General features: G+C 36.4%; 1 protein-coding gene and 1 pseudogene across 1 annotated transcript; both read left to right on the forward strand.

Annotated features, from left to right (window-relative positions):
• The first annotated feature begins 35682 nt into the window (after window positions 1-35682).
• Window positions 35683-84457, forward strand: LOC112390575 (SAM domain-containing protein SAMSN-1). The gene is made up of 8 exons (XM_024731542.1): window positions 35683-35833; window positions 58927-58998; window positions 61334-61483; window positions 65847-65976; window positions 68275-68426; window positions 70562-70765; window positions 72699-72849; window positions 83605-84457. Exons 1-8 carry the CDS (start codon window positions 35777-35779, stop codon window positions 83805-83807), a joined length of 1119 nt encoding a protein of 372 aa, XP_024587310.1. The 5' UTR covers window positions 35683-35776; the 3' UTR covers window positions 83808-84457.
• Window positions 84458-87316: 2859 nt separating this feature from the next.
• Window positions 87317-91222, forward strand: LOC112390573 (glucose-6-phosphatase 3 pseudogene; annotated as a pseudogene).
• The last annotated feature ends 31757 nt before the right edge of the window (window positions 91223-122979 follow it).

Consider the following 122979-nt stretch of genomic DNA (forward strand, 5'->3'; position numbering starts at 1 on the left):
AAGGCTATAATAGAGTGTGAACAAAATAATGCGGGGCCAGTTTGTTTTACCACCTCTGGGCCATGGAACCACACATTTGAATTTAGACACTATTCAAAAGTTTCCATTCCTCCTAGGGGTAAATGGTTAATAAGAAATTCAGTTACCCTGGATCTAACATCTTTCCCCAGATCAAGTGAAAGTCTTTTTCACAAAGAAGGGGGAAAGAGAAGGTTATTTTTCTGCCAGTGTTTCAATGGAGCAATTAAGCTTTGTAAGATGAAGAGGTTGCCATAAGAAAAGAAGCACAACAACAAAAAATACTGTGCTCAATGGTTGTGCAATGCCAGCTCATTATTTCTGGCAGGGGCTAAAGATTAGAAAATCACTCTTCTTGAGTTGTACTAGACCTGTAAAGCTGAGTAACTCAGAAAGTACTGAAAAGGAATACTGGGGAAAATAATACAAAAATAAATAGCAATAGAAATCGTGGTAAGCTAAGCATGACCTTTGGAAAAAGAGGAAAATTTTGCATATCTAAGAAAATCTCATCACAGTCCTCTCTGTAAGATTAAAATGATTTCAGTATTTTTCCATTTATTTAATGCAAGCAGGTATGGCTCGCTCTGACAAAACATCCCATTTCTTATTTAGGTATTATTATGCAGACAGAACATCAAGTTTATGTTGGTTGTTCAAAGTCATTCTTAAAGACCAAGAATAAGAGCTAAATATAATAATTAGAGACGTTTGCATGCCAGAGATCCTTTTCTTCCAAATATTTCTTTGGGTTTACAGTCTCTGTCAAAGGATTGGGAAGCACTATTATAAATATGTCTCATTCAAACTTTAATGAGGAAGCAAATCATTCACCTTTTAAAAATTGCAGCATCTATTTTGATGTCATTTATCAGCTGTTCGATGAAAGAATGAGGCAGAAGCAGGCAGAGAAGTATTTCTGAATCCTGAGTTTTCTGAATGAAAAAGAAGTATTCCTCTATGCATAATTTCTTATCTTGTTAATACAACAGAATACAGCTGTCTTACCAATTAGTATAACATTTAGCACATAAAGTATTAATTTCCAAAATATTTTGAAATCTTTAAGAGAATAATATCTTAAAAATAATAGGTAAAAGCAATATAAATACAAATTTGTCAACATTAAGCTAGCGAGAAATATTTCTGTATCTTCCAAAATAGCCTTTGAGTTATTAAAGCAATGTTAATTTTTTATCGATTTTTTTTTTTTTTTGCCACAATAAACCAATGACTAAATACTAATGACTATGTACTAAAACATAACATAGAATGTTGTGGCTGTGTTTTTGCTTTTCTCAGTGTGTATCTTTTAGAAAGCAAGAGACTATTTAAAGAAAAGTATATTGTTTGAAAATATTTTATACTTGAAATAAAATGCTGTTTTACCAGAAGTTTCCAAAAGGAAAATAAAGAAAATTGTATTCTGCTTTTTTTTTTTTTTAACACTATCAGTCTATTCTAACACACGCAAGTAGCAAATTTCAATTTCTGGCTCCATCTACGTTATGTTGCAAAGGATTTTTTCCTGTCCACCATTTCACCTTGAGCAGGGGTGCCTCATTTATAGATTGCTCTGGATTCAATCCATTTTGCTGCATTTTGAAGTAAAAAGAAAAAAAATGGTTAAAAATTGCTCCGTCTTGTTATGACTGGCCAGCTGTAATATACTTTACAAATTTGAACCTGCAAAAGGTGGTGTGTTTTCAAGTTATTGCTTAAATTGTCTCAGGCTACAGGTCAAGGTCATATTATTTAATTTTCCTACGTTTATGATCTCGACACATTTTATATTTAATTTTTTGTGGAGAATGATTTGTCTTTACCCCGAGCTGTGTTTGTGCTAGGCCATAAAATCAGGTGATGACCCCGTGGAATCCGTGGGCACCTTAAAGAGACTACAGAAACTGGTTTGGACCAAGAAAGCCAGGGTGCCAAGTCTGAATGAGATGAAACCTACATCAATAAATCTCCGTAAGTAAGAACTCAAAGAGATGATAAAAACGTTTTGAGGAAGAATTGGGGTAGCATATATTAATGGACATTTTGATAAGGCCTTAAAGTAATCATTAAACGTTGAGTATTTTGGGGGCTTTTTGCCAAGTTATTTGTGAAACAAGTATCTTACACTGTTCCTGAATTTCATCCATGACATTCCCTTTCCCCTTTCCTTCAGAACCAGACTCAGAGGAAGAGTAAGAGAAAGCTATGGGTAAAGCTCAACAAGAAAATAAGGGTCAACATTGTCCACTGTTCCCATTCCTTGGCCATAGAAAACAGTATGATTCAGTTTTGATGTGAGTGCAGCTAATTGGCAGATTGTGATATGCAACTTTGATTTTCATTTATTTATAAGAATGCGCTATTAATCATAATCTTTTGTTTATACCAGCTAAGCATTTGAACTTAAATAGATTCGACCATATGGCACAATTTACTAAGGGTAATATATGTTTCTATTTTCTATAAATGTTTTATATACTAACAGAAATTTCATCGACCCTACACTATATGCAAATATAGGTCTCACTAATCAACTTTATAGGACCAAAGATGTACCTTTTTCTTTTGTTTTCTCAGTCTTGTTCTTACTTTTCCAAAATATTTCACCATGAGACATACCACATGCGTAAATCTCTGCAGATTGATACTAAAATAGAGAATTTTAGGATACCAAAAGAATTTCCAAAAATCTCTACTGAGATTTCATTCTTTTAAGTAAGGCAAAGATTTCATGTGCTTCTTTATGATACTCTCTTATACACGTGACCTCAAAAATTAAAAATATTTAAGAATAGAAACATACCATATCATGCTTATAACATGTGGAGAATTTTTCTTAATTTGTATTTTTTCTACAGTGTCTTTCAGTACACTATTTGCGTGTGGCTTCCAGTTATTCCAGTCAAACTGGCTTTAATCATTATATATGCCTTCAAAAATTTTAGGTAAATCTGTTTTTACAAAAGCAGTCACTTAATATATCAAAGATTTACCCTTTAAAGAAATGCTATTGTAAAACTATTTTGTGAAATTATATGACTTCCTGGTTTAGCCTGTGATGTTCATTCATTTCTATTATATAAAGGGAATTATAATAGTCATAATTTCTACATGTGAAAAATTATTAGACAGACTTACCCCTTATTTTTCTTTACCATTCAGAAGATGAAGATGAAACATTGATTTCTTGTATGAAATTAGCCAAATCCCAAGAAAAGAGAGTTAATAATGTTAGTACAAGGAGGAAGGAAGAAATGGAGATTAGGTTGGATTCTACTTCTGCATCACTGGTTAGACCCAGTACTTCAACTGGATGCAGCTTGGCCAAAATATTATCCCACAGTGGAGGTGAAGTTCAGATGTGGAAAAGCTGGAAGCCTTTCCCAGAAAACCGGCTGTGGACATATGTTGATTTCCAAATTGACCGGGTTGGACCCTGGGACAACTGTTTCCACTGCACTCACCACCCACATCTCAAGTCTTCTTGTACAGATATGGATCTCCCACACTCATGGGTAAGTTTGTAAACTACGGAAATGTATCATCTTATCTGGTTGTGTGTACTAGCTGGAAAGAAACAGATAACAAACGTACTATTCAGTCAAATTTATGAGTCTCTGGAAAGTTACCAGAGCTAGAGCTGTCTTTCCAAAAAGCAATGCAGCTCTTGTGACTTCTGCTATCATGTTACTATTAGACATGTTCCTTGTGTTTGAATAAACTACCGTATAATATTTTCCAGGGGTTTCTTTTTAACTAAAGGAAGACAATGGATGTTGATTCAGATCAAGAAGATGTGCGTTGAATTGTCTAAATTATTGCTGTTGTCTTGCAGTTTCAGTGACAAATAATAGCTAATTTAAATGAGCATTTTCTTTGTGCATGCTATTCTTCTAAGCACTTCACATGTATCATTTCATTTAAATTTCACAACAACCCTATAATGTAGGAAGTGTTATTCTACTATTAATTCCTTCCTATTTTACAATTGAGAAAAATGAGGTACAAAAAAGTAACAGGTACAACATCACAGATCTAATAAGAAATGGAGCCAAGATCTAGAAACTAGACTAGGGATCCTGATTTAAGCTAATACATTATAGTGTTTTCCATATACTAAGCTAGGTCCTAAGGCTATATGGTGCAAGAGAAAGACTATGGATTTGGAGTTAGACAAATCTGGGCTTGAATCCAACCTCTGCTATTTGTTTAGCTTGGGCAAATTATTGAACTTTTTAGTTTCAATTTTCTCAATAGTAAAATGGAAATAGTAATATTAAACTCATGAGGTAATTGACAAACTAAAATTAAATAACACAAATATTCTAAGATTTAAAAGTGTCTAACTTTTTTCAACTTGAACATAAGTTACTTATCTGCCTGGTATATTATTGTTTCCTTTAAAAACATTACCCTATCCCTTCAGACTCAGATCAAATACTTTGTCCTCTAGAAAGTCTTCCTGGGTCATGCCAGACAGGAAGTTCCTTCCTTTGAACTTCTAGATCACTTAAGGGCATTATTCTTTCATTGTATAGGCATCAAATATATATTGGTGTCGCTGTGTGCCAGTACAATATTAGACTGGGGACGCAGAGCTAAACAATACATGCACTGCTCCTGTCTTCATGGAGCTTACCACACTCCACACTGTAGTGGGATGAGTTGGATGTTAGTTTATTTGCTATAAGTAATTCATCTTTGTATCCACCGTAGTCTCTAGAATATTATAGGCACTCAATAAATATTTGAGTAAAATTTGCTGACTAAATGAATGGAGTTTTAGAAACCAATGGACTTTGTTACCATAGATCTAGATAAAACTTTTCTTCTCATTCTTCTAACTGTCCCTATATTAATGCAATCATACATAAACTCAGTTATTATGTGTGTGTGAGTGTTTATGAATGCGTGTATTGATTTTGGTATATATACATAGTAATGTTTTTCTTTTTTATTTAGGTAGTTTTGCCTATTTTAGTACATAGCTAAATGATTAAGTAAGGAGTTTTTATCTGCAGAAGGTCAAACATATCTGCAGAGTGCTCAGAATTTCAGATGATAGTGTTCAGCATTTGTGAACAGGAAAACCTCAGTGGATTTGGAGAGAAGGTTCAAGAACATGTTAGAGTTAAATTGGTTTGGTAAACTTAATGAGACCCCTTGCACTCAGGGATTTGAGACATAGAGTGAAAGAAGTTGGATGAGTGCAAATTATTATTTTTATATTCTACACATATATGCCATAATAATAGCAAGTAAAAAATCTAGCTTCATTTTAGCATAGCTGGTATTTTTTTTCTGTAGTAATTACAAGGCTATTATTTGGGTTATACTTTAACTGTCATTCTAGGCAAGATACAGAAGGCAGATAGTGTTGAGGGAAAAGTCTTCTCAAATGAGTGTTACTTACTATCAATGACAGGTAGTCAGCAGTGACATTTTTGCAATTTTATAGGGTAAAAGTGTGACCAGATTTGTTTCTAAATGTACCTACATATACAGATACATTGGAGCTGGGCCTACACCCCACATTTTTGGGGAAATAAAACCAATCCACGAATTAGTTTCTCGATGTCAGAAATTTCAGCAATAGTGGATTGCAGTGTTTTTGATCCCATCATTAAATCAGACTTTTGAGGTGGCCTGAAGGTGACTTGTCTTCCAGACAGTCCTTATTCACCCAGGTACACCTCCCTGCTAGCCAACTTCAGGCTCACACTCTCAAAGCTGGTTCTTATAGAGCTGGGTGTAATGCCAACGCTGACATCACTAGCAAAGTGAGATTGGGCAAACTCCTTACCCTCTTTAATGCGCAAATTCCAATTCTGTATTGGTTTCAGGCCCTACTCATCTCTTTTCCTCCAAGTGATTCTTTGCATACTGAAAATACCCATTTGTAAAACAAGGTTATCAAGGTCTGCTGTGCAAAGGCTGTTGGGAAGATTAAATGAAATCACGTCAGGACTCAGTTGATAGTGGGTAATATTTATACCTAAATCAAAGGGTCAAGAGGCTTGTACTGGGCTTGGAAATGAGCAACATTTTACTCAGTTGAGATACCATAAACAAATTGAATCCAGACAGGGAAATGTATTATTTGTGAAGGACTCTTCACAGAAGTCAACAAGGGGAGAATGAGACACACATAGATTTTTAACATGCAGTTTAGTTGTGTATAAGGTCTATGGGATCTGAGGAGTGGGGAGAGATATGTGATTACAGACTTGATATAAATTGAGAAAGGCAAAAGATGAGATTTATGAAAGTGTAAATTTCACAAGAGAGATGTGAAAGGAAAAACTACTTAGGGATGTCAATCTTTTCTAACATCCAAGATGAGTGGTGTTGAGAATTTCAGATGCATCTTAAGAAAGGTAATAGTGGAGGTAACCAAAAATAATATTTGTAGCCAAGTGTTTACAATCAACTTACAAGGAGAGTGATTGAAGGGTATTTATGAAATCCTGCGTGCTGAAAGCTTGAAACATCATAACAAAAAAGAGGAAAGTGAGCCATAGACTTAGTTGGGAATAAGGGCAAGAAAGAATAAATTTGTGTGTTGCAAAGGAGATGAGGTCTTCCTTTAAGGTAATATTAAAAGAGTAGCTAATATATTTTTCAAAATCTCGGATACTTTTTTTCAGATTTATAAGAAGAATAAATAGCTTATCAGATTAAGAAATGGAAGTAATCTTGACATGAAAATGGGGAATAAATATCCCTTTTTCCCTTCAAATGTCTAAAATGTTCCAGAATCTATTTTATAAAAATAGTGTGATATATTTAAAAATGATAGTAACAAAATCTCTTTCAGAAAGAAGGAAAGTCAAAGGCCTGAAAGAACAAAACAGAGACCCATGTACAGAAGGATTCAAATGCAGCATAGATAGAAAAATTATAATAATGAGAAACCAAATTACATAAAAGTCAAAGAAAAATGAGTGAAGTTCATATACCAAATCTCAAGGTGAGAAAATAAACAAAGCTCTACTTAAAGCATCTTAAAATGCATAAGAAGAGGATGATAAGAGTGGAGCTGAAAGGTCTTATTGGAGTATTATGTGAACCCATCAAAATTGCACCAAAAGAGAAAGTGTGGAGAATGGAAGATTTTTTTACAGAACTGTTTCAGTGAGAGGAACAGGATGTGTGTTAAAGTTAACCAAGAAATAAAGGAACAAAGATTTTACAGTTAACCTTTCCATTCAAATGGGAGTAGTGGATGCTCTAATTATTGACATAGAAAAATGTTCTTGGGTCCTACAGCCCCACTGCTAAGTGGTTTCAGAGTTTTAATACCTGTCCCCCCAAAACTACTGATCTATGGGAGAGAGGTGACAAAACCAGGATAAGCTATTTGTGCCTATCTTCTACTTTGTCTTTCTATTCTCAACCTTGGCAATCTCTCCCAGTATCTCTGACCCTAGTCTAGTCTACTTCCTTCAATCAACATGACATGTCATTACCAGATTAATTTACTTGACTAATCTACTTGATAAATGCTACCTGAATAATGATTCTGAAGCTCCGAATCATTAGTGTTCCCACTCCCCTTACAAACTTTTAAGCATCTCCCCAACACCTACAGGTTCAAAAGCAAACTCATTCACCTATTCTGTATTCTAACTAGATTCTCACCAGTCTCTTTCACACACACTCTGCTATAAGCACAGTGATACCATCCTTTTGCCAAACACAATGATTTGTTTCCCATCTTCATAGCTTTGTTTATACTATTTTCTCATTTAGAACTTCCTTTCTTCTCTACCTGTTTGATGAATAGTATGGAAGGTTAAAATACATATGGATGAGTAAGAATTCATGCGGTACACTTTGAAGAAAAAAATGTGTGAAAAGGAATGAGGATTGAGAGGACCAGTAAAAAGAGAGTAAGGAGGCACGTGGTTTAGAAAAAATGCAAAATTAATTTCATAGGCTGTATTATCATTTTCTTTGTACATTAGTGATGTTAGATTTCTGACAAAAGTCTCTGTGCCCCACTGATGGGCATATTTTTACTGGCCCAGTGAATAACACATACCAAGAAGACTGCTCCCATATCCACGCAGAGGAAGACAGGCTATGAACCATCAATGCCTGATTCCTCATAGTTTAATGGCCTTGTATGCAACTCTAACAGCAAAAGCTATTTGTTAGAACAGCTTTAAACTTGTATCTGCTTACCTTGGAATTACGGTGGTATGGAAGGAGAACAGGTTTTAATGAATGGATCTGGACAACCTGTGAAAAGGAAGGCAGAGTAAATGATAATCTGGACTGAGAAATGCAGAAGGAAAAATAGGAAAATGTGATAGAAAAATACCAAAAGATATTTATTTATTACAATCTGCATGGAAATTAATTAACTTAAGAATCAAGATTCTAAAAATAATTTAAGGTCCTAAATGAACAAGAACAAATAATTAATTATGAGTATTTTACATGACACATTTTTAATTATAGCCAATAATATTTGATGGAAGGAAAATTAACATTTACCCAAGAGAAGAATTTGAAAAATAGGAGATGCTGCAACAGCTTATTCATTCATTCATTTATTCATTCATCCATTTATTCACTCATTAGCAAACTCATGTCAAGTGCCTCCTAAGCCACTTAGGCTATGAATATGTATGTGGGAGGAAGAATCTACCGTTTCATATTTATAATGAGAGTTTATGGGGTCTTATGAAAAAAGGTAAAAAGGAAAAACAAATAATCACAATCCTCAATATAAAAATTCACTAAGATGGGAAACATATTGTGATACTTGTATATAAAATAATCCTGGAGAAGATCTGGCCAGATGTGCAAACACATTTACATTAAAAAAGAGAAGTTGGGCTTCCCTGGTGGCGCAGGGGTTAAGAATCTGCCTGTCAATGCAGGGGACATGGGTTTGAGCCCTGGTCCAGGAAGATCCCACATGCCACAGAGCAACTAAGCCCATTCACCACAACTACTGAGCCTGCGCGCCTAGAGCCCGTGCTCCGCAACAAAGAGTAGCCCCCACTCACTGCAACTAGAGAAAGCCCACGCACAGCAACAAAAACCCAACACAGCCAAAAATAAATAAAATAAATTAATTTTTAAAAATTCAAAATTTTAAAAAATAAAGTTATGGAAGAAACATTTAAATTATGAGACGTTATAATAATGCAAGATACCAGATTTATGGAAATTATTTAGGTTGAGTTTGAGGAGAGTAATTTGGAAATGTTTATGAAATGTTTAAATGTATTTTTCTAATAAAATCTTGTATAATAAATATAAAGAAAAAATGAGAAAATGTAATTGCTCTGTAAGTGTGAAGTCTTATTCTAGAAGCCCAGGATAACTAGAGATACTGTTAAATTAGACTTTTGAAGCAGGACAATGTAGAATGCAAAAGAATCAAATTATTTGGGTTAATGTTTGGCTTTTCCCAGTTCCACAAACCTCATGAATATAAGTGAAAATAACAGACCTGTGGTCTAGTTCTAGAACTGTTACAGAAACCAAGAATCCCTCTTTTTCATGAATTGCCCTAAGGGTTTTGTCCCACTTTTCTCTTCGTTTTGTTGTTGTTTTTTCTCTGTGCTTATTTACGCAAGTGCATCAAATTAAGGAGAAAGTTGAATTGGTACTCCCCCAAATAAAATCTTTCTAAAGTCTTCATAAAATATTTGTAATTTAGAATAGCTCTTGTGATAATGATATAGGACCAATGATAATCAATTATAACTACATTTTGGCTTCTACAAGAAAGTTGAAATTTGCTTCTTTGGATTCTCAGATAGACAAAGGAGGACAACGAACGTCAATCTGAAGGGAACCCAGTTATGCTCATTGAACATGGGAGACCTCAAGTGCCTCCTTACCGAGAACCTAACTCTATTGCGTGGTTCAGAATAATAAAGCAAATCACTAATACTGGACATTGGACTTTGGGAAGAGAGAGGCCTAAATGTTAGAACATTTTATATAATGAGCCTTGGAGAATGCCCCAAGTATTGGTAGAATTTCTTTTGTGGCAGAGAAGCAAGCTCAAAATTCAAATATTGCTAAGCAAGCTAAAGACAAAGTCATATTTTGAGTGTGCAGAATAGTCTGTCAGAAGCTATGTTATACATCAAAGGAGCACAGGTTGGAGCCAGGAGAGCCAGTTGTGAGCTCAACTCTGTCGCTTACTGGGATCTCTCTGGGTCAGGATGCTTAATCTCCATGGCCTGCTGCCTCCTCATCTTTAGAAAGAGGGAGAGCTATCAATGATATTTAAGACTCCTTTTTATCTTCAGTATTTGGGCTATGAGGGTACACCAAGGAAGATAAGGCCTATGTGCAGAAAGAGATTAGTACATAAAGATTTTCTTTCAGCTTTTTCAAAGCAGCTCTCTTCTCACTTTTCAGATGCTCATTGTTGACGTGGTTTCTTTCTTTTTTTTTGCGGTACGCGGGCCTCTCACTGCCGTGGCCTCTCCCGTTGCGGAGCACAGGCTCCGGACACGCAGGCTCAGCGGCCATGGCTCACGGGCCCAGCCGCTCCGCGGCATGTGGGATCCTCCTGGACCGCGGCACGAACCCGTGTCCCCTGCATTGGCAGTAGGACTCTCAACCACTGCGCCACCAGGGAAGCCCCTCTTTTTTTTTTACATAAGCTATTTTAGGTTTGGATTTTTATTCTTGTTCCTGACCAACTACACTTCCTCTGTCCTGGCTACTTCCTCATGTTCTGAACCAGCAACTATGTATGTGAATACAGACTTCACCTGGGATACAGCCAGGTTCTCCTGACCATGAAAACTTCTTCATGAACCAAAATGTCTATATTTCCATTCTCAGGAACTAAGAAGGTTTCTGCCACTCAAGAAGAACTATTTTTTAAAATCCTGTTGAATGCCATCTCAGAGGACAAAATCTTGCTTTGACTAATGGGCGGGTGAAGTTTAAGTAGAATTGTAGAGGGTGGCAGAAGAGCAGGGGCCGTGCAGTATAAAGAGTGCTGGGCTGGAGTGAGACATCCTCTTCTGCCACCATCACCCATCTCTCTCTCTCTCTCTCTCTCTCTCTCTCTCTCTCTCTCTCTCTCTCTCTCACACACACACACACACACACACACACACTAGGTGGCACCTTTGAGATCTTGTGCTGATCATGCAGACACGTCAATACAATGACAGTCATAATCTCCATTGACTTAGCAGTTGATTATATTTCAGGTGCTTTTATATATGCTATCTTTGTGTTATGATTCAGTTAGGTGGTATTATTATTCCCATTTTAATGGTAAAAGAGATTAAATAATTTATGTAATGTAACAGTAGGTTGCAGGACTAGATTTTAAACCCAAATCAGTAAGAGTCCGACGTTTTCCTGCAAAGAGCATGACTTTGTAACTTTCGGGATTAGGCTAGTAATGTATCTATACTTTCTCATCTGTGAAAAATGAAGACGTTAGTTCCCAACTTTCAAGATAAAATGAAATGATGCATTTGAAAGTGCCAATTCAAGATAGGGGCTTAATCACTTAATAAATAGAGTCCCTGCCTTTGAGATCCAATATACCTTTTCCCACATTTCATTTTATACTGGCGCTGTGAACTAGGCAAAACATCACTGCCATCTTACAGATGGAGAAATTGAGGCGCATGAAGGTTAAGTGAATTACCTGAGGTCCCACAGCAGATGATGGCAGAGATGGTACTGAACATAAACCTCCTAACTCTCAGTCCAGACCTCCTATCACAAAGTTATCTTTAAATTGTTCAGCAGAAAGAAAAATAAACATGGTGGCAAAGAGGAGCTGTACATGGTGGAAACTAAGAGTACTGGAGCCGAAGAAGCCTAGATTTGAACTGTAACCTCACTGCTTACTGTCTGTGTATTGCTAAGTTACGTGAATTCTTTGAGTTTCAGTTTCTTATCTATATAGGCATAATGAAGATTTCTTTGTGGAGTTCTTGTAAAAATTGGAGGCAAAATGTTTAACTATACCTGACACACAGTTGGAACGTAATGAAGAAGAGCTACTATTTCTGGTGATGATTAGTACTATTTAATTACAAGTTTTAATTATGTGTTTATAATTATTTACCTTTCATGCAGTGAAAAACAGCATTATGTCTACGATACGTCAGGTATTGCTCTGGGCTGTGGGACCACAAAGATGCCACACCTGATGTCAGAGTCTCACCATCAATAATTCTCAGCAGTTTTGTATCATATGAGATAATGTTGTAGTAAATGTACATTTACTAGTTTTCACTAATTTTTAAGATTTATAAGTATAGTTTGCCCAATTTTCTCCCTATGGATAAGAAAGCCAGAACTGCCTAGTTTGGGTAGAGTGAGACCCCGCTTATAGCTTCTCGGAGGCGCCCTGGTGACCCCATGCTTGTGAATCTCTGAGACATGCAGACAAAAAGAAGGTGGGGTTCAGGGTACACATACTGGACTCCCCATTGCCCTTTTCTGACTTTCCAAAGCATCACCGTATCAGCAGTGTCTTACATATGTAAAACAATTTTAGCTTTTTAAAACTCCTTTCATATATTTTGTCATAGCCATATCACATATGCAGGTCATGATATTTTATTTTAGAGTCAGAAGATAACTCTCAGTCATAACACACCTTTTTCATAAGAGAATGAAAAATGAAGGAAAGAAATTCATGTCCCCTTTCCTTCCTATGAAATTGTAAAGCAACTGGTTGAATTCACCCTTAAAGCCCTTATGAATATTCAGTGTAAGATCTTTATACATCTCATGGTTCCCAGCTATTAAACACAACCACACTGATGAATAATTAGATTAGAAATATGGCCCTTTTTGCAGTTCACCTCAAGCCCAACCCAAACTGAAGCCCACATCTCACCCACTGAAAGGGATTTTTAGCCAGGGTGCAAAATGGATTAAAGTCAGGAACTCACTTATTTATTCACTCAACAATTTGTTTTGAAGTATTTGCATTGTTCCAGGTAAGGAAGATACAATGTTGAGCAGGACAAACACTGCCAGCCTCATAATCCAATCAGAAACAAAACTAGAGATTACCACACAAATAAAAATGAAATGGTAACTTTGATGAGAGCTATGAGAGCCACATGGCGCTATGGAAGCCTATATAGGTAGATTTGATCCAGCTGGGGAGTCAGGATACACTTTCAGGGGTGATGATGATTGAGCTTAAATCTGATGTAAAAAGCAGGAGGTAACTAGCCAAAAGGAGGGAGGACGAGAGTCAGCGTGGCGGGGAGAGAGAGCAAGAAGATGTGGCACAGGTAAGTACAGATGCGGTACAAGAAAAGCAAGGAGATGAGGCACAAGGGAGGATCACACCACTTACGGCCTCATAGGTTATGCTAAATTTTGTTGTTCATCTCCTAGAAACAAGGGGAAGCTATGCAAGAAGTGGTTTAAGCTAATGGCTTGTGTTTTTTGTTTGTTTGTTTCTTGTTTAGATGCTTAAGTTTTTATTTTGAGAAGAGTGCTTTCCATACAGTGATGAAAACAGATTGGAAGAGAAAAATAGATGCAAGATGATGGTGACTTGAACGGTAGTGGTAGAAAAAGAAGAGAAGAACAGTTCTCAGGCTCGTAGACTTAGGTCCCCAGTATACACATTTCTCCAAAGGAAAGAGATGTCAGTTTTGAAAGCCATCTTTGGTCATGCAAACCAAAAAGGCCCTTTCACTTTAGGACATATGGTCACAGATGACGACGGGGAAGTGATACAATGACATGACTGTACATTCCAAATCTGTCCTTTCATTTTTAAAACTTAGAAGCTCATAGCCACCACAACGGCTTAACGGAATCATTACCAACGGATAAGGAAATTTCATCCATTTGCCCCCTCTGACTCCACTTGGACATAGGCCATGGTTTCTACAAAGAGTGGCTTGGAGCCATGCAAGGTTTCAAGGGAAATTGGCCTTTCAGAGGGGCATAGGAATAGATAATGCATATTGCCACCATAAAAATCTCTAATGAATATTAAGGGTGGCTTTCATTTGTGGTGATTGAAATGAACCCATAAATTCTGTCTCTAGGGTGTGGGAATTTTTTTCCTCCCTGTGGAGAGATTTAATGGATTTGTGGCATTCTGGATGATTTGGCAAGAAATCAGAGGTACCTACGCAGTCACCCACAAAGGGCACTTAGTTTCTTGCATGGGATAGTCACCACCACAAAACATTTTCTGTAAGAACCCAGAATGATTGATGCAAGCCACCGTAAGTCATGACAAGGTGTCAACTGAAAAACTAGAAAAAGAAGTGGTTAAAGACACCACAGCAGCATTGAAAACAAATTTGACTTTTAGAGAAGGGTTATTTCCTTTTGGAAAAAAGTTAGGCCTGCCACCTGCAAGAAATTTAGATCAGTTGTTTGTGGTGAGGGCCATCATATTTTGAGGCCACTGAGACCTCCTACTGCTCTCTGTATGGAGTAGATTAAACTGTTCCCACAGAGTGATAAATATATCACAAAGAGCCATAACAGGAATACAGTAAGTTGTAGCAGTTAATGGTACAATTTCCAGTTAAAACAATATTCTTAGGGTTTCGTTCGCCAGTCCCCATTTTATGTGTGCTATTTTTTGATAAGTTAATTTTTCACATTTGCAGAATCAATATCTTTCAAAGCTTTATAAAGAGTGAAAAGAATTAGAGGAAAGAGTTCTGGGGATCTTTGCAAGCTGTGTGGGCCTGGGTTAACAGAACACACTCTGAAAAGTGCAAAAATAATCTGCGAAAACAGCAGATAAAGATTCGTATTAAAAATATCATCAGCTCTAAATTTTCTGTACACATGGAAAGAAAATGGGGAAATAACCCAAAGCAGCACTTACCCAAAAAGCATTCAGATTTTACGATGGAAAGTGGCAGAGAATCTCTATTCAGAGCAAATAACTTTTTAATGCTCTTTAATGCTAGACTTTCAATTATTGAAGTAAAAAGGTAATTTTATTCTGTTGGAGGAGTGTATTCCTTTGTGGAATAAATCTGTGATCCTACTTTTTTATCCCATGAGGTAAGGCATTATGAAAGAAATTAACCCAAAAGTCCTGCATTCTATTTATATGAAGGATTTATGACTGTAATTTAAGACACCAGATTCCTCTCTGACGTGGGATAACAAAGCTTGGTTCAGTGGGGAAATTTTTCTGAGTGTAGACTGGCTTCTCGATTAGGATTCCCTTGGATGGGAAACTTCTTCGTTTGTGAAGATTCTGAGCTGGAGGATAAGCCAGATGGTATAGGTTGCGATTTCTTCAGCTGTAAAACAAATAGGTAAGACTAGGTAACCACTAAGATCTCGTCCAGGATAAATATTCATGAATCAACTTTGTGAAAGAATAAATAGCAGTTGTGAATTATATTAAGCCATCATCTAGGGAATAGGACCTGATTCCCATGAAAATATTCCCAAACTCAGAGCCTTATATTTTAATATGTAGAATGGTGAACACCTTTTATTTATTTTTACCCAATTTTAAAATAAATAGGCAGGAAGAAATGTGTAGTGCTCTTCTAACTTGTATGTCTTGCCATTGCATGCTTACTAGAACTCAATGCTCCTTGGATGTGAAAACTTGAGATACTTCTATTTAGGAGTGGGGCTTAGGGAACTCATTCTAGATGAGAATTAGAGAGTTTGGAAGCCTGAAGATTTGAAGGAGAGAAAAGACATTGAAAGAAAGAATCACAGTATGTCTGATGATTCCAAATAAAACAATCTGCCTTAAAATCTGGCTAGAGTATTATGTTTTAAAACTATTTCTCTGTGTGTGGTTTCATGAACCAACTACGTCAGAATCACCTACGGTATTTGTTACCAAGGTCTGCCCACTCCAGATTGCTGAATCAGAATTTCTAGGTTGAACATTCTTTGACAAACTCTTCAGATGATATTTTTATGTTCACCAAAGTTTGAGAATCATCTCTGCATAGAAGAAAAGAATTCCCTGATTTTTCAATTTCACCTTCACCAATCCAGGAAGTCTTTCTGAGAAGCTCTCATATGTATATCACTTTCAGAAGTTATTTAATCTCATAAACACGACAATAAACACGACAATCCCAAAAAGTAGATAATTCAATTTTCCAAATGAGGTAATAGGCCTCTGAAGGTTGAGGAAGTTGCCCAAGCCCTGTTACAGGGCCAAGCTGGGATTTTAAAGTCTTCCAAGTCCCATACCTATAAGATAGTCAAGTCACTTTAGGGATCTCACACTGAGAACACAGCAAAGGAAAGCACTGGGCAGCCCTTGGGAATTCTCAGTACTAAAGACTCCTGTGATCAGCCTATATGGAAGTGTACAGAGCCCTTAGTGGGTGCCACTGATATATCCCCAGAAATAGTTTTGTGCTTTCCAAACTGATTTGGTTGAAACTCCTATCAGAGAGTGTTTGGGACTTTTGGTAAATCACAGAGTAGAAAAACCCCTGGACAGAGGGTATAACAAATGACCAGGCCAATTATGTATCTTCCAGATTTTACAAAATGCTTTTGAATATAAATAGCTCTTATGATAATACTTATTTTTTTAAGTCACTTTCTAAATACAATCTGATTTTCTTAACTGGGTTATTGTTGTTTTCTTTTGAGCTTAATATCCAAGCTGGGTAAAAACCATTCACCTTACTCACTGGTGAAACTTTCCCCAATTTATGGGTGACTTTCATTTTTTATGCTCCCATTTCTCAACTGTCTCTTCTGCCAACTCCTTAATACAGATGTTTTAGTGGATTGCCTTCCTATTGTTCTAGTGGCATGGAACTCTCTGCCAACATTCCTCTATGACCTAAGGCCCTTAACACAGTGTTCTACCCTATCGCTGAGGAACAAAAATCATTCCCTCTGTCAGAGAGTCAAAGAAAATGTCCAATTTTGCTAATTACAGAGCCCATTTACTTTAGTAAGAGTTTCCAATATCATTTGGTCATGATCATTAAATCCTGAGATGTTTGAACCAAGTTGATAGGTTTGAATGGGATCTTGAGGTGGTATGTGTGTGTGTATGTGTGTGTGTGTGTGTGTGTGTGTGTGTTTCTTTGCATCATATAACACTAACATAACTCAAAAAGAAAGGTTTCATTTGATTCACCATAGCCAACCTTCCTCTGCCTTTATCTTTATTCTAAACCAACTTTTAAGTGGCATTATATGGTGGTAGCCATATATAATGCAATATGTATTTTTTCTTAATGTTCCTTTAAATGTCAGAATAGGTTTGAGAAATAAAAATCATTGGTGTGAAATGGTAACAAAGCTGATACTTTTGAAATATTTATGTTAAAAGGCTTTTTGAAATTGAATGCTTAGGTTCTGTAATGTGCTTTTCCTGACAGTCCGTAACCCTTGGATATCCTTATTCACCGCAATTAGCAAATTTGATGCCTGTATTTATTATGCATTAATTCAGTTCAGATGGAAGTGGGAAAGAGTCTCCCTTGAATAAAATACAGCTGAATTTAAATTCAGCCAAAGGAACCACAGCCCAAATGTGGTTACTGCCAAAGAGTTGTCAAGCAACATTCTGGTCTTTGTATCCAGGCAAATTGTTAGAAGAGTGAGCTTATGTCTTTACCAGTAACAGAACTAACTAGAAATTCAGTCTGCATGTATGGAATTGGAAGTGAATAAACTGTGATATGTCCCTGTTCTTTCCACTGTCTAGATTTCTGCCCTCTCTCCACCCCACTGGCAAATGTACATTAGCTTGCCTTTTAAAGCAAAACCTATCAATCTCCAACATTTAGTAAACCCTAGCATCCACAGAATATTTTTGCATTTTTCGTATGGCTAGCATTGTACTCACCATGACGTTTAGAAGTTTATGCAACACAGTATAAGGGGAAGGCCATTAGACTTTAAAGGAAGAAATCCTGAGTTTAAATTTGGAATCCATGGCATACACAGTCACATTACTGTCTGGGTCCCAGTTGTTTCTTCGGTGTAGCGGGAAAAATATAGCCTTTCTCCCAGACTTATCATTAAGATGGTAAGAGATGTTTTATGTAAAGGTGCTTAGCTCCCTGCCTGGCATATTGATGGTGACCAAGAACCCCAGGAACCAAAGTTAAAAGGGAACAAATACATTTTTAGAAAGTTGTATCTCAAGACCAGGGTGGCAATTATAGATGCAGGTGTAAATGAAGCATTTTGTTAAGTTCATTGACCTACTTTTGAACTTTACTACTGACTCTTAACTTTTCAGTATTGCTCCCAGAGTAAATGTTAACTTTATCAACAGAGGATGAATCGTTGAAATATTTTCAGTACATTTTCCAGGACTTCTATATGGTATACAGAAATCAAAATGTGTTTTCTTCTCAGCTTTACATGTTCTGTGGTGTGTCCCTTTTGTTTTTCTCCCTATCACCTCTGCTCAATTTCAGTTACCTCCTCAGTCCTTTTTCCATTCTTTCAAAGCCTGCATGCTGTCTGGTAAGTATGTGTTTGCTACAACTTCTCCTACTGGGTTGATTTTGAGTTACCCTTCTCTGCCCTCAATTTCCTTCTCTGACTGCTCCTGAAATATACTCCTTTGGGGTCTTAGGAGGAAGTGACAGTGTAGTGAGGCCTTGGAAAAGAACTACAAAATAGAGAGTGAGAAAAGGGACTAGAGCAGAAGAAGGGGAGGTGGCCCATTCTCTAGCCACAAAACCAAGGTTTACATGTACAGCTGACTGCTAAAGAAATGAGTGGGGTTGCTTTTGGCTTGCTGTGTTCTTCCTTAATTTGTTTGTGAGTTTTATTCTACATGAAAGGTTTGGCTGTGTAGTATAGTGAAGTCAGCCCTGAGATCAATTCTTGGCCATTTGTTACCTTTCTGACTTTAGGTGAGGTAGCTGTTTTGTGCCTCAGTTTCTTCTTTGTAAAATAGGAGACAATAACACTTTATACGTTGTTAAGAGGATTGAGATGTAATGCTCTACAGCAGCATTATCAATAAATGTTTGTTCATTTTCCTCTTCCAAAAATCTATCTTCTTCTTGTCTCATTCTATACTTTAATAACAAACTAGACTGAATATATGAGTATGCAAAATGTTGGCTTTTAAACTCTAAACTGTATCCATATAACTCTTCTTTCAAGTCAATATTTTGGAGACATCCAAGTTTCTCTCTTAGATGATCTGATCTGAAATCAATTGCATGGGTTCAGAACTAGTCATCTTCTTCTTTCTAAAGTGCAAATAATATATGCAAAGTGGCAATTTTTAAAATGAAGATAATTTCCAATGCTAGGCAACACAGTAGGAAGTAAAATATGGTGTTTGGAAGAAGGAACGAAAAAAATGAATGAATGCCAGTGGGTGTGTATACTTAACTCAGCTTCCCATGTGGACATAGGATATTTTGGGTTTACTTTTTGTTACCACTCTGAATTGTGCCTGTATTACTTGTTCAGTCTTTTCCTATTTAGGTAGTTCTACCGCTATGGGTGCTGATACATGTGTCAATCACAGAGAGACAAGGCACTCCTCTATCAATATCCATGTTCACAACTGCTCCCAAATATTTTATATCTGTTCTTTCCTGTTTTGCAGGGTAAGAAACTGTCATACAATACCATTTAAGGCCTCCAACCTCTCTAAAATGTCATTTTGTAGGAACAACTAATTGAAAACCCCTGTTGTTTGTGTACCCATGGCTTAATAAGTAGGGAGGAAGGTCACATGACAATAGTTCCGCACTACATTTTCATGACAAATGACAAATGAAGAGGCCAGTGCTGTCCTTAGATCCAGTACTGCCCTTAGCTGTTTCCTTAAATCAACATTCTTCTTCTCTCTCAGCCTTAACTTTCCCAAGTGAATTTTATGATTTTACATATGTGTCCAAGACATCTGAATATTAACTTGTGTTCACAAGTTTTTCATGTTTATGTAGAGTCTTAATAATCTCACTGATTTTTAAATGTATTGTACTCTGTGCTTCATGTTTTTAAAAACAGAAGTGACATTAAATTGCTTCTTCAATATAATACAATTAGAAACATAATTTACATTTTGGGTTATGTCATATAATTAATATTTTTGTAACATTGTCAGTTATGGTATTCAGTAAATGAGATGAAAGATATATGGAGATGTGTTTTATATTCATTAAATTATTTACTCATATATGCAAGTATGACATGTTGTGTCTCAGGAGGTTGAAAACAGCTAAAGAGTATGTAGCCTTAGAAGTGTAAGTGTCATAGGTTTGAATGCCACCTACTTCAATTGGAGAAAAGTCATTTTCTTGCATCAAAGCTGCCAATTATCACAGTTCATGATATTTCTAGGAAATACCCTTAACAGAAATAACAGCTGTAATCCAGTTTCCTTAGTATTGATCTTAGTGATAGTATGTTTCTTAACAAGTTTTTTACTTGTACAGGAATAGACATTTCAAGATGTGCATATAAACCAGATTCTGCAACTAAGATAAAGAGCAAGGGAAACAATTTTGGGAACCTAAATGGCTTGCTACTGGAAAATTAATTTTGTTCATTTCAGGGTTCTAAGATTTTTTAACTGAATTTTTAAATCAGTATCAAAATACCAATATCAACATCATTTCAAATGTCCATATTATTGTATTAGTACTGTCAGTCTTCATTGTGACATTTCCATCACTAAATAAAGTGATCTGGTAGGACTGAATTTCAAAGTATGCCCTTTTCTTTATCCAGGTAATGTTATGCAGACAGGAGAGCTCTAATATAATGTTTTGGGCCAAACTGAGAGAAGGAGAAGGGTGATCCTTTTTGTTTGTTTCATAGGTGAGGAGGTACTGAGGAACTATATTGGTCAATAAGTTTCGGAAATGTTGCAGATTCTCTCCATTCCCCATCTCTAATCTGTGCTCCACATTTCAGCCAGAACCCATTCTGTAACACACAAATCTGGTCGCGTTGCTCTCTTGCTTCAGTAGTTTCCAACCCATATAAATTATGATCCCATTACATTCAAATCTACACTATTTAACATGTTGTATCAGTTTCCTAAGGCTACCATGATAAAGTACGCACCCTGGGTAGCTTAAAACAACAGATATTTATTATCTCACAGTTCTGGAGGTTAGAAGTCCAAAATCAAGGTGTTGACAGGGCCATGATGTCTCAGAAGCCTTTACAGAAGGATTTTTCCTTTTTTCTTCCAGCTTCTGGTAGCTCCAGGTTTTCCATGGCTTGTGGCAGCATAACTCCAATTTGTGCTTCCATCTTCACATGGCTATCCTCTCCCTGTGAGTTTCTATATAGACTTTCCTTTGTGCATGTGTGTGTCCAAATTCCCTCTTCTTTTAAGGACACCTGTCATGTTAGATTAAGTGGTCACTTTAATCAAGGATGACCTCAGTTGAACTAATTATGTCTGAAACAACCCTATTTCCAAATAAGGTCACATTCTGAAGTACTGGGGGTTAGAACCTCAACATAGCTTTTTGGAGGGATACGATTCAATCCATAACACATGGCCTCCATATCCTTCATAGTCTGGCCTTAAGCCATCTGCCAGACCCATCATCCGTCTTTCTCCTCATTTCCCACACCCACTTGCTCTGGGGAATTACTCCTCACTCCCAGACCATACCAAACACTCTCATGCCTCTTGCCCTCATATACTCTTCTTGCTGGAATCCCCCTGCACTTCCCCTTGTCTGCCTGGTAAATTCCTATTTGGCTCATTATTACATCAAGTACTCCTGAGAGTTTTACTTCCTTAGTAAAATTTTTCCTTATTTCTTCAGACAAATTAACAATGTGCCCTCTATGCTTTCCCTGCTCATACACCCTGGGTTGATATAAAACACATTAAGTTGAATTGTCACTCTATTGGTCTGTCTTCTCACTAAACTGTAAACTCTTAGATGGCAGTGCCCATGCCTCTCCATCTTTGGAAACCTGGTAGAGTGCCAGGCCCACAGTAGACATTCAAGACATATATGTTAAACAAATAAGATAGGGCCCCACTTCCATATCTTGGAATACAACGAGAATGATGAGAAGAGTCGAGAAGTAATATTTTACGCCTGTGGGGCATTCAAGTCCCACTTAGTCTTCTCTGTGTTTGTTTGCGAGAGGGCTTTTGCCAAATCTGTCTCTCCAGGGCAAAACAGTGTGTCACAGGAAAGGCGTTAAAGCATATTAAGGGTTGCTACACTCATGATGGCCAGAGGTGTGATGGCTTAAAGACTAGCAACAGATTTCTACAGTTTCCAAATTGGTACCATCTCCAGGTGGATTGTATTCACCTGCTGATTGTCAGCGGAGGAGATGACCTTTGCTGGCTGAAATAAAGAAGTTGGCTCTGCATGAAGAATATGACATACTGACTGATTGTGCTAAGAGCTAGAAAAAAAAAAATACACATTTTCCCCTAAGTATTTATCATCTTGTAAAGAAAGTTTATTTTCTCTTTCAAAGGAGAAGTGTTAGTTTTCTAAAGTGTCATCTCCACAACGATGGGTTAACAAATTCAAGTCAAGCTTTAATATTTAGAGAATTATGGGGCCAGCATTTTAGTGGAGATGGGACCAATATAATTTCTTTCAATAGGAAAGAAGATATTTCACTCCAGTGAATGCTTTGCAGGAAAGCTCCTAGGCTCAAAATTAGATGTCCTAGAATCAGGAGCCGAGTTGGTAGAAGAGGAAATTAGGTCTCCCATGTGCATAACATCAGGATAAACACTTTATTGGAAAGCTGTTATGGTAAAAACTTATGTTAAAAGATGTTCAGCCTTAAGAAAAAATGTGATATAAATCAATAATAGATCATACAGATGGCCAACAAACACATGAAAGGATGCTCAACATCACTCATCATTAGAGAAATGCAAATCAAAACTACAATGAGGACTTTCCTGGTGGCGCAGTGGGTGAGAGTCCGCCTGCCGATGCAGGCGACACGGGCTCGTGCCCCGATCCGGTAAGATCCCACATGCCGCAGAGCAGCTGGGCCCGTGAGCCATGGCCGCTGAGCCTGCGTGTACGGAGCCTGTGCTCCGCAATCGGAGAGGCCACAACAGTGAGAGGCCCATGTATCGAAAAAAAAAAAACAAAACTAAAAATAGAACTACCATATGATGCAGCAATCGCACTACTGGGCATATACCCTGAGAAAACCATAATTCAAAAAGAGTCATGTACCACAATGTTCATTGCAGCTCTATTTACAATAGCCAGGACATGGAAGAAACCTAAGTGTCCATCAACAGATGAATGGATAAAGAAGTTATGGCACATATATACAATGGAATATTACTCAGCCATAAAAAGAAACGGAATTGAGTTATTTGTAGTGAGGTGGATGGACCTAGAGTCTGTCATACAGAGTGAAGTAAGTCAGAAAGAGAAAAACAAATACCATATGCTAACACATATATATGGAATCTAAAAAAAAAAAAATGGCAGGACAGGAATAAAGACACAGATGTAGAGAATGGACTTGAGGACATGGGGAGGTGGAAGGGGAAGCTGGGGCGAAGTGAGAGATTAGCATTGACATATACACACTACCAAATGTAAAATAGATAGCTAGCGGGAAGCAGCCGCATAGCACAGGGAGATCAGCTCAGTGCTTTGTGACCACCTAGAGGGGTGGGATAGGAAGGATGGGAGGGAGACGCGAGAGGGAGGGGATATGGGGATATATGTATACATATAGCTGATTCACTTTGTTATACAGCAGAAACTAACACAACATTGTAAAGCAATTATACTCCAATAAAGATGTTTAAAAAAATAATAGATCTTTATCTTCATTAGCAAGGTATGTTGACATATCTCACTGATTTCTCCATAAAAGAGAATTTTTTGAAAGCGGTTTATAGTCTGTGTGTTTCAAAATTTTTGCAAGATTTTTTTCTGATAATGTCTAGTTAAACAGTTATTCTGCCTGCCATAATCCTTTCTGGTTTTGAGGGGTACTAATTCTGAGATTTCGATCCTGATACTTGTTAATCCAAAGAAATGGCCGAAACTGCACAAACCTATAGAATTGAGTTATTCATTTATTCAACAAACACTTCCTGACCTCTCCCTGTGCCGGGCACTGTGCTAGTGCTAGCAATAGGGGTGGCCTCTACCTTCTAGGTAACCGAGACAAACAAACAAACAAACAAATAAAAGCAGTTAAAAAAAAGGTCAAGCACCTACGTGTATTTAGTTGGAGAAGGCCCTCTGTGGAGGTGACATGGAGGCTGATGCTTTAAGAATGACAAGGAGCCAGTCACGTGAAAGGGAAGGGAAGAGCACTTCAAACAAAAGAGAGGGCTTGACTAAAAGCCCAAGACACAAAAGAACTGAACAGTGTCCAAGCACAGAGCGAAGACCAGCATGACTGGATCAGGGAAAGAAAGGAGAGTGGCCCACACAGGCAAAGGCCATAGATGTCCAGGCCTTCCTGGTCCTGAGGAAGTATGGAGTTTGTTTTCAAAGTGCAATTACAAATCCACAGTTAAATGCTTATCACCAAATCTAAGTGAAAGCAGAACTGAAGTCTTCTGTAGAAATTTCCCCTGGTTGGTGGCTGAGGATAAACAGCATATTCAAATATCATTATAGCATGTGACAATGAGAGAACAGCAGATTAAACTAGCCATGGCATATGTACCAGCATTGGAAATCAGAGGCTAGACCTGTTCCCAAGAAGTTGGGTCACACTGTGACCACAATGTAGAGTGAAAGTAGGACTTGAAAGCCTAGGAATCTAATGTTTTTCTACTATGTATTTGAAGGAGAGGGGATAAAACTAGCATTTGTTAAGATCTTCTATGTATCAGGAATTTTATATATATTGTCTCATTTAATCCCAACAATAATCACACGAGGAAATACTGTTTTCCCCTTTTACCAATGAGGCAATTGAAAGTTGGAGAGGTCAAATGTTGGGCCCAAGTTTATGTAGTTTGACTGAACTCAAACTTATGTCAGTCTTCCAAAGTCCACACACTCTCATCACATCACAGGGCCTCCACGGAAGGGTGACATGAGGAAAAGCAGACCCCAAGCCAGGCTTGCTCAGCAGACGACTAGTAACCAGAGCGTGTAACTGCTGCAGTGGCTGCTTTGAGGGTCTAGAATCCCATGCCCTTGAAAATAAAACAGGGAGTCCTATTTCCTTCCAAATAGATGTTAGGTTTCAATTAATCAGTTTCCTTAGGCTGCTGGGCACGGATGTTAACTTGGCTATTTGATTCACCACACTACTTGATTGACAAAGAAAAAACAGATTTTCCTTTCATTTCTCACAAGTATAGCTGCAAAAGTTATGGAAAGTTTTCATATTCGAGAAAAAGATAGAATTGAATTGTGGGTAACATACTTGTAAAATCCTGTAAATGATCACTTGATTTCTCCTTTCCCAGAAATGACAAATACAAATGCTTTAAAATTAGAATGCAGAAGAATTCTCAAGAAGAAGCGTTTCTGAGGACCTGTGTCTTGCTGTGGTTTCACACTTTATGTGGAAACCTCAGTTTGTATGTGTTGGGTTGGGGTGGGCAATGTGTACCTATTTATATCATACGTGGTCTCCTAAGAAGTTCTTCCATTACTCTTTGTATTAAAAGGTAAAGATGGAATTCCATATAAATGAACACATATATACATGCATATATACACATTTATACATACATATAAATACATATATATGCATACATATGATTTAAGTGTATGTATGTATGAAACTGTGAAATTTGATTTTGCTGTATACATTTTTACATTAAAAACCTTCACTACAATCATATTCTATTCATTTCTTTTGTAATTAAACTGATATGCAATTAAATTATTCCATCTTAATTACAAAGTTGAAGGGATGAAGGTCCCATAAGGGGTTTTGATTAAGTAATAGGCTATACAGTTACTATCTCATACAGCTTTAGCATAGTTTCAAATGTTAAGGTATGAAAAATAATCTGGTCACTCTTGAATCTGCTATAAATTTTTCTGATGAGTGAAGGTAGAAAGGAAATAGAAATAATTTTGTACTTCCTGTATAAGAATAGCTTCCTGAGGAAGCTCATATATATCTCTCCAGTAGTATTTTATTAATACATTTTTCTTCAACAGGTAAAGAGAGGAAATCATGGTCTATTGATCAGCGTAGTCTACCTTCCTCTTGTGCTTCTGGGGAAAGAAGTACGAATTAAGCAGGGGATTTTTTATGGCTTTAGAAGTATTTTAAAGCCTACATTTTTTAATGGAATGAAAGATTTTTAAAATTCTATAGTGCTTTACAATTTCCAAAAGTTTCACCCACTCATTGCTCCTCTCCCTGCTGGTAATCACTAGTTTGTTCTCTATATCTGTGAGTCTGCTTCTTTTTTGTTTTATTGACTAATCTGTTGTACTTTTTAGATTCCACATATAAGTGATATCATGCAGTATTTGTCTTCCTCCGTCTGACTTATTTCACTTAACATAATGTGCTCCAAGTCCATCCTTGTTGCTGCAATTGGCAAAATTTCATTCTTTTTTATGGCTGAGTAGTATCCCATTGGGTATACATAGCATACCGTCTTTATCCATTCATCTGTTGATGGACACTTAGGTTGCTTCTATACCTTGGCAATTGTAAATAATGTTGCTCTGAACATTGGGGTACATGTATCTTTTCAAATTAGTGTTTTTGTTTTTTTCAGATACATACCCAGGAGTGGGATTGCTGGGTCATATGGTGGTTCTATTTTTAGTTTTTTGAGAAACCTCCTACAGTTTTCCACAGAGGCGGCACCAGTTTATATTCCCACCAGCAGTGTATGAGTGTTCCCTTTTCTCAACATCCTCTCCAATATTTTTTACTTGTGTTCTTTTTGATGATAGCCATTCTGACAGGTGTGAGGTGATATCTCATTGTAGTTTTGATTTGTGCTTCCCTGATGATTAGTGAAGTTGAGCATTTTTCATGTGCCTGTTGGCTATCTATATTTCCTCTTGGGAAAAATGTCTATTCAGCTCTTCTGCCCATTTTTTTAACTGGGTAGTTTGGGTTTTTTGATGTTGAGTTGTATGAGCTGCTCATATATGTTGGATATTAACCCTTTATCAGTCATATTTTCAAATAGCTTCTCCCATTCAGGTTGTGTTTTTGTTTTGTTGAGGATTTCCTTTGCTGTGCAAAAGCTTTTAAGTTTAATTAGGTCCCATTTGTTTACTTTTGCTTTTGTTTCCTTTACTCTAGGAGACAGACCCCCCCCCCCCAAATAATGCTGCAATTCATGTCAAAGATTGTTTTGCCTATGTTTTCCTCTAGGAGTTTGTAGTATCCAGTATTTCATTTAGGCCTTTAATCCATTTTGAGTTTATTTTTGTATATAGTATTAAAGAATGTTCTAATTTTGTTCTTTTACATGTAGCTATCCAGTTTTCCCAACACCACTTATTGAAAAGGCTGTTTTTTCTCCATTATATATTCTTGCCTCCTTTGTCATCGATTGACTGACCATAAGTGTATGGGTTTATTTCTGGGCTCTCTATTCTGTTCCATTGATCTATGTGTCTGTTTTTGTGCCAGTACCATACTGTTTTGCTTACTGTAGCTTTATAATACAGTCTGAAGTCAGGGCACATGATTCTTCCAGCTTCATTCTTCTTTCTCAAGATTGTTTTGGCTATTCGGGGTCTTTTGTGTTCCCATACAAATTTTTAAATTATTTGTTCTAGTCTTGTGAAAAATACCATTGATATTTTGATAGGAATTGTATTGAACCTGCAGATTGTCTTCGGTAGTATGGTCATTTTTAACAATATTAATTCTTCCAATCCAAGAACATGGTATATCTTTCCATCTGTTTTTGTCATCTTCAATTTCTTTCATCAGTGTCTTATAGTTTTCCAAGTATGGGTCTTTAACCTCCTTAGGTAGGTTTATTTCCAGGATTTTATCCTTTTTGATGCAATGGTAAATGGAATTGTTTCCTTAATTTCTCTTTCTGATAGTTCATTGTTACTGTATAGAAATGCAACAGATTTCTGCATATTAATTTTGTATCCTACAACTTTACCAAATTCATTGATGAGCTCTAGCAGTTTTCTGGTAGTGTCTTTAGGATTTTTTATGTAAAGTATCAAGTCATCTGCAAAAAGAGACAGTTTTACTTCTTCCTTTACAATTTGGATTCCTTTTATTTCTTTTTCTTCTCTGATTGCTGGGGCTAGGACTGGCAAAACTATGTTGAATAAAAGTGGCAAGAGTGGACATCCTTGTCTTGTACCTGATCTTAGAGAAAAAAACAAAGGATTTTAATTGTACATGTATTATGGTCCGATAAAAATTAATTTAAAAATGTTTTTATGCAAAGTTAGTTCAATTTGTTCAGTCAGTATTGTACTATGAACAGAATTTCCTTTTAGCCTAATGAGACATAATTCAGGAGGTACTGGATTATATTCTTAGTTTAAAAATTACTTTGAAAATTTTTAATAAAAACATTTCTTATTGTTTTAGACTATCTATAAAGAATGAAAAGGTAAGCTATTTTCACAGGATACTGTATTTTGTGCTTGTGAGAAGAATCTGAAAATGTGGAGAGAACACAATTACTTAAATGTGAAAATGGATTTCTATTGAAAAGCTTCATATTTTTACCTGCCTTCTTCCTACTGTGTCATACCAGTAGCCATGTCCTATGTTAATCTTAAAAATTATAAGGTTGGAGTGGTAATAATAGAGATCAGTTTTATGTAATCTGCTACATGGTTCATGTAATTAGGAGTTTAGCAAATAAGATAAAGAACACAAATGTTTTAAAGGGCAGAATTAAAGAAGAGAGTTGGAGGTGATAAAAATGTGAATAGTTGGCAAAGCTAGACTTTGCTTAAATGTAGCATATCATCTATATACATTTACCAAAAAGATGCAAACCCACAAATACAAAGACATTTGGTAAAAGGATAGAAGAAATGCCAACTAATGTTTGGGATGATGGAAGGTGAATGGAGGATTGGAGCAAGGCAATCTCAGAACCTGCAGAAAAGGATGCTGCAATGAAGTGAGTTAGTGTGCACCAGAGTCCCTCAGAGCCCCAGCATTTGAAGCCTACAAGGAAACTAACTTGCTCCTTCACAGCCCATCCAGGACATGGGAGGATTATTACCTGCAGAACTTAAATGATCTCAGAGAACAGAATTTCAGAAGCTACCATTTAGGGTTCTCCTGATAAAAAGGCTTCTTGCTGCCTGATCACTTAACAAGACCACCCATTTACACAGAGCTTCCAGTCAGGATTTTTATACCATGCTCTTAGTGATGTATCAACAACCAAAAATCACTAGACATTTGAAGAAAGCCTCAAAGATGAAAGACAGTGGTCAAAGCAAACAGTGGTCAAAGAAATCAGAAAGAGACAAAAACAACAAAAGGAACAGAAGGAAATTATAAAAATGGTAATTAATAACCTCAGATATATCAGAGAACTTATTCCATTTATATTTTAGTTCTTAGTGTTTTAGTACACGCCAGGCACTTTTCTACTAACTTTATAAAGAGTGTCTTTAATCCTCAGAGCAATTCCTTTGAGGTAGGCACTACTATCATGTCCATTTTATAGGAAGGCTACGTAACTAGCCAAGGACATCTTAGCAAATGGCAGAGCCAGGATTTGAACCCAGGTAATCAGCTTAAAGTCCACCCTCTTAACCATTACATTTTACCTCCTTTCCAAGAATTAGAATAGAATGTTCTCAAAACCTCACTTTTCTTTAGTTAGTTTTTAAAATATATTGCTATTAAAATATACCCTTGAAGTAGAAGCTAAGACCTCAAAAATAACCTGTACCCATCTACACTAACCCCCCATTCCATCCCCTGACTCTCTGCACCCAAGTAAATCATTACACTAAAAGCTATGTTCTTCACTCCTTTATTTTTTATACTGTGTATGTATTTTTCTAAAGAGCATCATGCTATATGCAATTCTTCTGTGAAATGTTCTTTTCGCTTAATATTGTATTTCCAATATTCATCCATATCGTTGCATGTTAATTGATTTCCTTAATTGTTACTCCTGTATTTAAAAAAAAGAACAAAGTGTTATGAAAGGAAACAATAAGAAGTTTTACAAAACAAAAAAATTTTTTTATAAATTTATGTTTGGCTGCGTTGGGTCTTCGTTGCTGCACACGGGCTTTCTCTAGTTGCAGCGAGCGGGGGTTACCCTTCATTGTGGTGTGCGGTCTTCTCATTGCTGTGGCTTCTCTTGTTGCGGAGCACGGGCTCTAGGCACATGGCCTTCAGTAGTTGTGTCATGCGGGCTCAGTAGTTGTGGCTCGTGAGCTCTAGAGTGCAGGTTCAGTAGTTGTGGCACACGGGCTTAGTTGCTCCACGACAGGTGGGATCTTCCTGGACCAGGGTTCAAACCTGTGTCCCCTGCATTGGCGGGCAGATTCTTAACCACTGTGCCACCAAGGAAGTCCCAAAACGAAATATTATATTTATTAGAATAATTAGTGGAAAAATGATGGAATTTCCTAGAAAGTTAAAAGAAAAAATGAAGAAGGGGAAGGAGAAGGGGAAGAAGAACAAGGAGGAAAAGAAGAAGGAGGAGGAGGAGGAGGGGGAGGAGAAGAAGAAAACAGAAAAATATAATACAATGAGCATATCAGTTGGGGTGTCTACCACTGTACTAATAAGATTTCCAGAAAAAGAGAACAGAGAAAGAGATGAAGAATTTATTAAAGAAACAGACCTTAAGGTTGTGTGTTTCCAGTTTGAAGAGCCATTGAGAGAGCAGTGCAGGGAAAGAAAAATTAAACTATATCAGGACACAATATGACATTTTAGGACATACCAAGGATAAAAGGAATATATATATATATATATTTTTTCTTTCTCTCCAATATCATTTGTCTTCTCAACAAAAACTTTGGAAGCTAGAAGACAATGGAGAGGCTGTCTAAATTCTGCAGAAGAATAAAGTTAGAATTCCAAGTCACGATAGCATTCAAATGTTAAGGATCTACAAGGTCCTAAAACATTTCCATTAGGGAGATGTGTTTCTGCAAATGAAAGAATAGACAAAAAAGATAATGTGAGATTCAGGTCAAAGAGGATCCAAACCAAGAGGTGATTGAAAATTTCCATTTAAGCCTCAGTACTGCATACTTAGAGATTAATCACACCCCACTGAAACAAGGAAAAAATAAATTTGAAATATTTGAGCATTTAAAATTATAAGTACGGTGACTGAACTTAAATGTTCAAAAAAAAATCAGTTGATAAATTTGTTGGGGGCATTTATTTGGGATATGTTAGCAATTATGAACTCCAAAGATAAACAGCAAGGGAACACAAAGCAATAAACATAATTTTACTTATCCATGAACAATATTTATAAAATAATAATAAGTAATGATTTAACTAAATAATTATAAGAGAGTAGGGAAGTGAAAGGAGTACAAAATCCTCAAGGACAAAAACAGGAATCAATAGACAACGTCTAATACATAAATCAAGAAAGTGTGGGCCTATCATGTAGAAAAATGAATTTAACCAATGAGAAAATTGGTTTTAATACTGGATGGATAAAACAAAGAATTGAAATAAGAAGTCTGGGTGTATAAACAGATGTCACAGGGAGCTACTGTTTTTTAAGTTTTTAGGGTAAACATTTCAGTTTTTACAAGATGTTAAATGACATTTAGAAGTGTAAAAGGGAAACATATTATAGAAATGAGAAGATTATAACTATAATTTGAGTGTGACATTGAGGTAAGCAAAGATTGTAAGATTAAAAGTCAAAGGTTAAGAGAATAATAAATATTTTTTAGAAACATAAATTGAGGAGCTATAGCCCCAGATCAAGGAGAAAATAGAATATACTTATGGTAGTAACTTCAGAGATAATATCAATTCATAGATGGATGCTTTATCGAAAGCCATCAGCAGGGAACTTCAGAACCTAGGGAATTTCATAGCATGTAGACAAATCTAATCTGTGCTCCAACCCTGATTTTTATAAGTGTGAGATTAGAAAAAATGATTTTAAAGATTGCATTGAGAGGATCTGGACTCTTTACTTAGAGTCACAACAAGGTAGCCTGGGTGGGAGAAGAAAATTGAAGAGGTAGCAGTTTTGTCCATGTGGTACTGAGTCTTAATTAAAGAATAGGGTTCTAGATAGTTACACACTTACTGGTTTGATATTTTTATACACACCTACTGATTGAAACACTCTTTCCAACCAGTAGCTCAGCGTTACCCTCCCTCTCCCCAGTCTTTACCATTCCTGACCTTAACCCCCAAATAAATCACTCCCATTTTATGTCAGGTCCTTAGGCATAACTATGGTATAGAGTGATGTTTATGAGCTGAGATTTTTGGATTGAACCTTGACTCCACCACTTCCTAACTGTGCAAACTGGGCACATTACCTAACCTCACCTGGAAGTTGAGGATGACAATGTTAGTACCAGCTTATGGAGATTTTTTTGAGGATTACATGGGAAATACAAATAAAGTACAATGCAAGGCATATAATAAGCACTCAGAATTAATAGTCATCATTATTATTATTAACTTTGAGAATAAGAAGAAGTCATGAATATTAAATTTTTAATCATAAATGTATGAAATTTTGTTTTATCATTACTTATTATGGCAACTTAGAAAATATATATTTATAATTTGTTGAAATAATCTGAGTAATTTGCATATATTGTAAACTTAGATCCCCTAATTGTTTTAGTCAGTGATGAACTGGTACGCCTCATTTTTTGTTTACTAAGTCTTCTCTTATGTTGTTTTCAAACATCTTGCCATGCATAGATGTGATCTAAGAAGTTCTTCCTCTGTTTCAAAAGAGTTTCTTCCTGTATGATTCTTTAGGTTCACCATTCATCTTAGACTGTTGGTCCTTTTTATTTATCTCAATTCTCTGTTTCTTCTACAACTAAGATAGTGAGGTAATGTGCCACATTATCTCTTTAGAAATTTAAATAAGAAATAATGTCACAAGGCCAGGTTCTCTCCCAAGAGGCTTCCCAAGATATCTAGGGCCTCACCAGCAGCTCTCCTCTAACAGAAGCATGTTTGCAGCACACCAAGAGTGGATCCTTTTTGGGATACACTCTGATTAACCACCATAGTATTTTTAAATTTTACAGTGAGAAATACAATTGCAGAGTTTCTGGGACTTGTTGTCCCTATGAACAACGCATTCTCTTTCTGCCGACAGGAATTAATCTGTGATTTGAATTTGGATAGCAAACTATCAATAAATATTTATTGGACTGCTGAAACAACTCTTTTATGTCTCACTTTACTTTCTCATAAAATACACCCCAATAGCTGTCATTTGTTTGCAATTTCTTTAAAATGTTGCCTTACCCACTAGGATGCAGAAATTGTAACCGACATATATGCCATGAAGTCCCAGCCTTTTTTCACCTTGCCTGTGTTAAGACCATTAAGGTAATGTGTGAAAACAAAGCAATGAGACTTTGCTCTTTTGCAATTTCCCTGTTTGAGAACATGTCTTAAGCAACATGGGGCTTCGTGGTTCCATCATGACAGGGAATTTGTGTGCTCAATAGTGACTTTCTACCTCATTCCTGTTCTATATACCTTTGACTTTAGAATTTGTTATATCACTCTGGGTCACTCATTTAATATCTTGATAGCACCAGACTTCCACAAAATAGGAGATAATCGATCACAGCATTTGCTACTCTGTCACCTGAGATTTTTTGAGGACGAATATGTTTAATACAGATTGTAATAGCACCTCAAATGTCATACCTTCTTTTAATCTCTGGAAAACATTTTTCTCGAGTAGAAGAGAAAGTTGGAAAATTGCTTTTCCCATCTTTAATTCTGAGGGAAAAAATTTCCAGCTTTATTTACATTTTAAATATTTCTTACAGTATTAATGATGGTAAAAGTGCCTAGAGATCATAAATTGAGATTTTTCTACAAGCCGCTTGAGTGCAATACTTTTAAAAACTGCATATAGTCCAGGTGTGGTCACCATGAATGTGAGTGTTCTCTATTCTTTACTTGTGATTATAGAAATACAATCTATAGCAAACATTATCCCAAACATAATTGTTTGAAATCCATGAACATTTCTTGACATAAAACATTTCTTAAATAAGTACATTCTTTATTGGCATTTCCTTTTATTCTCACCAAAACCCTAACATGTGATAAGCACATTATCATTCCCATGTTATTGCTTGAAGTCCACAATTGAATTAAATTTCTACTCACAGGTGAAGAAATGGGGCCACAGAGGTTGCAAATGTTTCAGTTAAGAAATAGTTTTTTTCATGACTTTCAATTTCTGAAGAAATGAAAAAAATTTTACTTAGATCACTGCCGTAACTTAAGCCCCAACAGAAAGTCTGAAAGGAAGCATACTTCTAGGGAATTACCCAACCTCAGAGTCCTCAGGTTTTTCAGTGTTACCCTCTGTGTCATTATTTTGAAAATACCAGCCTGATAATTCTTGAAAAATATAATTCTGCTCTTAATATCCAGTAGAAGAAGCATATTAACCATAATCTTGACAAGTGTATTCCTTCAATTCTGCTATAGAACATAAACTATTTTTTAGCTAGTCAGGAGGCTCGATATATTGTCAGACAACACATAACAGACGCTCAATTTAATATTCATTAAATGAATCAGTGAAATTTGGAAACTAGAACTGGGTTTCGGAGAGTAGGGTCTTAGAGGCATGAGGAAAGACTGAGAAATAGAGTCAGCTGATTTGTAGAGAAGCTGCTCGTTAAGAATATGGTACCACTGTTTTTCACCCCAGGGGTTTTATAAACAAAATCTAAGTTGATTTCCTTTACAAGCCGGTTTTAATAGAAGTGGAATTTCAGACATTTTACAAGTCTCCCTTTGGTAAATCACTAATTAATAAGAAATCTTGAACTTCTTGCTTTTACTTCCTATGTTGGTTTTGACATTATAATAAAAATGTTAAACCCTTTAGTTTGATAGGGAAAGTCTTTCTAAGCCTTATAAGCTCTCGTCCAGGCCTGTTAAAGACTTGGGATGCTTCATTTGAAGGTACCATTGATCCATTGGATCACCACTCTAACAGCAATTATCAGCATATGACAAAGAAGTTTGTAGCAGAAGGACATCTGGTTAATTGAGGGACTGTTTAATTGATTTCCATATTAATCAGAACTTTACAAAAGTAACAATATGCATAATCATTTAATTCTGGATTCATATTCCTATTTATATGAATTTCATCCATACTCTATTTTTTTAATGTGCATACATGCTTTAAATAGGATTAGTATTGTTTAAAGTCTAGTTTATTATGTCTTCCAATAAAGTTTACCTAGGAATGCAAAATTGACTACCTTGAGTATTCTCTTCATTTTTAAATACTAAAAAGCTCACATATCAAGTTTTGTTTCATTTATTGGCTCAGATGTTTTCTTCCCTCTACCTGTGGAATGTGTTATAGATTTTTATTTTTGTATCAACTGAAAAAATGCGCTTTATTTGGAAATCTTCATGGCCCTTGTAAACGCAGGCATGTCAAAGTGTGAGATTTAGGAATCTACCTCGTAGAATACAGCAGGAACAGAACGTTAAAGAGTTACCAAAGAATTACCGTAAAAAAAAAATACAAAAAAAACTTCACCCGTGTATATGTGAAGTCATATCCTGACCAAAAGAGGAAGTGGCAGGTTACTAGGCTCAAACTTATCTGTGGCTCTACATCATAGATAACATACTGCTGACCGTCTTCAGTTGTTTCTGTAACAACAGAAAGTGCACTCACTCGGAGTAGTCTGAATTCAAAATGCTGAAGAGAAAACCATCCAATGTTTCAGAGAAGGAGAAACATCAAAAACCAAAGGTAAGGTAATTTCATACATAGTCGGGCAAAACCAACATGTTTAATAGAATACACACGCACATACATTGTTCTTATCTCTCAAACATAAATCAATTCAACCATAGGGTTGAATCCCTCATGGCAAATATGGAAAAAATTGAATTGCCAAGTTAAGTTTAGGTGTTAAATACCTGACAATTATTGTCTCTGTAATTTTATCTTATAGGGCATATTTATTATTTACATCTGTAACTGAACTTTGAGCTTGTATTGTCAACTTCATGGAAATCATTTTGGTGGTCTCTTTTTGAAAGGCTGATATTATGAAATCTTGGTGTACATTTTTAATAACTATAAAGGTGTCAAGGTCTATTTAACAATCTACCAAGTGCATTTTATCTCTTGCATTCTCAGCTCTTCATTATATATTTAATTATGAGGTTGTAAAATGGAGATGTTTTGATTAAATATTTAATTTTTTTCATTTTTTCAGACTAAAATATGATAGCTTGTTGTAGAGGTTACTTTTTCTACTCTCTCTCTCGAACTAACTCCACTACTAGAGAGAGGACTGGGTTGTGTTTGGGAAACATCAAAACCCCATAAATTTATAGATTTGACAAATTGGTTCTATTTGAAATGTTACCCTATTCTTTGTATTGAAAATAATTACTACTTAAAAAGTAGGATATGAGATAACAAAGTTTAAATTCTATTGTAGAACTATAAATGAGTTTCATTAATAACATGAAAGAAAATATCTGTGAAATACTGGTGTCAGAGAAGTTTTCCAAAACCTGTATATTTTTTGAGTTTCTTAGGTAAATAACAATTTAAATCTGCTTGTGAATAAACAATAACTGAGTTCAGGTGTCTTTTTAGAGGACTGATTTATTATCAATTATTGACCTTTATTTGCTAGGCACCATTCAGAGAGAAAGGAGTTGGAAATTGATTGTGAACTCTTGAACTGTTGTGACATTGAACAATGGTCTATGTTTTATAACTCTTTGCAAGTTACCACACAACCTCTCTGAATAAAGCTGAAAATAAATGATTGCCAGTCTTTGGAAACTAAGAATAAATGATTTTCAATATTAATTCTTTCTGACACAAAAATCTGATAAAGGGTAGGCAAACATCTCTAGTTAAAAATACAGCTGGGGGCTTCCCTGGTGGTGCAGTGGTTGAGAGTCTGCCTGCCGATGCGGGGGACAAGGGTTCGTGCCCCGGTCTGGGAAGATCCCACATGCCACGGAGTGGCTGGGCCCGTGAGCCATGGCCGCTGAGCCTGCACATCCGGAGCCTGTGCTCTGCAACAGGAGAGGCCACAACAGTGAGAGGCCCTCGTACCTCTCACTGGTAACAAGGTAACATTCAAGGTAACATTTGAAAATTCAAGGTAACATTTCCCAAAGAATACAACAAAGTTTTTAAAAGCATTACTTACCTTTCTGTTCAAGATTATTTTTACATACAATTTGCTTGATTAAACACAACCGATATTGAGTTGACAGTAGTAAGTTTTAAGGAGATCACAAAAATTAATATGAAGCAGTGGTTTCCCTCCAAGTGTTTAAAATTTAAAGTTAGAGTATCTCATAAGAACTCTATTATGTAGTGAACTACTATCATATTTATGTCATTGAACAATTTTCAAAATGATACTTTAGTCTATGATCATCATTTGCCTTAATTGTAGGAACTATTGTAATAGAAGTGGTATATTGTTCATCTTATTGACTTACTTATTCATAAATGTAAAAATATATTTGATAAAATATACATCTGGGAACAAAATATATCACAGAAAATAGTCACACTGGAAACATTAACTTTTGCTGTGAATGAATTCCTGTTTCCTTTAGATGGATGGTTTCATTTTATATGAATTTAAAGAGCTATGTGAATGTATATTCACATGTTCATAACTTCCAGATCAACTAAATCCTTTCCTTTTAATATGGAGGTGATATTTTTCCAATTATTATACTTATGTGTTAGAAACAACTTTGCTTTAATTCACATTTATTTTACTGGGTAATTTTCTTTGTGTATTTTATGGAAAAAGAGCCAAATCCCTAAGAGATGGCAGAGATTCCTACAAATAAATGGCTAGTAGAGTGAGGACTGCAAATCCCTTCATCTACTAGAAGGGAACATAGGGCCTGTGTCTAGAAAGATAGAATAGGACCATCAAGAAATCAGTCTGAAATGTAGGGAATCACTGTCTACACTAATTGACTACATACCAGACAATCATTCACATCTCTTGATCTGGAAACATACATTCCTTGTGCTATACTCTTTCAAAATTTCTGAGAGAGATTTCCTTGCTTTTTAACTGTAAATGCTAAAGTAGGTAAGAAACAACAACATTAAAAATGAGGTGACTACGGGGCTTCCCTGGTGGCGCAAAAGTTGAGAGTCCGCCTGCCGATGCAGAGGACACGGGTTCGTGCCCCGGCTCGGGAGGATCCCACGTGCCGCGGAGCGGCTGGGCCCGTGAGCCATGTCCGCTGAGCCTGCGCGTCCGGAGCCTGTGCTCCGCAACGGGAGAGGCCACAACAGTGAGAGGCCCGATTAGTCATGCAGCTCATGTTAACTTCTGTGGGTTGTAGTTCAGGTGACCTAATACCCAATTCAAATGGTGAGTGAATATTATAACTAATGTTATTCCTTAAATAAAAGTTACAAAACTGTTCATTTGAAAAGTAAATAAATGGAGAAGGACTTTGTTATTAGTATTTTTAAATATGTCCTGTGGTTGTGAGAAAGTTCAAAACATTCATGGCTATAAAATGTAGCAATAGATTTTATAAGTCTGTATACAAAATAATTTATTATTTTCTTATATTCACAAGACTTATCAATAAACATATCCATGAATCAAAAGAAAATCAGAACCCATTAAAATATCATTTTACCATCTATAATTTATTAATATGTTTTCTTTTTCACCTTTTATTCTCCTCTGTTTCTCCATTTTTGGTATGGGTTCTTTCCTTCAAATAGCTCATAAATAGGACAAATAGCATTCATATTTATTATAAGAGATTCATAGTGTAGGTTAAAAAGGAGAGACCAGAAATATTCCATAAGGGAAACTGTTATAATTCATGTCTCAGAACTCTCTATGGCGTATTAGTAAATTCCAAATTAAGAAAGATATTTGATAAATTTCTTTTTGATAAATGATTAAGTATTCTACATTTAGATTAGTCAATCAAAAATAGCCTTTCTTAACATACTTGCAAGGTACTGTACTTTCCTTTTTGAATTTTGTTTTCACCTCGTCATCACTAGTGCCCACTACTGATTGTGAATTAAAAAAATAAGCATATCTAGTATGCAGAGTTCAAAAGATATGATCTCATTACACTCAATAAATCTTTAAATTATAGAACATAATTTTCCTTAACTCTTTTTCCAACTAAAATGTTTTAGTTTGCTATATTTATTATGAGGTTATGATGTACCAGTGGCTGTGTTTAGAGCTTTTTGTACATTAATTTATTTAATATTTGTAACATTTCTGTGAGAGAATAACTTTTATTTAGCCTTATAGATGAGAAGGTGTAGAGAAGGTTAATGAACTTAAGCAAAGATGCACAGATAAAAAATAAAACTCTGTTGTGTGAAATACATATGTCAATTTCCGGCACTCCTGTTCTTAATTATTATGCCAACGTTACAAGCATAGGGACCGTAGATATTATTTCTATTTCTGTCTTAATCGCCAGCTAAATTTTAAGGAAAACTGGGAGAGCATATTTTTAAGAGCCTCTCTCTGTCAGGTGGAAAGGAATTTAGAGGTCCTCCATTCCTGTCTCTGACTAAATGCCAGAATTCCACCTATTAAATCCCTCCAGGTGTCCATCCAAGCTTTAAAACTTAAAATTGTAAAACAACAATAAGAACAACTTTATTAGCATTCAAATGTTCAAATTGTCAAAAAAATCATGACCTAGTATTGAGATAGCTAAAAGCATGTATTTCCCTCCTAAATCTAGTATAACACCTTTAATGTAGTAAGCTCTTAATAAGTATTTGGAAAGCGAATGAAGTTTCTTGATTCTACTGTATGCAACCTGGTTCAAGTATGAATACTGACTAGTACTATGTATTTTCATTATTCTTGGTAGCAAGGCTGTTAGTGTGTACATAAGAAAGTTTGTATGCATGTGTGTGAATACAATTGTAAATCATTTCTAAGTTTTATTTTAAGAAAAACTCCAATAAAGCAAATGTTGTGCAAGAATCCCTAGAGAGTCCTATTGTTACATAACAAGTAGACCATTGCTCCAGGTTAGGGAATATGGTAGAAACTTCAAAAATAGAAAAGGAATAGACACCACAAATGAAGCTCTGCTCCTGTAATTAGAACAGGTTGACCTTTATTTGGCTGGGATTAATGATCTGTGTTAATAAATCTTAACTCAGGTTTTTCTTTGAGTAAAGGAGTTTCAAATACCACTGTTATTTTAAAGGGAAACACTGATATAATGGCAGCTCTGGAAATAGTTTTTTCTTTTTACCATTTTTAAAAATCTAAAGTGCATACTAAATGAGACACCATTAGTGTCACAGATGCTAATTTTCACTAGCAATGACTGAAGTGGCATTCTTTCCCATTTGCATTTGATCCTAGCAATGATGAGAGGTGATGAGTTGATTATGAGTTGTTTTCACTGCACTGCCCGCTGTGCAAATTTACGCTCCTAGACAAGGATGACACATAGTTGTGGCATTTAAGAGCTTTCTTCACTGCTTTTCCTATCAAGACTGTTAAGATACATTTTTAACTCTTATCTAACCAGGTATAAGAAAAGAGATGAAGTATTTATATGAACCAGTGCTTACTTTAGGCCAAATACTTGCACAAGGGGTTTATGGAACTCCCTCCGCCACCTAATTTACAGAAAACAGCACTGTAGCTGTGAAAAATTTGTCCGAGATATCATGGCTAGCAAAAAAATTGAGTTGAGATTATTTGGGGCGGCTTTTCTTCTTCTAAACCTGTGGGTTTCCCCCCTGCTACTTCTTTTTGCGTCATCATCTGGGGTATAATTTTCAGACTTTAATTTATGTTTATGTTCTTCAGTTGAATGTTTTGGCTTTTCAAACAAAGTGATTCCAAGTAAGGTATGTGATATACAATGTAAGTAATATTTTGAATCCACTTTTCCCATTAGAAAAATGGTGGGTATAAATAAATGTTTATCTTTACTTTGGGTTATTACCCCCCCACCCCGTGCCTCTAAAAAATCTCTCTAAATGTTCTCTTCACTTCTGTATTTAGTTAGTATTTGTGTCATATTTGTTTTCCAAGAAATATTTAAAGTAAATTATAATGCAAACCTAAAGACAAATAACATAAGTCAGAAGAAAATGGAGTATAGACCACAGTAAAAAGTATTACAGGGCCACCAAGTTTGAGTTGAATATGGATCTAAGTATTGCTACTCATTGTGGTCCTACAGACTAGCAACACTGGCATTCCAGGAGTTTGCTAGAAATGCAGATTCTCTGGCCTACCCCAGGCCTATTAACTCAGAATATACATTGTAGTGAGATACCCAGGAGCTCTGTGAGCACATTAAAGTTTGGAAATGATTTCTACATTGACGGCTCTCAACCTAGGTTGCACATTTGAATCACTGAAGAGCTTTAAGAAATACTGATGATTGGGTTCCTTCTTCAATATTCTAATTTACCTAATGTAGAATGTACCTGAGCATCAACAACGTTTAAAGTTTCCCAATCTGGAGATATTTTTTTCTACTAATCTCTTCAAAGAACTTAAAAGTTAATTCACTCCTTCCTTCCTTCATTCTTCAAAGCAATAGATATCTACTGAGCACTTACTATGAACAATATAGACCATAAGCTGGGAATACAGTGGTGAATAAAACAAAGACCCCTGGCCTCATAGGATTTACATTTACTGGGGGTGACAGACAATAAACAAGATGAATATGTTAAATACAGAGTAGGCTAAGTGATGGTAAGTGTTAAGAAGAAAAGGAAGAATACGAATACAAAGAACCAGGGAAGACTTGGTGAGAATGGGACATTTAAAAAGGGACCTGAAGGGAATGAAGGGCTGGCCGTGAGATTGGCTGAGGAAATCTTACTCCAGGCCCAGGGATGAGCAAGACCAAAAGCCTTTTTTTTTTTTTTTTTTAATTAATTTTTATTACAGCAGAGTTGCTTTACAATGTTGTGTTAGTTTCTGCTGTACAGCAAAGTGAATCAGTTACATGTATATATATAGCCCCTCTGTTTTGGATTTCCTTCCCATTTAGTTCACCACAGAGCATTGAGTAGAGTTCTCTGAGCTATACAGTAGGTTCTCATTAGTTATCTGTTTTATACATAGTAGTGTATATATGGAGTGTCCCTGGTGTGTTTGAGAAACAATGGATCAGCATACACAAGGGGAAGGGCAGTCACAAAGAGCTGGATGTAGAGGGCCTTCTAGGTCATTATAAGGATTTGAGCTAGTGTTAAAAGACTTTGAGAAGGGAAGAGAAGGATCTGGCTTATATTTAGTGGGTTTATTCTTGCTTTTGTGTTTCAAATACACTGAAGAAAGTGAGGGAGGAAGCAGGGAAAAGAGACCCTTTAGGAAGATATTACAGAAACTAGGAAAGAGATAATGGTGGCTCAGACAAAGGAAGCAACAGGTGGATGTTGAGAAGATGTTGAATTTGGGATTTATTTGTGCATACTGTATACATTTGGATATATAAGAAAGGAACTTACCACATGGGCTGTAAAGGTGGTAAAGAGAAAGGCTGCCCCTGCTCTGCACTGTTCTTGCTTCCAGCTGGTACTCACACTTCAAGGAGAAATGCCCTCATCCCTCTGCTCCCAGCCACCAGAAAATTACCCCCATACTGATATGCCACTTCCCAAAAGTTTCTACCTCTTTCTTCAAAATACAATTTTCTATTGGATTTAATTTTCATTTCTGGGGTACCTTGAATCAGAATAGATGAACTAATAATTTGCTTATTTCGCCTTGTTGAATTGTTTGAAAGAGGTAAATAATTTTAGCCTTGAAAAATTATCTTCAAACAAAGTACCAATTCACTCTAGCCATCCCATTTTATAGAACATGAATCTGTAATCAAGTTTTATTTCAAGCAAGTAGCAAAGGGTTAGTACCAAATAGACGGCTATATCTGAAAAAAACACAGTGCCCAGATGATACATAGAAAGTTCTGGAGACAAATGGTTGAGAGAAATGACAGAAGTGTAGACTACCCTTGTAAATGTGGGTATTACATCCTATAGGAAGGTATAAAGTCATTACCTTGACTACCAATGCACTGGATTTGTTAAAAATCAATTTAATGACACACTTATCTCTTTAAACTTTCCTTACCTTGCTTAGGAGATAAATGGCTTCATTATCCCTACAGATTGTGTGGTTTCTTTTTAATAATGGAATTAAGTCCATACTCTACATAGCTGTGTTTCCAAATTTAGCATTCCCAAACTGATCCATTTCTCTTCCTTTCTAGTGTTAAGGACTTAGGTGAACTTTTGGAAACAAGACATTCATAATTAGCTTCTTAGTAGAGAACAAAAATGTCCTCCATTCTGAATTGATTAATAAGAATAGAAGAGGGTTTTAAGCTGTCTCTGGTGGTAGACAAAATGATTCTTCTATAGATAGAGAGCCATTTGTCAACACAGCTGGCCATGTCCCCTTTCTCCCCTCACTTAAAGAGTTTTGGAAGTTTTCACCTAAGTCTGTATTAGTTTTCTAGGGCTTCTGTAACAACATACCATAGACTCAGTGGCTTAGAGAACAGAAATTTATTTTCTCACAGTTCTGGTGTTTGGAAGTCCAAGATCAAGATGCAGCAGGATTGGTTTCCTTTGAGGGCCATAGGGAAGGATCTGTCTAGGCTTCTTTCTGGATGGCAGTTGGCCACTGCTTGCTGCCCTTTAACTTGGTTGTCCCTCTGTGCACATAACCTGGTGTCTCTCTTTGTGTATCCAAATCTCAGATTTCAGTGGCTCTGACCACTCTCATTCTTTTTCCTGTTTGTGCCTCTCTTACCCTAGAATACCTTTGCCCATTTTTCTCAATTCATGAACTTATTTTTTAATACCTCACTGGACTCTCATTCCCTCAAGAAAGCCTCCACCAGTTAACCCAAGGCAGTGCATTAGAGAGCATTCTGGCAGAGCAGGAGGAAATATGAACTAAAGTCTTATAGGTTGGGTTTGAGGTCTTATTTTGATATTTCTTAACTATGAGATGTTGAACATTTTGTTAAACATCTTTTGAGTTTCTTGTGCTTATCTGAAGAAGGGGATATGTTAAGGCACGTCACATAGGATTGATGTGAGAATTAAGTTAATTACCATATGTAAATTCCCTAGCACATGGTACATGTTTGATTAATAATCTCTCCCTCCTTTCTAGTTTAATAGTACTTGTTCAATACCTCTATTGTTTCTTTTAGCATAGTTTATTCTAATATGTCCTCCCAAATGGAGTTACCATCAAGAACAGGGGATGCATCTAATTCATATTTGTATTCCTGCAATTTTTGGGGGGGTACAAAGGGTATTGAACTCTGTCTAACTTTCAGACTCCATGTGCCCTCTATTACACTTTGGCTACCATCAAAAATATTTATAATATGGAACATAGTCGTGATTCCTCAACATATGCACAATACTTGTGTAATGACTAATGGATAATATAAGTCATCTAAAGTAGTACTCTACTCCGAGACATAGTTTGTAAATGTGTCACTGATAAAGATCTGGACAACACCCACATAAAACAAAGTAACCATTCTTAGAATGTAATGAGACAAAACGATGATCAAAAATTGTAATGTAATCTGTCTGAAGGAAAAAAAAAAGCATTTGCAAAGAGTTGCTTTCAGAGCGGTTAGAAAGGAGGTGGAGAGTAGAAATTTGCCATTGAGTCTGCAGAACAATCTGTATCAACAAAAGCAAATATTCCATTAGGTTCAGCAGACTTGCTCACTTAGGTGAACTAAGTTCAGGCTATTATAACTTCGTGTCTCTAGCCTTTAATACAACCTAATTCACTTTTCTGTGACTCTACTATACTAATCAAACAAACTTCCAGCGATGACTTTGCATCCCATGTCTCTAGGGGAGACATTTCTTTGATCAGTCAACAAGAATATGCATTCTTCTTGGCAGTTGAATTTCTCATACCTAACCAATACTTGGTATTGCCATTTTTGGTAGCCTAACAGTTTAGTTTATGTGTCAGTCCCCCTTGGAGTTGTTTAGTTCTGCAAGCTTGAAAAATAAAGTTCTTGTACCTGTCAATGTGAGGGCTTGACATTGGACATGGAGACCCAACTAAGGAACTGGCTTCTTGGAAAGACTGGCTTAAGTTGCCACCTAACCCCACCTTTTCTCTATATTCATAAAATAAAGACAGCTAAACAATGAAGTTTGTTTTCTATGCTTTTCATTATTTTAACAATTTAAATTCCTGGAATAAGATTCAAGACAGATTTACCTTATATCAATATCATAATATATAGTGATATGACATTGGTCTGAATAGTTGATTAAAATTTTTTCTGAATATTCACATGGTTTTAGCTAGGCAACTTTGATTTTTTAATTAACAGTAATAATAAATAATTTGATACATAAATTTTGTAATGCTTATGGGTATATATTCTTTATACTGTGAGTTATTATACAACCATCATCTTTTCTAAACTAAGCCATCTACAAATTTCAAATTACTTTAAGCTTATGAATATCTCACTATAATTATTTACCAATTTTAAAGTACCCGTTACCAATGAAACAAAGGTTCATAATTTTAAAAATAAAATTCCTTCAAAGATAAATGTTCTACAATTATCAGACATAAATTGTAGGTTTAGGAATTGTCATAAACTGAGTTCATTTCTACCACTACTATTACATTTCAAACCACTATTAACTCCTCAATAGACTAAAATATTTTTAGAGCCAAATCCAAATACAATGAAAGGAAAATAGATGTAATTGACAATGAAGACCCAAACATCTCTTCCAAATATCCTAGCATGAACTTACAACTATTTTTTTTCTACTTATTCTTTCCTTGTTCAGGATTACATACTGTATATTTGCCCCACATAAACATGTCTGTTCTTACTAAGAAAAAATAGTTTAAATTCCTAAGCATAGTGTCAGCGGGTGCTGCCTGAGATGGGAATGTTTATAAGCTTTATGATATTAACTGCAGCACTCAACCTCAGGTGGCATAAAACATGCAAAAAAGAACTTTCTGTCAGTTTTATTATTTCTAAAAAGGTTCCCCTTGAAGCAGAAGAGTGACCTTGCTCTGCTGAGCTGACATATTTCACTGGATTAATGGTCGAGCTCTGCTGGAGGGAAGCTCACAGAAACATTACAATTCCAGAAGCTGGGCTGGCGGTGACCATTAATCAGGGGGACCAAAATCATGCATCAAACACACTCATTTAAAAGTAGTAAAAATGACTTTAAAAAAAACCCTTTTTGAGAATTAGCTTGTTGTTCGTCATTACCTGTGTTCAAGGAGATCACTGCATGACTGGAATATCTCTTGGGGAGAACGTTAGAGGTCATTACGTACCCAGAGGCCAAGTGAATATGGTGGACATTGCAGACTAACGGAGGTAAAGGAGAAATTTTGTTCCAGAGAATTTGATGGGAAAGTGTATTAAATGGATTCTATTTTCCCAACTTTATTTTCACTCCTTTATTTAACTAAGATTTCAAAGCAATGGGTACTATGAATGCTGGCCTCTTTGTGAAGATTTTATTTTATTTTTAAAACTGGAGTAATTGGATTTAGTGGTAGAAACATTTGACTGGTAAACTTGGTTAGGAAATTTCTCAAGATCCTAAAGTTTGAGTCAACATACTCAACTACTAAGTACGTGAATAAGTATCTTCATGGACTTAAAGGTACTGTACATTCTTCCACCACATGTCAACTAAGAAAAAATTTTCAAGACTTTTTCTCTCTCTGATTACTGAAAAGGAGAAAAGGCTTAAATCTAAAACCCTGAAAGAGAATGTTCAGTTTAATTTAGATGATAAAAAGTTACTCTTGCTTTTTATAAATCTCTTTGATGATGGAGTTGAATAGGCATAACCTCTCCTTCATTTCTTCAATAGTTTGCCTTTTAGATTAATGATACTATGCATAATACATATGATATAATTTCATTAGTAGGTAGAACAAATAGTAGATTACGGCCTTTACTGAGAAAACCAGGACATTGATCATTAAGATTATGATCAATGTAGTAAGGCCTGCTATGATTACTACTTCAAAGTCATTCTTCTCCTAAATGACTGCTGCCTTCCTTAACCATGATATTCAATATTATCTTCTTTTGTTATCCATATGCTGCTCTGGAGAATTATTTATGCAGACTTATTTATTTGTTTTTGAAGATTATAGGATTAAAATAGTTGACAATGTCGTGACTATAGTTAAAATCTTATTGAATATTTGACTATAAGTAGAAAAAATCTAATATGTACACAATAGAAAGTTAATTTCTAAATTTATGGGAGGATTATACATATTTCTTGTAACTGGAAATCTGAATCATCCGTTTTTCATACTGCGTTCTCTCTACCAAGGTGCCTAGAAAACAAAATTAGTAATGGAAATTTGCTCACAGAAATTACTTATCATTGAATAGGTATGGTAAATGCATAAAGTACGTTACCTGTAATTCTTCATTCCCCTCCCCACCATCTTCCCTAAAACACAGACCATCTTGTGTAACCTTGGTGGACATGGTTAATCATGATCTCTAACTCTAAGCCCGAAAGTGGCATTGGAATGCTTTTCAACACAGCTCTCCATGAAAGTCTTAACAACCCATCCATGCTGGTGCAAAGAATTGAAAAGTTCCGCTTATTCTGGTTTTGAAAGATAGTCCATCCAGACAATGGGAAACCTTAGTGATATATTCTTGTGAATACACAACACTTTTCTAGTGCCCCCAAATGATTATGTTCACTAGAAACAATCTTTCTTTCTCTCCCTTGAAGAGTTCGGGAGATAATTTTTTTTTTTTTTTTTTGCGGTACTCGGGCCTCTCATTGTTGTGGCCTCTCCCGTTCCGGAGCACAGGCTCCGGACGTGCAGGCTCAGCGGCCATGGCTCACGGACCCAGCCGCTCCACAGCATGTGGGATCTTCCCGGACCGGGGCACGAACCCGTGTCCCCTGCATCGGCAGGCGGACTCTCAACCACTGCGCCACCAGGGAAGCCCCAGGAGACAATTATTAAGACACATTTTTTTGTCATCCAGTGCTCCTTTTAATACACAGTGTGTGGTTCATTGTCTTTTTATTATTTTAATCATCATTTTAGCAATTATCCTCTTTAGATTTGGCAATTTCTAAGTAGTCCCTCAGCTAATAACTACACAATCTCTTACAGTAAATAATTTTTGAAGATGCTTAAGCAAATTCAAATTGTATTGATTTCAGCTAATTTCATGTCCAAAACCTGTGATCATTTTACTGTCTTTCTTTAGACTATCAATAATATAGATATAGACATATGCATACAAAATGCCTTTCATGTATTAAGTAGTCAGTACAAGTATAAATAATGATGAATATAAATTTCCAAGCTGACATCTAGTATACATTTTTAATTTATTGTGTGTGTAAATATAATCTGCTGTTAGGAATTGCTTCTGTATTTGTATACCATTCATCTGAATATGGCTCTATTTAGCTCTTATAGATTGGAATTCTGTGATTGATGCCACCAATAGAGTGTAAATTCCTCCAGGATGGATTCTTATTCATACAGACAGCGCTGATCCCAAGCACAAAGTTTAGCCATAGAAACCCCTTAGTATATTTACACTGAATTGCATAATGTAAAACATTATGCTCCTTAAGTAAACATCAGCAAATTGTTTTCTTTGACTATAACGTGACTAAGTTATAATTTGCTTTTGTGTAACTGTGAAATGTATGGTTTTTGTCATTTAACTTGAAGAGAAATGTGTGGGATTTGTCATCTGTTGTGATTTTCCCAAGGCTCCCAACTGTAGGATTTTTTCTATAGGCCTACATCACTTAAGATCAGGGGCAATCAATGTGTGCTAAAATGATGAGGTGTCGGCAAGTGGTCTCATAGACAAGGTAGGACTTGATCCTGCCCTTGAAGAATGGGCTGGATTTGAGTAGGAGGAAGAAGAGTGGAAGAACTTTCCTTGAGAGAAAAACAGCGTGAGCAACAGCTTAGAAACATAAATGAGTGTGTCCACACTGGCCAGCAAGAAGTGTCAGTTCTGCTTAATCAGATTGACTAGCATTACCTGAATCCATGGGGAATCATGAATGTGCAGCATGCTAAGTTTGGACTTCATTTTGTTAACTAAAGAAGAGCCACTTAAACTCTCTGAGCCTCAGTTTTCCTCATCTGTAAACTGAAGGAATCAATAACCATCTCAGAGGGGGGTTGTATTTGTTTAATGAAATAATTATAGATAAACCACTCGGCATAAAGCAAGCTCTCAGGGGCCAAGAAACCAATGAGGAGCAAGCTTTACATTTTGAGAAGATGAATGGAATGATGAGAATTGGTATTTTAGGGAAAGGAGTCCAGTGTTGTGACATCTTTAGATGATTGGAGAGGCAAAAATTTGGGAACTAAAGAGCTGAAAGTTATTATTTCGTTGACTCAGGAATGGGGTTATAAGCACATAGTTGCATAGCGGTAATGAAGATAAATGCCTACAACAGAGATGTGAGAAAAGAATTGAGCAGATGTGAAGGCTGAAAGAATGTGTGTGTGGTAAATATATTACATTTTGCATTATGTGTCCAAACTCCCCAAAGACAGCAGTGAGCAAATACCGGTTTCCAAGAGTGCAGGTGGAAGGTTCAGAAGGCAAGATCAAAACAGATCCTCAGGGGTAAGAGGCCATAAGCAGAGAGAGATTTTTGTTGGCATATACGCCTTCCGGCCTGAAGGCAGGCAGAGAAGCTACTGTAAATTAGAGAAGCTGTAAATGTGGGTTCCCTAAGGGAATTCTTGAAGATTTCAAGGAAGGATGGTATAATGAAACAATTCCAGGAGGATCAAGAGGGACCACTTAGTATACTTGTTTAGTTTAGTAGTTAGAAAAAGAGAGAGAAGGAATAGAAAGTCAGTGCTATAATAATAATACAGGAGTGAGTAAGCAAGCAGAAGTTTTACAATAGGAAAAACAAGAAGCTGAGAGGTTCAAGATAGCCTGATCATGGTCACATTTTTTAAAGTTTTGCATTTCCTTTTTATTCTATAGGATTTTGTAAGAGTTGATACCTAGTAATATCAAGTGACTGAACTTTGGTTGCAATATGCTTTTTACCTGAAAAAAAGATATTTAAGACATATCAGTATTATTTAATTTAAAAATTCTTTTCAGCTAAAATAGAATATCTTAATTTTTATTCAATTCCTAAAAGTACAGCATACTTATAGTCAGTGAATGCAATGTAAATCATGAGATATGGTAATAAGTAAGTAATGCAGCAGTGCAATTGAGAATTCTCAATGTTTCAATCTTTTTCACTCATAAAACTTATTTTTGTTACATTAAATAGGCTGATACAAATAAACGCTTTTACAGGTATGGCTCATTCTGCATTGATTTTTTTTTAGTTCTAGTTTTCTTTCCTTTAGGTAATTTTCTTTGAGGTAGTTTCAATTTACAGAAAACATCTCTTGGCACATCAACTTCTGAAAGGAAAGCTTTAGCATGGAAATTTTGACACAACTTTTTAAAACACTGTGGTGGAGTCAGAATCTGCACTTCCTTTAGATAGCGTGCAGTTGATAAGAAAGATACTGAACCAGAGAGATCGAGTAGACTAACTTTTGCTCTAAGAGTCCAGATGTACATTAAAAATATTTAGAGCATTGATACATATTTGAGTACCGAGTTGCCTTTACCCAAGGTTGAAATGTTAGTGTTGAAGGCCTTATTTCACACGCTGCTTGTCTTTCAGCCTTCAGCTCCCTGACGCCCAAACAACTGTCTTCCATCAGCGCCACACGATAGTGTAATTATTTAACACTGAGGCAATCCTCACAGATTATTTTAAGTGAGTTAAATTTGTTTCACACTCGTCAAAAGATCTCAGTACCTGAGTGAGTTAGAACAATTAAATCCTCAACTGCTTTTGGATAAAGGCTGACAAGCTTATTGAGATTTAGCATACCATTATTACAGAATATTCATACAAGCACGTGCTGAAACAGAATTCTGAACTTTAAGAGCATATTACCAATGAAGGCTCTATGTGCAATATTTAGATGATGTGAGAACTCATTGGCAGAGTGTGTGTGATTTTTAATTTGCCAGTATATTTCAAAATACTGCAGATGTCTGACTCATATATGCAAATTTTTCTTTGAAATAGACTGTGAAATTTTCCACCGATGCCTTAACCAAATATTGTCATGCTGGAGATAAGATTTTACTTGAAGATCCCAGAAGCTGGAGAGTGGTTAAAAAATGAAAATAAGGGTTCAACTCTTTTGGTTTTAGTCAAAAGGTTGATTTACATTCCAAAAAAAAAAAAAAAAGAGACTCCCTAATTCTCCTTCATGTTGATAAATTTAGGATGGTCATTGTTTTAAGAAACCTACTCAGTTCTATTCTATATATCATGCTAACTTTACATATTTTTCATCCCGCTGAAATAGCAAGTTTCTTTGAAAATGGAAAGCAGGATCAAAACTTTGTAATGCAATGGCATAGTGGAGAGTACAGCAGGGTGGAGAATTGAAAAAAAAAAGGGGGGGGATTTTTTTTGCAAGTTTTTGTTCCTATAACAGTTTCCTCATTGAGAGGGACTATATGATTTCCAAGAATCCTGCTAGCTTTATATAATGAATAGACATTCTGTAATAATTAGAATTATACAAAACTAGAGAAGAAATGTGACGAACAAAAAAGAATCCTTTCTTAAGTTCTTTGCATTGCGTAAGGACACACACACACAAATGAGTTCAAACAACCCAAATGCCACTTATTCAGCCCTATTTTTGTGGAAGCCAAGTAGGCTATGTGGAAGAGGGTAACTGTACCACATAATCAGATAGTCTTCAAAAGGTAGTCTAGTAAAATACATTTATATCGGAAAGTTAGTTGTACTAAAATAAATTTAGAAAGCAAAACTTTATTTTCTCCTTAAATACATCCATACCTCTAAACAACCATGACCTAAGTAATGTTAATGATATCCTTAAAAATTAGTTCCTTAGAAAGTTGTGCAACCATTTACCCTTTTTTTTTTTAAGACTATTTTTTTAAGAACAGCTTCAGGATCACAGCAAGATTGAGGAAGGTACAATTTTCCCATATGCATCCCCCTGCCCTACACCTTATTAACTCTTTGTAAATTATTTTTAACTTTTATATAGGTACATTTGGTTCTTTTTTTAACCCAACATTTTATTATGGAAAATTTCAAGCATATGTAAACTCAGAGTGTAGTACAATCTACCCCATATATCCATCACCCAGTTAATCATTAAATAACGTCCAGTCATGTCTCCTTTATGCCCACATACTTCCTGCCCTCACTAGATTATTTTGAATTACAAATGAAAAATAACAATACTTCCTCAATATTATCATTTAGCTACTTATTTAAAAATTTCCTCAGTTGTCTCCTGGATGTGTTTTGCTGCAGTGGTTTATTTGATCTATATCTAAATAAGATCTATGGATTTTACAGTATTTATTTAGTTGATACAACTCTTAAAGATTCTCAATTTATACTTTCCCTCTCTTATTTCTTTCTGTTGATTAGTGGAAGAAACCAGGTTATTTGTCCTGTAAATGTTCTCATTGTCTAAAATTTTCTGGTTGACTTCATCTTTTTGATGTCATATAACATGCTCCTCTGTCTCTGTATTTTTTGTAATCTGGTAGTTAGATACAGAAGCTTGGTGTGATTGCGGGTTTCTTTTTAAAAGAATATTTCATTGGTGATATTAGGTGCTTCCGTTATGAAGCCCATATTCTGGTTCATTCTTTTTTGTGATTTGAGTAGCCATTGATGATTGTTGCCTAGATCCATTATTGCATTAGGGACTTACAAAATGGTACTTTTGTAATTTCATCACTTAATTGATTAGCTAGAATATATACACACATATACACGGAAAGAAAAATTTTCCTTTATTAAATATTTAGTTACTCTAAAATATGTTTTATACAAGAAGAACAGATTAAATGTTTGTTTTTCCCTTTATTTGCCAGTTTTCATAATATGGCTGTAACATTTCCAAAGGTGACGACTGATATTTTTCTTCTTAGTGTCATTATGAACTCATGAATTTTGATATATTAGTTGTATTTCAGTGTAGCTCAGTTATTATTCTTCCTTTTACTAAAATTGTCCCATACTTGGATACAATTTACCCTAGTGACAATCTTTTAATATGGCCCTTGTGTCGTTTTAGCATGGCCCTCGTAGTCTTTGAAAGCTTACCTACTTTATGGTATGAAAAAATGAAAAATTTGAGAATATAGACTGAGAATTTTGACTTCAAATGTCATTAACATCATTACTTATATTCATTGTCTCTCAACATTCGCATTTATATATATCGATATCATTAACAATGGTATGAATACTGAAAACAGGTTAAAATTTAAATTTTTTTCCTTCCAGTTTTATTGATATATAATTGGCATACAGTACTGTATAAGTTTAACATGCACCGCATAATGATCTGACTTACATCCATCACGAAATTATTATCACACTAAGTTTAGTGAACATTCATCATCTCATATAGATATAAGATAAAATAAAGATTAAAAAAATCTTTTCCTTGTGATGGGAACTCTTAGGATTTACTCTTTTAACAATCATATATAACATACAGCAGTATTAATTATATTTATCATGCTGTACATTACATCCCTAGTACTTACTTATCTTACAACTGGAAGTTTGTACCTTTTGACTACCTTCATCCAATCCCCCTCTCTCTACCCCCTGAATCTAGTAACCACCAACTGATCTCTTTTTCTGAGTTTGATTTTGAAGTATAATTGACCTACAACACTACGTTAATTCCTGGGGCACAACATAATGATTTGATCTTTCTACATATTTCAAAATGACCAACATGCTGTCTAGTTACCATTTGTCACCATACAATGATATTACATTATTATTCCTATATTCCCCAATTTCATACCTGTGACTCATTTATTTTTCAGCTGGAAATCTGTATCTCTTAATCTTCCTCACTTATTTCTCTCATCCCCCGACCCCTCCCCTCTGGCAATCACCTGTTTGTTCTCTGTATGTATGACTGTTTCTGTTTTATTACGTTTGTTCATTTGTTTGCCTTTTTCAGATTCCACATACAAGTGAAATCATACAGTATTTGTCTTTCTCTGTTTGACTTATTTCAGTTAACAAAATACTGTCTAGGTCCATTCACGTTGTTGCAAATGGCAAGATTTTGTTCCTTTTTGTTCCATTGTGTGTGGGGCGTGTGTGTGTGTGTGTGTGTGTGTGTGTGTGTATGTGTATACCACAACTTTTTATCCATTCATTTATTGATGTGCACTTAGGTTGCTTCCATAGCTTGGTTATCGTAAATAATGCTGCAATGAATAAAGGGGGGCAAGTATCTTTTTGAATTAGTGTGCTTTTTTTTTTTCTTTGCATTAATACCCAAGAGTGAAATTGCTGGATTGTATGGTAGTTTTATTTTTTAATTTTTTGAGGAACCTCCATTCTGTTCTCCATTGTGGCTACACCAGTTTACATTCCCACCAAGGGTGTACAAAAGTTCCCTTTTCTCCCCATCCTTGCCAACACTTGTTATTTGCTGTCTTTTGATAATAGTCATTTGACAGGTGTGAGGTGATATTGTGGTTTAGATTTGCATTTCCCTGATGATTAGTGATGCTGAGCATCTTTTCATGTTCCTGTTGGCCACCTGTATGTTTTCTTTGGAAAAATGTCTACTCAAGGCCTCTGCCCATTTTTTGATTGGGTTGTTGGATTGGTTTTTTTTTTTTTTTTCTTTTTTTGATGCTGAGTTGTATGAGTTTTTTATATTTTTTGTATATTTCCAATATTAATCCCTATTTGGATACATCATTTGCAAATACCTCCTCCTATTCAGTAGGCAGCCTTTTTGTTTTGTTGATAATTCCCTTTGCTGTGCAAAAGCTTTTTAGTTTGATGTAGTCCCATTTATTTATTTTTGCTTTTGTTTCCCTTGCAGGAGGAGACATATCCAAAAAATATATTGCTAAGATCAATGTCAAAGAACCTACTGCTTATAACTTTGTCTAGGAGTTTTATGGTTTCAGGATTAAATTTAAGTCTTTAATCCATTTTGACTTTATTTTCTTATGTGGTGTGAGAAAGTAATCCAGTCTGATTCTTTTGTATGTAGCTTTCCAGTTTTCCAACACCATTTGTTGAAGAAGCTGTCTTTTCTCTATTGTGTATTCTTGTCTCCTTTGCTGTAGATTGACTATATAAGTGTGGTATATTTCTGGGCTCTCTATTCTGTTCCATTAAACTACATGTCTGTTCTTGTGTCAGTACCATACTGTTTTGATTATTGTAGCTGTGTAGTATAGTTTCAAATCAGGGAATGTGGTAACTACAGCTTTGTTCTTCTTTCTCAAGATTGCTTTGGCTATTCAAGGTCTTTTGTGTTTCTATACAAATTTTAGAATTATTTGTGAATTCATACAATTCTGTGAAAAATGCCTTTTGTATTTTGATAGGGATTGCACTGAATCCATAGATTGCTTTGGCTAATGTGGTCATTTTTACAATATTAACTCTTCCAATCCATGAGCATGGTATATGTTTCTATTTGTTAGTGTCATCTTCAATTTCTTTCATGAGTGACATAGTTGTCTGAGTACATGTCTTTTACCTCCTCCTTAGTTAGATTTATTCCTAGGTAATTTTTTTGGATGCAATTGTAAATGGGATTGGAAAACAGGTTAAAATTTGTCTTTTTTTTTTTTTTGGTCCTTCAAACTATCAAATTACTGTCTTTTTTTTTACTTGTTTAAAATAATTCCTCTCTCTAAGCCACCAATTCAATATGAAATTAGACTCATTATTTTTATTTGGAATTGTTAAGGATTGCTTTTATTTTTATTTAATTTTGTTTATAAATATTTTTTTAAGTTACATGGTTTTAAAGTCAAATTTATAAAACAAGGCATATTCAGAGACGTGTGTTTTCTGTCCCTTTTACTTTGCTTCTTTTACCCCATTTCTCTAAGAAGGAAAATATATTTTTGCCTGTATTGAGACACATACATGTATTTCCACCCTTAGACAAAAGGCGGTCTATTATGTACACAATTATCTACTTGTCTTTTTTCACGTACACTGTCCTGGAGATAATTCCATAGCAGATAGTTATATTTCAGTGTTTTTGCAGATGCACACATTTCTATTGTTTGAATTTACCATAAATTATTCAATCAGTCTTCTCTTGATGAACATTGGGATTTATAGCTTTACAATATTATAAAAGATTTACATTGAATGTGGATGAGTAAATCAATTTATATTCAAGTGTATCTCTGACATAGACGTCTAGAAATGAAATTTCTGGGTCAAAGGGCATATACATGTAATTTTGCTAGTTTTTCCAAATTACCTTCCACAGGTGTGCCATTTTACAAACACATATCTAATTGCATAAGGAAAGACTGTATAGATTTATAGTTAAAGACTAAATATAATCTAATGTCGACAAAAACAAAGAATTATCTAAAATATAAATTGCATTTTTATTTAAGTTACTCTTTTGTCGATAGCTATTTGTTTATATAATAGCTCTGTCTTGATGGGAGTTCTGTCACAAAATAGTATTTGCTAAACCTAATCCATTACAATTATACAGTGCAAAATTATCAATATTGAAATACATTCTTATTTATAAAGGACTATCATCTATGAAACCAGCTTACCTCCACGTGATTCACCTTTTCACTGGAAACTTAACAGCAGTAGAAATTACACATTTGTTCACTGTCCATATCTCATAGTAGACATTAGCCCTTTTTCATTAAGCCATAACCTATACATTATGAAACCATCTCAGAAAGTCACTAACTTTTTGACTAGAGAATACTGAAATTTTAAAAACGTTATTTTAAATACTTAGATTTGCTTCTAAAGGGTGTCTTAGGACAGATTGGTATTTTACTCCTCTGGCTTAAAACTGTTGAGTGATTCATAATGAGATGACTGACAAAACCCAAAGTAATAGTCCTGAAAACCACTACTCCATTATCTGCTTCTCTTTATTGACATAGTGAGGGGAGAATTAATTTTAAAAGGTGGTGACTATTGATTAGTTAATGGCAGAAGATACTGTAGAGAAACGCTGAAGTGAGCCTATTCATGCCGGGCAACACGACCGATTATCCAGTGGTGGATATCATGCTGTAACCCTCATTAATATTTAGTAGGCAGGACATAGGCTGGTTGTAGACTACAAAATAGCCCTAAGCATAGGCTCCAATAGGCCATAAGAATGTTTCATGTAGATAAAAGAGTAACAGATTTCCCTGTGTTCAGATAGTTTATAAGCAACACAAGAATACACTCAATTCCCTTTTGTGATTTCTGGGCAATGATGGCCTGGCAGAAATGCCTACTAGGCAAGTAGAAATGATTACTGCTCTGGGAAATCACTCTAAGTTAGTAAGCCCTGCGTGAGAACCAGAGTGGTTCTCAGTTTCAGTCCTTCTTTTTCTCTCCCCTCGCCACAAGCTGAAGGGCTTCTTCATCAGGGGTAGCAAGTCAGTGAAAGGCATTATTTGTGTTTAACACAGCCATTATCCTTGGGGTGATGTTCTGTATCACACTGTCTATCAAGCTAACCCCTTGTCACGTGTCAGGATCTTTTTATTTCAACTGATTTAAAAGTGAAACAAGGAGTTTTAAAGATCAGTAGTAGGGAGATATGAGAATAAAAATGCTTGTAAAGACTAAGAGCATTTGAAGCCGACTTGAACTAAAATGGTCTGTGACTTTTAAAGGACAATACAAAGTTTTATAGATTACTGACTCCCATTTTTAACTTTTCAAATTACCAGGTTATTTTTCAGTACCACCAGCTTATTTTGAAAATATTATAAGCTTGAAATGAGATAAAGTTCTTAAGATAACATATTCTTGGGATATGTGGGTATATAAAGTCTGTAACATCCGATATCCACCATCCCAAACAATGTATAAAATTAAATAGTGAGAAAATATCAATTTTGTGACTCAAAGACTCTAAAAATTTTTGAAAGTGTGTTTAGGAGAATCATTTACTTTGCAGTATATCAGGAATTGCTTGTAATTACCTGCCTAGAATGAGTTACATAGGAATAAAAATTTAGCCTTGTAGGCAAGAAGTATCCAAGAGAATAAGTCTTCTATTAACATACTGAGCTTTTTCTTAAAACGAGTGAATGAAATTGACCCAGGGGTTTCACTGTAATTCCATGTTAAATGTGGAAAAATTCATTTTCCTCCCAACCTGTGTACACCTAAATGTGCTTTTCAATTTATTAATAGGCCTGTGTATGTGCCTTCTCATTCTGACTTCTAGTAGAGAGCTTCAAATTATCAGGAGTTAGCAACAGGAAATGCATTTGTGTTCATTTTTATTTTTTGATAAATATGATCTTTATGAGGCACAATTGTGGATCTACTCAAATGCTTGTTTTTGTCTGTTTTGTTGTTTTTTTATTAGTTGGTTGGTTGTTTAGTAATACATGCCATTCTCAAGAGCAAAAGTAACACTATAAATTAAAAATAATTTAATAGATTTTTCTCCAAGGTGCTTAACACTGTAACATAAACATATGAAGACATTTTATGAACTGTAAATATTACAGTGTTAATAATAGTTACACCTTCAGCGCCTTTAGATAGTCCAGAGAGATTTTTTAATCCTGTATTTGCAAGAGACTGATGCTTACTGAACCATAATCTAATCTATTTAGCAGTTTTATCAGTGAAAGTCACAAATCCTAAATTTCCTTTCCTTTTTCTTTCCTATTTTATAGCGCAGCAGCAGTTTGGGGAATTTTGACCGTTTTCGGAATAATTCCGTATCAAAACCAGATGATTCAACTGGGGTTAGTATTCTATTCCATTTTAATGAGTGTTATACAAACACATTATGAAAAATTATGAAGCCAATGTAGTTTTTACAAATTACAGTAAGAAAAAGAAATACATTTAAAAATCATAACATTGCATACATTTTTGTGATAAATGAACAAACAATTATTTAGTATCTAGTAAGTACCATGCTGGATATTAAGAGTAAAAAGCTATCTAAGAAAACTAACAGATGTTTGGGAAGGCAGAACATCAACTTACAAAGAGATTTACAATTTAAAGTAACACAGACAATCCCAAATTTTCTGAGCATTTCCACTATAAAACAACATATATGTTAAATTTCATGTAAGTTGTAATTGCTTTAATTTAGGAAATGATTAAATGGCTTAATTGGAAATTAGTTAAGGAGAGCATAGGCTGCTCATTTGCACTCTCATACTTCTGTACACTTTGAAATGTCTCAGTGGTGACCACTCCATACACATTTGCAAACCATGAACACTTTGAATGTAGCTTAAGAAAAGCTTCCCCTAAAATTATTTACATCATCATCATCATCATCATCATCACTACATTTAATTGAGCACTTACCAGGAAGTAAGCACAGCACTAAGCACTTTACCTACCTGTAAGTAGGAACTATTATTATTTTTATTTTATCACTGAAGAAATATGTTTGAATAAAATTACTTCTAAATTATACAGGTCATAAATGACAAAGGCAGGATGCAACATCGTGTCCAAAGTTTGCTATTTGTTATACTATCTCATAAACCACGGACCAACTGTGATAAGTGATTCATGAAATGTAAAACAACTAATAAAATAGAGAGGAGGGATGTACATTGAGAAAAGCAAAAATATATGCTTATCATTGAACCTGAGTTATCTATTCATGTGATAGATTTGTTTTAGATCAATAGGCTTTAGATCTTATGCACTTCTTAATTATTCATTCTATATATTGCATCTTTATTTTTTGTTTTTTTTATAAAGAATTCTTTTTATCATATCTGACTCTCAGAATACCTTTCAGATTCCTATAACCATCTACCTATAATAACTTTAAATATGTTGATTTCAGCAATGGATATTCTAGACAAAAAAAAGTAGAAAGAAAATGACATCTATTATTACTTTATAAATACCTCCATTAGTGCATACATATGCATGTGTATATATAATATATCCCCTTTTATACATATATTACATATATCCCTTTTTATTCACCTATATATTTATGTATATATAAACTTATGGATAAACTTGTATACATGCATGAATATACATTGTATATAGCTATATGGTCTATCAACATTTACACAGTTGTAAATAATACAATGCAGTATGTGTATACAAATAGTGAGAAGCCCTATATAATTTTTTTATCATGAGTGATTTCTTGTTGATCTTTTTTTAAAATTTTTATTTTATATTGGAGTATAGTTGATTAAGAATATTGTGTTAGTTTCAGGTGTACAGCAAAATGATTCAGTTATACATATACAGGTATCTATTATTTTTCAAATTCTTTTCCCATTTAGGTTATTACAGAGTATTGAGTAGAGTTCCCTGTGCTATACAGTAGGTCCCTGTTGGTTATCTATTTTAAATATAGCTGTGTGTATATGTCAATCTCAAACTCCCATACTGTATAAACCTTCAACTTTCCATAATCATACATAGATATATTTACTGATATTAAGTTTATAATTCTAGAGTTAACCTATAAAAGTTGCTCAGGTTCATTCAAATTCATTGATTAGTAATGGTGGCCTAGCAATTTGTGAAAGAACTTAGTGAACCTGATAAAGTAGTTTGCACATTTTTTAGCAAACCATCATTCATTCATTCAGTAAATGTGTATTGAGCATCTACTCTATGACAGGATCTCCCTTAGGCACTCAGAAAGTACTGTTACAATACAGGTGAAAATCCTTACTTCATGAAGCCTAGAGTCTAGGAGGAGGCAGACTTTAAAAAAACAACAAAACCCATAAATAAATATCTAAATAAAATTGTGATTCAGGCTATGAAAGAGAACAGCACAGAAAAGTGTTGAAGTTAAAAATATGCTTAGATAGCTTCTTCAAAGCTTTTGTAAAGGAAGATAGAAAAACCTGAAATTAAAAATATTTATAGTACTCTTTTCTGAAATTTGGGTAATGGTAAGTTAACACAGATAGTAATAAACTAATATACTTTCTTATTTATTTTAGTTTGTAATTTTACAGTGAAGATAAAGAACATTGAAGTAGAGAAAAGAGAGAAGAAGAGGGAGTGTGGACAAATGGCAATGTTTTTCATTGCTTTATTGTTTTGTTTTTTGTAAATAATTCTAACTAGGTACATGAAGGGGAATGCATAAATGAAAGTGGAGAACAAAACAAAACTTCAAATAATGGAAGAAGTTTAGGTAAAAAAATGAGAGCTATTTCCTGGACAATGAAGAAAAAAGTGGGTAAAAAGTATATCAAAGCTCTTTCTGAAGAAAAGGTAAGTGTCCTCTGTTAATCACTTGTGTTTTTCTGTTAATATTTTTCTAGGTAGTTTAGAAATATTTGGCAGTTTATGAAGGCCTTCAATGTATTTTCTCCCTCACTAATTGTGCCCAGAAGTTGGGCGGAAGAAAGCATTATCATATTCTCATAGAGGAAATTGAGGCTTAGAAAGATCACACATGTAGTATGTGAAGAACATATGTCATTTATGTTGTAACAAACAGTAGTACATCACTTCTTTTCATTACCAAATGATATTCCATTTTATAGATAAGCCTCATTTTATTCATCCTTTCATCAATTGATGAATATTTGGTTGTTTCCACTTTGGGATTATTTTAAATCATGCTGAATGAATGATTCAGCATGATTTAAAATATGGATATGAATATCTGTGTTCAAATTTTTATGTGGAAGTATTCTTTCGTTTCTCTTGGTTATCTGGTAACTCTGTCTGATACTTTGAGAAACTGGCAAACTATTTCCCAAAGAAGTTGCATCATTTTACATTCCCACTAGCAATGTGTGAGAGTTCCAGTTTCTCCACATGCTTGCTAACACTTGTTATTGTATGATTTTTGATGCTACCCATCAAAATAGGTGTGAAATATATTCTCATTATAGTTTTGATTTCCACTTCCCTGATGACTAATGATGTTGAGAATATTTTCATGTGGCCATTTGCATATCTTTTTTCAAAAAGTGTTTATACAAATCTTTTACCTGCTTTTTAATTGGGTTGTATTTTTATTGTTGCTTTTAAGCTTTTTTAAAAAATATCTTATGGATACAGATCCTTTATGAGATATACGATTTGCGACATGATATATTTTCTCCCGTTCATGGATAGTATTTTCATTTTCTTGATGTTGTCATTTACAGAACAAATGGTTATAATTTTGATGTAGTCCAATTTATTTTTTCTTTCATCATTTGTGCTTTTAGTATTGTATTTAAGAAACCATTGCTTAATCTAGGGTTACAAAGATTTACTCCAATGTTTTCTTCTAAGAGTTTTATAGTTGTAGCTCTTAAATTTTGGTGTATGATCCATTAATTTTTCTACATGGTGTGTGCTAGGAGTCCAACTTCATTCATTTGAATGTGGATATTCAATTGTCCCAGCACTACTTGTTGAAAAGACAATTATTTCTCCATTGCATTGTCTTGGCATCCTTGCTGAAAAATCAATTGATCATAAATATATGGTCAGAAATATATGGATCATAAATATATGGATTTATTTACGGACTCTCAATTCTATTCCATTGATCTATATGTCTTACAGCTATTTTCTTATTAATGCATTTCAATAGGATCTGTCCCCAGTACTCCATTAAAACAGTTGTCACAGTCAGTATTAACCTCTATGTTGCCAAATCGAATGGTCACTTTTCTTTCTTCTTACATGACTTTTCAGCTGTACCTGATGCAAGTGATGATTTCATTACATATGAAACATTCTTTTTTCTTGGTTTCTTTGGGCATTCTTCTGGCTTTCCTTCTTTCTCAAAGTTTCCTTTCTTAGCTCTGCTTTCTTTCCTGTCCTTCTACATATTGAGTCTTCCTGAGGCTTGTTTCTAGATGTTCTACTAGTTTAGTCTCTCTTCCTAAGTGATCTCATCTTGTCTCATGACTTTTTCACAATTATATCTCTAGCTATGATCTCTCTCTTTTTAAAAAAAAATTATTTATTTTATTTATTTATCTTTGGCTGTGTTGGGTCTTCGTTGCTGTGCGTGGGCTTTCTCTAGTTACGTTGAGCAGGGGCTACTCTTCATTGTGGTGTGCAGGCTTCTCATTGTGGTGGCTTCTCTTGTTGTGGAGCATAGGCTCTAGGCCCGTGGGCTTCAGTAGTTGTGGAGCATAGGCTTAGTTGCTCCGCGGCATGTGGGATCTTCCCGGACCAGGGCTCGAACCTGTGCCCCCTGCACTGCCAGGCAGATTCCTAACCACTGCACCACCAGGGAAGTCCCATATGATCTCTTTACTTATCTGTTATACTTATACAACCAACTACTTATTTGATATTATCACTTAAATGCATAATAGATAACTGGAACCTAATATATCTAAAATGGAATTATTGATTCTCTAAGCTCTACAGAAAGTTTGTTTCTTGTTCAGTCTTCCAAGTAGAAATAGACAACACTGTCATAACGGTAGATGCTGGAAAGAAAGGAGAGGGGGGAGAGAGAGACAGAGACAGAGAGAGAAGAAAGCCTACAAGTCACTCAAAATTCCTTCTTTTTCTCACTTTTCACACCAATTCATCAGCATATCCTCTTGGTACTAACTCCAAAGTATACCTAAAACCCTTAACTTCTCCATGTAAATTATTCCTGCTTTAGACTAAATAAACAAACTCTCTTGCCTAGATTACTTAATTGGTTTCCTTTCTTCCACTCTTTCCTCCATAAAACCGATTCTCCACATGAAAGCCAGAAAGATTTTTGAAAAATCAGATTCAGAACACATCACTCCCTTGGTTAAAGTGTTACAGTACCAAAATGCATTCCCTTACTATGATGTGTTCATTCCAGTCCTCTGAGAAGTAGACCCCCAAGAAGGGAATAGACACACCAAAGACTTACTGGAGAAAATGCCTGTGAAGGATAAAAAAGAGAAAGAAAAAATGAGCAAGGAAATCCTTCAGACTACAGTGCAAGTCTGACACCTGTAAAAGGAGAGGAAGAAAGAAGGAGGATCATTCAAGTCTCAGGCTTCAACACTGTTCTAAGAAAACTTTGGCCAGATTGATGAGAAGTCCTTGAACCAAAAGTTTCCATTAGAGAAGCCCCACATCCCACCAGAATGGACTCAAATGGTAGCCCCACTGCTTAAGTCATTGGAACATGGCTTCCTTGCAAACACAGTGATCGATACAGAAGGCTAGTAGTTGGGGCTGTCAGTAAAGAAGGGTCCCGCAGCAAGAGATCTGAGTGCACATTTCCATGGTTACTGAAAGTGCTCTATAAAGCCCTTCCTGAGCTGACTCCAGTCTTCTTCTCTGAGCTCACATCCTAATGCTCTCCTTGCTCTCACTCAGCTCCAGCTACCCTGGCCTTGTTGTTTTCCTCTGCATAACCCAAGCTAATTCTGAGTTTAGTTATTTTGTTCTTGCTATTTCTTTTGCTTGGAAAACTGTCTCCAAATCTTCATATAAGTCACATCTTCTTATCATTCAGGTCAAGAATTCAAAGACTCTATTACCTTATGGAGGAGGTCTTTGGAGGCTATTCCCTCTAAATCAGTCAACCTTCCTTCAACCCTAACCCGAGTAACTAATCCTCTCACATCACCCAGTTTTATTTCCTTCATAGCACTTATTATTCTCTGAAATTGTCTTGCTCACTTTGTTTACACAAACCTCCCCAAACACTACAAACACACACACACACACACACACACACGTGCACACACACCCTGACAAACTAAAATGTACCTCATTTAAGATAGGACCCTGTATATTGTTTCCCATGATATCTCCAGTTCCCCAAACAATGCCAGGTACTTAGTAGGTGTTCTACAAACTTGTGTTGAATAACTGAACAAATGAATAAAAGAATGGATAAAAGCAGAGGATCAAACTGAGCATATATCGTATGTATAGTCTGAATTTTTACCAATGTTTAGAAATGCTCAAAAATGAGGAATATTGAATTATATTTTGATGAATATTAAGAAATTCATAGGCTTTGTTGAAACTATATAAACATGGAAAACATTTGAGATGTTTTCAAGCAGATGTAATTTTTTTTGAAATTGTCTGTCTTTCCTAATTTTATGCAAGATGTGCTTTTCACTTGACTAGGTGGCAAGCACCATATGAGATTTGTAAAGCTTCTTAGATAAGCTTTGCTTTAGAATTGCAAAGTGTGTATGTTTTATTCATATCTAGTGGTCTGGTAGGGTGCAAATAACTGACACGAAGCGACTATGCAGAGTTTAAACTTGTAATATCAGATCTCAAAGGATTAGTAATGGTGGTAAATAGATGATAAGGAGAACATGAAGAAATAAAAGTGCTTTAACAGATAAAGCACAGATGTTAATAAATCTAGCATTTCTGATTAAATAGTCTTGATACGATATTCATCCTAACTACAAAAATAAACTTTATAATTTCAGTTAAATTCCAAAATGTGGGCTGTTTCATCTAAAGGATTTTTCCCACTATACCATAAAATGTTATGCTTGAAATTGAGCTAAAGATTCATGACACTCATATTTTATGCTGATGTATTCCTAAGTATTTTATTGCTAAAATATGTCTTCTTTGTTAAATCAATGCACACAGTGAAAGTCTCCAAGGAAATCAGTTCTTTGCATTTAACCTCTGATATGATTTTCTGAAGGATGGGGAAGATGGAGAGGATGCCTTACCTTATCGGAACAGTGATCCCACGATTGGAACCCATACAGAGAAGAGCTCCCTCAAAGTCAGTGACTCCATGGACAGTCTCTACAGTGGGCAGAGCTCATCAAGTAAGGCTATAAAATAAGTGACAAGAGTCTAGATGGGAGATCTGGGTTAAGTTAATTAAAAACAACAGATTTATTTCTCTTTGGCTTGTTTGTCAAAATTTCACCAATGTTCCAACTACTTGATAAGAGAAATAGTGAAAATGTAGGATGTGTTGAATCTATAGCAATGCTATTGTCTAAAATAATACATAATATATTAGAATTATGGATTATTTTGAAACTTTTAGCACTGTGGTCAGCAAGGCTCTTGGGGATATGCCTCCAAAAGATTATATTGCATGATTAAATCAGAATCCCTACAATAAAGTGTGCTGGGGAGAACTAGCATTATTTTGAGTCCAAATTTTTTAAATGACTTGAAGTATTCAGGAAACTAAAATCCTGTTTTCTCTTTTTCCTTCCCTTTCTCTCCCCCTCTATGTACTTCTTCCTTTCCTTTTCTCTTCCTTTCTTTCTTCCTTCCCTCTCTCCCTACCTCCTACCTCATTCCCCTCCTTCCTTTCTTTCTTCCTTTTTTCTTTCTTTCTTTCTTTTGTTTTCTTTCATTTTTTCTTTATTCCTTCCCTGTCCTGCCCTCTGTCATGTTTTCCTTCCTTTCCTTTCCTCTTTATCCTGAAGTATTCTGAAAAGAGCAGGACCTCTGCATCAGTTCTAACGTTTACTTTTTAGGTTTCCATTCAGCATTAACCAGTAAAGAGTGAAGTAATATGTAAATACTAAATAGTAGGAATATCACCAATTAGTGACAAAAAGGAATCAGCATGTGTTCTTAAGAATTTTCTAAAAACATCGTTTCTACCAAAGAAGTCACTCAGGCTTCAGTCACATGTCCTGCTACAATATTTGAATGAAACTACTGATACTACAGGGTGCCTTATAATTTTTTTTATATGCACACTGTTACTCATCCCTCTAATCTTTTCAGGGCTTTTAAATGTTTTTTGCAAAGTTTATTTTCCATTTCATTTAAAATCAACTGCTTCTGTTATCTGAAGATGGATCACAAAGACCAGCTGCTGCAAATATCCTGAATTTTATTCCTACTTTCCTACTGGTTGTAGAACAGTTATTTTGTGAAGAAAAAGCTAATACAGAAGCATTTGAGGGATATATTTTTGCATGTGTGAAATTCAGATTTTATTAGTATTCATTTCTGCTGGAAGTTTTAAAATTCAAAATTGTAATGCCAAATATGGGTAGAATTTTATAACTTGAATATACAATGAAAAGCCAGGGACTGGAGTGGTCATGGAAGGGAGGGTGTGAGGAGATGGGGATCTACTTAGCTGTTATCATAAACAACTTAATTTCTGTGACTAGACGCAACTCATCTTTCTTTTACACCAGTCCATATTTAAAAAAAACAAAAAATGGAGAATTGCTAAGGATCTTTCTCTTATTTCTATACTTATTTGAAAGAATGGCAGAGATACTGGGGCTGTTCCCTCATGAAGCAGAGCACTGAAAGGCCACAGTGAAGGAAAAAAATGAGGTGACAAGTGAGAGCAGTAGGGAGACTCAGAGTTACTTCCACTGAGAGCCATTCTTGCCCCCAGGCAGGCAGGAAAAATGGAATCTCTTTTTTTCCCCCCTTGAGGTTCAAAATCAGAAAGGAAGAGGACCAGAGAGCAAGGATTTGGAGCAGTTTAAAAAGCCCAGTTTAGAACAATTTTGAACAGTTTAGGAGTACAGACATTGGAACACACTTCCTCTTTCCCTGACACTCACACAACAAGCAAAAATGCTACCTTTTATACACAGAGATGTTGCCTCAAAATGGCTTTTGGTACACAGTAGGAAGTCTGAGACACTATTTTTGCTACACTGTGATAAGTTGTAGGGAAGCTTGTGGTCTTATGCTTTGATCATTCCTGATCAATAGCACACAAAGATCAAACTGTCACTATAGGTTTCTGCCTCTGTTTACACGTACAAAATTAATTATCTGGTTTGTACAGGGAATTAAGTCTCTACTGTCTGCCTCTTTAGCAAGTATCCAATGCTCAAAGCACTGTGCTACTGGATCAGATGAAAGAGACTGAAGTTAGAGTGTTTGGTTTGGTGGTAGAGGAAAGAATGATCAGGTTGACTGGAGAAAGATCAGAAATGGCTCAGAGGACAGAAGTCACTGGTGGAAAATGACTGGGAGGCAGAAACAGGGATCGGTCATTTAGGACTGCCTCAGGAGGCTGGCATCCAATGCTTCAGCATTATTCCTGCTTAGTTATGTCCAGGTGATGGTTCAGAATGCTATGAACCTTCAGTGAGAACTGTTAACCTCTGCTTTGCCTATATCAGGTGGAATAACAAGCTGTTCAGACGGTCCAAGTAACCGGGACAGCTTTCGACTCGATGATGACGGCCCCTACTCCGGACCATTCTGTGGCCGTGCCCGCGTACATACCAGTTTCACACCGAGCCCTTATGACACTGACTCCCTCAAAATCGAGGTGTGTGCACATCATATCCGCATTCTGTATGGTTTGTCTAGAGCTGGGTGTATGATCTTTTTCAGGAAGTGCAAGTATGGGGAACTAGGGGGTGAGTGCATTCTTCCCAATAGGAGAACTGGGGACTGGTGTACTACGGCAGGAGTTCAAACAAAACATGAGAGGTAGGGTAGGGGGATCAGTGTTTTGAGGCTATTTGCAAAAGTTGCATTATGTAGATAATGTAGAATCAGAGCTTATTCGGGAAGAAGGAATTGTCTACATTTTTCTGAAAATCAAAATCCTCACAAGTTGCTGGAGGTGCCCAGTTCTACCTGAAGCCAAGGAGAGGGAGAGAAAATGGAAATATCAGGCAAGAGCCCAGCAGAGCAAACTCTTTGGGAACCTGACTTGGCCAGGCAACTTCAATACTTGAGTCAATACTTGCAAATGCCATGAGTAACCTGACAACTTTCTCTCTGTGATATTCCCTCCTGAATTCCCTTTTTTTATTCTTATCCTCTTCGTTCATTTTCTTTTGCTGTGAGGGCTTCACAACACAAAGGTTGCACCACCATTTGTGCTGCCTAAGGGGACATTTGTGGAGCTCGAGTAGGACAAAATAAGGAATCCCACAGACACACTGGGTGTTGAATACTGTTGCTGACCATCCTGGGTCTTATCCGAAATGAAATTGGATTTTTGCTTGTGATCTGTGAGCTTCCCTGTAATGTATATTTTTTTTACAAGTTTAAAGGATAATAAGAAGGATGTAGCATAGGACTGCCGTACTTTGAAACTTCCCCTAGAGCTTCTGGGGATTTTCTAGGTCTGCTTAGCTGATCCCATCTAGCCTAGGATTTGATTCCCTATAGTTAAAGACAGGAAAAACTAGGTGAACAGCTCATAGGGTCTGAAGGGCAAACTATCATGAATTGGAAAGACCAGATCTTTTAATCACATTGAATTCTACTATTACAAGTAAAATCCATGTTTTAGATGGAAGAATACACATTCACAGAGCAGCAGAAAAAAATATTTTTAGTAGCAGACTTAATGCTTTCTTTGAGGGTAGACCCTTAAAATGGCAAAAATATCAGAATCTATAATGTCATCTCTGAGGTAGAAAGCTGTAAGTCTCAACGGAGTAACTATGACCCAAATGTAGACACTATATTTGCATAGAAATCAACTTTCTTTACAAAAAAATACCCTGTGGAGTTTTCTACTCTTACCAATAACTCCTGCAGTCTTACTCTTAGATGTGAATAAAGAGACAGACCACTGGTTTGTCTATCCCAATGCATTTCATTCATACTTCAATCCAAACTTTGCTGTGGAGCTCAATCTAAGTGTTAAATAAGTAATTAGTAATTAATTATTAATTAATCTAGGATAATTAGCTTAATTTATCCTTAGTGCATAAATACTTTTGTTACATATTTGCTATGTACAAAGTTCTGAACATTTTCATTATTTTAGATGGATACAATACTTGAGGTGGATTTATTTCACACTGTAGATGAATTTTTCAGATGAACTAGAAGCACAAACAGAGTCATAGACTTGTCTTTCTTCCCCTTCCTTACTTGGGACCCCCTCCAGGAATGATAGCTTGAGCTTTGCTACATATATATTGTTTTGACAGGGTAAATAAAAAGAGCATTACTTTTGAGTTCAAACAACTTAGGCTTGAGTTCTGGTTCTGTCACTAACTTCCTGTAAGCTCTTGGGAAATTATTTAATGCTTGCATTTCTTTTTCTGTAATATTTACAGTAATAATGACACCTCACATATATATCTAAGAGGTGTGTTGTGGGCATAAAATGACTTAATGAATTCAAAAGTGTTTTGTAAACTATAGGATACTCTACAAATATAAGTTGATAAGTTGATATGATACCAAAAACATAAACACATCATCAAATACATTTAGGAGCCTTTCTTCAAGTATGTTGGGGTTTTTTTCAATATTACTAGTAAATAGTTTCCTTAAACTTTTAAAAGAAATTTCCTCTTAGATTTAGTTTTAACTCTAAACCCCCTTAGTGTAATGCCCTCATTATTCTAATTTTCAATGATTCCATTCTTTCTACCAATTGTCATGGACACCAGAGTTCTCTGAAATCTAATTTGTATATTTCTTTGTCTTTAGAAAGGAGATATCATAGACATTATCTGCAAAACGCCAATGGGGATGTGGACAGGAATGTTGAACAACAAGGTGGGAAACTTCAAATTTATTTATGTGGATGTCATCTCAGAAGAAGAAGCCCCCAAGAAAATAAAGGCACACAGAAGGAGTGGAAAGGAAAAACCTAAGACTCTGCAGGAGTTCTTAGAGAGGATTCACCTTCAGGTTAGCAAACCTATGGCCTGTTTGATTTTGGTGGCATACGGATGGAGTAATTGAGAATGGGTCAGTGTTTGTTTAGTTAAAAAATACATGACTTACAGAAAGGGAAAATCTGTTTTCCAAAAACAGTTTATATATACCCTTTATTACTTTTATTATGCAAGGACAGGTCTTGATATAACATCCTTTGGACTAAACTCTAATGGTACTTAGCAGTTGCAGTAGAGATTAGGTTGAGAAAGTGCAGTGAAAAATGAAATATACTTGGGAGAATAAAAGTCCAGAGAAAACATGTAATGAGAATGATAAAGAGAATATAAAGAGTGAAGGTAAAGATTCAGAGAATTGAAAGGAGAAATGAAAAGAAAATTATATTTTCTATAGAGCAGAGATCAAAAGCAAGTCAAGAGAAGATAACTAAATTAATTGTTTTTAAAGTAATTTGTTAGGAAACAGCGATCATTAAGCCCTCATAATGATTGTGTTAAGAAAACTGTGTTGTCTTTATTTAAAATCCAATTATTTTCTTGTTAACATTAGAAAACTTTTTATGAAATATCTATGTTGTTAAATGGCATGTACATACAATATGCCTAGCCTCACTCAATTTACTGTTTTGCAATCCATTTCTAAAATTAACACAGCAGTACTTTGATAGTTTTCAAAATTCATCAAGACAATAGCCAATTAATCTTTCCTTAACTGGCTTTCCTGAATTATCTAGTTGCATTCTTGCCTGTAGACACATTACATAGGCCTTTCAATATTACTATTGGTGTCCCCCAAATGGGGTACTCCTTGGAGGAAGCACAAGTTTGAATCCTGCTTCAGCTACTTGTTTGTTCTGTGACCTATGAAAAAAACCAAGGTCTAAGGAAGTGAAATACCTTACTCAAGAATCCACAGTTAGTTACATCAGGATGGGAATTTTTTTTTTTTTTTTTTTTTCTGTTCTAACACAGTGCTCCTTCTAGGATATATCACTTTTAACAAGAGTTGAGTTGCTACTCCTTCTTTCCCTTTTTTAAAAATAAATAAAGGGCTAGTAATAAGTTCTTTCTGATTACTTAAAACTTTTATACCTCCTCTTACTCAATTTTAGTAACTAAAATAAGGATATTGAAATTATGATCAAGTAAAATGGGAGGAATATCTGAGAAAGTTGAAAAGCATTCAAATTTACTTTGCATTTCTATTGTTAGAGAGAAGTTACATAAATAACATAACAGACTTTGAAATCAGAAGCCTATGAATTTTAAACTAATTTATATTGATGCAAATGATGGACAAAATATACATGATAAGAAATGGAAACAATACTTTTCCCAACCACAGTGCTTTCATGCTTAATGAAAGCTTTTAAATAAATAGAAAGTCTGAGATTCCTTAGGTTTCTATAATGCCTTTCAACCAAAATGCTAAGTATACTTTTTTATATAAATTGGGTCTATTTCAAATTCATTTTTTAACCTACTCCAAGAAGTTAATAAGGGTAGATGATTTTGCAACCAAGCAAACAAGAAAAGATATAGATCCAGAAATATTGTTATAATATACTGTATTAGAGGCCTTTTATTGACAGACTTAATAACATACTAGCTTTGTCAATTTCACTATTTGAGAAGTGAAAAACTGCCAAATGGGATGAATGGTCCAGGTATTTAATTGATCCATGATTTAGCATTGTATAGCTTAAGGTAGTCATTTCTTCTTTACATTTGTCCTTCCAGAAGGTGAGAACTGTACAACATACTGTTTAAATGTCCCCAAGTTCATATGTGGAAAACTAGTACAAATAAAATAAAGTTAAGCAAAAGTTCTGTTGGCACCTTTGGTTTTCATGCATGCCTACACTTTTTTTTTTTTAATCTAAAGAGAACTAAAAATAAAATATTTGAATCTATTTTATATTATGCATATTTTTTCTTCCCCACAGGAATACACCTCAACACTTTTGCTCAATGGTTACGAGACCCTAGAAGATTTAAAGGATATAAAAGAGAGTCATCTCATTGAATTAAACATTAAAAATCCAGAAAATAGGATGAGGTTACTATCAGCTGCTGAAAATCTTCTTGATGAAGAAAGTAAGTACGCACACCTACTCTTCTCCCTAGCTGAGAATCACAGTTTAATGTAAACAGTAAGATCATTAAAAACAAAGCCCCAGTTTTATTTACTGAGAATCATGTAAAGCATTCTTTCCAATAAAATAAGTATTTTCTTATACATTTGGAAACAACAACTCTGGTCAAATATATCATTAGAAAGAGGGCCTTTTTTTCCTTACTGGATTCAGGAAACAAAAGGGCTTTTCTGGGTACCTCATTTAAATTCTGCAGAGCTATTAATTTACACACAAGTGGATGTCCACATTCCCCAAAACTGAGGGAGTTAGAAACAAATATTTAGTGACAACATGAGCCATTAGCGAGAAATGTCATATGAAACTTCTGTAGAACAGCACAGAGCATCACTCTGAGCTAATGAGCCTTCGCTCCACACAAGAAAATTCGTTTCATTACCATAGAGTCACATCTTGTAAGTGTTTACAGTATTCTTTCAAAATGCTATAATAGCTTGCAAAAATATTCAGCACTTACTTTTATTATCTGAGATGGTTCTTTGTATTTGTAAGTATAAACTAAAGATGGAGTAACACATGTAGATTCCCTTGAATATTGGCTACGCTAACTGGATTTGTAAAGATGGGATAGCTTTTGTTTTTCCAACTGCCCAATCTGAGCATTCTTCTTATTAAATCTGGCCAGGCTCCCAAAACTCTGAGCTCAGGGAGTGCCAAACTCTGCAAGGAGTATTTTGTTAGAAAAAAGGGGGGAAGGTGTCTAATTTTAAAGGAGAAAAAGAACTTAGATCATCTAATCCAACCTTCTCTTTCACAAGTAATATTAATAATAATCATTAATTATCCTTTGAACATGTTCTCTGACTAAAACTTTGAGCCAAGATCTTTACATTTATTTTCTTCTTTAATGCTCTCCACAACTCTGTGAGCTAGTATCATCCCTATTTTTATAATGAGAAATTGAGAAGATAAGCAACTTGTCCAAGCTCAAGCACTTAGTGAATTAGAAAGCTAGGACCAGTGTTTGTGACGCTATGTTATACTTTCTTACACAGCCCAGACTGAGAGTAAAGAGGAAAGTTCTATTTAGGACCCAGGTCTCCTGACTGTCCCTTCGTGAGCTTTTCTATATCCTCCCTCATATGCCTCACAAAATGGCATAGTTGAACTGCACATGTGTATTATACACTGGCCTTTTATCTAGTGAGAATCAATTTACTTTTTTAGAAACTGTACCTTACTTAATCCTTACTTACTGTCTTGAGTTTGCATAGATCCTCATCCTGTTCAAAGAGTTTTCACATGCATCACTAATTTGACACCCGCAGAATTGATTTCATCCTTTGGCCTAGGAGTTTGTATGCATTCTTTGAAGTTGTGGAGGCTAGGAGATGCAGAAGAGAGAGGAATCGGGTCACAGAGGCAGACACAGGTCAAACTTAAGAAAGTAGCCTATTTACTCAAAAGTACAAGCCAAAACAAAACTGATCAGTGTAAACTGGTATAGCAATATCTTCAAAGGAAATGAGGCAGTTTCTTTCACATCTCATCATTTCAGAACATGGATCCTCACTAAGCAATATTACGCTAAGAAATGGATTCTGTAGATTTCTTGTAATTGATAATTTTCAGTGTCATTGTCAATGCTCTCCGAAATAAGTTGATGCTGAAGTAGAGGGAGGAAGAAGAGTATTTTTTGAGCACTTGTAAATAATTGCTTTTCGTCTACAATAACATCCATGTAGGTATTTTGCCCATTTTATAGATGAGCACATATTTCAGAGATGAATTTCAAAGAGGCCAAACAGCTAGATTAGTAGCAGAGTTGGAGCTTTAATCAAAGGCAGTCTACTCTAAAAATCCAAGTTCTTTCTTCCACACATACAAACTGGTAAATATGAATAGAACAGTGACTATTTGAAAATTCAAGTTTTCTACTGCTTGGTCAATTTTCCCAAGAGCTTCAGTTCAGTTTTCCATCTCAGAAAGTGGAAGTTAATATTTAAGTGAGAACGGAAACTTTGCGACAGCATGACGCCCTGAAAGGTGAAAGGCTACTATGGCCTCATTGAAACAAGATTTGTGAATGAAGGGGCCTGAGAGCCATGGGAAACAGGGCTTTCAGCCAGACAAGTGTGCTCAGCAGAGACCCACAGAGGGAAGCTCAGTCCAGTGCCAAAGGCATGGGCCACTGAAGGCCTCCCTCATCACCCATCTACTTTCCATGTTAACAAAAGAATAACTTATGGATGATACCATATTAGAGCTAGGTGTAATTTTAAAAACCGTCTGACCCAAATTCTTCCTATACAAGATGGGGAAACTAAAACTAAAGTAGATAAGTAGCCTTCTCAAGGTCACATACCTAGAACCCAGTCTCCTAAATCTATTAGAAATACATTCTGCTACGCCCTGGTCTCTGAAAACAAAAGACAGTATCTCCAAAGCATGATGTGACTTTCCGTGTTTGACCTAAAAAAGTAAAAATTCCCTGAATTATTTCTCTTTATAAAACTTCAGAAAACAGTACTTGAAGGTCACTAGAGGTTGATCATTTAATAATATCCAGTAATGTACAAACATACCCACACTGAGTCAAATTCTGGGAGATGAAAGATGGACAAAATGTAGATTCGACCAGTGTTTGTTGTCAACATACAACCCTGAGATTTTTCTTCCTTTAATCTTACCGGTCTAAAGTAGTATTAGAATATACATGTCAAAAAGATGCATATTGCATGTTAGTCTATTCTGACTGAAAGCTATTTATCTTATATGAAACTGCTTTGCTCAAGGAATAAAGAAGAATGACTTCTATTTGTTGATAAGATGGTGAGTCCTGATGATTCGGCACCATGCTTCTGCATGCTTATTTTTATCTATTCTCTACTCTGTGAATCATATCTTCTACAACCATGCTAAAGATTAAATGCACAACCTTCGTGTACCTTGAATGATAAAGACCTTGAACGTATGGTTGTATAAAACTGAGACGTTATGAAAAACAAATGCATGTCATAGTCATAGGTTAAAAATAGTTAGCTTTTTGTGTGTGTTTAAGAATGGGGTATGCAAATTGGCCAGGATTTTATGTATGCATTTTATTTTGATCACTGAATAACGTCAGTTTGGGGGAATGTCAATAAATTCCTAGTTTAGAATTTCATTGCTTCTTAGGTTGGAAACTGGAAAGTTTTGCTTTGCTTATCATTCAATATAAAAATTGAGCAGAGTGGGCCCCTGTTTTGAGGGCAGGAGTTAAAGCTTTGAGATTAGGTAGAAAAGACCACAAGCTCCATGTGAGCCTTTAATACATCTAGAGGGACCAAGAGGATGGGGGATGGAACAGGGACAAACAGAAATCTAAGACTTAGAGTAAGCAATTTCCCTGTTCTCTTAGGCCAAAATAGATAGCATTGTACCCACTCTGACCTTGAAAATGTTAACCGGATTAAACTTTTTTAGGTCACTACTTGACAGGAGGTAAAGTTGCTTCTCCAAGAAGCTGACAGTAGGGCTGGCGAGTGGTGTTAGGGCTGTTCACAGTATTACCTCTGGAGTAGAATAACGACTTTGGGTTCTGCAATCCCAGGCAAGACCAGTACAGAGATATTCTGAATTTGTTCTCAAGTTGCATTAGAACTCAGCAGAATTAGGCTACTGGCTCCTTCAGCTGGGAATCTAGACGAGGTTAGAAGAAGAAGAAAAATTAGGGTGAAGTACTCAGCTCTTGAAGGAGCAAAAGAGCAGAATCTGTTATTTTGTGCACATTAGATTTTCTCTATCTTCTGAATTTTAAAATTGTTTGTTTACTTTGAGTAAATATTCCCAGCAAGGAAAAAAGAGAATAGAGAATATATGTGTGTGTGTTTTTCCATAAACAGAACCTTCAAAATCCCTTTGCCTTGCTGAGAAATGGCTCTTTAAAGTAATAAGATAGGTAACGGCTGTTTATAGTTAAACAGCTCTTTTTATTCTGAACTTGTTTCTCTTTTCATACATTTAGAAGCACTTTGATGTGTCTTAAAAGTGTGTCTATGAGAATGTGTACTATTGTCCTTGGGGAAAACAGGTGATGGAAATATCTTGTTTTCCCCATAACAGAGGGATAATTAAAATTTAAATTGGAAACCAAAAACAACTTAGTAACAGAATAAACAGACTATACTAGAATCTGTCTGTAACGTATTGGAGGTTACTACCTGCAACCTTTGTTTGCAGTGTTCAGTGAGGAGGAAGGGGGAGGGTGGGTTGTGTGCCAGGCTGTCAGCACCAGCTGTGGTCACAGCAGCCCCTCATTGCTCAGCTATCCCCAGTTGTGTCTTCCTGCCTGCCTCCCTGCCCCAAACGATACAGGGCAAATGGCAAGGCCCAGCCAGGAGCCTGGAACATGAGCTGCCAGCAGGGGAGGCTTGTAGCTATGCCAAGCAGCAGTCCAGCAGTTGGCCTGACAGTGTGCCAGGGTAGCCTGGTGCATTAGCCCCTGACATGCATGCCTGGCGTTTCCAACCCACTTGCCGTATGATTTGGATCTAGATTCAAGAAATGTGGGACCTTTAAGAAAATATATGCTAACTATCCACAGAGACGGAGAAGGCACCCAGGCATTTTACATTCATGTATTTATAAATATGCATTTAATATCTATTTCTAGTCATAGAAATTTTGCTTTATGAAATTTACTTTCTTCAGATTTTTTTGGTTTTACCCCCTAAGATTGAAATTATGTTAGATGCCATATTCTGTATAATACAAAGAACAATAAAATGAAATAGAAACATTTTGTACTTCAACCAGAGAACAATCTCCAGAGGAAAGAGTTCATAGAATTTTCACCTCAGTCACTTATAATGTCTGTACATGTAGGGCATTCCTGTACTTGTTTTTATATTGCACTGTGATTGTGTACTAGGCATGGCTTTGTAGTGTTTACCCTGGCCAAACAAGACCGAATTCTCTATTACCATGTACCTTCCCAAAGCCCCTAGCACCACACTGTGCATAGAGTGGATGGTAACAGATGCTTGTAGAATGCATACATGTTGAATGAGGGAGTGAAGAGATCTGCAAATAGAGAGCAAAACTTTTTTCTGTGTATAAAACTTAAAGTCCCCTTCAATCCCACTTTACACACAAAAGTTTTTGTAACGGGCAGGTGGGTGTTGATATGTGTTGTCAAGATTCGTTTTATGTATATGCTAACCATGTGTGCATGTGAGTGTGCAAGTGTGTAAATGAGTACACTTCTAGAAGGAGATAATGTAAAAACTGTCAAAGTTTAAAATGTGCATACTTTTTTATGCAGAAACTCCAGTTTTAGGAATTTGATTAATTTCTACAAATGCATAAAAACACTAGCTAAACTACGAGGAGTTTCATTAAAAACTAAAACCAATGTGAACTTCCATCAGTAATTAATTTGTTATAAATAAGTTGAGATATATGTGAACAATAAAATAGTAAGAAAATATTAGGAGAATGAAATGCCTACTGACATGAAGATGTCCGAAACATATTAAATGATAAAAGCAAATTGTAGATCAGTAATATGCAAGGTAATGTTATTTTTGCCAAATAATAATACATTTTAAAATAATGAAGTTAGGTTATTTTTTCACCATGTGAAGTAAACAGGATTGATTTAACCTGTAAGAAATACGATATTGATTTTCCAAGGTCCCTAATTTAGCATTAGAATAATAGCCTTTAATATTATTTGGTCATTATCAAAATAGTCCAATGTGACAACAACTCAACCACGGGTAAACATTTCCTGGGACCAAAGCCTCTCATGGAACTGTGTGCTTGAGTGAAGTGGCAGCCTAATGGTGCTGTCCCTGTCGGTGCTGAGTGATTGGATCTTGAGTGAGTGTGCCTCTACCCTACTGAAGGAGCCAGCAGAGTGGAGTGGAAGTTGTTGTGAGTGTAAGTGAAAAGAGGTACATCTCATTAGAGAGGAGACTACGATGCTAGGATGCAAAGAGACATCTGCAAACAGGGAGAGTCATTTCAACTCCATATTCTCTCATGGCCTCGGGAAGACAGCAACTGGTTGGTTTCCCGTGAAGACATTCCTATTTTCAGTTTGTTCTTGTTGCTTTTCCAAAAGGTGGGTAGGTATTCAAATGAAATAAATACCAAATCGTCACTAAATAGAAAATTAAAATATTCAGGTAATTTAAGGACAGAGAGAATAAGAAATAATTAAGAGTTACACCATGTTGCCTACTGAATGTTCCTCCATGGACAATGCTACCTCTGGACAAATAAATATAGCCATAGTTATCTGGAGAGTGCTTGAGTTTTGGTTTGAGTGACTCATGTGGAGCTACCAATGAGGATGAGATTTTGAGCCATCCTAAGATGTGCTTTAAGCCTGTTTTTTCCTCTTTGGAGGTGGTACCAGGCTAGAGAACAAGAGGAGGATAATACAAAGACCCAAGAGGTACCGTCATTTGAATTTCAACAAATTTCTTACTTGATCTTCTTTAGTCCATATTTCCTTTAATTAATCTAAACATTACATTCTTTTTATTAAACACATTGTTTATGGAGCACTTTCATTGGCCAGCTATTTTCCAGTGCCCTCCGGATTGCATTATTTTATAATATTGTACTTGGCCTAAAGAACAGAGGCTTCATACCTAAGGAAAACAAGATAGTAAAGTCAAAATCTGGAATATTTGGGTAAAGAAAACTGGGAAAGTCAAGCAAAAACTAGTAGTTTACATTTTTTTAATTAAATCTTTAACTTTCTAATACGTGAATATAGGACAGATTTTTCTCCTTAGGGCATGAGAACTTTTTCCCAGCAATAGGAATCTAGTTTGATTTCCTTAAAGCTTTCTTCACGTTTAGTATAATTGAGATTGCCTATACTTAATTAATTAAATGTCACAACTCGATATTTATTTTATGAATAATTATATTAGCTCTCTTATGTTCTAATCACCATGCCACTTTTTAATCTCCATTGATGACTATCTTATGTTGAACCATGGGCTTTATACAATTCCATAACAATTTTGGTAAGAAATAAAGTATTTTAGTATTCAAATTAGTTCTTTATGACAAAATACCTCCTAAATAATTTTTTGTTAACATAATTTTTTTATTACATAAAGTACAGAACTGTTTGGGGCTGCTTTCTGTACTCCTATTATGCCTGCTGTTAGCTGGTAGCAATAAGATATACCCTTTTTCAAGTTATTTACTAATTCTCCAATATACCCAGATTTTTTTAAATGTACAGCTTTGGGGATATTTGCAAACCATTCAGGGGCTTTATTAAAAAATGGTACCATTTTATTTTTTTTTGTACTTTATTAAAATAAAATATAAAATGTATATGATCCAGAAATATAGAGGAACTCTAAAATTTTAACACTTTCATTTGTGAATTATATGATATCTCTAAGTTTTTACATAATTTTAATAATAGAAAAATTATATATAATAATTTTTAAACTTAACATATTATCAGAAATATTTTGGTATAAAAAGATGCACTCATATACCCTACGGCAAGTCTGTAATTTTGTAGGCAAACTGTTTCTTATTCCAATGTATTACTTGCCTGGTTAGCTCAGATGATTGGACCATGGGACAAAATCGATGAAGGTTATAGTTTCAATTTCTAGGTAGGTCAGTTAGCTTTACTTGGCTTCATGGCCACATGAAGGGACTAAATGACTTAGAAAGAACATGTGGAGGTATTAGTGTGAATTCATCTCCTCTGCTGGAAAAACCACGCATAGCAGAAGACCTAGGTTTGTGCCAATCCCGGTCATTAGCATCAAGATGAAAAAAAAAAAAACAAGAAGAGGACAATCTTGACCCTCCAAATACAAAAACTGAATGCTAGATAGCTTTCATTTCCATAATATAATTTACTGACCTGCCTTCTCTTTTTATAGTTACAGTTGAGGGGCTCCAGCCAATCACCTGCCTGAAATTACTGCAAGCCTAGTAGGAAGCTTTTGAGGAGGCGTAGTCATGTTTTCATTTCATTAGGAAATCATTTAGCAAATTACTGCTGTTCTGTAAATTACTGCATAACTTTCATACTGAGCAATTATTTCCTTTTTCCGTAAAAATTGCAGATGAAAGGTTTCTACAATAAATAACCTGTATTGAAAACAAACCATTCCTAGAATTTGGAGAATGTGATACAGCATTTCTCAGGTGGAAATAAAAACAAATATATTGTTTACTTTGTTACTCTTTGAGGTGAATGTATAGTGGCTTCTGAGGATGAAATCACAAACTAAGTATCTAGTCTTTGAAAGGAAAAGAGCTAATTTTGGAAATCAGAGTTCTTTAAACCTAAGTTTTACATCTTGAAGAGAGCCCCACCATCAGTAATCAACCTAAACAGAACACGGTGTTGGGAGTAGTTTTCATTAAGCCAAGTCCGAATGTTTAGGATGTCAGTCTGTGGGTAGGAACTCAGTTCTTTCAATTTTGTGTTGAGGCAATGGGCCCAAATATAAACTGAGGAAATACAGCCTTATCCCCACAGCCATTCTGACTAACAGAACCACATTCCAAATATGGAGATCACTGCTGATATGGCAAGAAGCATTGCAAAAAGACTGATTCCTCTGGCCTTTTCCGGAAACACTTGGCTAATGGAACACAGGGCTGGCTCTTTCATTTCAGTGGCAGTAAGACCGAAAAGCAAAGGAAGAGGAGAAAGCTTTTCCTTAAAGAATGAGGTCCCATTTCAGTGCTGCCTTTTCATAAAAGAAGGGCTTGGAAACAAAAATGAATGACTCATAAAGACTAGTCAATATTAAGTAGATGCCCCCAAACCTGAAGGTCATTATAACTAATAAAGAGAAAATGCTTCATGATAGCTAACATTTTAAAATAACAATCACAATAGGTGTATATTAAGTTAAAGGTCCTTATACCTAGAACTAGTTAAAACATCACTAGACTTAAATTTGTGCTACTTGAGTCCACAGTTAAATAAAGTTGTGACAAATGTGGAGAAGATTAAGAAGAATGGCATAAATGTGGTTTCATCGTTGCAAATGAAAACTTTGAGGAAAAGGTTAAAAGAACTGTTATGATTCATTTTGAAAATGAGTGGACTAAGAAATTTTTTCCAACCTTTCTCAACTTGTGTTTCTCATATAAACCACATAATACAGAAAATAATTTAAGTGACTCAATTCCTCCATGAAAGGTACATAACTAGTACCATTGTAGATACATTGATAAGAACTTAATTCATTATGTACAAGGATGCTGAGGCACCAGGGCTTAATTCTCTCTTGTAATAGAGGTTGATAACAATTGGATACACAGTGGACCATAAACTAATGTTGGCAAGATATCTGAAGCCTAGAAAATGCATTTAAAAGCAGGAGATGTGTAGACAAGATAAAGGGTAGATTTCCAAAAGATAAATTACTTAAGAGTCTATTGAGGAAAATTATACAATTACACAATTTCCTTCTTCCGAAGATTTTGAAGTTTGGATTTACTTTATTCTCACTGGAAGGGGATGAAGTGCATAGCCTCTGAAGGCAGAGGTCTCAATCCACCCTGAAATGTATGTTCTTCCAATGTAAGGCTATTCAAATGTCCAAAGTGGAGAAGCCCCAAGGTTAGAAGGGGAAATAGCAAAACATGCTGATGCAGCTGAGAGGTGATAGCCTAAGATCCATCTCCTTTCCTTGAAACCCATCTCATGATACAGAGAAACATGTGTTTACTGGTGTCAGGCAATGCAAAGAAGGAAACTTCACATTGAAAATGAGAACACTGATGCTTAATATTCTTGAGGAGAGTAAAACTAGGGCTGCTTAGGTTCTTTAGAAATATCTTTCGTTACATCGCTAATGTTATTTTTTTCTCTCAAAAGATAATGCCTGTTGAATCCAGAATACTGCCTTGATGACACAGAATTACCACTCTGAATATAAATAATTGTTATTCAGAACTATAAACAAAGAAGTAGCAGACAAACTATAAAGGGCAGATTCAATGGACATAGAGTTTCTATCTAAAAGCAACCTGGGGAATTCCCTGGTGGTTCAGTGGTTAGGACTCGGTGTGGTACTTTCACTGCCATGGCCCGGGTTCAATCCTTGGTGGGGGAAATAATATCCCGCAAGCCATGTGGCACAGCCAAAAAATTTTAGAAAATAAAAGCAGCTTGGTTTCTATGTCTACTTTTCTGATGAATGCAAACACAGGAAAACTCTGGATACTCTTAAGTTTTATTAGTTAAATTCTAGGTTATTGAAATCCTATTGTACATTGTTGCCCATAGTGACTTTTTATTCATTAATCCACATTATCATGATTCTAGAACTGTTCGAGAAGATCACTACTGACTTGGATTGTACATTTAAACTACAAATGACTTCTTCTAATGTTACTTTAAGGAGTATTTGGACAAGGCATCAGTCACACTGTGGATGCAATCTGCTTTCTTTGGCAACTTGTTATTAATGTAAAATGAGAGTCCATATTGATCTTCACTTATGTAAGCCATTCACATGAACTCCGTGAAACTGCAAGTGAGCAACAAAGGGAAAACTTTGTCTTCTAAGAAAACAGTGGTTTGAATATTTGAGTTCAAACTACTCTTTTATAGTAAACAAACATATTGTTTACTTACAGAATTTTCAATTGTAATGAAGTCAAGTTTGGAACAGTTAAAATAGCTCAAAGATGAATGAGTATATGAACAAAACTTTTCTTGGCTTTGCCTAACTGCTGCCCTCTTTTCCATTTACAGCTATTCAGGAGGAAGAAAATGAATCCGTGTCCCTATTCTTAAGCCCAGACATCTCCTTAAATAAGTCACAGTTAGATGACTGCCCAAGGGACTCTGGTTGTTATATCTCATCAGAAAATTCAGATAATGGTAAAGAAGATCTGGAGTCTGAAAATCTGTCCAACATGGTACAGAAGATTACTATCACCGAGCCAAGCGACTGAATACATATTATCAACTCTACATCTACAAATGTGTTCTATTTTAACTCTTCTTGAGCTATCAATAAAAGATCAAAAAGGAGAGGAAGGGAAGTATTTGCAGATACAACCTGAAGTTAAAATGTTTTAATAGGAATGATTGTACATAAAAGCTCATATCTCTAATGTTCCCAATTATTGTAAATAATATGTATATTTATCATTTTAAATGCTACGTGTTAATATTTCACTTACCTGTATCAGAAAAAGGATAGTGTAAGTTTTTGGTATGTGCGACATAGCCTTATTTGGCTTTATTTTATAAGTGCAAAATGATTCTGCAAAAAAAAAAAAACTTCCTTTTTTTATACCTGCCAGTTTTGAATTTGTGTATATTGTTGAATGAATAGTAACAGAGTGTGTGTCTGTTTAACTAATTGTCCAAGCAAAGTGTGAGTTAATACTGGATACATTTTATCCTTATCCACAGTGGAGTTTTAGTAATTATTTTTTGTTGATTTCTTCACTGTTATCTGTATGAAAGTATAGATAATGATATATTGTCAATTCTGATTCAGTAAAACTAATTTTAATAATTGTACAGATTTTTCATCTTTAAGTGTAAATATTTTTAATTTTGAAATACCCTAATTTTAATAATAAAAAGAACTATGTGCATTTGGTATTTTCCAGACTAGTGTTACTTAAAGTATATTCATCTTAGAACTTTAGACAAAATATCTCCTATCAGACGAGGTTTTATAGTCAGTTCTCACACACACACACACACATATATATCTATATCTATATCTATATCTATATATATATATATATACAATTTCCAAATCAATTACCTCACCTCAGTCTCTCTCCTGAACCCCAGATCTGTGTTATCCAACTTCCTAAATACTTGTATGTATTAGCTCAGGCTGCCATAACAAAACACCATAGACTGAGTGGCTTAAACAATAGAAATTTATTTCTCACAGTTTCAGAAGACAGAAGTCCAAGATCAAGTTGCCAGCATGGTTGGGTTCTGGTCAGACCTCTCTTCCTGGCTTGCAGATAGCCTCCAACATGGCAGAGAGAGACAGCAAGCTCTCTGGTGTTTCTTCTTATAAGGGCATTAATCCCATCATGAGGTCCCCACCCTCATGACCTAATCTAAACCTAATTATCTTCCAAAGACCCCATCTCCAAATACCATATGCTGGGGTTTAGAGCTTCAACATCTGAATTTAAGGGGATGGGGGGAGGCACAATTCAGTCCACTGCACTCTAGGAAGCTTCAACTCAACTTACCTAAATTCTTGATTTTCTCTGCAAATTTGTCTCTCTTGTTTTATTGCCAATCTACCTCTCTCTTTAATAGTACCAACTTCTTGCCAGTTACCCAAAGCAGAAAATAATTTCTTGCTTCATCTCACATGTATCCTTTTCATATAGATTCAATAAGTAATCAAGCCCTATGGATCCTACCTCTAGAAATGCTTTCATATTCATGGCTTTCTATATATTCCCATAGTTGCTGTCTTGCTTTGGAGCCTCATAATCTCATGTGTGAAATGATGCAATAATTTTCCAACTGACTTCTATTCTGTCAATGCCTTACCTTCTAATCCATCTTCCACATGATCTCCAGAAAGAGCTTCTAATACAAAATTAAATCACACACTTCCCAGCCTAAAATTTTTTGATGGCTTTTCATTGTCTTTAGTATAATATTTAAACCCTCAGGGATATAGAAAATCCTTCCCAACAATTTTTAACCTACTCTATGAGTCATACCTTTCCTCTCCCACTCTCACTCTACATTCTCCAGCCAAAATAATCTACTTGCAATGCCCTGAATTCACTATTCCCTTGGCAACTTTTCTTATGTTACTTGTTTTCCTGGAGTGGCTCCTGCTATTTTCTATATCCAGAAGCCACCCTCTGTTTTCTGTCTTGAGACTCACCACCAAAGTCACTTAACTCTGTGAAGCCTTCCATGATTCCCTTTGGTGTTCCCCTCTTTGTGTTTCCATAGCAACTTGTACCTCTGTTGATTACAACACTTATCACGTTACACTTTATTTATTATGACACTTGCCCTTACATGAGACTGTAATCTCCTTGTGACAGAGATTATTTTGTTTAGTCTTTTTAATCTCTGGTGTAATACCAGGTACAGAGTGGGCATTTAGGAATTGTTTGCTGGAGGGCATTAAATATAACAATTATTCCCATACAACACATTCCATATTTATGTTTAAATCAATCTACTCAATCTATAGGTAAATGCCTTCCAAAGTGACCTAAAAGTTTTTTTAAATAAATAAAACATAACGCCTTAGGAAAAATCAGGAAACACAAAGTGTTATTTTAAATTCTTGGGGACAATATTACACTGTTAATCTCTATCATATTTTTCCAGATCCATGAGAGTTAATCCCAGATGTAGTGCCCAGGTCAGGAGTAAAGCACATGTCTCTTTCTGTTCTTCCCTCTCCACAGCAGGAAATCATGTTTCAATTTCAAATTTCCAACATGCTGGCTCCATCATGGCCCCACTCCTGGTAGGACTACTACCTCAAAGAGATTATTCTAGGGCCTCCTTGGACACAGCACAACCACTGACCATAATTTTTAAACTTTAATCAACCTGCTGCCTCAGGGAGGTCAAGAGAGTATAGCTTCTTTATGAAGATGCCCGGAAATTGTAGGTTGGGAAGCATATAAGGAACTTCCTGATTGTAAAATGGTGGATATCACCTGTGAAACACTCAGCCACAACTTCAATCCCTTCAAAATGAAGGTACCAATCAAGAATTTAGGGAAATACTTTTGAGCAGAAGTGCTGCAGAGGCCTTGTGGAGACTGAAGCAGAGGAAGAGAACTTGGATTCATGCAAAGAGAGAAGAAAGGAGGAAAGTGAAGACAACTTGAGGTTGCAGTTGCTGGTAGGATGGCCCCATCATGGAGCACAGCACCGAAAAGGACACTCTAGCAGAAATACATGTTGGGAGCACTGCTGCCTTTACTTTACCTACTCAATCCCTGCAGCTCTAGCCTCACTTTCCTTAGGTTTTTCTCTTGACCATGGAAAGCTGGATAAAGAGGAGTGGAAAGGCAATAAATAGGTCATCCAAGGTTGTGAGGTAGTTGAGAGACTTAGACCTTCCACTGTTAGCTGGGAGAGAGACACGAGTCTGAGTCTTTTAAGAGTAGATGTGAAGATGGTTCAAGGATTGACATTTTAATGTTTACCAGATGATTACACTGGCTTAGGCCGAAACCTGGTGAGACAACCAGTCTCACTCATTTATTTAATCACTCAACAATATTTAGACATGGAATATATATGCTGCCCAAGACTATGCCATAAAAACCCTTTGGATCAGATAATCTGCATCACAATCTCGCCACAGCCTCTCCATTGGAACCAGCTGAGTCTCTCAGTTTAGAAAGGTTGTAAAACCATTCTGGAATGCAGTGATTATTCTGATCCCAGGGATAGCCTATATTTACAGATTCAAGTTTGTTGTGACAGTATGCACGGTTAGAGAAATTTCATTTCAGGTAAATGGATAAAATCTTTATAATACTTTATTGATAAGAGCAAAAAGTAGATGATTTAAATTCTGGTTTCCTCCCGCCCCCCCCACCATTCTATTGCTGATATAAACAGGCATGTATCTTCACCCTGAAGTATTTTATCAGAAGCTTTTTAAAATCAATTAAATTGTAAAAAGAATTCATTAAGAAATAAAATAACTTTTGAAACTTCTAAAATGACAGCGAGCTAAAAATTTTCAGCTTTTAGACACTGTCCAATTCTCTGAGGTTACAGCCAAGTGCCTTGCAACTTCCTGAGTGAGACCAAATTGATGACATTTCATGTTGAGAAACTTCCGTTACAGGCGTAAGTTCTGAGAAAAATAATATGATGAAATTTTAGATACTTCATCACCCCACACACACAACCACTTCCATCTCCCCACCACCGATAAAGAAAATTGTATAACCCATCAGCATGCAGACTTCAAGTACTCTTTCATAAAAGTGGGAAGTCATGCTAAAATTATGTAAAGGTTGAAAGCAAAATGAATAGGGACTAAATACAGGCAAAAGAACAGCAGTTTCTAAATTTGACCAGGTTTTTTGGCTATGGAAATAAGGCAGAAGTAACCCTCACTTTATGCTACCGCCTATCTTACTACTGAATTCATCTCATCACACCCAGTGTTGACCTAAACACATTGACCGGAGATCCTGGTTTGAGGACTGTGTGACTTTGGGTAGGTCACTTATTCTCTGAGCTTAGCTTTTTCCCTCTACAAAATCTATATAATTATAGTACTAATATTCCACGTTATCTTGTCAATTAAATGAGATAATGTGTTCAAAGCACCAGCACAATGCATGCAGTATGTGCATAAAAACTGATATCTGAACATAAAATCAAAGCAGTGCACATGTTACCATAATACTGGCGTGGTTTTGTAGTGATATGAAATTCTTCAGACACAAATGCCAGAGGGCTAAGACAAATGTGCTGTCCAGCTGCAATGAGAGAGAGTCAGCTGATTTAACAGACCTTTACAGATTCATGACCATTTTGTCATGACAGACTATTTCTTTGTTTACTCCTGGCAGTTTAGGGAGAGGATATATTGTATTTAGCTCTGACTCCTCACTCTTGGAACATGATAGGGATAATCATTTTTGAAGAATAAATGATTAAGTATATAAATGAATGTCTATATTAAATAAATAAAAGGTTTGGGGTTATTACTGCACCTTAGGCCCTGGTCTTTACAGTATAGAGTCACAGCCGAGTGTGCTATAGCCAACAAAGAAGCCCTTAGGAAGATACCCTAAATGTAAGATTTAAATATTTGCAAAGTTTACGGGCATCTGAGCAAATGATCTATCATGGGAAATCAAAGAGCAAAGAGAGGCTACCAGGGAAATATGAGCTTTCCATTACTCCCCCTTTCCTACTCCATCACGCAAACTTCTCACATACACAGAGTATCAGTGCGTCTGTGTGATATTACAAATTAAGAAGCCAAGACAAAAGAACCTAACCTAAACCTAAACCTAAAACCTGTTCAGAGATTTTTTTTTTTGACCTCTGGGGGCCCCGGTGAGCCTGAGTGCAAAGCACCATGTCCTCACAGGGATGAGGTGAAATCCTGATGCATAGGCTAAAGGCATGGTTTTCCTCTCTGAGTTCTTGGGCACTAGGCCAAGTGAATGGGCAGGAATCATTCCATTTGCAGAGTAAAATGGGGTGAAAAGCACTTCTGGCACACTTTGTCCATATAAATTATACTTGTTTGCAATTCATCAACTCCTTCTCTCCTTTATATCCATATGTAATGTAAAGGATCATCTTTCTCTGAAGCTCCATAATGATGCACAGTTCAAAAATGTGATAGAATCAGCTAAAAGAGAGCAGATGGAAGCCTTTTTTCCCCAATATGCATATTCATAAAAAAAAAGTAGAGAACTCAACAAAAGGAGATACAGAAGTACTTGTACCCGGGGGCTGCAGAGACTTATGTATAATAGTAAGTTGGTTTTCTGCCACTATTCATTCTTGAAACCTTTACTCATTCATTCCTGCAGTAATCATTGAAAATGCTCTGGGAAAAAGTCTGTCTCTCTATATAACACCAAATATATTTCCCTTTGGATTTTTATTGTACCTTAGAATCCACGATTCAGGAAGAAATGGTTAAATATTTTACTAGACAAATATAATTAGAAGGCAAACTATGGAAAGGGGGAGGGGCAAGGCGAGCTTAGAACTGGGAGGAAGTGTGACTTTGACTCTTATACTTGTTTGCAATTCATCAACTCCTTCTATGTGTAAGAACTCTAAAGCCTTTGGGGGCGACCCATCAAAATCAAGAGGCTTATCTGTCAGCCTCCACATCAACAGCAGATGAATTCAAGCAAGAGAGTCTTGGGCTGGGGAAGGAAGGCATGGACCGATTTGTCAGCTGTGTGTGCAAACTTAGAGTCCTGCTTCAGCACAGGCCTGGGATGCCTGGTTCCCTGGAGCAGGGGTTGTCCCTAGCCTTTTCTCCAAGAGATCTCGAAATATCTAGGAGGGTAGTGGTACTTGAGGAGAAAGCTCTGGTCTGGAAGGAATCTTGGCCCTTGATATTACATATCCATCTTCACAGCAGCAAGGGAGGGACCCTGGACACATCACCAACCCTCTGATCAAACCCTGGCCGGGCCGGCCCCTTGGTCGCCACAGAGTCCACACTGGACGAGGACATCGCAATGGTCGAGGCACTGCAGAACCAGCTGCCCTGGTTAGAGAACGTGTGGCTCTGGGTCAACTTTCTGGCTTTTTTCCGTTCTACTTCCCTGTGGCCTACTAGGCCTCTCGCTGGGTGGGCATTGCAGAGCTCTGGATCAGCCTCATCACCAAGTGGCTTGACCTTGTCTTCATGTGGTTTCTGTTCAGAGGCAAGCCCTTTCGGTGGGTCCATGTGTCTGGGTACTACAGCCAGGCTCCAGCCCAGGTTCACCAGTTCCCCTCTTCTTGTGAAACTGGTCTAGGCAGCCCTTCCAGACACTGTAAGATCACAGGAGCAGCTCTCTGGCCCATAATGATGGCCATCTTTTCCCAGGTGGCCACTTGGACCTACAGCCACTGGGTGAGAGTGATACCTAGCTTGGCTTATTGCACCTTCCTGCTGGCGGTTGGTTTGTCCCAGGTCTTCCTCTCACCACATTTCCTTCACCAGGTGTTGGCTGGCCTAATAACTGGTGTTGTCCTGGGCTGGCTGACGACCACACCCCCAGGTGCCCAGAGAGCGGGAGCTAAGCTTCTATGGGTTGAGCTCGCTGGCCCTCTTGCTGGGTGCCAGCCTCATCTGTTGGACTCTCTTTACACTGGGCCTGGATCTTTCTTGGTCCATCAACCTGGCGTCTAAGTGGTGTGAGCGGCCTGAGTGAGTACACTTGGACAGCTGGCCCTTTGCCTCCCTGAGCCATGACTCAGGGGCCGCCCTGGGTCTGGGCATCACCGTGCACTCTCCCTGCTATGCCCAGGTACAGAGGGCATACCTGGGATACAGCCTGAAGCTAGCCTGCCTTGTGCTGTCCACGGGGCTGCTGGGCCCCCTGGACTGGCTGGGCTACACCCTCAGATCAGCCTTTTCTACATCTTCAATTTCCTCAAGCACACCCTCTGGCCATGCCTGGTCCTGGCCCTCGTGCCCTGGCTGGTGCACACATTCAGTGCCCAGGAAGCACCACCCATCCGCTCTTCCTACTCTAGGTGCCTCCTACTGCCACTCTCCTTCTCACAAAGCCCACACTCCATGACCTCCACAATCTGGGAGGCAGCCCCATCCCCTTCCAGCCCCCAACAGGCCCCTCTCATCTTGAATTTTCTACTTTTCCCACCACCTGGTCTCAGGCCCAAATAAGGGCCTTCTCTCTCCCAGGAAGGCTGGTCTTCCTCCTGCCTTTCCTCCCAAGTCCCCAAAGAGCAAAGGCAACAGTAAGACCAGTGGTTCCTATAATACTGTGAGGGGCTGAGAAGAGCCCTAATAAAGGCTTTCCACAGCTCTGGAAGAAAAAAACAGAAGAAGACAAACTATGTAAAAAAGTGAAGACTTCCGTGTTCCTTTAGCAGTACGGATTACAGATATTTAAAAGCACACTGTTATACCAAACTGTATAGTAATATTCAGAATAAAGTTCAGAATAATGAACTGTCTGGATGGCATTTAGCTATGTGGTTTTTCTCCCCTAGGTACTTTTTTTTTTAATTGGGGTATAGTTATTTTACAATGTTGTGTTAGTTTCTACTGTACAGCGAAGTTGAGTTCCTCATGCTATACAGCAAGTTCTCATTAGCTATCTATTTTATACATATTAGTGTATATATGTTAATCTCAATCTCCCAGTTCCTACCACCCCTCCTTTTCCCCCATGGTGTCCATACACTTGTTCTCTACATTTGTGTCTCTATTTCTGCCTTGCAAACCAGTTCAGAATCTAGCTAGGTGGGTTTTTAAAAAAAATATCTGATTACTCAGAGGCTAAGGTAGTTAATGCTTTTGTACTGAGGAAGCAGCATTGCTACTAGAAATTTTGTTAACATAATGAAGATAGTATCAGGTGATATTGTGAAAGAAACTAGCCATAACAGAAGTGCTTTAAAAAAAGAAACATAAGAAAAACATAAAAAGAGTGGTTATGAATTTTGGTCAGATAACTAAAGTGGTATTCATACTAAAATTAGATGTTTCTGACTTCCCGTGTCACCCTCACTCTCCACATGTGAATGCCCAGTATCCACTCAGGGAAGCTAACCTGTATGGATCACATTCTTGACCTGTGCCTTTAGGTTCCTGTTAGGCTCAATGAATGGAAAGTCCCATCAGGAGACTGAAGGGAGAGAGGGGAGTGAAGTCACGGTATTTGTTTTCTCCATGAGATCACCTTGTGCTGGCGGTCCCCCTGAATCAACGGTCCCCCAAAGGTGGCTTTCTGTAATGACTCGCTTTCCTTCAAATTCTGATAACTGCTCCTTTCTCTTGTCTCCTGAGGCATATATTTACTAACAGCTCTGTGGCTGTTAGCTCTCACTACCTACACAGCCCTTAATGGTTCCCCTACATTTGTAATTAGTCCCTTTATAAATAAGCCTTCCTTGAATTATCCTAATTTTATTGTGCCATCTGTCTCCTGTTGGGAGCTGGACTAGTGCACTGATCCACCACAATTGCTCATGACCTCCAGTTACTTAGGTCATGTTCTTGAGTCCAATGAGCACTGCTCTGTTATTGCAGTGCAACCGCATTTACACAGTCACGGGTCACTTCTATCTATTTCAGGACCAACCTCCATCCCTGCTGACAATCAAATAACTTCAGGGTAAAGCATTTCCACTAACATTACCAAAACTCATGCCCTTTACTCTTTCAATTCCTCATTCATCTGTTTCATGGGGCCCACCCACATATGTCTCCTTTTCCCAAGCAACTAAGAAACCTTGGAATTGGGGTGACTGGCAAAACATAAACGGAGATTTTCATGGTGAAGTTCAGGCCAACCTAACTGCAAGGAACTCATATTCTATTCTCTTCTAACAACTGAGCCCACAGTCCATTTTGCTATGAAACATAGTGTCATTTCTATTAGGACAATATACCATCTACCAACATTAACGTCCATCCACCAACTATGTAACAGAATAGAATGAAGCTAGCGCATATTTTCACTGCTTGCTACCTAATCAGAAGTATCTGACATTAATATAATTTTTGTTTTTTTAATAAACATGATGGCACATAGCTACTGGAACTTTACTAGCAACTTTTCATTGCTAAAATTCTTTAAGTTATATTTCATCTACAATATCATTCACTAACATGGGTCTCGCATACACAAAGCCTAAGGCCTCAATCTCTGAAGAGAGTTATTGTAAAATATGGATGCCCAGATAATTTGCATGATTAATGAAAATATGTTTTAGAATATTAAACATTTAAGATGTTAGCATTTAGTAGGCTTTCAGACAGAAGTTAAAAGACTATTAGAATGACTGATGAATTGCTACAGTACATTAGCCCTCAGAACAGGGAACGTGCTAGAGGACATTTATGTAACTTCTTTGCACTCTTTTTTTTTTTTTTCCTTTTTTCCCCCCTCCAACTAAGCTGTCCTTTTGTGACCTTGGTTCGGTTGTAAATGACCAAGCATACAACTTTGCAAAATTCTGAAGACTTAAAAATTTCATGGAAAGCTATTGACAGGGAGAAAGAAAGCAATTGTATTAGCCAGGGCTTTGTACATGATATCTGTCATGGTAGGAGATGAATAAAATGTGTTGAAGGAATAAAACCTCTTTTTCATGGTTCAGAGGGTCTTACCTCAACACAGTGGAAAAAATGAAATAGAGAATTCCTCCCTGGTTAGTGACAAGGTCACTGACAGTTCAGCTGTCCATAACGAGGGAATGTAGACACACTTATTCTTTCCATTTGTTAGGAACTGTGTTTCCTAATGAAACTCCACATGCTGATGTCTTTCTAGAGCCTTTTATCTTTGATTGCTGCAGAGTTTATCAGTGCTTATTTGGTCATTTATTTCCTCCTCTTGTTATGTTTACCGATGAAATATACCAGAAAGGACTGTCAAGGAGGTGGGTAAAAAGTAAAAAGTAAAATACCATTGAAAAGGTAGGACCACAAGAAATACCAAAATAAATTCTAGAGGTAGGTGCAATAACCTGCTTAACTGCCTTGCTTTGGGGGAGACAATTAACATTAACTTATGTGAGGTATTATCATGAAGTTATGAGCTCCGTTTCTGAGCTCTACTTGCCAAAGCCTGCTTCTTTAGGCAGCATTTTCCTTAAAGTGTTATTTAGTTTACAGTTCTCCAACACTCACTTATACAGCACCCTCGTTTCTGTGTCGGTGAGCATAGAGAAATGTACACTATTATACATCAATTGGAATCCCACTACATAGTCATTAATGCAAAAGTGAACAAGGAAAAAGTAGCAATCTGAATAATTGCCCCCAAAGACAGAAGATTGTAATCCATGGGACCTTGTAAATGTTATCTTATTTGGGAAAAGGGTCTTTGCAAACATGATTAAGTTAAGGATCTCAAGTTAGGGAGACTATCCTAGATTATCTGGGTGGGCCCTAAATGCAATCACAAGTGTCCTTATAAGGGAGAGGAAGAAGGAGATTTGACATGCAAAGAAGAGAAGGCAATGTGAAGACACAGCACAGATTTGAAGATGTTGGCTTTGATGTTTGGAGCGATGTCTTCATAAGCCAAGGAATGCTAGCAGCTACCCGAAGCTGGAAGAGGCAAGGAATGGATTCTCCTCTAGATCCTCCAATGGAAGTGTGACCCTGCAGACATGCTTTGGATTTTGGTCCAGTGATACTGGTCCTGGACTTTTGCCCTAGACAACTAGGAGAGAATAAATTTCTGTTGTTTTACATTATGGATGTTATGTTAGTTATAGCCACAGGAAACTAATACTAATACAGTAAGGCTGAACTAAACCATGTTCAGCCTTAAACAAAAGCATAGTGACCCCTACTCATGCTCATTACTAGTAGAGCATGGGAACAATTATATTATTAGCAGCAAGTTTAATGCAAAAGTATATCAACATACATATCCTTTGAAAACTATATATACAGTATTCTTCTTTATTTGTACATGTGTTGTGTGAATGTATTCAAGCAAGCTTTTTTTGTTTTAAACAGGATAAAAATCTCCTTCAATAACATAATGAATTTCTGAATATGACAGTTAAGTACACACTATTTTTACCCTTAAGATGTTTAAGATTTCACTTAATAAGAGTATGCTTTCTTTCAACCCCACCTGGAAGAAACATAGCTGTTATGGGCTAAAGAGCATAGTTTAAAATGTTCTTGCAAAACAAAAAATCCTGATTTTGGTTTCATTAAGACCAAAATCTTCCTTTAAGACTTGGAAATATTTATTTTGCTGAAAGAAAAATGATATTTTTATCACGATTTCTTAGTTTCTTCATTAAATGTTTATTGAACATGTTCTAGGTGCCTGGAAACTCTTCTCAGCTCTGGGAATAGCAAGATGAATGGCAACAGCACCTGTTCTCAAGGAGTTAAGAGTTTAGTGTGCTCCCTTGGCAAATGTGTAAATCAATAAATCCCTATGCAATGTGATATGCTAGAATGGCACTATAGGCAAGTGGCGTGGAAGCAGGATTCAAAAATAAATCCTTCATTTCAGAATCAAAGAATTCTATGAGCTTGAGAAGAGTTAAACTCTGCCTAGGTATATGCAGTAGAAAAATAATTTAACGCATTACGTTGGAAAAGTTTCTTATTCCTTATTTTGCTGCCAAATGCTTGGGTCATTCATGGTCAAAATCATATTCAAGGTTATAGTAGACAAGATTCAGCATTTTCAGATTCTGGATAACAGAATTAGCAAATTATAGTAATTTTCTCATGGTTTCAAAAACAACTACTTGTACAATAAAGGTTGCTTAATTAAAACCTACCCAACTGAAATGCCCATTTATCTGAAACAAACGTTTGTGCTATAGACATCAACCAACTCTTCACATGAGTAGATAACAATAAACAATGGAATGATGCTCGATGAATATCAATTAAAACAAATTGCTCCCAATAAACTTTGTCCTAAAAAAAAAAAACACCCTGCATGGGCACATGTTCACACACACACACACACACACACACACACACACAGCTTTGCCATTGTAATTTGCCTTCTTTAAGTTTAAGGTCAGTTAGCATTAACTGCATCTTAAAGATTGTACCTTCATTTTTTCATTGAGCCTAGTTTTAGTCTCTGGTAAGACATGAGTTTCAGGTAGGACCAGATACACAATAGAAGATGGCCAGAGTGCTTAGAATAATGGCCCAGGGTGAAATGAAAATGCAAGGCCCCTTGTACAAAATTATTAAGAATTTTAAGACAGCAATAGGAGAGCATTAACCTGAATATGGGGCCTTTGTGAGAGCAGAGCCCTGTGCAATAACACAGGTTACATGCCCGTAAAGCCCGCCCTGGTTTCAGGTATTCCTTATCAGTAGTCCCCGTTTGCATTCTCCCAAGGACCATACTATAGATTATAAAAATGAAAATAATCTGCCTAAAAGTCACATTATGATCATATATTCTTTGCACTGGCCTATATTAACTATGAAGGCATTGTTGGGCACCCATTAAAATTCTATTATGGTCAAAGTTTTTCATGCTTACTTGATTTTGCTTTTCTCTGCTCTATCCAGCTTTACTCACATAATCTATGAGGCAGAGAAAATGCTATGTGTTCACCAAACTGTGTCTATTAGGCTCCTGGGCATATTATGAGCTCTCTTGCATTCAATCCAAGTAACCAGTTCTGGGCAAAGTTAAGGCCTGGACCATAAGATCCTTCTTTGAGGTTCATGTCCTCCCCTCACTAGGTTTTCCTTACTCTTTCCTGTGCTTCCCCACCCCGTTATCTATATACCTGGAAGCAATGAACTCTTAATTATAGAACTCTGAATTGTGGAGACTACAGGAAAAGTCTGAACCCCTGAGTCATATTTGGAGAGAGCCATTCAGGAATGCTGCTTGTCCCAAGTTAGAGTACGACATAAAATTAAATTTTACTATCTTAAGCCACTTACATTCCCCTAATACTCTGTGTTTGAGAGTATAATAGTCTGAGGCAGGGAGCATAGGGCCCAGAGCAGTATCAAGCTCATTGAGTGATTCTGATCCATCTTTTGAAAAACATCGCTAAATTCATCTTTTTAGTGGACTATAAATCAGTGTGTTATTCGTGTTATCTTGTGAGATTGTTTAGATTCTCATAATAGCATACATTTATAATTTTCAAAGCACTCTTTCCTATGTATTTTTAGAGAATTCTGGAACCTTTTAAAGACTTCAAAATCGATAGCAATGAATTATCAGGGATAGAATGACCAATGGCAACAATGACCCTTTGACAAACACCTCTGCAAATCTCATAAATCATCACCTGTCTGCTTGTAGGATTTACAGACCTCAAAAATTCAAATTGCCCAAGGAAATGTTTGATGGAAACCCTGGAATCGGGCTGAGTCTAAGAATCTGGTAACACTAGTCTTAGGAAACTCAGAGCCAGGTATTATTGGTAGGGACAAGAGCGCGGGCCAGAGTGCTTAGAATAATGGCAAGTGTTCTTTTCCCTTTGGCTGCAGAATGTCAGTATTTATGGGAAAAAGTCGATCAAGTACTTACTGGATCTGCTTAATCAAGCATAACTGTCACCATGTGACTGGCAGTTACTGGAAGCTCCTTGGAGAGACAGCGCCAGAACCAGTATGCGAAGATCTACCTATATTTTAGAGAGTAAAAGAAAAAATAAGTTTTCCTCAGCACAGGAAATCAACATTAAGCAACTTAAGAACACGCATTTTTGAAATGTGAGAGATTTGGGATCAGACTTAGTTTCAACACTTATTTGCTTCAGCTCTTAAGCATCTAAGCTCTAGCTTACTCCAATGTAGAAAGAGAGGTTAATGCCTCCATTGCAGAGTTGTAGCTTAAACAAGTAAGGCACCTAGCATGATTTCTGCAGCATTTTACCTCTGTCAGTTTCATTATTTGTATTAGTGATATTATTTTTAATAGTAATTATACTTTAAGAATGAAGAAACACCCTCATTGGGCACTCTCAAATTTATACCATAAAGAATCCCCTTAAACGTCCTTCCTGGCCTCTCTAAAGCATAGAAATGATTTCTCCCAGATGTTTTCTAGACACAGTGTCAAGCATTTATAATTACCCATTTCCCGACACAGCCAGACTTATATTCCAAACAAAGCTTCAATTGTCCAAACACTCAAAACTTGTAGGAAATAATAATTCATTAAATATTTATGAAATATTGAACTATCATATTCATACCAAGGGAGTTTAATGAGAGAAATTACATCCTTATCCTGAGTCTTAAAAAGGACTCTGGGGACCCTGATTTATATAGATTTTCATAGAGTGTCTCTTTTACACTGCCTTTATAAATGTTGTGTTTACTATGCTTTTAGAGGTCTAGGGTAGGTTTCCCTGAACAAAGCCCCCAAATTCTTCAAAACCTAGGCTAATTATTTAAATTTAAGGTTTATAAGTGCATTTCTGAGATATGAATCAGGCAGAATACAAACTTCTATTAATAAAAATCCACTATCTTTTGTCAATAATTAGGAAGCTGCCCACATTTTAATGTGTACTGAAATGTTGATAAAGAAAAAATTCAGTTATCCAACAAATCTGTTATTTTAGATGAATTAAAGTCATTTTAATCTTGAAATACCCTACACCTGCATAATATCACAGACTAACCTCTATGATATTATCTAAAAGACCTAAATATATCTTTTGATATAAAGGAAACAGAATAACGCATCTTTAGAGTAGTTAAATTATTATAAAAGAAAAATAGGTATTTCTACATTAAGCTTGCTTCATGAATTAGGAAATTCAATAAGTAAACTTACATTTGTTGCCTTTATGGTGAGCTTGCAATGGGAAATGTGTCTATTGCCCTACCTATAGCATTCCAGCAAATATTAATTGAGCACTTTCTAGACAAGTAAAACTCTATTAGACTCTTGGAATACAGAATCATAAGGTATGTGGTCTTTGCTCTCAATAAATCTGCAATCTAGCTGGGGAGGCAGGACAAATACCAAAGACTATAATAGCAACACCATCCTATAACAAAAGATGCATCATAGTGCCACAACAACAGGACAGAATAATAGCTGTAGAATTCAGAGAAGGAAGGCAGGCATCCCTAAAAGCTGTAAGATTGGGACACTTCTAAACTGAGACATTCTGCTTCTCAATTTATAGTTTCAGAGGGAAGGGGGAAACCACACAGAAATATATGGTATCTGGGTGGTCCCCACCTCTGCTGTGTTAAAACTAAATTGAGAACCAGAATATATCAGTTTGTAATAAATATAATCATATACTAGATAAGTTATTTGTGAAGTAGCAACTACTTAGCTGTATATAATATTATTTATGGGAGGTATTGTCAATTAAAAATCGAATAACCATCAATTACACTAGTGTGGATTTCAGTTTACAACAGAATACCAAATGATTCATTTCTACATTCCCTTTTCATTAAGTTCCATGGAGAACTGTTTATTTTTCAGTGATTAAAAAGAAATCTGCAGCCTATACAATTTTTTTCCATAAGGTTTAAAAAATTATGTTGTATAACTTATTCAGTGATCAGTTATATGGCTTTATTAGATGGTAGGTGCTAGGGATACTTAGAGGCCCAAAATGCATTCCAGACCTTCAAGGACTTGTCAGCTAGGTGTCACATAGGTGTCCCAGTGGTTATAAGATTTCCCAAACCAAAAGGAGTCAATTCCATTCTAACCCTGACTCTATGAATATGGGGATGATGCTGATATACCCTTCTCTGACTTCAAATTCCCAAAATTTCCATTATCTGCAATAATACAAGACAGGTATGGGTAAAATCCTGGGAGAAAAGAGTTACTAAACATTAGTAACTTGTAACTTGAGTATCATAGATAACTATTTTCAAAAAATTATATATATGGCTTCCCTGGTGACTCAGTGGTTGAGGGTCCGCCTGCCGATGCAGGGTACATGGGTTCGTGCCCCGGTCCGGGAAGATCCCACATGCCGTGAAGCGGCTGGGCCCGTGAGCCATGACCGCTGAGCCTGCGCGTCCGGAGCCTGTGCTCTACAACGGGAGAGGCCACAACAGTGAGAGGCCCGCATACAGAAAAAAAAAAAAAAATTATATATAAAGTACTTTAATGATGATGGTCAAGAGAATGGACTCCCGTTTTCAAGGAATCACAGATGTCACAGATGGAGGGGACCTGGAGAGGGTCTATCCCAATGCCATCACATTGTAGAAAAGATTTGAGGTCTAGAGGGGTGAAGAAATCTATCCATGGTGACACCTATTCACAAACAAGAAGAATTCAGGTTTGCACTGTGATCTTCTGGAATTAAGTCCAGGCTTTTTTCTTCATACCATGCTGCTCAACCCTACGTGAAACAGGATATTGGGCAAAGTTAGATATTTAACATAATATCGCTGGCTGAAGTTATGGCTCGTCAGTAAAAAGCAACTTCTCTCGTCCTTACGAATCCGCTGAAATTTGTGTTTCCTAAATAACATATGGTCCCTAAGTAGGAAGAAAATAGAATCACCAGTCTAGGTAACATTGATCTTAGTAACAGCAAAATAAAAAACATCAACAATGTAATGTTTGCCTTTCAGAATCCTTATAAGTGTACCATGCCAGAATAAGAGAATTTTTGAGCCAGACGAGGCTTTACGAATTTTCCCAGAACTTCATGTGAAATACTAGATCTACACCAGCCAATTTAGAGAAAAATCATACCTCCTATAAGGTGTTTTGAACACCATCAGAGCCTGTGAAACAACATTTTGATTAGCAAAGTGAAAATGAATGACAATTATTGGCAAAGAGCTGTGCCACAGTTTTAGTCAAACCAAGAACAATTGGTTGAAAAGAGGTGAAATGTCAAGAAGAAAGATTCATTCTACACACTGCATTCTGATTAGGTTCCTGGATCCCTGCATTTAAGACCCTTACTTTCCCCAGGATTCATCATGGCCCGGTGATAATTACAAAGGTATGGTAATCGAGGATCTTAAATCAAACATGCATAATAGATCTGCTGTCACTGCAAGAATCATTTCATTGCAAGCTGGCAGGGAAGGATGTGCTTGCCTTTCAACTGGCAGAGCCGGCCTCTTGGCTGGCACAGCAACCAGCTCTGCCTTAAATCTTCCTGAGCTATGCCCTGTTAGAGTAATTTGGCTAATTGAAAATGTCTGTCTTTGGAGACATTTTTCATAATATGAGTGTCATTTGCAGGTTGCTAAGGAAGATCTCTAGAGCTGCAGTGCCGCCTACAAAGCCCCCAGTGATTAAGGTCCCATCCAAAGAGTCCACTTAGGCAAGAGACCATCCAATGACTTGCCAGTCATCCTCTCTTGCCAAAAGGCAAAAGTGAGTAAAGTGTCTTGAGTGGACATGTAGCCTCCAAGTAAAGCAGACAATGTTGATGAGGGATTCCCAGGCCACTCTGGACAGTTCCAGTTATCTCAAGAAGTAGTATGGAATTGGAATATCCCCAAAGGAAAATTTTCCAACCATCTTTGATTTTAAAAATAAATTTATTTACAGCCACTTGGGAGGCATAAGCAAGAGGAGGTAAAAATCAAAGCAGAGGGCTTCCCTGGTGGCGCAGTGGTTGAGAGTCCGCCTGCCGATGCAGGGGACGCGGGTTTGTGCCCCGGTCCGGGAAGATCCCACATGCCGTGGAGCGGCTGGGCCCATGAGCCATGGCTGCTGAGCCTGCGCGTCTGGAGCCTGTGCTCCGCAACGGGAGAGGCCACAACAGTGAGAGGTCCGTGTACAGCAAAAAAAAAAAAAAAAAAAAAAAAAAAAAAAAAAATCAAAGCAGAAATTCTTTCACAATTTAGGCAGAAACCACAGTTGAGACACCATGTGTTAAAAGTTGTATGGAAAATGATTTTTAATAAAATCACAATAAACATGGTATTGTTTTTCAATATTCTTATTTCCTCGTTATTTTATCTCCTTTCAATCACAGAGCCAATTTTCCTTAACCTTTAAAGCATTAATCTGCTAATAGAAAATGTGCAAGTTTTCGATTCTTTCCCTGAAATGAGAGGTTAAATTTCACACTATGTCTACCCAAATAAATTATACCAAAATATATCAGTGGATTTGACAAAACAAGCTGAGAGCATTGGTGGGAAAAAGAAATCAGTCTGTGAGCAAATAATTTTTGTTTTATTCTTCCTTTCCAGCTCAGCTCAGCCTTAATTGGCCTCCAGTTCCCCCTTTTCCTGTGTCTCTGAGTCCCTTATCTAATCCTGGTCTCATTATGCTCTGTTGGTCTCACCAATCCTCCTGCATCCAATGACTCACTCTTGCTTCCCCTCTTTACTTCTTCCCTGAACACTGTCTGGTTGATTTCAAGCCTCCCCTTCTTCTCCAAGTGGTTTATTGCTTCAAAATCTCCTCAACCATGAAAAACTAGCAGTTATAAACCCTTACAAACATTTCAGGCAGAACAGTCAATCTAGGAGCCCCCAAAACACAGACCTAATCTTTGGGATCTGATATCATGACAGATGTGCCTCTCCTCAAAATTCATTTCTAAGGGCTCTAAAATATGCCTTGGTAAGTGCTCTCTATTATATGCTTGGGATGAGTTCATCTGTTTAAAAGTATTCCCCAGCTGAGCAGAGCTATCTTCCAAAGTTTATTTGTAAATCAATCCTTTGGAATTCTAAATTTCTTTTCTAATGTAAACTATCTTACGCAGATTGGTTTAAGTTCCAGATCAATTTCGAATATCTATCTAGCCCACAAAGTATATGAAGAATAATACTAACCTAGAGCCAGAAGGGAGGTCGGAGCCGGAAGGGAGTACGGAGATTATATAATCCAACTCTTTTGCTTTATGGATGAGAAAACTGAAGCTAATATTTCCATTCCCATGTAGCATGCAAGAGACAAGTGGAACTCTTTATTACTGCCTGGCTTTATCTCAATTAATCCACACACAATCTTAAAAGACTGGTATTATTATCCATGTAAGGAAAGTAAAGCTAAGAGAACCAAGTAATTTGGCCAAGACACATAGCTAGTACCAGTAAATTGGAGCTGTGGTTTAATCTCAGTTTTCTCAGATTTTATGCATGTTCCAGTCCACTGTCCCTCGCCTATATTATCTTTCTTTCCCTTCACAGGCCAGTTTCTTCAGAGATGTTTAAACTTGCTTTCTCTTTTCAATCTCCCATTTATGGCACAACTTACTACAGTTAGGATTTTACCCCACCACTGCACTGTAATTGCTCTAACAAAGATCACAGTGTCTTGTAGATCATTCAGATCAGTGATTTTCAATCCATTTCCTGAACTCTGTAGGCAGCATTCAATAGCTTTGACTATTCTCTTCCTGAAACTCTTTTGATTTATGTAAGTCCTATCCATCTCTGAACCATTTCTTATCTGCCTCATTCATAAGTTCCTCAGCCACTACTTGGTCTTGAATGTTTACGTTTTCTATAATCTTTCCCTTGATATTCTTTTCTCTAAAAATCAGTGGTTTCAACTTTCCTTGAACATTGGAAACTATCTATAAGGAGATTTAAAATTTCTAATAGAAAACACTTCTGAATGGCAGAGCACAGACCTATATAAATCCACTCCTCTATAAAAGCAAAGAGAATACTAGCAAAAATGGTCAAAATAAACTTTTTCAGAACTCTAGAAATTAATAAAAGGCTTTCAAAAACATGAGTTTAAAAAAAAAAAAAAAGATGAACTTTGTTAAAAACACCAAGATTTGTGGCATTTCAACCTGTTCTACTCCTACTACCCTTATCCACCAGTCTCTGTGGTAGCCTTCAAACCAAAAGCTACATTGTACAACTCAGGGGATACAGCCACTGTTTTATGATAACTAAAGGTGGAATATAACCTTTAAAATTGTGAATCATTATATTGTACACCTGAAACTTATATAATATTGTTCATCAACTATACCTCAACTTAAAGAAAACAAAAAACAGCTACATAACAATACTAACGGTGAAAACCAACAGCCAATGAGCAACTGGGAGGAACAGAATGAGTTTGGCATTCCCCCCAAATCCCATCCCTACAGAATTGTCACTGTTTACCTGTCTGGCGCCTCCATTCTCGGACATACTTTTATTTGACCTGAGTGACAGCTGAATCAAACCTAACTCAGCTCACTTAGTATGAACAGCAATGTCTCTAAGGCACTTGTGAAAACAATCAATGCCAGTGGTTCAATAGTGCAGTTGCCTGAGGTAGCAATAACAGTTGGGTTAAATAAGAGACATACCAAAAAATTTAAAAAGAAAAGCTGGAGAATGAGATTCTCACATGGGATGTTGAAAATATACAACATATTTCCGGAAATCTCAAAGGTCACATGCATGTGCACAGGTGTGTACAGGCTCAGGAAAGACCTGAGAAGACCCTAATCTCACACCTGTGGATGACTTTGAGGCTCTGCATAAGCAGGAAATAAAGAATAAAGTAGAGTTTTAAACTGCTTACTGGAGTATTGAAATATTCAACCCCACACATACAAAGACCATCAGCAAAGTCATGAACATTTGTTGGTTTAATGCATTCAAGGAAATATCTGTCCAACCATTAGCTGACCACTAAGCCAACTGAGAAGAGATGTTGAGTGGTATATACAACAAAGAATTAAGGTACTACAGAATTAGTCCAGGAAACTCAATAAATAAACAAACATCCAAGGCAACAAAAAAACACTACCACCAAACAGCTACAAAAAAAAAAAAAAAAGAGTGGAGAGAACTGATTTCCAGAATTGGAAACATCCTGTTTTTAAGAAAAAACAAATTATGAGACATGCAAACAAACAGGAAATTATGGCCCATACAAAGAAAAAATACCAGTCAATAGAAACTATCTCTGAGGAGTTCAAACATTAGACTTACTAGACAAAGATATTATATCAACAATTATAAACATGTTCAAAGAAATAAAAAAATTTCCAAAGAATTAAAGGAGAATTTAAGAACCATGTCTCACTGAATAGAATATTAATAAAGGGAAATTATTTTCTTTTAAAGCCAAACAAAAATTCTGGAGTTGAAAAGTATAAAAAGTGAAATGAAAAACTATTAGAGGGATTTAATAGCAGATTTGAAATGGCAGAATTTTTGTTTGTTTGTTTTGTTTTGTTTTTAACATCTTTATTGGAGTATAATTGCTTTACAATGGTGTGTTAGTTTCTGCTTTGTAACAAAGTGAATCAGCTATACATATACATGTGTTCCCATATCTCTTCCCTCTTGCGTCTCCTTCCCTCCCACCCTCCCTATCCCACCCCTCTAGGTGGTCACAAAACACCGAGCTGATCTCCCTGTGCTATGCGGCTGCTTCCCACTAGATATCTACTTTACATTTGGTAGTGTATATATGTCCATGCCACTCTTTCACTTCGTACCAGCTTACCCTCCCCCATCCCTGTGTCCTCAGGTCCATTCTCTACATCTGTATCTTTATTCCTGTCCTGCCCTGCCCCTAGGTTCCTCAGACCTTTTTTTTTTTTAGATTCCATATATACGTGTTAGCATACAGTATTTGTTTTTCTCTTTCTGACTTACTTCATTCTGTATGACAGACTCTAGGTCCATCCACCTCACTACAAATAACTCAGTTTCGTTTCTTTTTATTGCTGAGTGATATTCCATTGATTACATGTGTCACATCTTCTTTATCCATTCATCTCTCGATGGACAGTTAGGTTGCTTCCATGTCCCTGTTATTGTAAATAGAACTGCAATGAACATTGTGGTACACGACCATTTTTGAATTATGGTTTTCTCACTGTATATGCCCAGTAGTGGGATTGCTGGGTCATATGGTAGTTCTATTTTTAGTTTTCTAAGGAACCTCCATATTGTTCTCCATAGTGGGTATATCAATTTACATTCTCACCAAAGGTGCAAGAGGGTTCCCTTTTCTCCACACCCTCTCCAGCATTTATTGTTTGTAGATTTTTTGATGATGGCCATTCTGACTGGTGTGAGGTGATACTTCATTCTAGTTTTCATTTGCATTTTTCTAAAGATTAGTGATGTTGAGCATTCTTTCATGTGCTCTTGACCATCTGTATGTCTTCTTTGGAGAAAAGTCTATTTAGTTCTTCTGCCATTTTTGGATTGGGTTGTTTGGTTTTTTCTGATATTGAGCTGCAAGAGCTGCTTGTAAATTTTGGAGATTAATCATTTTTCAGTTGCTTCATTTGCAAATATTTTCTCCCATTCTGAGGGTTGTTTTGTCATCTTATTTATGGTTTCCTTTGCTGTGCAAAAGCTTTTAAGATTCGTTAGGTCCCATTGGTTTATTTTTGCTTTTATTTCCATTTCTCTAGGAGGTGGGTCAAAAAGGATCTTGCTGTGATTCATGTCATAGAGTGTTCTGCCTATGTTTTCCTCTAAGAGTTTTATAGTGTCTGGCCTTACATTTAGGTCTTTAATCCATCTTGAGTTTATTTTTGTATCTGGTGTTAGGGAGTGTTCTAATTTCATTCTTTTACATGTAGCTGTCCAGTTTTCCCAGCACCACTTATTGAAGAGGTTGTCTTTTCTCCATTGTATATTCTTGCCTCCTTTATCAAAAATAAGGTGACCATATGTGTATGGGTTTATCTCTGGGCTTTCTATCCTGTTCCATTGATCTGTATTTCTATTTTTGTGCCAGTACCATACTGTCTTGATTACTGTAGCTTTGTAGCTTTGTCTGAAGTCTGGGAGCCTGATTCCTCCAGCTCCGTTTTTATTTCTCAAGATTGCTTAGGCTATTCAGGCTCTTTTGTGTTTCCATACAAATTGGGAAATTTTTTGTTCTAGTTCTGTGAAAAATGCTATTGGTAGTTTGATAGGGATTGCATTGAATTTGTAGATTGTTTTGGGTACTATAGTCATTTTCACAGTGTTGATTCTTCCAGTCCAAGAACATGGTATATCTCTCCATCTATTGCATCATCTTTAATATCTTTCATCAGTGTCTTATAGTTTTCTGCATACAGGTCTTTTGTCTCCTTAGGTAAGTTTATTCCTAGGTATTTTATTCTTTTTGTTGCAATGGTAAATGGGAGTGTTTTCTTAATTTCTCTTTCAGATTTTTCATCATTAGTGTATAGGAATGCAAGAAATTTCTGTGCATTAATTTTGTATCCTGCTACTTTACCAAATTCATTGATTAGCTCTAGTAGTTTTCTGGTAGCATCTTCAGGATTATCTATGTATAGTGTCATGTCACCTGCAAACAGTGACTGCTTTACTTCTTCTTTTCCGATTTGGATTCCTTTTATTTCTTTTTCTTCTCTGACTGCTGTGGCTAAAATTTCCAAAACTATGTTGAATAATAGTGGTGAGAGTGGGTGACCTTGTCATGTTTCTGATCTTAGGGGAAATGGTTTCAGTTTTTCAACATTGAGAAGGTTGGCTGTGGGTTTGTCATATATGACCTTTATTATGCTGAGGTAAGTTCCCTCGGTGCCTACTCTCTGGAGGGTTTTTATCATAAATGGGTGCTGAATTTTGTCGAAAGCTTTTTCTGCATCTGTTGAGACGATCATATGTTTTTTATCCTTGAATTTTTTAGTATAGTGTATCACATTGATTGATCTGCATATATTGAAGAATCCTTGCATTCCTGGGATAAACCTCACTTGATCATGGTGTATAATCGTTTTAATGTGCTGTTGGATTCTGTTTGTGAGTATGTTGTTGAACAGTTTTCCATCTATGTTCATCAGTGATATTGGCCTGTAGTTTTCTTTCTTTGTGACATCTTTGTCTGGCTTTGGTATCAGGATGATGGTGGCCTCGTAGAATGCGCTTGGGAGTGTTCCTCCCTCTGCTATATATTGGAAGAGTTTGAGAAGGATAGGTGTTAGCTCGTATCCAAATGTTTGATAGAATTCGCCTGTGAAGCCATCTAGTCCTGGGCTTTTGTTTGTTGGAAGATTTTTAATCACAATTTCAATTTTAGTGCTTGTGATTGGTCTGTTTATATTTTCTGTTTCTTCCTGGTTCAATCTCGGAGGTTGTGCTTTTCTAAGAATTGTCCATTTCTTCCAGGTTGTCCATTTTGTTGGCATATAGTTGCTTGTAGTAATCTCTCATGATACTTTGTATGCCTGCTGTGTCTGTTGTAAGTTCTCCTTTATCATTTCTAATTCTACTGATTTGAGTTTTCTTTTTTTTCTCATGAGTCTGGCTAGTGGTTTATCAATTGTGTTTATCTTCTAAAGAACCAGATTTTAGTTTTATTGATCTTTGCTATTAATTTCTTTTCCATTTATTTCTGATCTGATCTTTATGATTTCTTTCCTTCTGTTATCTTTCGGGGTTTTCTGTTCTTTCTCTAATTGTTTTAGGTGTAAGGTTAGGTTGTTTATTTGAGACATTTCTTGTTTATTGAGGTAGGATTGTATTGCTATAAACTTCCCTCTTAGAACTGATTTTGCTTCATTCCATGGATTTGGGTAGTCGTGTTTTCATTGTCATTTGTTTCTAGGTAACAAATGACAGGCTGCAGGTTCCTTTTCACAGGCTGCAGGTTCGTAGTTCCCGTTGTTTTTGGTGTCTGCCCCCAGTGGCTAAGATTGGTTCAGTGGGTTGTGTAGGTTTCCTGGTGTAGGGGACTGGTGCCTGTGATCTGGTGGATGAGGCTGGGTCTTGTCTTTCTGGTGGGCAGGACCATGTCCGGTGGTGTGTTTTGGGGTGTCTGTGACCTTATTATTATTTTAGGCAGCCTCTCTTCTAATGGGTGGGGTTGTGTTCCTCTCTTGCTAGTTGTTTGGTATAGGATGTCCAGCACTGTAGCTTGCTGGTCGTTGAATGGAGCTGGGTCTTAGCACTGAGATGGATAACTCTGGGAGAGCTTTTGCCTTTTGATATTACTTGGAGCCAGGAGGTCTCTGGTGCACCAATGTTCTGAACTCAGCTCTCCCACCTCAGAAACACAGGCCTGACAACTGCCTGAAGCACCAAGACCCTGTCAGTCACACGGCTCAGAAGAAAAGGGAGAATGAAGAAAGAAAGAAAGAAAGAAAGAAAGAGAGAGAGAAAGAAGGAAAGAAGGAAAGAAAGAAAGAAAGAAGGAAAGAAGGAAAGAAAGAAAGAGAAAGAAGGAAGGAAGGAAGGAAAAGAAAGTTATTAAAAAATAGAAAGTATTAAAAATAAAAAAAACGAAGACAGCAACCAAATCAAAAAACAAATTCACCAATAATAACAAGGGCTAAAAACCACACTTAAAAAAAAATGACAGACAGAACTCTAGGACAAATGATAAAAGCAAAGCTATACAGGCAAAATCACACAAAGTCCACTACCTCAATTTTGGGATGATTCATTGTCTGCTCAGGTATTCCACAGATGCAAGGTACATCAAGTTGATTGTGGAGATTTAATCCACTGCTCCTGAGGCTGCTGGAAAAAAATTTCCCTTTCTCTTCTTTGTTCACACAGCTCCTGGGGTTCAGCTTTAGATTTGGCCCTGCCTCTGCGTGTAGATCGCCTGAGGGCATCTGTTCTTGGCTCAGACAGGACAGGAATAAAGTAGCAGCTGATTAGGGGGTTCTGGCTCACTCAGGCCAGGAGAGGGATGAGGAGTACGGAATGCAGGGCGAGCCTGCAGTGGCAGAGGCCGGAGTGACGTTGCAACAGCCTGAGGTGCGCTGTGTGTTCTCCTGGGGAAGTTGTCCTTGGATCATGGGACCCTGGCAGTGGCGGGCTGCACAGGCTCCCCAGAAGGGGGGTGTGGATAGTGACCTGTGCTCGCACACAGGCTTCTTGGTGGCTGCAGCAGCAGCCTTAGCGTCTCATGCCCGTCTCTGGGGTCCACGCTGATAGCCGCAGCTCGTGCCCATCTCTGGAGCTCATTTAGGTGATGCTCTGAATCCCCTCTGCTCGTGCATCCTGCATTAATGGTCTCTTGCCTCTTAGGCAGTTCCAGACTTTTTCCCGGACTCCCTCCCTGCTAGCTGTGGCGCACTGGCCCCCCTCAGGCTGTGTTCACGCAGCCAACCCCAGTCCTCTCCCTGGGATCCGATCTCCGAAGCCGGAGCCTCAGTTCCCAGCCCCTGCCCGCGCCCGGCGCGGGAGCAGACAAGCCTCTCAGTCTGGTGAGTGCTGGTCGGCACGGATCCTCTGTATGGGAATCTCTCCACTTTGCCATCTGTACCCGTATTGCTGTGCTCTCCTCCATGGCTCTGAAGCTTCCCTCCTTCCCAACCCCCGAAGTGAAGGGGCTCCCTAGTGTATGGAACATTTCCTCCTTCACAGCTCCCTCCCAGAGGTGCAGGTCCCGTCCCTATTCTTTGTCTCTGTTTATTCTTTTTTCTTTTTCCCTACCCAGGTACGTGGGGAGTTTCTTGCCTTTTGGGAAGTCTGCGGTCTTCTGCCAGCATTCAGTAGGTGTTCTGTAGGAGTTGTTCCACATGTAGATGTATTTCCAATGTATTTGTTGAGAGGAAGGTGATCTCCATGTCTTAGTCCTCTGCCATCTTGAAGGTCTCCTCAAAATGGCAGAATTTGAAGTTAGATAATCTAAGCTGAAGAACAGAAAGAAAACTAATGAAAAAAAATGGACAGAGTCTCAGAGACCTATGGGATACCATCAACTATACCAATATACAATTGTAGTTCCAGAAGAAGAGAGAAAGAAAGGGCAGAAAGACTACTTTAAAAAGTAATCACTAGGGACTTCCCAGGTGGTCCAATGGTTAAGACTCCACACTCCAAATACACGGGGCCTGGGTTCAATTCCGGGTCAGGGAAGTAGAACCCACATGCCACAAGTACGAATCTGCATGCTGCAACTCAAGATCCCTCATGCTACAATGAAGATCTCACATACCGCAATGAAAGACCCAGCATGGCCAAATAAATATTAAAAAAAAATAGAAATAAAAAGTAATGACCAGAAACTTCCCAAAGCTGATGGAAAAAATTAAAATGCATACCCAAGACGCTCAATCAACTCCAAGTAGGATAAACTCAGAGATCCATACCTAGGCAACTTATAGTAAAACTGTCAAAAGCCAAGGACAAAGAGATCATCTTGAAGGCAGTAAAAGAAAATTATCTCATCATGTACAAAGGTTTCTCAAAGATTAACAGGCAATTTCTCATAAGAAATCATGGATTCTAGAAGGCAGCTGTATGACAAATTCAAAGTGTTCAAAGAAAAATACTATCAGCCAATACTGTTAAGAATTTTATATTCAGAAAAACTATCCTGCAAAAATGAAGGGGAAATTAAGACATTCTCAGGAAACATAAACTAAAGAATATAACCCTACCATACCTTCTTTACAAGAAATATTAATGGAAGTTTTTCAGGCTAAAATGAGAGACAGTAGACAGTAGCTCAAATGCACAAGAAGAAATAAAGAGCATTGGTAAAGATAACTGCAGAGGTTAATATAAAAAACAGTATAAATGTATTTTTGTTTGTAATTCCTTTTTTCTATTATTTGATTAAAAAGACAATTACATAAACAATAATTTTACAAAACTGTGCATTGGCTTATAATATGTAATATATAATTTATATGCAATCATAGCACAAAAGAAGGAGAAAAGAACAGAGCTATATCAGAATAAGTTTTGTATACTGTTTAACATTAGGTTTCTTTTAATAAGAACTAGGGACTTCCTTGGTGGCACAGTGGTTAAGAATCCATCTGCAAATGCAGGGGACACGGGTTTGAGCCCTAGTCCGGGAAGATCCCACATGCCGTGGAGCAACTAAGCCCGAGTGCCACAACTACAGAGCCTGTGCCCTAGAGCCCGTGAGCCACAACTACTGAAGCCCACATGCCTAGAGCCCATGCTCCACAAGAGAAGACACTGCAATGAGAAGCCCACACACCGCAATGAAGAGTAGCCCCTGCTCGCCGCTGCTAGAGAAAGCCCACGCACAGCAACGAAGACCTGACATGGCCAAAAAGGAAAAAATAAATAAATTTTCTTTTTTAAAAAAGAACTAGATTTTTTAAACTTCAGACATTAATTATAATCCTCAGAGCAATCGTGAAGGAAAATTTTAAAACAGTAAAAGAAATAAAGGAATTATAATGGTATAATTTCAAATATCTATATAATAAAAAATAAGGAAGAAATGGAAAATTAAAGGAACATAAAGACAATAACACATAGAAATCCTACCCTACCAGTAAATAAATTAATGTAAGTCATTAAAATACTACAATTAAAAGATAGAATTTGGCAGAATCAGTTGAAAAATAAAAAACCACGATTCAACAATATGCTGTCTACGAGAGACACACTTCCAGTTCAAAGAGACAAACAGGTTGAAAGTAAAAGGACAGGAAAAGATATCATGCAAGTAATTAACCAAAGAGAACTGGACTGGCTTTCAAAATCTCAGACCAAATATGTTTTCATTCCACACAAAACAGCAGAATACACATGCTTCTCAAGTGTAGATGGAACATTCTCCAGTATACAGTTAGGTGATAAAACAAATCTGATTAAATTTAAAATTTAAGGGAATACAAATTATGTTCTCTGACCATAATGAAAAAATTCCTAGAAACAAACTATTAAAAATGACTTGAGAAGAAACAGAAAATCTGAATACACTTATAAGTTAACATATTGAATTAATATCCAAAAATTTCCCACAAAGAAAAGCCTACAACAGGATAGCTTCACCACTGCATTTCATCAAACATTTAAAGAATAATTAACACAATATTTCCAAAACCTCCCCCCAAATAGAAGAATGTAATACTTCCCAACACATTCTATAAAGCCACTATTATTCTGACACCAAAAGCTGAAAAGGTATCACAAGGGAAGGAAGTCTACGGGGCAATATTTTTATGACTATAGAGACAGTAATCCTCAACCAAAATACTCAATAATCTCAACAAACGCAGGAAAAGCATTTGAGAAAACCCAACACTCTTTCATGATTAAAAACACTCATTAAACTAGAAATAGAAGGGAACTTCCTCAATATGATAAAGAGTATTTATAAAAATCCCACAGCTAACATTATACATACTGGTTAAAGACTGAATGCTTTCCCCCCTAAGACCAGAAACAAGACAAGGATATTCGCTCTTGCTATTTCTATTCAACACTGTACTAGAAGTTTGAACCAGGGTAATGGTGAGGAAAATATGTTAAAGACATCCAGATTGGAAAGGAAGAAGTAAAATTATATTTATTTGCATACGACCTGGTCTTGTATATAGAAAATCCTAAGAAATCTATCAAAAAAAATTGGAACGAATACATGAGTTCAGCAAGGTGGAAGGATACAAAGTCCATATTAAAAAATCAGCTGTATTCCTATACCCTAACAATAAACAATCCAAAAATGAAATTAAGAAAACTACTATATTTGTAATACCATGAAGAATACTTAGGAATTAATTTTTTTTAAGTGCAAGACAGGTACACTGAAAACCACAAAACGTCATTGAAAGAAATTGAGACCTAAATAAATGGAAAGATATGGATATTCATGGGTTTGAACACTTAACATGGCTAAGATGGCAATACCCCCCCAAATGATCTATGCATCCAGTGCAATCCATACCAATATTCCTTGTACCACTTTTGGAGAAACTGACCCTCTGATCCTAAAAGTCATATGAAAATGCAAGGCATACAGAATAGACAAAATAATCTTGAAAAAGAACAAATTTGTGCTACTCACACTTCCTGATTTCAAAATACTGGCATAAGATTATTCATAACGTATCAGTGGATTAGAATAGAGTCCAAACATAACATTCATGGCCATTTGATTTTCAACAAGGGTGGTAAGACAATACAGTAAGGAAGGAATACTACTTTCAACAAGTGGTGCTGTGACAACTATATATCCACATGTAAAGAATAAAATTGAACGTCTATCACACACAATGTAGAAAAATTAACTTAAAGTGAATGATACGCAAAAATGCAAGAGCTAAAACTATAACACTTTTAGAGGAAAACATAGGAGTAAATCTTCCAAACCTTAGATTAGACAACGGTTTCTTTGATATGATACAAAAAGCACAAGTAACGAAAGAAAAACAGATAAATTGGATTTCATCAAAACCAAAAACTTTTGTGCTGCAAAGGATACCATCAATAAAATGTACAGGGGCTTCCCTGGTGGCGCAGTGGTTGAGAGTCCGCCTGCCAATGCAGGGGACACAGGTTCGTGTCCCGGTCCGGGAAGATCCCACATGCCACGGAGCGGCTAGGCCCGTGAGCCATGGCCGCTGAGCCTGCGCATCCGGAGCCTGTGCTCCGCAATGGGAGAGGCCACAACAGTGAGAGCCCCGCGTACCGAAAAAAAAAAAAAAATGTACAGACAACTCGCAGATTGGAGGAAAATATTTGTAAATCACATACCTGATAATGGACTTGTATCCATAAAATACATAGAATTCTTACAACTCAACAATGTAAGAAACAACCCAATTTTAAAAATGGACAAAGGATTTGAACAGACATTTCTCCAAAGAAGGTACGCAATGACCCATAAGCACATGGCACCATGTTAAATATCATTGGTCTTTCGGGAAATGCAAATCAAAATCACACTGTGATACTACTTCACACTGACTGAAATGGCTAGAATCAAAAAGATAACAAATGTTGAGAATGTAGAGAAGCTAGAACCCTCATGCATTGCAGTGGGAATGTGAAATGGTGTAGCTGTTGTGGAGACAGTTTGATAGTTCTTCAAAAAGAGTTCCCATAGAGTTAAACGTAGACTTACTCCATGACTCAGTAATTTCACTCTTAGTTAGGTATCCAACATTGAAAAAATGCTTCCACTCTAAATTTTCAGCCCAGCCTTTCTATCCAATGACTTATTTTAAGTGTCTCACATGAATCTCCAACTCAGCCTGTTCAAAATTAAATTCATCATTTTCATTCCAAAACCTTATCCTCTAGCAGTTCTCCATCATCCACTTAGAAATCCAAAAATGACACTTAACTCTTCCCTCTCCCTTGTATTTCACATGCAATCAGTCACTCAGTCCCAACAATATTAGTATCAAAACATAATGCTCCAAGTTTATTCCTTCCCCTTCATCTCCACTTCCTCTGCCTCAGGACTTGGAATCATCTCCTTTCACAGAAACATTATCATCAGGAGTCTAACTAATCTCCACAACTCCATACTCGATCTCCTCCGATCCATTCCCCAGACTGCACTGTAAAATGCAAATCTGATTACACCACTCCCCAGTTGAAAATCCTTCCCTGGCTCTCAAGTACTTTCTGAATGAAATTCAAACATTTAGACTGATTTTTTAATTATCTGCTCCTACCTAATTCTCCAGCCTTATCATTCATCACTCTACCACTCCTACCTCATTACCCAATCCTCTGATGATGGGAGACTGCTTTCAATTTTTCCAATGTGGTTTATCTCATACCTTTTGAACTAATCCACATCCCCTCCCTATATCAACACCCACTCCTTTTACTGAAACTCTTACTCAGGCTTTGAGACTTAACTCGGATATTAACCTTCTCTGAAAGGACAACCTGCATACTGTCAGTATAAATCAAATTCCCTCCTGTGCGCTCTCATATAATACCGGCCATTCTCCTATTAATCGAACTATCACCCTTGCAAAATTGTCTATTTACTCTATTAATCTGATTGCTCTCTGGAGCAAATATTGTATCCTCAGCACTGAGTAAAGATCCAACATATAGTAAATGTGTAATAACCTAAATATGCAATGGAGAAATGGTTAGCTAATTTGGGGGGTTTTTTAGATTATATATATATAATATATATAACACTACTGGAATGATCCACAACTTATTATTAATCTATTAAAATTATGAAACAAAATTTATAGTTGAAGGAATGCATATATATGTGTGTATATACACACATATTTATATATATGAAATACACACATATACATTATGTACTGTATACACAGAAAGAACCTATACAGAAATTGAAAAAAAAATATTAACAGTGGTTCTCTAGGAAATGGGTTACAGATATTTTTTATTTTCTTTTTTAGACTTTTCTGTGTTTCTCTGTGTGAACATGTATTTCTTTTACCATAAGAATAATTTTTCAAATATAAGCTTGTCTATTTTTTTCTCATTGATTCTATCTGCCACAGTTTATGAGCCGAACAGAGCACAATTCACCCTCTTATCTTTTTTCTCTGTTCTCTTGTCCTGAAATAGGCACAAAACCCACTGATGGGTTGGAAACTGCCAAGGAAATAAGGATTCTGGAGCTACGGCCATTGGCAGAAGCTTTGAAGGCAGGTATAGTTAATGGGGTGTCATCTTTTTTCCCCTCCTCCATTTTGTAGTCTTTAATGTTGATACTAAAATAAAATTGATTTGTATGCAATCAAAATAGAAATAAATTGAGAGAGTAGTTTGAAATTCTAATGTTTTGAATCCCTATGATCACCATTTACAAATTATAATTAACTGCTTTCCTGTAACTTAACAAGGGAAAGAAGAAGTTACACAGTTATTTCTTAATCTAGCACTAGATATGAGAAATTCACATTTAATCAGACTAAAACAACAATGTTAAGACCCAAATGTGTATTTGAGAATAAACATTGCACTTTGGTTTAAACATTGTTTACTCAAAAATTATAATGGTTTCTTCAGAGCAGCAAAGGTTGACTGAGAAAAATCTTCCATATGAAAGCAGTTAAAATTATGCTATAGATAACATAAGGTTCTGGTACTATTTTAGAGTAAGATGCATTCTTAGTTTGTAGACTATTTTCCTGATTATGTCATTAATCTGACTGAAGCATATGGGCATTGATTCTGAATGTTACAAACTGTATTATGTTGCCATTGAGAAGTCTTTCCTGTTTGCAAACTTTAGAAAGCATTAATTTAGAAAGCATTAATTGTTAGTTCACTTTTCTTTTATAAAACCGTGGTTCTCAAACAATTTTTGATGAGGGATAGGACAATATAAACAAAGCAAACCAGTGCCTAACCATGCATCTATTTGTTTTGATCATCTTAAGCCGTTGCCTTGTTGTCTTTAAGCCCCTCTCTGGAGATTTCCTAGGTCAGAAATACTGTTAAATTCAGATATCTCTCAAGATGTAAAGCAAATTCAGCCACGGCAGGGACATGTCATCCACGTGAAGACAATGAAATAGAGGAATCTAGGAAAACCTTAAAGGGAAAATAATACACAAAGAACACTCCAAAGTTTGAGAAAAGAGGAACTTGGAACAGAAAGAAAAGGACAATGGGCCTTGCCTCCTGATATTTAGATGAGTTATTGGTATGAGTATAAACTCTACTTTATTTGCATGAGTATAAATCTATTTATTTGTATAAGTATAAACCTCAACTCTTAAATATCGTATGGCCTTCCTGCATCTTCATTTCTACCTGCCCTGTGTCATCCTACCTCCTAAGCATTCCCCATCTTATCCCAAGTTAGGACATGTATTCTCCATCCTCTCCCTAGTACCACCTACTATCAGATACTTTGACTTAAATGTAAATTGGAGGATGGTGTTTTAAAATCCAACTGTACTTGGGGCAGGATGGCTAGAGTTGAGGGCCTCTGTATTTGACTTCTTTCCACTTCTCTCACCCTATACTTTGTGCTTTTGGCATGGGAGAGGCCAGGTAATTTACAGAATTCAGAGTAACAAGTGCATTCATTTGTATATGATTGGTTCCCTTCAAACAGACCTGAGTCTATACATAAGCATAATCATTAGCTACTATAATGTGAGAGTAAGGCCATGTATCTGAAGGTAACATAGCAAAAATCAACCCCACAATTGTGATCAAATTGCTATGGTGCTTGATCTCACCTGTGGGTGAGAAAATTTTTCTAAGAAGCTTCTTTTAAAACATAGTTAACTCATACAATCACTAAAAAACTTGCCTAGATTAGTTTTTTAGGATAGCTATGAAGCAGAAAGACTCATTAGGGAATGAAAGATAAGAAAAGAAATCTATCCAAGGTCCCAAAGTTCCAGGGTGGAGGCCAGTAAGTATAGTGAAAGATAGCAGAATAGAGTCATTAGCCTTGGGTTCCAGTCCCAGTTTTGTTACTTGCCACACATGGCAAAGGACAATTCTCTGAGTTATTCCATGTCAAGAAGTCTAAAATTACTTGCAGGATACTTCATTATGATGTCATGAATCCAAGTGAGATAATTTGAGAGTTCTCTAAAAATTGCTGAATATCATACAAATAAAGAGTATCATTACTATTCTTATAGAAATATAATAATTTAGAGATTGGGTTGGCTCATGTATATTGGAAATAATGGGATTATTTATTTCAAGCAAGGCAGCTCCTTTTGTAACTTTTTAATTGAGGAATTGTACAACTCAGAAAAATGCACAAATCAATGGACAATTTGAATTATCAAAAAATGAACACACCCATGAAATCGCCACCAAGGTCAAGAAATAGAAAGTTTCCAGCACCCTGATTTTCACTTTGTACCCATTCTGATTACCTGCTCTTCTTCTTCTTCTTCCCCAAAAGTAATCGCCATACTGACATCTAATGCCATAGATTAGTTTTGCCTCCTTTTAAACTTTCTCTAAATGAAATCATACAATATGTACTCTTTTCTCTTTGACTCACTTTGTTCACTAACTTTTGTGAGATTAATCTCTTTTATGTAACAGCAGTTTACCAATTTCATTGCTGTATAGAAGTCATGCTGTATGTGCTAATATATGAATATTTTCAACATATTTATACATTTTTCTGATGATGGATGGACATTAGGTTGTTTCCAGTTTGGTACTACTGAAAATAATACTGATATGAACGTTATCATAAATGTCTTTTGCTGTACCTGTATATGCATTTCTATTGAATGTACACCTCGAAGTGAATTTTCCAGGTTATAGGTCTTGTGTGTGTTCAAATTTAGTAGATAATGCCAGTTTCACCAATGGTTTTATCAGTTTTCATTACTATCATCTGGTAAAGGAGTTCTAGTTGCCATGCAGCCTTGCCAACTCTTTATAACATCAGTCTTTTTCACTTTAACCATTTTGGTGAGTGTGCAGTGACAAATCATTAACATCTTTATTTGCATTTTCCTGAATAACATCATTTTCACCTGTCTTGCCAGGAGTAGGACTCCAGTTTTCTGTTATAGCTGTTTCTTGTAATCACAAAGAATCAATCCATCTCTATGGGGACAACTTGTCTTCCTCCTTGGATGAGGGATTTGAGCAGTCAAGGATTGGGTCTATGTATATTTATTGTCATATTCAGTAGGTTTTACCTTGGAAATTTGTCTCTGCCAGTTTTTTAAAAAACATGGTGGGGATAAAAGGGTGGGGGAAGCAGGGAAGTATTTCAAGAAGTCTATATGTAATAAGAAAAAAAAGGCATAGAGGCTCTCAAGATGGCTTACCAAAGGCTCTTGAGTTTAGCTTTCCTGCTTCCTCAAATCCCTTTTCTAATGACCCAAGAAATAAAATGATAAAAATAAATCCATAACAGCGCTTGAAATCTCAGTGGTATGCTACTAAAAACCAGAAAAGTGAAGAACTCCTGGAAGATATTATAAAACAAGTGGGACGAGATTGACAGTTCTTTGAACAAAGAACAAAGCTGAGGAACCATAAATTCCAGGCAGCCAAAGAGGAGCTCAAAATAGATGAGTCTTTCAAGCACCAAATCACATAAAAAACAAAAGGAGTAGAGTGTGAGAGGTGGTGCTGGCCATGGGAGCTGTCCAGGTAATTAAATATAGAATGCTTAAACGGCTATGTCAGGAATCCTCAAAATCCTTTGAGGATTTTTGCATCTATGCTCATCAGTGATATTGGTCTATAATTCTCTTTTTTTGTGACATCTTTGTCTGGTTTTGGTATCAGGGAGATGGTGGCCTAGTAGAATGAGTTTGGAAGTGTTCCTCCCTCTACAATTTTTTGGAAGAGTTTGACAAGGATGGGTGTTAGCTCTTCTCTATATGTTGTATGGAATTCGCCTGTGAAGCCATCTGGTCCTGGACTTTTGTTTGTTGGAAAATTTTTAAATACAGTTTCAATTTCATTACCTGTGATTGGTCTGTTTATATTTTTTAATTCTTCCTGGTTCAATCTTGGAAAGTAGTAGTTTTCCAAGAATTTGACCATTTCTTCCAGGTTGTCCATTTTATTTGCATATAGTTGCCTGTAGGAGTCTTCTATGATCTTTTGTATTTCTGTGGTGTCAGTTGTAATCTCTCCCTTTTCCTTTCTAATTTTATTGATTTGAGTCCTCTCCCTTTTTTTCTTGATGACTCTGGCTAACCATTTATCAATTTTGTTTATCTTCTCAAAGAACCAGCTTTTAGTTTTATTAATCTTTGCTATTGTTTTCTTTGTTTCTATTTCATTTATTTTTGCTCTGATCTTTATGATTTCTTTCCTTCTACTAACTTTGGGTTTTCTTTGTTCTTCTTTTTCTACTTGCTTTAGGTGTAAGGTTAGATTGTTTGAGATTTTTCTTGTTTCTTGAGGTGAGCTTGAATTGCTATGACCCTCCCTCTTAGAACTGCTTTTGCAGCATCCCATAGGTTTTGAATCATCTTTTTTCATTGTCATTTGTTTCTAGGTATTTTTTGATTTCCTCTTTGATTTCTTCAGTGATCTCTCGGTTATTTAGCAGCGCAGTGTTTAGCCTCTGTGTGTTTGTGTTTTTTACTGTTTTTTTTCCTGTAACTGATTTCTAATCTCATAGCATTGTGGTCAGAAAAGATGCTTGATACAATTTCAATTTTCCAAGGCTTGATTTGTGACCCAAGATGTGATCTATTCTAGAGAAAATTTCGTGTGCACTTGAGAAGAAAGTGAATTCTTCCATTTTCGGGTGGAATGTCCTAAAAATATCAGTTAAGTCTATCTGGTCTATTGTGTCATGTAAAGCTTGTGTTTCCTTATTTATTTTATGTCTGGATGATCTGTCTGTTGGTGTAAGTGGGGTGTTAAAGTCCCCTATTACTATTGTGTTACTGTCAATTTCTCCTTTTATGGCTGTCAGCATTTGCCTTATGTATTGAAGTGCTCCTATGTTGGGTACATAAATATTTATAATTGTTATGTTTTCTTCTTGGATTGATCCCTTGATCATTATGTAGTGTCCTTCCTTATATCTGGTAACAGTCTTTATTCTAAAGTCTATTTTATCTGATATGAGTATTGCTACTCCAACTTTCTTGTCATTTCCATTTGCATGCAATATCTTTTTCCATCCCCTCACTTTCAGTCTGTATGTGTCCCTAGGTCTGAAATGGTTTCTTGTAGACAGCATATATATGGGTCTTGTTTTTGTATCCATTCAGCCACTCTGTGTCTTTTGGTTGGAGCATTTAATCCATTTACATTCAAGATGATTATTGATATGTATGTTCCTAATACCATTTTCTTAATTGATTTGGGTTTGTTCTTGTGGGTCTTTTCCTTCTCTTGTGTTTCCCACTTAGAGAAATTCCTGTAGCATTTGGTGGCGCTGAATCCTCATAGCTTTTGCTTGTCTGTTAAGCTTTTGATTTCTCCATTGAATCTGAATGAGATCCTTGTTGAATAATCTTGGTTGTAGGTTTTTCCCTTTCATCACTTTAAATATGTCCTGCCAGTACCTTCTGGCTTGCAGAGTTTCTGCTGAAAGATCAGCTGTTAACCTTATGGGGATTCCCTTGTATGTTATTTGTTGCTTTTCCCTTGCTGCTTTCAATATTTTTTCTTTGTATTTAATTTTTGATAGTTTGATTAATGTGTGTCTTGGTTGTTTCTCTTTGGGTTTATCCTGTATGGGACTCTCTGTGCTTCATTGATTTGATTGACTATTTCCTTTCCCATGTTAGGGAAGCTTTCAACTATAATCTCTTCAAATATTTTCTCAGACCCTTTCTTTTTATTTTCTTTTCTGGGACACCTATAATTCGAATGTTGGTGTGTTGAATGTTGTCCCAGAAGTCTCTGAGACCGTCCTCAATTCTTTTCATTCTTTTTTCTTTATTCTGCTCTGCAGTAGTTATGTCCACTATTTTATCTTCCAGGTCACTTATCCATCCTTCTGCCTCAATTATTCTGCTACTGATTCCTTCTAGAGTATTTTTATTTTCAGTTATTGTGTTGTTCATCACTGTTTGTTTGCTCTTTAGTTCTCCTCCATCCTTGTTAAATGTTTCTTGTATTTTCTTCATTCTGTTTCTGAGATTTTGGATCATCTTTACTATCATTACTGTGAATTCTTTTTCAGGTAGGTTGCATATTTCATCTTCATTTATTTGGTATTGTAGGTTTTTACCTTGCTCCTTCGTCTGTAACATATTTTTTTGTCGTTTCCTTTCTTTTTTTTTTTTTTTTTGATGGGTGGGGCTATATTCCTGTGTTACTGGTTGTTTGGTCTGAGGTGTCCAGTACTGGAGTTTGAAGGCAGTGGATAGAGCCAGGTCCTTGTGCCAAGATGAGGACCTCTGAGCGGCCTCACTCCAATTAATATTCCCTGGGGTCTGAGGTTTTCTGTTAGTCCAGCAGTTTGGACTCAGAGCTCCCACCACGGGAGCTTGGGCCTGACCTCCAGCCTGGAAACCAAGATCCTGCAAGCCATGTGATGAGGCAAAAAAAAAAAAGGAGCAGTACAATAACAAAGAATAAAAAACAAAATAAAATTTGAAAGATAAAAAATATGCTAGGATAAATTAAAATATAATTGAAAAAACTGCAACAAGGTAAAACAAAACCCCTACAGAAAAAAGAAAAAAAAGGGGCGGTGGGGAACAAGCCAAAAGGAGCAGAACAATAGCAAAGCATAAAGAATAAAATAAAATTCGAAAAATAAAAAATTAGAAAAAATAAAACTATAGATGAATCAACAACAATGAATCAACAACAAGGCTAAACAGAACCCCAATCTAAAAGAGGAAAAAAGAAAAAAAAAATCCTTGGCCATGGGGGCAGAGTTTAGGCAGAGATGGAACTTAGGCAGGGGTGGGGTTTAGGGTGGGGTGGGACCTAAGCTG

Source organism: Neophocaena asiaeorientalis, unplaced genomic scaffold, assembly GCF_003031525.2.
Source record: "Neophocaena asiaeorientalis asiaeorientalis breed wild unplaced genomic scaffold, Neophocaena_asiaeorientalis_V1.1 scaffold330, whole genome shotgun sequence".
Classification (NCBI taxonomy): Eukaryota; Metazoa; Chordata; class Mammalia; order Artiodactyla; family Phocoenidae; genus Neophocaena; species Neophocaena asiaeorientalis.

What these genes read in the sequence shown, in the direction of transcription:
- LOC112390575 (XM_024731542.1), top strand. Translation starts at nt 35,777, where the DNA reads ATGCTGAAGAGAAAACCATCCAATGTTTCAGAGAAGGAGAAACATCAA. An exon ending in AGAAACATCAAAAACCAAAG is followed by an intron (nt 35,834 to 58,926) that starts GTAAGGTAATTT and finishes CCTATTTTATAG; the next exon opens with CGCAGCAGCAGTTTGGGGAA. An exon ending in TAGAGAGGATTCACCTTCAG is followed by an intron (nt 70,766 to 72,698) that starts GTTAGCAAACCT and finishes TCTTCCCCACAG; the next exon opens with GAATACACCTCAACACTTTT.